General features: G+C 40.3%; 8 protein-coding genes and 1 non-coding gene across 16 annotated transcripts in view; 8 read left to right on the forward strand and 1 right to left on the reverse strand.

Annotated features, from left to right (window-relative positions):
- Positions 1-18943, forward strand: part of jmy (junction mediating and regulatory protein, p53 cofactor) — a 43856-nt gene extending 24913 nt beyond the window's left edge. Inside the window, exons 3-10 of one of the 2 annotated variants that reach the window (XM_088355383.1) lie at positions 618-768; positions 4156-4325; positions 5939-6104; positions 8458-8657; positions 8738-8812; positions 8877-8969; positions 12900-13371; positions 14947-18943. In XM_088355383.1, the coding sequence (XP_088211509.1) occupies positions 618-768; positions 4156-4325; positions 5939-6104; positions 8458-8657; positions 8738-8812; positions 8877-8969; positions 12900-13371; positions 14947-15257 (1638 nt within the window). In that variant the 3' untranslated portion in view covers positions 15258-18943. The remainder of the gene's footprint in view (positions 1-617; positions 769-4155; positions 4326-5938; positions 6105-8457; positions 8658-8737; positions 8813-8876; positions 8970-12899; positions 13372-14946) is intronic. The other variant, XM_088355384.1, reaches the window with a different exon arrangement.
- A 2274-nt stretch (positions 18944-21217) lies between these two features.
- Positions 21218-40362, reverse strand: LOC148350360 (homer protein homolog 1). Of its 2 annotated transcripts, XM_088356242.1 has the most exons (10): positions 39920-40362; positions 36073-36229; positions 32688-32819; positions 32509-32601; positions 30963-31016; positions 30220-30365; positions 28934-29093; positions 26649-26759; positions 26504-26584; positions 21218-24332 (listed from the first exon to the last, which is right to left on the reverse strand). In XM_088356242.1, exons 1-10 carry the CDS (start codon positions 39922-39924, stop codon positions 24144-24146), a joined length of 1128 nt encoding a protein of 375 aa, XP_088212368.1. In that variant the 5' UTR covers positions 39925-40362; the 3' UTR covers positions 21218-24143. The 2 variants fall into 2 exon arrangements, with proteins under 2 accessions (XP_088212368.1, XP_088212367.1); XM_088356241.1 differs by lacking the exon at positions 30963-31016.
- Positions 40363-43523: 3161 nt separating this feature from the next.
- dtwd2 (DTW motif tRNA-uridine aminocarboxypropyltransferase 2) lies at positions 43524-51861 on the forward strand. Its single transcript, XM_088356157.1, has 6 exons — positions 43524-43862; positions 44025-44115; positions 45119-45213; positions 46601-46799; positions 48604-48732; positions 51107-51861. The coding sequence occupies exons 1-6, from the start codon at positions 43702-43704 to the stop codon at positions 51284-51286; spliced, it is 855 nt and encodes a 284-aa protein (XP_088212283.1). The 5' UTR covers positions 43524-43701; the 3' UTR covers positions 51287-51861.
- A 952-nt stretch (positions 51862-52813) lies between these two features.
- Positions 52814-67701, forward strand: LOC148350362 (cytotoxic granule associated RNA binding protein TIA1-like). Its single transcript, XM_088319640.1, has 11 exons — positions 52814-53041; positions 56595-56691; positions 56848-56946; positions 57569-57623; positions 58206-58293; positions 59906-59981; positions 60060-60165; positions 61450-61548; positions 61624-61708; positions 64328-64612; positions 66767-67701. Exons 1-11 carry the CDS (start codon positions 53016-53018, stop codon positions 66906-66908), a joined length of 1158 nt encoding a protein of 385 aa, XP_088175766.1. The 5' UTR covers positions 52814-53015; the 3' UTR covers positions 66909-67701.
- Positions 67702-69114: 1413 nt separating this feature from the next.
- On the forward strand, positions 69115-91842 carry c16h2orf42 (chromosome 16 C2orf42 homolog). Of its 4 annotated transcripts, none has more exons than XM_088356189.1 (9): positions 69115-69230; positions 76319-76684; positions 77780-78416; positions 81191-81403; positions 83612-83716; positions 83779-83873; positions 86004-86163; positions 86219-86392; positions 91824-91842. In XM_088356189.1, the coding sequence occupies exons 2-9, from the start codon at positions 76352-76354 to the stop codon at positions 91832-91834; spliced, it is 1728 nt and encodes a 575-aa protein (XP_088212315.1). In that variant the 5' UTR covers positions 69115-69230; positions 76319-76351; the 3' UTR covers positions 91835-91842. The 4 variants fall into 4 exon arrangements, with proteins under 4 accessions (XP_088212315.1, XP_088212313.1, XP_088212316.1 ...); XM_088356188.1 differs by lacking the exon at positions 91824-91842 and adding an exon at positions 71820-71858 and having other exon boundaries at positions 69153-69230; positions 86219-86950; XM_088356187.1 differs by lacking the exon at positions 91824-91842 and having other exon boundaries at positions 86219-86950.
- On the forward strand, positions 90782-90854 carry trnaa-ugc (transfer RNA alanine (anticodon UGC)). The gene has a single exon. It is a non-coding gene; the product is annotated as a tRNA-Ala (tRNA).
- Positions 91843-109963: 18121 nt separating the features above from the next.
- LOC148350365 (zinc finger protein 703-like) lies at positions 109964-116421 on the forward strand. The gene is made up of 2 exons (XM_088356049.1): positions 109964-110264; positions 113847-116421. The coding sequence occupies exons 1-2, from the start codon at positions 110091-110093 to the stop codon at positions 114831-114833; spliced, it is 1161 nt and encodes a 386-aa protein (XP_088212175.1). The 5' UTR covers positions 109964-110090; the 3' UTR covers positions 114834-116421.
- Positions 116422-122121: 5700 nt separating this feature from the next.
- Positions 122122-135373, forward strand: LOC148350366 (GRAM domain-containing protein 2B-like). Of its 3 annotated transcripts, none has more exons than XM_088355347.1 (13): positions 122122-122264; positions 122363-122459; positions 125472-125541; positions 125623-125726; positions 125790-125885; positions 125962-126033; positions 127969-128049; positions 128144-128261; positions 129507-129602; positions 131787-131877; positions 131948-132052; positions 132124-132193; positions 132258-135373. In XM_088355347.1, the coding sequence occupies exons 1-13, from the start codon at positions 122197-122199 to the stop codon at positions 132294-132296; spliced, it is 1107 nt and encodes a 368-aa protein (XP_088211473.1). In that variant the 5' UTR covers positions 122122-122196; the 3' UTR covers positions 132297-135373. The 3 variants fall into 3 exon arrangements, with proteins under 3 accessions (XP_088211473.1, XP_088211474.1, XP_088211472.1); XM_088355348.1 differs by having other exon boundaries at positions 132124-132178; XM_088355346.1 differs by having other exon boundaries at positions 132124-135373.
- Positions 135374-138793: 3420 nt separating this feature from the next.
- Positions 138794-143692, forward strand: part of LOC148350367 (TNF receptor-associated factor 2-like) — a 17750-nt gene continuing 12851 nt past the window's right edge. The window contains exon 1 of the mRNA XM_088355349.1: positions 138794-139063. The gene's annotated coding sequence lies outside the window, so the exon portion shown is untranslated. The remainder of the gene's footprint in view (positions 139064-143692) is intronic.

Here is a 143692-nt window from a genome sequence, read left to right on the forward strand (position 1 = left end):
CTTCTCAAGGTTTTTTTCCTTTTCCTCATGTTGAGGTTTTTGAGTTTTTCCTTGCCCTTATGTAGGTTTTAGATCAGGGGATGGTGTCATAATAGTCTGTGGTTTGCAATAGTCTGTCGTCCCTACATCCTTTTGAGACTTGTTGTGATTAAGGGCTACACAAATAAACATAACTTGGCTTAACTTGAATTTTGCATATTTTTATATACATTATATAAAAGATAGCAAACGCCATGGTGTGCTTGCTTGCACGCTTTTTTTTCTCCTCTCTCTCGCTTTTGGATAATTGGTCAATATGAGTGTTTTTGTTCGCTGAGTAGATGATTGAAGTGTTGGGAGGGTGCTGCAGCAGCACATTGAGCACAGGGATGGTTGAAGAGAGATTGCAATATGAAGGACAAAAAGAAGGAAAGGAAATTTAAAAAAAAAAACAATGTTTAAATCAAATACCTTTTTTTTTATATAAAAGGACAGTTTCTTTTCCTTTAGCGCTATCTGCTGGTTGATGTCCACATTTTAACGTTACTCTCATTTAAAAAAACGAATAAATAAATATATATCAGAAAGGATGTTGACAGTGTCCACCTAACCTGTACATGTTTATTTTCCCTGGTAAGATTTCGCTGGAGACGGAGCGTTTGGGACCCCGCCGGGTAGACAGTCTAAGGAGGGAGGACGAAGAATGGCAAAAGAAGGCGCACGCCGCTGTCCTCGCAATCCAGGATTTGACTGTCAAGTTCTTTGAAACTACCAACCGGGCACAGAAAGGTAGATTCTTTTCAAATTTGTGTCAACTGCCTCGAATACGCCCACATTTTTTGTTTTTTGGAGCTGGTAGACCCCTTTCTATGTTTGTAAACAAGTGTGACATAGCAGTGCTGTGCGCGCATGATTTAGGGAGAACAAGGGAATACACTGCCGTGATAAAGTATTTGCCCCCTTTCTGATTTCTTTGGTTTTGAATGTGTAGTACTCACAAAGGTTTCAGATCAACAAACCAATTTGAATATCACAGATTCATTAAAGAGTCTTTTGCAATGCTGTGGAGCAAGAACTGCTCGTTTAATGTCACACCGCAGTATCTCAATTGGATTCGGTTCTAAGATGGCGGCGCGCGCAAGTGCAGCGGCTTAACGGGCTCCAGTTCGTCTTTTGTTTTTCAGTGTCTTTTTATCCCTCATATTTTCCCTTCGACTCCTTTCGCAAATACAATAACATCCACAACATCCCGAGGGATATACAGAGACCACCGGATCTCCCTGGGTGATCTGCCTGCCGACAACGATGGAGCAAAAGAAAAAGGCTGCCGGTCGGGTCTGGGCTAAGAAGGCGACCACACAGACCAGCGCTCCCAAGCATGTTCCTAACCAACGCCAGATCCATCGTCCACAAAATGAGTGAATTTGAGCTGCGGATCTCCACCAACAGCGTCCGTAATTGGAGTATTTTTGTCATCACGGAGTCTTGGCTTTCCCGACGCCGCATTACAACTAGCAAGATGCACGCTTCACCGGCACGAACGAGACGGAGACTCCGGTAAAAACAGGGGTTGGGGACTATGCGCTACAATAACAGCCGAATCATTGACACACACTGCTCACTCGTAAATACAGTTTTTAGCAGCATCGTGTAGACCCTTCTATCTACCGAGAGAGCTAACTATGGTCATTGTGCTTGCTGTTTACGTTCCACCAGATGCTAACGTTCCACCGGATGCTAACGTTAGCATAGCGCTAAATCTCCTGCCCGCTGCTATCAATAAACAGCAGCTTGCACACCCCAACGGAGCTTTTATCGTCGCCGGCGACTTTAATCGGGCATGTTTATGGACTGTACTTCCCAAATCCATTCAATACGTGGACTGAGCAATTAGGGAAAAAAACACTGGACCGTGTATACAGTAAGATCAAACATCCAGTTGGATCCACTCATCTCTGTCTGTCCTTCACCCCCTCATACCCCCCCCCCCCCCCCTCCGGAGGAAACAAAGCAGGAAACAAAGCCTATACAACAAAGACAGTTAAAACATCTTCTTTGTTCCTTTATCTCTTTGTTTTCCTTATCCTCACTGTAAAATGTGGAACTGGAGTCGTCCAATTTCGTTGTCACAATATATCCCATGTTGTAACAATGACAATAAAGGTATATTCTATTCTATATTCTATCCTACTCCAGACTTTGACTTGGCCACTCCAGAACCTTCATGTTATTTTTTGAGCCATTCAGAGGTAGACTGGCTGGTGTGTTTCGGAGTGTTGTCCTGCTGCATGATCCGAGAGAGCTTGAGTTTGAGGGCACAAACTGATGGCCGGACGTTGTCCTTTAGTCGTTGGGGTTGTCCATCGATTCGATGATGACCATCTTCTTTTATTTGTGAGTCTGCTGATGTTTGAACAGTCCGATCCTGGATTGTGGTCGGAGACTCAGGTAAAAGAGGATACCTGCGCAATGATGGTTTTTAGAGTGGCGTAAGTGGTGCGCTTTCCCCAACGCCACTATCTTGATTGTAAAGAAGATGGTTCCAGGGGCAAGGGAGACCCTAGACGACCGGCATCTTTCTACAACTGCAGGCGGCTAACGGGATCCAGGTCTGTAGGAAACCGCCTCAAAGCGTGCCGCCACCAGCTTTTGGGATCACTCTTAGTCTGGACTCTACCCTTCGACCTGTTCGGCTTGGGTAACCCTACCAGGAGTACGAGACTCCCGCCGACATAGCTCTAGGGGTCATGGAGACGCGCAAAGTGCCCCACCACGATAAGGTGGTGATCCGTCGGGACACAGTGTCCTTTAGTATTTTCTGGTTAACACCAGAATTTGTATAGCCCTTAAACTCCTAACTAAGCTTTACAGTTGGCATCATGTTCTTTTTGTCAAATCCTTTGCCATTTTTCAACCAAGTTAAATTTTTGACTTATAAATCCAAAGGATGTTTTTCCAAAAGTCTGGAGGATAATCAAGATGCTTTTTTGCAAATATGAAACGACTCTTTGTGTTCTTTTGTGGCAGCAGTGGTTTTTGCCTGGGAATTTTTTCCATGGATTCCATTTTTGGCCATTTTTTGTAGTGGAGTCATGAACACTGACCTTATCTGAGACCAGCGAGGCTTGTAGTTCCTTGGACCTTTTTCGAGGTTCATTTGTAACCTCCTGGATAAGCCGTTGTCGCACTCTTGGAGTAATCTTTGTTGGTCGACCACTCCTAGAAAGGTTTGCCATTGTTCCGAGTTTTCTTTATTTGAGGTTAATGGCTCTGACAGTGGTTCGCAGTAGAAGCTTTGCAAATGGCTTTGTGACCTTTGACTGATCACCTTTTTTCTTATATCTTGTTGAATTTTTGGGGATCGTGTTTTCTAGATTTTGTAGCCCCCTTCACTTTGTCTCAAGGTAATCGATTTTGTGTGTGCCCTGTGGAATTGAATATAGCTTACCCAAACGGTGGTTGGTCACAGTCATTTTGTGATTTAACAATTAGGGGTGGGCAGCACGGCGGGGCAGTGGTTAGCGCGTGTGCGGCACAGTTCTAAGGTCTTGGGAACCTCCTGTGTGGGTTCAAATCCAGCTACCGGACTTACTGTGCGGAGTTTGTATGTTCACCCCGTGCTTGCGTGGGTTTCCTCCGGGCACTCCGGTTTCCTCCCACATTCCAAAGACATGCATTTCAGGTGGATTGGCCGGTCTAAATTGTCCCTAGGTGTGAATGAGCGAGCGAGTTGTCTGTCCCTGTGTGCCCTGCGATTGGCTGGCAACCAGTTCAGGGTGTCCCCTGCCCACTGCCCGATGACTGCTGGGATGGGCTCCAGCACCCCCGTGACCCTACTGAGGATAAGCGGTGCAGCTAATGAGATGAGATGAGACAATTAGGGGCAATCGCTATTTCAAATAGGTTTTGGCTTTTTTTGTGCCTTATTAATGGAATCATCTTTTCAAAACTGTATTTTGTATTTCTTTGGTTGTCTCGGTGTGATATTAAAATTGGTTTGGTGATCTGGAACCTTTGTGAGTGATAAATATGCAAAAAGCAAAAGAATTCAGGAAGGCGGCAAATACTTTTTCGTCTTGTATATAACGCCGGTCCAAATCTGGTGGTTCAGACAACCAGTTCGTGTGTACAATAGCTTTGTTCAGGTGTAAACCACGTGCTAAATTTGCGTTTCAGCGCTGTACGAGCGAATGCGGGCCGACCAGAGGAGATTGGGCAAGTCGGCGTGGGCAGCGGCAGTAGAGCGCATGGAGCGGCTGCAATACGCCGTCTCCAAAGAGACGCTGCAGCTGATGCGGGCAAAGGAAGTTTGTCTGGAGCAGAAGAAGCACGGCCTCAAGGAGGAGGTAAGAGCAATCGTGTCAAAGCACTGAGGCAAGGGAGACTTGAAAATATTTTGGGAAATACATGTGTCTTATGATTCAGTCACACAGTGGTGGCTTTCATAACGTCATTTGAGTGTTGGTAAACAAGTTAAGTCTCCTGGCTTGTGCAATAAATGGGTTAGAGGGCAGGTTTTTTTCAGAGTTAGAATTGTTTTCATTCTGTGGATCGACCGAGTTTTTCAGGGCTGATACCGATTATTTGTATTAAGAGGAGGCCAATAATGAATATTTGGAGCTTATACTCATTTGCTGTAAAGCTTAAAAAAAATCCGTGAGAAATGTTCATAATGCAAAAAGAAACAAAGAATATTTTTTATAAATTCAAATAAAACAGCTCCCTAAAACCTTTTACAGTAAATAAATTAACATTCCAACACAACTAACATGACTTATCTTTCACTTAAACCAAAAACTAACAATGCAGGAAAGAAAGATTAGGTTTAGCAGCAACCTGTAAAAGGTACATAAAAAGTTAAATAGCTTTCTGATTTCAAAATGTCAAAACAACCAACATGACTTAAATGAGCTTAGAACAAAAAGTGCATCGAAATTTCAACAGAGCTAATTGAAAAGTCTGGGAACCCCTGTTTTAGAACAGGATTGATGAACTAATGTTGTGGTAAAAGCTAATCACTCGGCTTTCCACTTTACCTTGCCTTTTATGCTCTCTCTCAATAACAAACACACACGCTAGATTGACAAACTAATGTTATGATAAGAGCTAATATATCAGTCTCCACCTGAACGTGCTTACCTGAAACAAATTCCAACACAACTAACATGACTTATCTTTTACTTAAACCAAAAACTAACGATGCGGGAAGCAAAAATTAGGCTGAGCAGCAACCTGTAAAAGGTACATAAAAACTTAAATAGCTCTCTGATGTAAATAAAAATGTCAATACAACCAACATGACCTAAATTAGCTTAGAACAAAAAGTACATCGAAATTTCAACGGAGCTCGCGAATTGAAAAGTCTGGGAACCCCTCTTTTAGAGCCGAATTGATCAACTAATGTTAGGTAAAAGCTAATCACTCGGCTTTCCACTTTAGCTTGCCTTTTATGCTCTCCTTCTATAACAAACACACACGCTTGATGAACAAACTAATGTTATGATAAGAGCAAATATATCAGTCTCCACCTGAACGTGCTTACCTAAAATAAGATAACTACACTTCTTACGCTATCTCTTAATCACATACACACTTTTCTACCAGACTTTAAAATCTCAATCTCGGTCTTGATTCACAGGCATTTCAGAACTCAGGAGTTACCAGAACATCCGCTGTTTAATCCGCTCTAACGTTATTCTTCCTGGTTTAGTGGCTCAGTCGCCGGTTGCTTAACCAATCAGAAGGCGCAGGGTGGTTGGCGTCCAAGACAAAGGGCAGGAGAGAGGTAGAGAGGCTCGACTGCATCTGAGCCTAAATAACCCAGTTTTAAATATTTTTAATCGGCCTGTCGAATGAATAAAAAAAATCCAATATTGGTCAAATTCCCAAATATCGGTGCCCCCTCCTCATTTTCTTCGCACACCTCAGCCTCACCAGTGAGATTTTTTCCCCCCCACAGATGCGGAGCTTGCAAGGCGGCGAGGACGCAATGTTGCACCTGGACCAGCTGGAGGCGCTCTACTACGAACTTCAGCTGCAGCTGTACGACATCCAGGCCGAAGTCCTTCGCTGTGAAGAGCTGCTGCTGACCGCGCAGTTGCAGAGCCTGCGCAGACAGATTACGGGTGAGAAGACCAAATTGTCAGCGCTCAATAGACAGGTGTTCAAACTACGGCCCGGGTCCATTTATTAAATCTAATCAAAATTATTTGTAAAGTACTTTTCCGGCAATACATCCCCACTCAAAGTTCTGTATGAAAACATCCAGTGTACAATAAGACAATAAAATGCACTCCATTATTCCCAGCCAACAACATCAAACAGCGTGTTGACCATTTTTCAGGGATCAGCAGCATATTCTGAAAATGCAATACTGTAATCTCTTGCTACGTTGTACTTCCTAATTTGCGGCCTCGATGTATCGCGGGTTAAGAGACTAATACCTCAATCCACTATCCCTGTTTGCATATAATTCGGAGTGGCTGTCAGTATAGTGCCTTTTTGTCGGGCTTGCCAGCTATTTTTGCTGTTCCATACATCAAAAAGTGAATTGCACTCGTGTGTCTGCAATCCATTATCCCCAATCGAATGTTGCCGCAAGCGGGGACCAGCAGAAGGCACTTTTTTTCAAAATGCACAATTCTGGCTGCAATCCATTATCCCTAGTCCAAATTTGCTGAGAGCAGGAGCCGGCAGAATGCTTTTTTTTTTTTTTGGTTCGGCCGCTGAAGGGTGCCATTGTGGTCCGCCTAAAATGAACTGTTTTGACTAATATCCATTATCTCCTGTTGACTATTTGTTGTGAGCGACGACAGAGAGAGCTTTTTTGATTCATGGTTGGAATCTCCTTTTTATTCTGTTCTTACAGCCTAAAATGAGCAGCACCCCTGTAGCCTCGATCCATTATCCACAGTCGGCTACTGCTGTAAGCGGAGGCGGGCAAAGTTTGTGTAGAAAATGGGGCGGGGGGCATTGCCACCCGGAGATTTTTTCATTAAAATTGTGTGGGAAAAGAAGCACAAACTATTCTACCAAAATTATCTGTCAATGGAATACAATTTTTTTTCTGGTAGATATTTTCCCTTTAATAATAATGTTTTATACATATTACATTTTGTTCCACTTAATTGTTTAAAATTGTGATTTATTTCCCCTGAAAATTAAGCTAACTTTATAGAAAGCAATTTGGTTATTGTGTTCAAAACAGAAGTAAAATATTTTTTTTCGGGTGTCGCTTGCATAAACTTCATCTGTTTTAGGTGGCTCAAAGTTTGCAATATACACTAAAGATCAAAATCAAAGAAGATTTAAAAAAAATATTGAATCATTCTGAGTAAATGCCATCTTTTCTGGTCAACAGTTTAAGAAAATTTTCTTGAGTCTATACCATGCAACTACAACACATTTGCACAAATAGGAAAAGGCATTTAAAAGAAAAACTGTATTTTGACAAGAATGCACTGATCACAATTAGACAACACTTTCAGGTGCCTAATCTAGCACATTGTGCTAATTTCCTTCATTATCTGTGAACCTTTTATTTAACTACCATTCAAACTTTCAGTTTTACTGACTTTGCAAGATGGTGGGCCATTCTATAGTGACTAAAGGCTCCAGCAGCAAGTTGTCCAGATGAAAACAAAAAGGATAACCCTCTCAACCATAGCAAGACAAGTTGATCGTTCCAAATCTGTGATTTCAAGGATATCGAATCTTTACAAAACTACAAACTAATTCAAGTCGCCCAAGACTGGTCATCCACAGAAGCAAATGCAAGAAGGGACAGGTCACTGCGGACGATGTCAATGGGTATTTATTTCCGCATAGCAGCTGGAACTGCTCGCCAGTTCAGTGCTGAACATGGGCCTCTTGTACAGCTACATGGCCTTCAACAGCACATGGTTCCTTACTTACATTTATTGCCCAATCAGCCTGCAGTCTTCATGCTGGACAATGCTCCATGTCACACAGCTAAATAGGTAAAGAATTTTCTAGAAGGTGAGAACACTGGCATGGCCTGGTCCTGATCTCAATCCAATAGAAAACCATCTCTAAAATCCCTGGTGACCAAATGATGGTCAAGAAACAACAAATACAATCACAAAACTGTGGTGGAGGCTGGAAGAAGAATGGACCAAAATCCCACCAGAGCAGTGTGAAAGACTAGTGCTATCCTGTGGCCTCAGATTTGCTGATGAGGCCTGTGCACTTCTTACTCGTTGCTGATTGTTGTAACCTTCAGAAATGTTTTTCCATGCCATTGTTGTTCTCCAATTTTGATCTGTGTGTTTTCTGAAAATATATTTTTGGGGTGAAATTATTTCAGTCATTTTCTGAAAAGAGTGTTGTAATACCATGGAATAGACACAATAAAATGTAAATAATTGTGAAGATGGTATTATTTCAAAATTATACAATATTTTTATGAAAGTTCCATAATAACAGAAAATCCGACTGACTTTTTGGTATCGTTTCCAGAGAGGCAGGACGAGGTGGTGTACTACGATGCATTTGAGAGTCCCGATGCAATGAAGGGGACAGAGGACTCATCCGGACCTCCTCCTTTGCAGCCCCTTCGCGACGACGAAGAACTGGGGGTCCTGCGCCAGAGAACCCGGCAGCTGGAAGCCCGAAAGGGGCGCATCACCACCAAGAAGGTCTACCTCAAAAACAAGAAGGTGACTTGTAAAATAAAAAAAAATCAATTGATTTCGGTCACTTTAATCTCTAAAAGTCTTTTTTTTAAATCTCCAAACAGGAAATCTGCATCTCCAGTCACAAACAGAAAATGGAAGCACGTCAAGGTCCTTTCGTCCATAAGGCTCCCCTCCAGGTATGACTCCAAGCATACCGACAAACTGAGGATTTGGATCTGATAGGATGTTTTTTTGTGATAGTTGCAGGAATCGGAGGAAGAGGAAGCAGAACTTAATGCACGAGTGAGTCAGGAGAGGCAAAGAACGCTGGACCGGCTTCGCACCCTCAATCAGGTAGTCTCCGTTCCTTCATCTTCTTCACTTGTTTGCAAATATCTTATGAGGGCCACATTTACATGAATTGAAGGATAGGGTAAATTACAAAGCACACAAAAAGATATGTATCTGAATATGATCAATAGTCGACTTATTTAATCACAGTATTTTCAGGGCAATAAGTCGCTGTTTTTTTTCATAGTTTGGCCAGCGGTGCGACTTATACTCGTGAGACTTATCTTTAAAATCTTTAACATATATTATTTCACATGTTATTTTCCCACTAAACCACAAGAGGGCGCCTTAAGCCTGTGTTAATATCAAACTAGCCGTATTGTGCCGGAAATTGTCCCCCTTTTCTTTCCAATCGGTACACGAACTTTTACAAGATAAAGCGTCATTTTGCCAAAGTAAATATTTTCAACTTGATCGAAAAGGAATTCTATACAAGGTGCAAATACTCTGTTTTACTGTTCTATGACATTTCGCCTAATAAATGAGACAGTTTGCGCGTGTGTCGTATGCTATTTCTCACTGGGGGACAATTTTCGGCGAAACACCAGTGATTCAAAAAAACAACCGGGAAGACTGAACAAAATAGCACCAAAAAGAAAATCGTATTCTGCAGGATACAAGCTGCAAATAGTGAAATATGGAGTAGAAAAGCAGAAAGAAGGTTAGGATTTAGTAAGACTGGCGAAAGGCGAAGGTGTCGGAATAAAAACAAAGGCCGTAAGTTGGATTTTGTATTGTGTACACCTTTTTCTGAGTACAGGACAGTACTGTAGTGCACCTGCGTGTGGCGCTATGAAAGGTCACCCAGCATCCACCCTGAAGAAGAAATCCGGTTTATACTTCCTAGTTTGTGTGTAAACATTCCACACTGTATCTCAGACCTACTAAGAAGTTAAACATTTTTGTTGTATATTATCTTGTGCATCCATTCAATATGGTTGGTGTAAAGTGTAAAGAAGAAGAAGAAGAAGAGGCAAGCCGTTTCTTTTAAAATGAAAGTGGTATAAGAAAGCTTGATGCGGTTGAGAAAATGGTTGGATCGCTTTTTTCGGCCACTTTTTACCAAGGAGGAGGAAGTCGCCTAACTGTTGAAGCTCATCTTCCTAAAGTAAGTTAAACTTAACGTTATAGAGCATATTATTTTATGAAACGATTATTTTTCAGTACAAAACAATACAGGTAATTTATACAAACCTTAAACATACAAAATAAAGCACTGAAGCAACTTACGAACAAATTAAACTTACGAGCGATCGTCCGGAACCTGTGTCTGTATGTTCTTTCCTTCTTAATTAAGCCTCTATAGAGGCTTATAGTCTAGAAAGTACGGTAACTCTCACTGCTGCCATCCGGTTTCTATTTCCGTTGCATGCAATGTTGTGCAAATAGAGTCAGTGATATTTTTAACGAGTTAATCATTGCTCAGATACAGTAATAAGCTACCGTAAAACCTTGAGAACGTGCACCAAAAGTTCTTATGTGGGTAAAAAAAAGTGCGTTATAAACAGTGTTAGCGAAATAATTAGGCACATTTTTTTCATCTAAAATACAGCAACTCTTATTTATTTCTGTGAACCGCGGCCCCGTGGTTTTTGACCACTGGTCCACTTCAAGGCTATGATCTTAAGCCAGTCATACCCAAGTTTCAGCTCGGGTCGGGCCTAAAATGTCGATGATTACATTGGGTTCGAGCTGAGTTTCTTTTGCTTAAGCTGAGGCGTTCGAGGCCGTGAATAGTTTTGGTCTGCAAAAAAACAAAAACAAAAAACTGAATTCGTCACAGTCGTCGTACTGTATTGAACTCTTGCAATGTCAGTTCCTGTTTCTGTTATTATCTATCTACCTGTCATTGTTCTTCTTTGTTTCTATGCCTCTGCGCAACATATCAGTAAGTAACAAGCCACCTGGTATAATTTCAGGATGATAACTCGACAATAGATGGCATGGGTAGCTTTAATCAGATCTTTATCCACGTATCAAGGAAGCCCAACTTCCTAGTGTTGCTTCCTGTATCCAGCGATTGAGAGTGTGTAGGCAGCACCACGTGGCGAGTAGGCAAAGTGAAGCAGTGTGATGAGAGTAGCAAAGATATGGATAAGTACAAACAGTTACCGCTTCAACATTTTTTTTTTTCTTTCTAAAAAAGTCCCAGCGTCTGGTCAGAGAGGGATAACGTTTCGTGCGCGTCCACTTGGATTACTATCACAATGGTGATCAAAATCGTCTGATCGCGTCGCCGGAAACATTGTGCGCTTAAAAGCTCTTCCAAAGTTCATGCATCCTTCAGGGTTTTTGCAATCAAATATATTTTGAGAAAAACATCTGGTATTAAATGAGTTAAGGACGTACAGCTGCTGTGGTTTATGGCCTGATATCCACCCTCTCAATATGATGGGAACATTTATTAGCAGTCCTTAAATTCTTACAAAAAATCAATAAATTATGGTAAATTGTCTGTTAATGTAACTTCTTGCTTAACTTTCTTGTTTAACTTAGATTTTGTTTTAAAAGACAGGCTTTAATATGTCATCATAAATCTTCTCTCCTCCTCCTGAGTCTTCACAAGTAGAATGTGAAATTTCAGGGTTAGTCTGGCTTGGTCCTGAAAATCAAGTTATTTGGTCAGGCTCGGGGCGGGGCGGGTTTTAATACGCCCGGGCCTGGGTCCGGTCAGGCTGGCTTTTGTAGGCCCAATTTGAATGAATAAATGAAAACTTTATTCGAACATCAAAATAAAACAGAACAAAAACAATAACTCAACAACAAAATAACGTTACATAATATGTTCGAAAAGGGGTAGTAAGAAGCGAATGCTTATATTACCTACCCCTTCATCTTCCCCACCAAATATACCAATGATATAACAACAAATGTAATGATATTAATAATAACAGTTTTGATATAAGAATAGCAACAATAACATAAAGTTAACTAGACGCACTATTCCCAATCTCCTGCACCACTCGTACCACACCCTCCTCATCTCTGTATTCCGCCAGGAATGTTCCTTTGTATCTAAACCTGAACAAGTGAATAGTTGGACAGCGTTTGATTTCGTCTTGCAAACCGTTCCAAAGCTTGACCCCACACACAGACACACACATACTTTTCCTGGTGGTTCTCACCTTTGGGATTATGAATTCACTACACTCCTTTAAGTTATAATTTCCTTCTTTCCGAATGAATAATTTATGGATGTTTTCTGGCACCATGTTTTTGTTGACCTTAAATAGCAGTTGTGCAGTGAAAGATTTTACTAAATCCTCTAATTCTAATAATTTGGACTGCAGGAATAAAATATTAGTCTGATCCCGATATCCTACCCTGTGTAAGGTTCTAATTGCACGTTTTTGGAGGATAAAAAGGGGCTGTAGTGAACTTTTGTAATTATTGTCCCAGACTTCTGCACAATATGTTAAGTATGGCAGAACTTTATATATATATATATATATATATATATATATATATATGTATATATATATATATATATATATATATATATATATATATATATATATATACCACAGCCATATCCCCCTAGTGGGAGGTGACTAGAGTCATTTCTGACTCTTTTTGGAAGATTGATTCAGAGGAGGGGATTCCCAGCCCCCTCGCTCAACCCAACTGAGATGTTCGGAGTCATTAGGTGACCAAACCCCCCAATTCCAACCCCTAATGCTGAACGCCAGGTAGGGAGGCAACGGGTACCAATGTTTAAGTCTTAGGTATGACTCGGCCGAGGCTTGAACCACAACCTCCCAGTCTCGGAGCGGGCGCCATACCCCCAAGGCCACCGAGCCGGTATATATATACTGTATACCACAGCCATATCCCCCTAGTGGGAGGTGGCTAGAGTCAATACAATGCATTATAGTTTAAAATGAATTTGGGTTTATTAATTATTCATTTGACCTCCAATCTGTATCTTCTCAGCGTTATCCGGGTCACGTGACCATGAAGTCAAGTCGTCTGAGGCAGCTTCAGACGCAGCAGCGAGCCGGTCAACCTCCTTGCACGCAGGCGGCCGGCGTCCAGACGGACGGGGTCGCTTCGGACCTCCCGGAACTCTCGGCGCCACCTCCGGAAGACGCCTGCGAGTCCTTACCCGCCGTCCACCTGGACGACTCGGACTCGTCGTCCCCGCCGTTCCTCTCTCTGCCGACAGCCATACTCGCTGTGGATGGAGCCCCTCCCCCGGCTCCACCTCCTCCCCCGCCTCCTCTACCTCCCCCACCTCTGCCGTCCTTATCCGCCGAGCCTCTACCGGCTTTGCCTCGCGAGACCAAGCCGTCCTCGCTTCCCCTCGCTCCCATCTCGCCACGCTTCTTCGACAGCAGTCAGCTTTTGACGGCCAGGAAGAAGTTGAGGAAGACCTCGGCTGAAGATGCCGCGCAGTGGAGAAGAGGTAAACATTGTTTTTATGTTTTGTCGACTAGTGTAATAGAAGGCGACACGGAGGATGAGTGGTTAGCGTGTCCGCAGCACAGTTCTGAGGTCAACAGATCGAACCTTCCTGTGTGGAGTTTGCATGTTCTCCCCGTGCGTGTGTGGGCTTCCTCCAGGCATTCCCGTTTCCTCCCACATTCCAAAAACATGTATTTCAGGTTAATTGGGTGATCTAAATTGTCCCTAAGTTTGAATGAGCGAGTGAGTTGTCCGTCTCTGCGTACCCTGAGACTGGCTGGCAACTAGTTCAGGGTGTCCCCTGCCCACTGCCCGAAAATAGCTGGGATGGGCTCCATCGCTCCCGCGACCCTATTGAGGATAAGGAGTGCAGATAATGGATGGATAGTTTAATACAATTTAAATAATAATCATCCCCATTATTTACCTTTTTTTGTTACTCATTAATAGGGCTGCAACAACGAATCGGTAAAATTGACTAAAACTGACTAGATAACCCCGTCGATCATGTTGAGCGATTTATGAACCACTAAACACGTTTAGTCAATACAACGTGCATTGGATTTTGTTGTGAAGTTGTAGGGTTGTAATACCACTTTGGTCCAGCAAAGGGCGCCTCAAGATAAATAAAAGTATCTCACACTTTTTATTAAACATTGCATCATTACCAACAAAATTGGCATGAAATAAATATCTATCTATACATCCATCTATCTTCTGTATCCCTCCCTTTCTCTCTCTCTCTCCCTCTCTCTCTCTTCCTCTTTTTTCTCTATCTTTTTTTGCTTCCTCTTTTTTTTGTTTCATATTTTTCTCCTTTAATTGCTCTCATTTTATCTCTCTCTCTTTCTCCATCTTTCTCTCGCTTTACTAAAGATCTATCTATCCATCAATCTATCTGCTGTACCTCTCGCCTTTGTGATTGAGACAGCATAAAAGCACGTACAAGTGGAAGTGATGAGCTCTTATTATAACATTAGTTTGTCAAAGTGTGTGTGTTTGTTATTGAGGGACAGCATAAAAAGCACATAAAAGTGGAAGTTATGAGCTCTTATCATAATATTAGTTTGTCAGCGTGTGTGCGTTTGTGATTGAGGGACAGCATTAAAAGAACGTCAAAGTGTAAGTGATTAGCTCTTATCATAACATTAGTTTGTCAAGTGTGTGCGTTTGTGATTGAGAGACAGCATAAAAAGCACGTAAAAGTGGAAGTGATGAGCTCTTATCATAACATTAGTTTGTCAACCTTGCTCTAAAACAGGACTACCTACACTTTTCAATTTGCAAGCTCTGTTGGAATTTTGTTTTAAGCTCATTGAAGTCATGTTGATACTATGTACCTTTTATACAAGTTGCTGCTAATGCTAATTCTATTTCCTTCACTGTAAAAGGTTTCAGAAAGCCATTAAATTTAATTTAATAGGAAAATTCTTTGGTTCATTTTGCATGATAATTTTTACGCCTATTTTTAAGCTTTTACAGCAAACGAATATGGGCTCCAAATATCGGTTAATACCAATATGGGTCGATCGTTAATGACCACCCGCCATTTTGTTTTCTTATTTGTGGCATTTAGCGAGCTCCCCGATGGACGAAGTCCTGGCGTCCCTGAAACGGGGCAGCTTCCACCTACGAAAAGCTGAACTGCGGGTCCTGGCCCCGGACCCGGACGACGAGAGCGAAAACATCCTGGCGCAGATCCGGCAGGGCGTTCGTCTGCGGCAGGTACGCGCGCCGGCCGAGCGGCCCCGGCGCGCCGATCGATTCCCGCACTCGTCCGACGCCTTGACGCAAAGCATCCACGAGGCTCTGCGCAGGATCAAGGAGGCCTCGCCGGAGTCCGAGTCGGAGGACGAGGGCCTGCCCTGCACGGACTGGGAGAACTAATTTTACGGGGTGGGATTTCTTTTCTTGGGTGCAATTTGAAGAAGAAAAAACACTTTTCTATTCCAAGAGGGTTTTGTACTCGGCACAACGGCGCGCACGGTGGTCGGTATGGATGTTTACCGTCGTACTGTTTCCTTGAAGGAGGTCCACTTGGGAACGCACAAGTTTGTTTGAGTTTACCATCTTAAATCACGCTTTTTTTTCTTCTTAGCTAGCTTTCTTGTGGTGCGAGCGACCGGCAGCTCCAAGAAACAACAGAAGTTGTTTTAGCGGCAGATCCGAGGCAGTTTAGCTGCCGTTTAATGCAGGGGTGTCAAATATGCAGCCCGCGGGCAGGATTTCTTTCTCAATTTTTCTTGTTTGTTCTCTTTTTTCCCCCTCTTTTTCCTTCTCTCTTTTTTCTCTCTCTCATCTCCCTTTTGCTTTTTCTGTCCCGCTTTCTTTCTCGTTGTATCTTTTTCTCTTATATTGGTCTTTCTTTCTCATGTTTTCTCTCTCTTTTTCTCTTTGTCTCCCTTTTACGCTCTTTCTGTTTCTTGTTCTTGCTCTCGTTTGCTTTGTCTGTCCCTTCTTTTTTGGCTTCCTCTCTTTATATTTTCCTCCTTTTCTTTCTCTCTTTTTCTCCATCTTTCTCTTTTTACTATGGGTCTATCTAACCATTCTATCTATCCCTTTCTTTTTCTGTCTCTTTTGTTTTCTCTGTCCCTCCTTTTACTCTTTATCTTTTTTGGCATCTTCTCTTTTATTTTTCTCCTTTTCTTTTTTTCTCTCGTTTTATCTGTATCTCTCTTGTTCCATCTATCTATCCATCCATCTATCTCATGTATCTCTCCCTTTCTTTTTCTCTCTCTCTTTACTTTTTCCATCTTTTTTGCTTCCTCCTCTCTCTAGTTTTATATTTTGCTCCTTTAATTGATCTCCTTATATCTCTCTCTTTCTCCATCTTTCCCCCTCTTTACTAAAGATCTATCTATCCATCCATCTATCTATCTACTGTACCTCTCTCTCCCTTTCACTTTCTCTGTTCCTCCTTTTTCTCTTTCCATCTGTTTTTGTTTTCTCTCTTTTCTCTTCTTTTATATTTTTGTCATTTTCTTTATTTTCTCTTTCTTTCTCTTTCTCTTGTACTTTCCCTTCATTTATTTCTTCATTTCTCGCTCCCTCTCTCCCAGTCTGTCTCAAAGTTTCAGTCCGGCCCCTGTGAGAATGTAGCCCCCAAGCTCAAATGGCTTTGACACCCCTGATTAAAAGGGACATTGTGTATTATTTAGCACCTCCTAGTACAGGTCAGCAACCTGCGGCTCCAGAGCCCCGTACGGCTCTTAAGTGCTGTCCTAGTGGCCACTTCAGGCTTTTTTTAAAATGATTGTAATCAGAAAAAGAAGAGTTAGGGAAATTATTATATTTTCACAGTGATTTCCTATTGGAGCATGTACACCAAACAAACAAAAAAGAGGAAGCAGCCAAAGTGATTGTCACAGCTAGCAACCCCTAAAGTAATGCTAGACAATACTAAAGCTAACAACTAACTGCCAAGGCTAAGTATGGGCTGGTTCCAGGCTGATGACATCCCAAAATCAAAGAAAATTATACTAAAATAAATATTTATTTCCACTGCATTCATTTTCAAATTTTCACTGTCTTGAGCAACATTAGATGCCAATGGTAGTTGTTAAAGCTAAATGCTAATGCTAACACAAAGTAGTGACCGATTGTGCAATGTTAGCTGCTAGGGCAAAGCTAATTGCTAATGTTGTGGTAGTTGCAGCTAGCAACCCCTACAGCAATGAGAATATTGATACTTAAGCTTTCAGCTAACCATCAAAGCTAATCTTATTACTTAAAATTAATTTTTGAAGTCGAAAATTATTATATCTTTAAGGGAGGAGTTGGATGCTATAAGCTGGCTAACCTTTCATTCACAACTGAAATATTTTTTATAAAATATACTTGGATTAAAATACAATCAAATTCAGTCCAAAATATATAAGTAGTATATAAGAAGTATTGTACAGTTAAAAAATATACACAATTCCTTATGTATGATATTATAATAATATCTCAAGATCATTTTATGGGCCATGGAGAACCTTCTGGTGGGCCACACTCGGCCCCCGGGCCATGACTTTGACATGATTTACGGCCACACCACCACGAGAACACCCGATCTTGGGAAGCTAACTGGGAGGGACCTAGTTAGTACTCAGATGGGAGACCGCCTGGGAGTACCAGATGCGGTAAATTGGACATTTGGCGCACGCTCTGCTGCGACAGCACTTACTGTACCCCTGGGTACAGTCAGTGGAAATCAATTTCTCTAAGGGGACCATATAAATTGAATTGTTTTGATTATTATTAACCGCCATCTTGCTACTACGGGTGCTAAAAACAAAAAAACCTTGTAAAAGGCTGCTTAAAAAAAACACAATAAAAATGTGTGGTTTGGTCCTTTTGAGTCTCCGTAGTTTAATTTTTCTTGATCTTGATAGCACTCGTTTTCAGTGTCACTTCACAATTCAGCGACATCTAGTGGTGAAATATTGCACAGTGTCCCTGCCTAATTTTTTTCAATATTTCTAATACGGGAAAATCCGTCATCAGCTGTTTTGAACAGAAATTTGGGTTATAATCTTGACAAGAAATTAAGACTAGGAATCATTTTAACGCCGTTCCCTCAACACACTGCCTTGAATTTCCTTCCAAGCCGATTTTCACGTTTTCATTTTTTCTAACTTCCATTTTTGTTTTTATTTGATATGTAATAAGCGTGCCGTGTGTATGACTAGATTGGGTTTAGAGCGTCATTCCATTGCTTGTGAAATGTGTCAAATGTAGTGATGCAAACGTGGAGCAACATGCTAGCATTAGCATTAGAGCGCTCACGGAGAGTGAAGTTGAGGATACAGTGTTCCCTCGCCATATTGCGGTTTGACTTGTTCGTCCTAGGAGCAATGCGGGCTTTTTTATTTTTAATTACCATATTTATTTACGTATAACACGCTTATTTTAAACCTAAAAATTACCGATTGGTGGAGCAGTACGAAATAATCATTTACATGGCTCGCGACAAGCTAATAACCCCCTTCTATGCCGTTTACGAACAATCAAATTCCTGTTTACTAGGAGTGCTTTATGTGGCGTTTCGGAATATAGACTTACACACCAAATGGATGGATTCAACTGTTGCATCCACTATGTGTGGGCTGGGGGGGCAGAAAATAAAACGGATACATTCTGGGGAAATCAACCAATACTCATAAGGGCTTAATAAGTAAGTCGGAGTTTGAGTCTATCATTCCTCTCTGTACTACAAGTCCCACAGTGCTTTGCGCCATTTTGCGGAAAGTTAACAGTTTAACTGCGAAAATCGAGGTATGCAAGTCGTTTTCCCCAAAAGATTCTATCATGTTGCTCCGTCTTTTTTTCTCGATAACAAGTCTGCTTTCGTGCTTGCTTACATTTTGAAGTCGGACATTTTGTACTTGGACCTCGCAGCAGACGTGCAATATTAATAAGTCGCGTGTACGTGTGTACACGTCCAAAAAATATATCTCTGCATGCCTCCATGTATTCGAATATTTATTGATGCTTCATAATTGAAAAAAAAAAGATTTGTATGTTTTTTTAATGCCTACCTGACTTTCTCTTCCTTTTTGCTTTTGAAGAATAAATATGTCCAAAAATGAGTCTGAGTATCTAACTAGAATGGCTGTGCCCCATATGAGCATCACAGACTCTGGAGTGACCAACCTGATTGCTTCTGGCGTGAGAGTAGAATGTCTTTCTAGGAAAGCTGCTCAGTCAACAAAACCAAAAATGCTGAGTCTATTTTGGCCTTTTCACATCTAGAATAATCTGCCTGACTGCCTGTAAAAGATGCAGTCAGGTAGATTCATGAGTTCATCAATGTTTTTCTTCCTGGGAGAGTAGACTGTCTTTCTAGGAAAGCTGCTCTGTCAACAAAACCAAAAATGCCAAATGAACTTTTTGGGGGAATTTTTCACATCTAGGGTAATCTACATGACTACCTGTAAAATATGCAGTCAGGTAGATTCATTAATTAATGTTTTTCTGCCTGGCAGAGTGGAATGTCTTTCTGGGAAAGCTGCTGAGTCAGCAAAACAAAAAATGCTGAGTAAACTTTTTGGGGGCATTTTTCACATTGAGGGTATTCTACATGACTGCATGTGAAAGATGCAGTCAGGTCGATTCATTAATCCATCAGTTTTTCTTCCTGGCAGAGTGGAATGTCTTTCTGGGAAAGGTACTGAGTCAGCAAAGCAAAAAATGCTGAGTAAACTTTTTGGGGACATTTTACACATCGAGAATAATCTACATGACTGCCTTTAAAATATAGAGTTTGTATTCAATGTTTTTCAAAAAAAAGTGGTGAGTTACCTTTTTTACATCTAGGGTAACCTAGCCAACTGTCTGTAATGTCTTACTGTTTTAGGAGAATAGGACGTTTTTTGGCTTGGGAGAGTGGAATGTCTTTCTGGGTAAGCTGCGGAGTTAAAATACCAAAAATGCAAAGTCAGCTTTTTTGGCATGTTTCATATCTAGGGTAATCTACCTGACTGGCAGTAAAAAATCGTCTCTCTATTCAATGTGTTTCTGTTCTGGTAGAGTGGATTGTCTTTTTGGGACATAATTCTAAGTCAACAAAACCAAAAGGGCTAAGTCTATTCCTTTTTGACATTGAACTAATTCTCTGTAATATAAATAATAATATAAATAATTTCAAAGTATCAACAACATGACACACAATAGTGAAAAGAAACCAAATGTATTCGACATTTTATATTCATCTCATCTCTCATCTCATTAGCCGTACCGCTTATCCTCATTTGGGCCAATCGCAGGGCACACAGGGACAGACAACTCATTCGCTCATTCACACCTAGGGACAATTTGGACCGGCCAATTCACCTGAAATGTATGTCTTTGGAATGTGGGAGGAAACCGGAGTGCCCGGAGGAAACCCACGCAAGCACGGGGAGAACATACAAACTCCGCACAGGAAGTCTGGAGCTGGATTTGAACCCACGACAGGTTCCCATGACATGAACTGTGCCGCACAAGCGCTAACCACTGCGCCGCCGTGAGACATTTTATATTGTGCTAACAAATACATATTTTAAAAGGTCTTGCAAAATATTGGCCCTCTTTGAGTGAATACTTTGTACAACATTCTTTTGCGGCAATCAAAGCCGCAAGTCTTTTTCGGTACGTCTATATAAGTTTGCAAACTCCAATAGATTTTCTGCTATAACAACCCTGTGTCTTTCCATCAACGATCTTCCCGGTCCCAGCTGAAGAAAAGCAACCCAAGAGCTTGATGCGGCCACCACCATGTTTGACAGTGGTGTTTAAAGGGTGATGCAGTGTTTCTCTTACGCCAAACGTAACACTTTGCCTTCAGCCCAAATAGTTGAATTTGTCTCATGTGCAGATTGTCCCACCTGAGCTGTGTATGCCTGCAGGTCATCCAATGTGATGATGGCCCTTTTGGTTGCATCTAATCAGTTTTCGGCAGCACGGCAGTGCAGTGGTTAGCGCGTGTGTGCCACAGTTCTGAGGTCATGGGATCAAACCTTCCTGTGTGAAGTTTGCATGTTCTCCCCGTGCTTGCATGGTTTTACTCCCACATTCCAAAATGTGCATGTCAGGTTAAATTGATCGGTGCAAATTGTCCCTAGGTGTGAAAGAGAGAGTAAATTGCCTGTCCAAGTGTGCCCTGGGACTGGCTGGCAACCAGTTCAGGGTGTCCCCTGCCCACTGCCAAGGACCGCAGGGATGTGCTCCAGCACCCCCGCAACCCTACTGAAGATAAGCAGATAATGGATGGATGGAATTTTATGCCTTTTAAGACTAAAGATCCATGGGGAACCATGCAATACTTTCGCTAGGCACTGTATATTCATTTTTAGTCGTACCGCAACTCAAAAAAACAACACATGTTCAGCATCAATACTTTAATTTGAATATTTGTGACGACAAGCCCTTGTTGTGTCGTGTTTTCCGACTTTTTTTTGGCAACAAATCAATCCTGACGAAAAGGCAATGTCAGCAAAAACGAAAAAAAAAAAGAAATCTGTACAGAAAAAAACATTAGGCAATAATCATGAAGAAAAAAAAAAAGTCGTAACAAGCTTTACTCGATAAATAGTTCAAAAATATTGCCAGTTTTTAAATACATTTTCATATCCACTCAAAATTTTCACCACAAAGGCGAAGAGCAAAGTACCTGAAAGTGACGAAGCTTAGGCTTAACCCTCTGCTGCATCTTCTTCTTTGTATTGCTTGCTTGACGGCTCGCCGTCGCCCTCCCGAAGCCTAAGAACTGCGTACCGTCGTCAAGTCCGCGCACCTTTCGTTCATTAATCGAGAAAGGATCCTGTTATACGTAGAAATAAATGTGTAGATAAATAAATACCTACAGATTCGAGCCGTATAAATAAGTGAACACATAATTCAATCACGTAAAACCTGAATATTTGACATATTGGACTGTAAAGTGCACCCAATTATAAGACGCACCTTCAATAATATTCCCTTATGTAAGATTTTATTTTCCATATAAAAGGCGCACCGCACTATAAGACAAATGAAAGCAAAACAACAGCAAGAGCGTCAAACGCATTAAATTAAGTGCAAGCAAAAACATGTAAGATTACAAATTATGGAGTCGCAGTCTCAAAGTGAGCAAACCACACTTTCCACCCCTTCTTATTATCATTAGTTGCGCAGCCTTTTAGCAAAGGAAAAGTAAAGGAAAATAAGGCAAAATAGACAAAACTGGAAAATAATAAAAATGCAAAAGAAAGAAAATAAGAAAATAAAGAGAAAAGAAAAAAATGAAAAAGGGAAGAAACAAAAAGAGACAGAAAAAAAGGATAAAAAAATCAGAAGAAAAGATAATAAAGAAAAGGGGTTCTTGAAGCAGCAAGATGACAAACATATAAGCAGCGTGATATGTAAAATAAAAGCACAATTCTCAAACTACGAGTAATTAAAAAAAATAGAGATAGAGAGAGCAATATAGAACAAGGGAAAGACAGGAAGAGATAAAGAAAGAGAAAGAGGGAAAAAGACAGAGAGGCACAGAGAAAAGGAGAAAAAAGGAGAAAAACACAGAATGAGAAAAACAGAGGGAGAGAGAGACAATGAGATAAGGAGTTGTGAGACAGAGAGGGAGAGAATGAGATAAGAAATTGAGAGATAGAGAGGGAGAGAGAGACAATGAGATAAAAAAATTGAGAGACAGAGAGGGAGAGACAGATAGAAAGAGAGACAGACAGAGAGAAACAGACAGAGAGGGATTAAGAGAGAATAAAAAAAGAGAAAAAAAAATGCAGCTCCAGTTGCCTTGTGAGTGGTGGCTAGCTTTGCAGCATCTAGTGGACACAATCCAAACTGCAGGCCATTTATCTCTTGTGCTGTCAACCTATTCTCGCGGGCCGGATTGAAACCCTTGACGGGCCTGATCCGGCCCGCGGGCTGCACATTTACACAAAAGTTATAGGTACCATAGGAAAAGGCTTTCAATTTTATCTCATATCTACACTATATTTACAGTACATTGTTGAATACGTGGGCCATGATTAAAATAATGCATTGACTAACCCTTAACTATGAAAATAATACAAAAATAAAGTTTGTATTTATTTAATGTCTTTCCGATTTAGTGTCAATACATTATTTTAATCATGGCCCCACGTTTTCGGCAACGTGGTACCGAGAGGACAAAATAGTGTCACCTATAACCCTAGTGATCGAGATACGACACTCTCATTGCCACCACAATTTGAGCTGAAAAAAAGGGAAATTTAGATATAAACCAGTTTTACATTAAAAATTAGGGGTGCACGTTACAATGAGTGCGCGTTAAACACACATAAATCAATATGAATAATTTATTTTTTGTTATATTTAGGTTTTACGTGATTTATGTGCTCATTTATAAATAGATCACATATATTTGTAGTAGAGGTAAGATCTTGAGCCTGGAGCCAACCTGAAATTTAGGTTGGGCTTGAAACGTCAATCATAAAGTTCGGGTTCGGGCCGGGTTTCCCTCTCTTTGACTTTTTAAAAAATTATCCACCCAGTGGTGTGAATGTAAGCATTGTTAACTACAACTAGATATTAGTTATTTTAATCCAGTTGTCCGCGATGCCACTGACCGAGGATAGCCGGGATGGGCTCCAGCACCCCCGCGGCCCTACTGAGGATAAGCGGTGCAGATAATGGATAGATGTACGTGTTGCCATGTTGGTTGTTCTGCGAGTTCCAAGATAAACAAGGGTTTTTCGTCATCTTTGTCATTGTTCTGTTTCTTGGTGGTGTTAGTCGGCCAAAATCACCCAAATTATCCTCCGGATTCCTCACAAATAAATTGGGAAAATTCGGCTTTGGTCCTTCAGATTACTTGCTGGGCTGGGTTTTATTTTAGGCCCGATCCTACCTCTACTTTGTACGCATTTCTACATATGGCAGGATCGGTCCTCCATTGTTAATTTGGCGGATGATGTCGCAAAGATGGATGATTGAATGCGCAAAAAAGAAACAAAAAACGTCAAAGAAAAAGCTCCAGTGCGACGGCAGCGGCGGCGAAGGCATGGTCATGATCCCGGCCGATCACTGTTGTAAACGATTCTGAGAGGGCGTGGCAAAAAAAGGGAGCGAGTACCATAAAAGCGTATAAAGCGTGTAAACATCTGGAGACGACCGCGTCGTCCCGTTGCCGCGGCGACGTGATGGCGGCAGTGAAAAGCTGCCCTCGAGCCCGTAATCCGTTCCAGTTACTTCCGGTTTGCCCTAACGGAGTTGAACCCCCCCAAAGTTTATCAGACGACGCCCGCCCCTCAAGTGGTCGGCGAGTGCTTAGCTGCACTCCAGAAGTTTGACCAGAGCGTCTCGCAATTCGTTCAGCTCGAAGATCTTTCCGTCGAGCAGCTGCAGCAGCGAGCGCAAGCTTTGGCGGAAAACCTCGCGCTCCCGTCTGTCGGCGTCCGCTCGTTGCTCCAGCTCTGCGAGTTGGACCTCCAGGGCTTCGTTACGGAGCTCCACATCCTGAAGAAGACGAAGAAATAATAATCAAGTGTGAAAAGGTGAGGAGATATGCTTCAATACATAGTATAACCCTAAAAAATATGGACATGCTTCATCATCATCTTGGATTAATTTAGCTTCGAGTTGGTTGCATGAAAGTAGGCTAAATTTAGGGTTCCTACACTTTTTTCATGGCCAAATTCAAGCACTCTTCAATTTTTCCAGTACCTTTAGAGGAAGAAATCTAGCGCCGATCAAAGGAAGTTTTTTTGTTGTTGTTGTTGTTGTCGGCTTTGATGACAACAATAAAGTCGCTAGCTTGCTGTTAGCACATACTTTGTTCTATTTAAAGCTGTTCCTATCTATGATCAGTGTCTGAAACTCAAAAAGTTAGCGGACACCAGGGCAGACAACTCTGAAAAGTTCCCTGCCCAGCCAGAAAGTTGCCTGCCCCATTTTTCACAACTTGAAACACAATAAGACGACTCATCGCAAAAAAAAAAAAAAAAAACCTTGTTGCAAAGTATTAAGGATTGATAATCAGAATATATTACAGAACAAAAATTTAAAATTAAGTTTATCATAAATCTACTTATAACATTCATTGCATGTATATGACAACGCTGTTTTCCATCTGCCATCAGTATGTACCTGTATTTACTCATCTTTATTCATACAATGTTTGCGTTGCGTTGTCTGCTACAAGCCACGTGAACTCCTCTTTCCACGATGCTTTTAATGTACGTTTACGTTTTGTAGCGTCATCAATTTTGCTAGCTTCTTTTGAATATTTCTTCTGGGGCTGAGGTTTTGGCTTGATTCATAACCACTTATCCATTTTTCTTATGTTCTCTGCTTTGGAAAATGATATGCAAATGCACGACCTTACAAGCCTCGGGAGAGTCCGGAAGCACGAAGTTATTCGATGCAGGCTTCTGATTGGCTGCCGAGTATGCAAATTGCCAAACGAACCGATATTCCGAAATTTCCAAACCGAACAAAGATTTCCATTTACCATATTGTGTAGGTCAACCAAAAACTAGTGCTACAAAAAACAAGGAAAAAAAACTAAATACGATTCTGTTTTTTGGGGTACCCATAGCAGCAAGATGGCGGATAAGGATTTCAAATCCCTTTAGGTGAGGTTTATGTAAGGTCAAATAAATGCTAATTTCTCAACCTATGATATTACAAAAAATTGCACATTTGTATCATAGTTTATTTTAAAATCAGTAAATATATAATTATAATTATATATTATATTATTAGATCATATTATATATAATTATATTATATAAAATGTATGTATTTTGCTAACTAAACATTGTTTTACCATTGAGAGATGCCTTATAATGCACGCTGAGGTTCTCAAATAGTGGGGCTGAACTCCCTGGGGGGCGCAGGGCTCCGTCAAGGGGGATCCAGGTGCGTTTTACTATGTTGAACTTTTTTTTTTAAACTTTCCCAGAATAAAGTGCTATAAGACTTCCACTACACAAGGGGGCAGTGGCGTTCTCAGCGGCAGTGTTTTGTTTGCCTTCATGCAGTGCATTAAGTGTAAGCATTGAGTATGAAGTGTCGACAAAAAGTGTAGCAGGCAGTTGTGTCATCACAATTGAGACAACAAAAAAGGTAGGGGGGCGTTGTTGGTTAATGGGTTGGATCCCTTAACCGATAGGGTTGTATGGGCACCATTTCCTGTGGTGTGTCTTGGGCAAGTACAGCCTGGTGGTGCCCGTCTCTCTCCAGGCCAACATACCATTTTAAACAAAATAAATTGTATGTTTTCCAGTACATAGATAACTTTCACAACAATCTAATCACAATGTGCGGCTCCTTCTCAAGCTTTCTTCATTTTTCTCATGCTGAGGTTTTTGAGTATTGAGATGGTGAATAAGCATTCTGTATAGCCCTTTGAGACTTGTGTTTAAGAGCTATACAAATAAACATGACTCGACTTAAACGTTCATATAAAGGCGAGAGTCCCAAACCATGACACTGTGAGGCGAGTTTGAGACATCATGCGCTATTGGCAAATTTAATACATCAGCATCAGTTTTCCCTTCAGCCTGGCACCTATGCAAACTATTTCAACCCAATACAACCCACAACGCAAAACCTTGCCCAGCCCTGCCGTAGTCCTCCCCACTAAAGGAAATCGGTCATTCTTGCTTGCAGCAGCCAACGCTCACCTCTAGCTTCTGCGTGAGCGAATCTCTTTGGGACTGAAACCGGTTGGAATCCTGCACCTCCGCTTTTAGACACTCCAACTCCTGAATCAGAAAGACGAGGAAGGTAAAACTGAAAAACTAAAGTTGGGACGTGAGGCACACGTACGTCCTCTTTGGCCTTCAAGGCTGCCTCAAGTTCCTCGATGGTTTGGTTCAGCTCCGTTTTTTCCGATTTCACCGCCGTGGTTTGGCCGCTGACGCACTCTAGCTCCGTTACCTGCAAGGAAAGGGTTCTCAATCGGGGCTATTTATCTATTACAACAGGATGTACAATTACAATTGAACATACATAAAACAAGTGCAAGTGTAAAAAAACATCAAATCTCAAAAAATGTGCTATTAGAGGATTTTTAAAAGACAGCATAGGATACATAGACTCCCTGTCCTTCGGCTTGACTTTACATGGTTCGCTAAGTGCATGGAAAGTTAAAGGGACATTGTGTAATATTTAGTGCCTCTTAGTGATAAAAACAACCTTGATTTGAATACTGGGCAAGAATACAGGATCTATCATAACAATGTTAATTTCTATTAAAAAAAAAGTATAAGTTCGAGAAATTTGTATTTCTTTTACATAGTGGAATCCCAACCTAGACGTTGCCGCCATGTTTGTCTGGCGTCTTACATTTGTAATCAAAAGATGAATGATTTGCCTATGTATCATGTTTCATGACAGAATATTTATTTCATTGTGTGTCCAAAGGGAATTTTGCCCATTATCAACAATTATTATAATCAACCAATTGGATAGCTATTATGAAAAGCATAAACAGGAACTGAACGGTCACAGGACACGCCTCCGGTGACTGACATCACCTGCCTTAAAAAGAAAGGCGCAAATGACTTCCTCCCTTTCTTTTTCTTCACACGCGGTTGAAGGAGAGGTCTCGCCTGCCCGCGCCAACTTAGGGCTATAGTGACCAAGTGAAATCCATAGCCTTGTTTCCTCAGCCAGGAAACATGGCAAACCCCAGCCAATATTTCTTCCTTTTCCCATCCATCTGCTGAAAAAGGCAGGATGAATTTGACCAAAGAGAGACTTTTCTGAGGAGGGGTGGGAGTGCATAACTGTGCATAACCATGCGGCCACCCCCCAACACACCTTTTTTTCACCACATGATGCTGTCCGACCCAAAGGTAGACAAGAAAAAAAATTCACAACAAACCGGTTTGGTTCTGGGTATAAATATCATTATAACCCGCTATAAAATAATTTCCAATCATTTAAATAAGTTGATTATCTTAAACCCGGGTTTATTTAAGCAATTTTCTCTGCAAGCGACTCTCTGCAGAGAGTATATAGAATAAAATAAAATATACCTTTGAAATGAAATGATGAAATGAAATGATCTGCATTTATATAGCGCTTTTCAAGTCAATGACTTCCCAAAGCGCTTTACATTGTGCTTCACATTTCCCAATAGCGGTGCAGCCATGTAATAATAATAATAATAATAATTTCCTTTGTATTGTCATTCTTTGTAACAATGTACACAGAACGAAATGTCGATACACCTGACCCGTTGTAGCGAGCCGATGCAGCTGCAGCCAACAGAGGGCGCCGCCATTTTACCAAAGTTATAAGTCTTAGGTATGACTCGGCCGAGGCGCGAACCAGCGACCTCCCAGTCTCAAAGCGGGCGCCTTACCATCTAGGCTAAGGCGCTAACCTGCTTATTGGGGGTAATTGGGGGTTCAATGTCTTACCCAAGGACACTTCGACATGTAACACGGACAAGCCGGGATTCGAACTGGGATCCCTTAATCCTAAAACGATCGCTCTACCTCCTGAGCTACTGCCGCCCCGTCATTGCTACAAAATGGGTTAACATATTGTGACAACAAAATTGGGCATGGCACTCCAGTTTCACATATTCACAGAGAGGATAAAAGAAACCAAGAAGATAAAGGAACAGAGAAGATAAGGTTATAAAATAAGGAGGATACGGTTATAGTTATAATTTACACAATATTTACACAAAAAAATGTCGGCATGTAGGATGTTGCATACAGTTTGGTATCGTAATACCGTTTGGTATCGTAAGGGTTGTGCAATATGCATGTTGGTTTAAGATCAGGTAATTGTGTCATTGTAATCCTGTGCAGTCCTTTGAGACATTTTTGTGATTAAGGGCTAAATAAATACATTTGACTTGACTTGACTTGATTTGGTGCAAAAATAGTCAACATAGTGCAAAAAATAGTCAACATTGTGCAAGGTGATATACTCATGGACGATACCTCACTCTGTTGGAAAAACATGTCTGTCGACAATGTAATTCATTTTCAACTATTTCTATTTTAGATTCTTGTTGATCAAGTTGCCTAAATGTTGCAGCCCTATTCTCAAACCTTTGTAAGGTAAAAGAGGAAAAAAATATCCACCCATACCCGTTTGTGTAGCCGCTCCGCCTCCTCCTGGTATGCGGCCAGCTGCTGCTTCCACTGCTTGACGTTGGCAGTGGACTCCAGCAGCGCCGCCGTGAGCTTAGCATTGTTTCCCTTCAGCGCCGCCAACTCGGCTTCCAGGTGCTTCCCGATGCTGGACGAGCTTTTGGAAAGAGACCAACGCACGGTTAAAGGGCAACGCAAAGAGTCGTAGATTATAGACCTGAATCCGTTTTAGCTATTCAATAGAAGATTACCTGGATCCTAGTCAGGGTTTATACACCTTTTTGTGTCCAAATTCAAGCACTTTTTAAGGACTTTCAAAGTGTTCATTTTTGCTTGCGGCCATACCACTCTTGAGAACCTTCTATCTCAGGAAGCTAAGTAAGGTCGGGCCTGTTCAGTCCTCAGATGGGAGACCGCCTGGGAGTACCAGGTACTGGAAATAATTCAATTGGCGCATGCTCTGCTGCAACAGCACTGACTGTACCGCTCCTCCCAGTACAGTCAATGAAAATGTAATTCCCTAAGGGGGCATTCAAATGGTAAATGGTCTGCATTTATATCGCGCTTTTCAAGTCAATTAAGACCTCCCAAAGCGCTTTGCAATGTGCTTCACACTTACCCATTCACACACACACTCCCCATTAGCAGCCATGTAAGGCGCCAACCTGCGTACTGGGGGCATTAGGGATTTTTTGTCTGACCGATCTGACTTTTGTTGACGTTGCTACTGTAGCACCTTATGGTACGGTGCGCCTTATGTATGTAAAATATAAAACTAATTAATTTTCTAGGGGTTCGCCTTATAATTCAGTGCGCCTTATAGTGTATTTTTAATTTTGAAATATTTTTTTAAAAAAAATTCTTAATTTAAAATGTATTTCAGGAATTACATTGGGAATTTATTTGAATCTTTTGAATTTAGTCATTTAATGATTTTATTATTTTTAATCATACTTTTTTGAAGTTTTGAAGATTATTTTTAAGTAAATAAAGAAAAAAACATGCAAAATCAGAAATATGTTCAACCGTACACCCCATGGCATAATTGTTCTCATTTTGTGTATTTTTTTCAAAATATTACTAGAAAACAAGTTAATGTAGTAAAACAATAAAACATTATGTAAACAACATATAAATATAATGACATATTAATATAAATAGAAATGAGATAAATGAAAATAATTTTAAAATGTTTCTAAAAAAATAAACAGTAGAACAACTTTTTTTCAATGTCCAACCTGTTCTTGAATTGTTCAGGTCTATTCTAAATGCAGAGGTATTACCTGTGCGAGAAGGGAATTGCATTGTGGGAAGTTTCAGCTCTGGTCTCTGCAGGCTGAGGTGCGTCTGCAGCCGCCGCTCTTTCCTCCTCTGCGCCATTCACGTTTTCCGGCGTAGGCGGTGACTGCAGAGGGCAGCTGGTGGAATCCTGTAAGATGAGATGGAAACATTTTACACACACACATATATATATATATATATATATGTATTCTTTATGTATATACAGTCATACCTCTACTTACGAACGTCTCTACATACGAATTTTTAAGGTTACCCCAAAATTAAAGACACCTTTGCAAAATTCCATGAAGTCTAGGAATTCGTGGAACTTCATCACCCAGAAAAGGTTTTGACTGGTCGGGCTATTAAATTCAATAATATTTTAAAAATTAATTTAATTTAATTCAATTAAAAAAAAAAATCATACTTTTGCATTTCTTGGAACGGATTAACCAATTTACATTGAAAAGGTGCCTCTACTTACAAATTGTTCTGGTTACATATCTACTCCCGGATCGAATTAAATTCATAAGTAGAGGTACGACTGGATTATTATTTAAGGACATTTATTGATCCACTACCATGGGTACACAGAGCCTAGAAAAAAATAGCAAAGGGGTTTGTCCAAGGGCACATTTTTGGGAATTGGAGAGCAAACGATGATGCAAGTTCACCAAATACAATGGTTTCGATATAAGATAGAGGAAAAAGGGATCAACACGGAATCTTTCAGGGTCAATTTTACCTTCTTGAACGCGGGTTTGCTAGGGGGCAGCAAGTTCCTTCGGACAGCGCTGCCCTACGAATTTGACGAGCAGAACAAGACGGGAGGGGGTCAAACTAGACATGGTCGAAGGCTAACTTAGACGAGGTTCACACTGCAGTTTAACATTCAATTCCGATTTTCTGTTAAAATCAAGATTTTGATGTTTGCCCACATTTACCAGCCCTAAATTGATGTTGTTGTTGAATCACTCAAGGCACCTGGGGTGATAATCCTCAGTAGCGCTAGACTCACGTGTGAGAGTCTTCTTAGTTCACCAGAAGAATTGGTAACAGGCCTTTTGGAGTGTGGGGCACCGAAGCCAGAGGTGCTCGGGCGATTGTTCTTCACAACAGGGATGGCACTGATCATCTTTGCACTTTTCTGTCAAGTGTTGCCATCTTCGGAGGGCGTGATGGTAGCATGTAGGACTGCACGAGTGACTTGCTTTGCACAACTAGTCGCTATTGGGTTCAGGGGCAATCACTTTTTCCACATAGGGCCACATTGATTTTTTTTTTGTGCCTTAATAGAAGGAATAAACATTTCAAAACAGCATTTTGTATTTCCTTGGGTAGTCTCTTTGTGATGTTCAAATTGGTTTGATGATCTAAAGCGGGGGTGTCAAACCCATTTAAACTCAGGGGCCATACAATAGAAAAACATTCTATCGGGGTTGGACTAGTAGATTAAAGAGAGAGATAGAAAAGAGAGAAAGAAATAAGAGAAAGAGAGAGGGAGAGAATAGGAAAGGGTGTGGGACAAGGAAAGAGATAGGGAGAAAGAGAGAGAAAAGAGAGAGAGAAACAAAAAAGATCAAAAGAGAAATAGTGAGAGAGAGGGAAAGAGAGAAAAAAGAGGAGAGAACGAGATAAGGTTAGAAAGAGAAAAGGGGAAAGCGACAAAAAGGGAAAAAGGAAGAGAGCAAAAGAAGGTAAAAAGACTGATAGAAAGACAAAGAGGAACAAAAAATGAGAAAAAAGAGAGACAGAGAAAGAGAGACAGAGAGAGACAGACAGAGACAGAGAGACAGACAGAGAGACACAGAGAGAGACACACACAGAGACACACACATAGAGACACACACCGAAAGACAGAGAGAGAGACAGACAGAGACACAGAGAGACACACAGAGACAGAGACACAGAGACAGAGACACAGAGACACAGAGAGAGAGACAGACAGAGACACAGAGAGAGAGAGAGACACACAGAGACAGAGAGAGAGAGACACAGAGACAGAGAGAGAGAGACACAGAGACACAGAGAGAGAGAGAGAAATACATTTACAGCGTCTTTGTAAGAGGCACCTGGTTTTGGCAACATCAAGTGGACATATTTCAACCTGCACCTTGTTTTTCTCTTGCGCTTCCCTAAGCGTTGTCTCGCGGGCCGGATTCATTCCCTCAACGGGCCTGATCCGGCCCGCGGGCCGCCTCTTTGACACCCCTGATCCAAAACCTTTGTGAGTGATAAATATGCGAAATACAAAAAAATCAGGAGGGGGGGCAGATACTTTTTCACTGTACCTGCGAGGGTGTGCTGGTGAGCTCCGTCTTCTCTTGTGACTTCTCCTTGGCGAGTCGGGCTGCCTCCTTAAACTCTGCAAACTTTTCAGCAAACTGGGGGAAAAAAACAATGAACTACATTTCAGTTGACAGCAAGCTAACATACTAGTGATAAATACAGAATAATACAAGTTAAAGACCTTGCTCAGGTGACTCTCGCAGGAAAAGCCTAACCCGTAAACTGTGTTAGCGCGACTGTCAGCCCACTGACCGAACTTCTGGGAGGTTTTGGTGAAGGTCATGTTGGGGGTGATGGTGCTGTTGATGACGGCCTGGAAGACAGAACCACACATTTCGCTTCATGCTAATGCCACAACGCCACACCACAAACAAAAGCCCACGACTGTAATCCCTCGATGTATCGCAGTTTACTTTTCGTGGTTTTGCTACTTCACGGATTTTCATCGAGCATCGTCTTCTTTTTAAGGAAGGAAACCTTTATTCAGCCAGTATAAACCATAAACATGATATATACAAGAAATCGTTTGACATGCGAACTCTCAATAATGATAAATAGATGTAAAAAGATCAGAGTAATAAAGATATTGTGTATAATACAAGGTAATTATATAGAATAGTTAAAAGAAAAGAATATGTACATAACAAGACTAGAGTAGAATAGGTCGGAGGAAAGTCGTTGGCATAATAATACTGTACATAATAACCTAATCATTTCTCGTTGAACATGCGAATAGCGGAAGGGTAAAAACTCTCTTTAAGACGTGTAGTCTTGCTCCTAATGGAGTGAAGTACCATATTTTCCGCACTATTGGGCGCACCCCCCAAAAATAGTTTTTGGTCCTATATCTTCCATACATAAGGCGCACCGGATTATAAGGTGCTACAATGGGAACGTGGACAAAACAGTCAGATAGTTCAGTCAAACCCCCTTAAAATTCTGAAAGCTTGCAAAGAAGCAAATACGTGTCATGGACACGTGTGGATGCGGTGTCCGTACGATGTCACTCAAATGCATCATTCCAAATATCATTCAGAAGGTTAAAGTCTTGGGATTCAAGAAATGCCAACCATTCCTTAGTTTCTATTTTCTTTTTCGCTTGCAACTTTACTGAGCATATGACAATAAACACTTGGAATTGAGTTTAATTTAAAAAAAGACCCATCACAGAAACATCGAGTTCACTCTGAAACAAGATACTGGGAAAATATATAGCCGGAGTAGCTCACCGAAGTTGTTGCGTTCAATAATAATGTGCAACCATGGTCCTCTTATATCCGTGAGTGTAGTAAATCCAGGAGAGTAAAATATTTACAAATACAGAATGGTAAATCATGTTTACTCTATGCCGTAGACAACCAAACTTGCTATTCACATTCATCTTTTTCGGCCAATTGCAGGCTTTGTTTTGCCCCTTTAGCCTATGCGAGCCTGTAAATGATAAAAAGGATCCGCCCACTTTACCTCCGAATAACTTTAGCCAATAGTGATCGATTCAAATGATGATTGAAGCATTGGCTGGGAAATGAAACGCCGGCATATGTATCCCAGCATACACCGCGGACCACATCGCCTACGAGGAAAAATCTAGTCGGCGACTGCTTGCCTTTGTTGCGAGACCTTGCGACTTAATATTGATCCATATGTAAGGCGCACTGTATTATAAGGCGCATGGTCAGTTTTTGAAAAAAATAAAGGCTTTTAGGTGCGCCTTATAGTGCGGAAAAGACGGTACCTGTGAGCAGGTTGACTGGGATCGTCCATTATTTTTAGTGTCAGTTCTCTCGTTCGTTCGATGTAGATACTTTGCAGGGACGGGAGGCCACTACCTATTTCCTCTGCCGTCCTCACTACTGATTCCATCTTTGACAATTCTTTCTGATTGACGCGACCAAACCAAACTGTAATTGACCTAGTTAAAACGGATTCAATGATAACAATTAACATTAACCACGTTGCAGTCTAAGTTGGACAAACCTAAACTACGTACTCGCAAATGAATGGTGTTTATCGTCATCTTACTCATACAACAAAATTGGAGGGCTTCTCCTTTCAGTGCATAAAGCAATGTGGAGAGTGGCTGGCTAGCTGCACGCTAGCATCAGGGATGGTCTTTGTAATGATTTAAAAACAAGCGCTTTACAATGTGTTTCACACTTTCCCTTTTACACACCAACCGAGAGCAGCATCAGCCATGCAAGGCAACTACCTGCTCATCGGGGGCATTAGGGATTCAATGTCTTGCCCAAGGACATTTCAACATTTAACTCGAGCTACTGCCGCCCCAACAACAGTCTTGTACGTAGCAGTTCTAGCACTGGGTCATGCGCATGGGTATTGGATCTGGCGTTAGAGAGATACATAATTGGCAGGAGTGGCTGTGAAAGAGGTTACGTAGCTGCAGCAGTAGGCCCCGCTCTGGCTTCCTCTCCCGCCACCGCCTCAGTCACTTCCCGGGCCTGATAACAATCTATTGCGCACCCAGTGTTCTGGCCAATTAGTCGGGGATGTTGAATCCATGTCTCGTTGGGTATAGTGGTGAAACACTGATGTATACTTGGATATAGTCCACAGACAAACATACACCAGGTACAGAGAGGCAGTAGCCCAGGAGGCAAAGGGCTTGTCTTGGGAGGTTGCAAGTTCTTCCGTGTTATATGTCGAAGTGTCCTTAGGCAAGACACAGGTATCGGTATGCGAGTTTGTGTGAATAGGCACATTGTAAAGCGCTTTGGGAGGTCTTCATTGATTTGAAAAAGTGCTATATAAATGCAGACCATTTAAAAAAAAAAAGCACTGAATGAAAGAGCCAAGAACAGCTGTGCGTGCTGCCAAATTAGATCACAATATAATAGGGCTGCACCATGAAAAATAATAAAAAATAATAAAAATATATATTTTTTTAAATGCGATTTTTCAGACCAGTATTGCAATTTTGATGCGACAGTACTTTTATTTGCTAAACAAATGTTTGAGCTTGTAAATAGGGGTTGTTCTTTGTCTTCATTGTAAAATAGAGTACAGTGGGACCTCGCTACTTCGCGGTTCGACGTTCGCGGCTTCAGAGCTTCGCGGTCTGTAATGGTTAAAAAAAAAAAGGAAAAAAAAAAAATCTTTTTCTTTTAAGGGGCGTCGCTACTTCGCAGATTTTCACTTTTAGCGGGTGGTTTTGGTCCCCATTAACCGGGTCTAAAAAATAATAATTTAAAAAAAAAAGATTCCCCCCCCTTTTTGAAGGTGCGCCGCTACTTCGCGGATTTTCACTTATCGCGGATGGTTTTGCTCCCCATTAACCGCGATAACCGAGGTCCCACTGTATTGGATAAATACATGTTTCTACTTTGCAGGTTTTTACTATTAAGGTACATTTTTGAAACGCAGCCCCTCCAAAAAACGAAGGATTACTGCATCAGTGATTAATTTTCTTCTGATAAATTTAGGTTTGTTAATATCAAAAACCAACAATATAACGTTAGCTACCTTGTGTGTGTTTAATCCCCCAAAACATTCAACTATATATTTCATTAAACCTAGGGTGAATGTGTGTATATATAGCAAGAACAGACCTTCGATCCGTCCAGGCTGATGATGCGGTAGACATTCCTGGTGCTGTCAAAGAAGTAAGAAACGGTGACGGCGTGTTTGCTGGTGGGAAGCCAGTTCTTCTTGGTGGTGGGGTCAATTTGGAAGATGTGTGCCCGCGTGCTAAAGATGGGCTGCTCACTGCAAGGGGACATAATTGCATGTTAATAGCCTGGGTGTGCATTTGAAAAGTGTTCTAATGTAGATCAATTTTGCTGTTTTATAAGTGGCATGTAAAAGGGATGCTGTAGTATTGTGACAAGCAATGTGTGAGATGATGCCAAGCGTCCAGCACAGCCTGGATCTGAATGACCTTGTGTTTTGCATGATGTGGCCATTGTTCAAGCATAATCCGTTTTTGACCCCTAAATGAAAAGCTACAACGCGTTCAGGAATCCACTAAGCAGATGTAGCGTGTGCTGGGGGTATGCTTTTGTGTGGGGGGGTGTTCCTGTTCCCACTGTCGTTATTGTAAAAATCTCCCTGTGAATGATTCTGTGAATAAAAACTCAGCACGTGACGTGCTCCTCCCCAGCGTAATTCGAAATAATCTGGCTGCAAAACACGCGGCTGTTTTGGCAGCCGTAAACCTTAACGTACTTAGATGTTTTGTTGCCATGGAGATAAGGCAACAGGCCATGAGACTCCATTTATGTTGCACTCTGTTCATTGTGACAAATACGATTTTCAATATAATCTGATCCATTTCAGATTTGTGTGATTGTTATTATGGGGAAATCTACTCGTTTGACTGTACACTTTTAAAAATACATTATTAAAATATAACAAGGAATGGAAACGTACTGATTTCATGTACAGTATTTGTATTGCACAGATTTTTGATGAGTGTTAAGAACTAAATAATTCTATCAAAATCCATTATCTGCATTGCTAATCCTCAGTAGGGTCGCGGGAGTGCTGGAGCCCATCCCAGCTATCTTCTGGCAGTAGGCAGGGGACACTCCTAACTGGTTGCCAGCCAGTCGCAGGGCACACAGGGACAGACAGTTCGCTCGCTCATTCACACCAAGGGACAATTTGGACCGGCTGATTCACCTAACATGCATGGGTTTGGAATGTGGGAGGAAGCCGGAGTGCCCGGAGCAAACCCCCGCAAGCACGGGGAGAACATGCAAACTCCACACAGGAGGTTCGATCTCATGACCTCAGAACTGTGCCGCACTTGCGCTAACCACTGCCCTTCAACCAAAATTTAAACACATATTCTACAGAAGTTTTTTTCACATTAATATCAAGCAACTGCAGTTTATGTTCACTACACATATTGAGATGATGTAATTAAACGCTCTACTGCCTTGCAAAATACATACCATAGTATCACGTGAAAACATTTGCCATTAGGAATTTTAACCATGCAAAAAAATGTTGAAGTTCTGGTTAGACCCCAAGGCAATAAGTTGGACACCTGGTTTCAAACGTTTAACATACTTCACTAATTTGAAGCTGCATGGTTTACGTTGTAAACATTTGATTAAGGCAAAGAAAAAATAAATAAAATGAAAATCACAATGCAGGCAGGGCAGGACATACACCCAAACAATCGAATGAATAGTGGGGGGAAGGGGCTGACTGACCAAGATTCTTTTTGACAGATACGTAGCACAAATACACACCATTACGTTTGCGATCATTTCAATAATTAGAAATGTAAAAGTTATTTTAATCAATTTCGTGTAGATATAAAATGTAATTGTAATATTCAATAAGACAAGTTCTGGAGACTTTGGCGGAACCAATTAAACGCTTGCAGCTGACCAGAATCTTTCTTTAGAATGTGAAACACAGGATTACAGCACAGACACAGCTTCTTCTCAAGGGCCGTTACCACCATAAACATTGCACAAAACTGTAAAAAGATCATTAATACATATATTAAATATTTATAGGGCAGCACAGCGACACAGTTCTGAGGTCATGAGATCGAACCTCCTGTGTGAAGTTTGCATGTTCTCCCCGTTCTTGCGTAGGTTTCCTCCGGGCACTTCAGTTTCCTCCCACATTCCAAAAACATGCATGTCAGGTTAATTGGCCGGTCCAAATTGTCCCTAGGTGTGGATGAGTGAGCGAATTGTCTGTCCCTGTGGGCCCTGCGACTGTCTGGCAACCAGTTCAGGGTGTCCCCTGCCCACTGCCCGAAGATAGCTGGGATGGGCTCCAGCGCCCCTGCAACCCTACTCAGGATAAGCGGTGCAGATAATATATATATATATATATATATATATATATATATATATACACATATATGATATATCATACACTTTTTTATCATACACTTACCAACTAGGCCTGTCTTTTAAATATTGACCATCTATCCTAACATTGATTCTTTGACATTTTCTTCTCCACAGACATAACCACCCTAATCAAACAAACAACAGTTAAAATATTTATGTATATATTGAGAAATATTACTTTCATATTTTATCTCCATATTCTCACAGTTGCTATGTTGCTACTAAAGTCATTTTTCGATACACTTACACCAATAACTTAAATATTTCCTATCTATAGTAATCATTTTTGATAGTATTGTTACAAGAATTTTCATGTTTATCCTGGAATGTGAGGTCTAATCTCTTTGTAAACAATGTAAACCAGTTTGTTTTTCATGAAAATAATCTGAACAAAACAGGCCAACACAAAATTTTGCAAAATAATCAACCTTTTTGTCCCTTTGTAATTTTTGAAAACCCACAAGAAAAATCTCCCCCCTCCCCAAGTGATTTAGGATCTGCTATCAGTATCATCACACGAGTATCTGAAGGCTTTGGGGGCACATACTCAATGCAGGTCTGGTTCCTCTCTGAAGGAGAACGACTTACACCGCCAACAACAGCGACTACATGATGAAGGTGCTGTAGCTGAGTTAGGAGGCTTTCCCTGCTACTAGTACACATGGAAATTATGTGAAACTGCTGCTTGAAATGCATCTTTTCACAAAAAAAAATGTTTTTTCTCAGGGGTTTTCTAAGAGTACTTTTAAGAAATTTAGCAATGTTCAACTATTGTTTACTAAACAATGGTAAAAACTAGAAACATGCTTTTGTTCCTCATGAAATAAAAAGCCTTCTTTTGATGTGTCCTATACCGATAAAGCTATGGAATAAAAAATTCTGTAAGGCTTCAAGAATGAGTCAAAATGGCAAGAATTGACTGGCACCGGCCCAGCTACCGACTGGCGACCAGTTCAGGGTGTCCCCTGCCCGAAGACAGTTGGGATAGGCTCCAGCACCCCCGCGACCCGACTGGGGTTAAGCGGTGCAGATAATGGATGGATGGCTGACACCGGGTCTTCCCATTTGAGATACATATCTGGCATTGAATAAGGTAATAATACCAATGATTATCAGAATAATACTGTTTGCATTTTAATATAATTACTAGTGTTTTAAGCATGCAGGTAAAGGGTGTTAAATATTTTCGAATGTTCTTTATACAGTGAAGTGTCATCAAAAGGCATCACTGAATTTCAAAGGGGGAAAAGGTGACGGATTTAATGACAGGAGAGATCGTGCCAGTGCATTTTCTACCCATAAACCTAGTACTGGACACTCAACCCGTGACAAAATGTGTCAGACTGTGAGTGGATTTATTGACAGCTGCTGTCCTCACGAACTGCTTTAATCTCCTGGGAGCGTTTATTAGCGGAGCAATCGGTGGTTAGCCAGCTAGGCTATGCTAGCTGCTCGATCGGTGTGCGTTGAGGAATTTGTCAGTGACGCGCAGGAATGTGCAGAGGTGCGCGAAAACGAACGCCACTCGTGCTTTGGCATGACCTCCTCCTGTAAAATAATCACAAATCAAACTAACCCCATGGTTGCTGGTGAAGTCCCGAGTGGTCCCGAAGACGATCCCCTCCCTCCGATCCCCCACTGGTCCTCTCGCCCTCTTCCGTGGAACACCCACGGTTCACTCCGACATGGCCTGACGTGTTGGCGGCCGTAGGTGCACGCGTGCCCGGACGCGCATGATGATGAGCGCGAAGCCGCCTCCTCCTCCTCCACCCGGCTAGCTAGCACCTGCTAGCATCGCTCGCCTCGGTTCCGTTCGGCTCCCGTCTAGAAGAATGAAAGTGGATAAAAATCGCTTTTCTTACGAACTAGTGTGGTACAACGAGGTTATGGCTGGTGTTTTTTTAGCTTTTGTATTTTTTTTTTAAAATATTCCCATCATATAGTCTGTATCGTATATCCATTCGTTGCTAGCTTTTGGCTAGTGGGTCTCTTAAGTGGAGACGCGTACGATTATGACGTCATCGCGTAAAACTTGACATTGGACGTGATTGGCTACATTTTGATCGAGTGTTAAAAATATAATGAGACGCTAGTCCATATCAGGGTTGTAATAAATTACTGTCAAATATATTTTTATTGTGTTTATTTGGGATTCTATTTTTTTCAGACTGTTACCAGTACTAAAATATTCAGTCGTCATTGATACCAATAATACAGGTACTATGAGTATCCTGTAGCCAGGGTTGGGTAGGGTTACTTTAACTTGATTACTTTCAATTACTTTTGGATTACTCCAATACCAAATATGCTAATAAAAGACAAAAGAGACTAAATATGAATGAAATTACTAAATTTTATGCAGGCTTGGGGGGTAACGGAATACATGGAACGGCAAAAATGATGTTGGCAAGCTGTTTGGATTTATTTTCATTTTGTTTCTGTCGCATTTTATGTTAGTTTTGCGGGATCAAAGAGATCAAAGCCAGGAGAGAAAGCTTACCACGTGTTGTGAGTCATAATTTTATTCATATTTAGTTTCTTTTGTCTTTTATTAGCATATTTGGTATTGGAGTAATCCAAAAGTAATTGAAAGTAATCAAGTTAAAGTAACCCTAACCAACCCTGCCTGTGGCTGACCGTGTATTTCACACCTAGGACTTCAGCGGTACTACGTCTGATTTAGAAGTAAGACCGGGCTAAAAAAAAAAACAGCCCGAGCCCGACCGATTAACTTGATTTGAGGGACTCAGCCCGAAGCAAGACCGAATTGTCATTTTTGTATTTGTTAGGAAGAAGGATGATTTTGGCTGTGTCTGTCAGTTCACACCGCCATGCCCTGTGCATGCTTGTCTGTGTTAGACAGTACTGATGAGCAGTGTAAGTCACAGCAGCATCCTCCACAAAGCAGGAACATCCACAAACAAAAAGAAACATGCAACATACGATGCCCAGCCCGACTGGGCCCAAATTAATGATCGACATTTTATGACATTTAGACATTTTATGGGTTCGAAATGCGGTCGAAGATTTTCCCTTTAGTCTGAATCAATCCAACCCTCAATAACCATTCTATGGTTATAAAACATTTACTGCGGCTACAGCTGCAAGTGTGACACATAAAAACATCAATAATAACCTCGTAAAATAACTATTATTTAGGAGTATGACCACATTTACTCACTCAGACAGACAGATAGATAGATAGATAGATAGATAATGGCTAAGGAGGTAGCGCGATGTCTTGGGATCAAGAGATCGCAGTTCGAATCCCGGCTCCCGTCGAATTGTCCTTGGGTAAGACACTGAACCCCTAATGCCCCCAATAAGCAGGTTAGCGCCTTACATGGCCGCACGGCAGCTATTGGGAAATGTGAAGCACATTGTAAAGCGCTTTGGGAAGTCTTGCCTTGAAAAGCGCTGAATACATGCAGTTCATTTCATAATCGAGCAGTTGTGTTGAGTTTTTATTCTGAATATTGCCGGCACAAACGAGGTACAGAAAAAAAGCTGTTTGATTCACAAGTGCTCAGGCAAAATAGCTGACAATCACTTTTATACTAGGTGGGATGCTCTGACCACAACAAAACTTTGGAGGAAGTGGAAAAATCTGTACTTTACATCAGACTTTCTGACAATTACTGATAAAACACAAGGCCTTCTACGTGTAAACTAAAAACACCATTCGAAACAATGTAAAAACTGAACGAAAGTCAAATAATTCTATCAAGGATAGAATTATACATAATTATGTATACAATTACATTCATATAGATGAATACACATGAAGTGCACGATTTACTGTTAATCAAGTGAAGGAGTTATAAATGACCTGAAATAATAGAAAGGTTATAAAGGAAGAAATCATACTAGTATGCAGTGACTTGTTTTAATTGTACTACAAAAGTTAGCATGGAAATGGCAAATTATTGGGAAAAAAATGTGTGAGGGTGCAATCTATCAAGCAAATAAAATGTGTATAGCAAATTCCTTAAAGAGACTACGTGTATTATTTAACGCCTCCTTGCGGTTTAAAAAAAGTTGATTCATGAAATTGTTTTTTATTGATTTAGATAATGAGACAAAGTACATAAATTACCTTACAGATGTCAATTTTTTATCTTTTTCATAGGTTGAGGCGTTTGATGGACTTGCTCCCTCATATCTTTCAGATCTGATTTCCCCCTATGTTCCGGTCCGAAGCCTTCGTTCTAAGAGCGCCGGTCTTCTGGTGATCCCAAGAGCCAAGAAGTGTTCCGCGGGTTCGAGAGCGTTCTCCATCCGGGCACCGGTGCTGTGGAATGCTCTTCCCCCTGAGATCCGATCTGCAACTTCAGTGGAAATGTTTAAATATAAGCTTTAAACTCACTTATACTCTGTAGCATATGAATAACCTATACTTTTTGTGGAAAATATCTCTGTAGTATTTGGGAATGCAACATCCTTTGCTGTCTGGTAATCCTGGAAGGGGGATACCACATGTGGTGTCCCTTCTCAAGGTTTCTTCATTTTCCTCATGTTGAGGTTTTTTGAGTTTTTCCTTGCCCTCATGTTGGTTCCAGATCAGGGGATGCTGTAATAATAGTCTGAAAAATATTCTGTGTAATATAGTCTGTGTAATAACCTGTGAAGTTCTTTGAGACTCTTTGTGATTAAGGGCTGTACAAATAAAAATGACTTGACTTGACTTGTTTGTCCACCACCCCTGCTACAGTAACCCGAAAACCAAAACAATAATTTTTTAAAATTCATTCTTTTTTTCCTACCTATTTCCTTTCTTCTCTTTTCCGTTTGAAAAAATCTTGCATTCTTTTTTCACTTTTTTCTTTTTCCATCTTTTCTTTTTATTTGTTTTTTTGTTTATCTTTTCATTTTTTCCTACTTTTCCTTTTCTTTATTTTTCCCTCTTTCTTCCTCCTTTTTTTCAATTCTTATTTGGCTTTCTTATTCTGTATTTCCTTTCTATTTGTTATTCTGATTTTTCTTTTGCTCCGTCCTTTAATATGGCTTGCTTCTTTTTTCACTTTTCCTTTTTCTTTCTTTTTCATCGTATTTTCTTTACTTCGTTTTCAGCTTTTTGTTTTACCTCCATTTTCTCGTTTTGTCTCGCAATATGCTGGACATAATACGAGAATAAATATGTTGTAATTTGATCACTTTGAGTTTCCGTACTTTGTACTCTCACTTGTGAACTCGTATTCAGTTGCACAACGCAATACAGCGTCATCTAGTGGCAAAATAGTGTCCCACTATTCATTTACCTCCACGCGAATTAACAGTTGTGGGAGAAACTCCATGTCGCCACTTAGGCCGGTTTGTTTCATTTTGAGCCGAACGCTAGCTACTAGCTAGCTCCCGGTAATGGAGCGTCTCGCCACCTGCCCGCTACACTCGCCCGCCAGAGACGACGACGACAGCCCGGACACTTCGAGTGACGACGACCGCCTTGGCGAAGTATTCGGCGACCTGGCAGCGTTGCCGGTCGAGGTTAGCGAGCGGAGACCGACGTGTTTACGGTGCCGGTGAGCTGAATGTTGACATTGTCTGCTAAGCTAATGCTAAGCGGGGCTGCAACATATCCATTTTTTAAGTTAAAAAAATGTCCGTTCTAACATTGCATTTGTGAATCTAAAGCATAAAAAGCAACAGTGTTGTAACTATATATATATTTCTCTATCATGTAGGCGACCTCAGAAGGTGTGCCTGTGCCCTTTTCTACCCTCACAACCTCTGGATGTGTCCACATGTCTTTACATTGTTCAACACCCTGCAGAAGTGAGTCCGGTTCCAGCAAAAAAACGAACCTTCAGCTTGTTAGGAATTAAATATTAAAATGTACCATTGATCAAATTGTTCGAATTTGTTATCTGACTCCATTAACCAAACACAACCTAAATTCACCTAACAATGCACGCTCGTTTCTTGATGGAAAAGATGGACAAGAGACCGGCATTTCCACACGGGGGGGGGGGGGGGGGGGATTTAATATTTTAAACAATTTAACTAAGTGAACTCCATCGGATATGGCTGAATTAGTGTCGCTCGAGTCTCTGACAAGGCTCCTCTCTTGATCTCCTGCTTCCTTTTCTCGGCCCACGTTTTTCCGCAAGTTGGTGTGCCGGATCCTCCCATGGGCGTGCCAGGGAAGCCCCACGTGGGCTCCACCATCTCGGAGAAGAGCGTCCCGATGTCTGGACCAACCAAAACAACTTCTCCAAACAATGCCTGTCAGAGTCCTGTTATCAACAGAACTAGACAAAACATTCCGTGTTCGGATCAGCATGACCTGTCATTAAACTTAAGCCTACTCGGTGAAAATCTTCATTGCACTCAATAAATGTAACTCGTATTCAATCTTATAAAATCTTTTATAGTCAAATGTATAAAATCCTTCAAGCTATAGACTTTAACCTATTTCTCCATAAAATGTTTTCAGTGTAATTTTATGGAAAAGTTTGTCCTTTTTTTCTTTGCCTATATTTGTTTTTGTTTTTCTTGCCCAACCAGATAATGTTCGTTTGTCTGTTTGTTGCTTTAATTAAGCGTATCACAAAAACATCAATCAATTAATAAAATGAAGAAAACTATTTGCACAAATACAGCTGTACAATAGTCAAGTCATGTTTATTTGTGACGCCCTTAATCACAAGAAGTCTCAAAGGGCTGCACATACCACATATTATTGCAAACTACAGATTATTATTCCAATCATTCTTGCAATGAAAGCTTTGTATATAATTTTGTACTAAGTATGTTTATATTTTTGTTGCGTTTCCAGGAGAGCAGAGTTCTTCGCACAGTACCTCTTCTCGCTGCGTGTTTACCACCAGGAAAGTGCAAAATCATTATTGGAAGGCGGTTTAACGAGGCAAAGTAAGCTTGAACCAACTTAAACCTATTTTAAGATGAACTGTGTCCATAAATGGTCATATTAAATCAGGTTTCACATTATTGAATCATTGATTTTAAAAAGTGTTAACAGTTCTGTATAATTTCTAGTAAATCAAACTTCATTATTTAAATGCTTTTTGCGTAGTTCAATAAAAGATCTTTGTATGAAAAATAAAATATGAATATGATTCGAAATTCTTGCACATGCTTAATAAAGAAAATTGATTACCGTATTTTCCGCACTATAAGGCGCACCGGGTTATAGGGCGCACCCCCAAAAAATATTTTTTGGTCCTATATTTTCCATGCATAAGGCGCACCGGATTATAAGGCGCTACAGTGGGAACGTCGACAAAACAGTCAGATAGTTCAGTCAAACTTATTACCCCCTTAACATTCCCAAAGCTTGCAAAGAAGCAAATACGTGTCTCAGACATGTACGGAAACAGTGTCTGTACGATGTCACCAATCACTCAAATGCATCGTTCCAAATTTCATTCGGAAGGTTAAAGTCTTGGGATTCAAGAAATGCCAAACATTTGTTAGTCTCCATTTTATTTTTTGCTGGCAACTGTGTGGACAGCAAAGTAAGAATTTTATCGTATCATCACGTTCAATAATGATACGTAACCATGGTCTTCTTACAACCGTGAGTGTAGTAAATCCAGGAGAGTCAAATATTTACAAATACAGAATAGTAAAAAATGATTTCTCTATGCCGTAGTGCAACCCAACATGTGATTGACATTCATTTTTTTCGGCCAATTGCAGGCTTTGTTTCGCTCCTTTAGCATATGCGAGCCAGTAAAAGATAAAAAGGATCCGCCCCCTTCACCTCCGAATAACTTTAGCCAATAGTGACTGATTCAAATGATGATTGACACATTGGTTAGGAAATGAAACGCCGGTATATAAATCCCAGCATACACCGCGGACTACTTCGCCTTCGGGGGGGAAAATCTAGTCGGCGGCTGCTTGCCTTAGTTGCAAGACTTCGCGACTTAATATTGATCCATATATACGGCCCACTGTATTATAAGGCGCATGGTCAGCTTGGTGGGGGGGGCTCCGCCCTGGTTTATTCCTGGACGCTGGCTATTTCAGCTGAAAATGAAAATCTCCATTCTGATCCCTGGATAAAGGGATATATTGGACAACATGTAATCCTTACGTCAACTAAATATCTTTAATTTGATTACATCTTTTTTTCTGTAACTGTAACGGAACACAATCATATTATTTTGTATTCTAATTACATATTACTGTTTCATGTATTCCGATACTCCCAAAGTTTGACCATACCATTGGTTCACATTTTCTGCTTCTGCAGCAAAACACAAACATCTCGTCTCTTTCTCCTGTCTTTCAGGAACCCCGATCTGGCTGAAGTGTGTCAGGACAACCGCACTTTGATCCTGTACCCTGGCCCCAACTCTCAGAACCTGGAAGAGGTGGTACAGCAGACAGATGAGGTTGGCCTGACACATAACATCATTCTTATCGATGGCACCTGGAGCCAGGCCAAGAATATTTTTCTCAAGAACAGCATGCTACATCTCCCCAAACAGGTGGGTGGGAATATGAAAACAAGTAGCCTGTGTTGAGAACTGGGGTGTCAAACTCATTAGCTCTGAGAGCCAAAACTCAAACAACACCTTTGGTTGTGGGCCGGACTGGATAAATATTTATTGAATACACTAAAACTTGAAAGACAGACATGTTGAGAAGTTTAACGTTGTTGGCGATCAAAAGCATCTTCATTCGCCTTTTGTGTCCTGCCGCAGGGGCGTTTTGTTGACATGATAGTGGCTTTTAGTGAAAATTCTAACTGAAAGATGTGCCTGTACGTTAGGGCTGCTCAATTTAGGAAAAAAAGCCTCATTGCAATTTTTGAGAACAGTATTGCAATTTTGATGCAGTTCTCATTTTTTAAAGAAAAGTGCATTATCTGTGCTAGTTAATGTTGCTGTTTTTTGTGAAAACTTAGTCATGCTCTTACCGTAAGAAAACAGTGCCTTCTTATGGTTAGGTTTGCTGCCTGCTGACCATTGTTTACTTTTTAATTCCTCAATCGATGTAAGTAGAAGGGCCAAACCTATCTCGAGATTACGTCATTACCGACTGAGCGTATACGACTGTAACGGAATAACAACTACGGGCCTACAATTAAGAACAAAATACAGTCCTGCGGTTGAATTCCATCCATCCATTATCTGCACCGCTTATCCTCAGTAGGGTCGTGGGGGTGTGGTAAACAATCCACGGAGCACGCGCTGCTGATCACCATTTCTTTGCGCTCCTCTGACTTTCTTCAGTGTCCAAATTAATTGATGAATTTCTTTTCAATGTAATAAGCCGCTTAAAGCTACTATCTATCGGTTGCTGTTTTTTTTTGTTTGTTTTTTTGTGGTTGCCTGTTGTGCCCCCGGCTGTTAGGCTAGTGTAGCTGTCAGTCAATCACAGTCGCGCAACCAGTCATGCAGACCAAACACACACTTGCCTCTAATTGTCTGGCGCCGTTCAAACCCAAACTGAGACTATTCCGGTTGGAAAAACACTCGATCACTCACATAAGAAACTATAAATACTTGAAAAAGTCAGTGTCTTGTGATTACACAATCGCACTATGTCGCATTGCAATATTGATTAGATTTTGCTTAACCATGCAGCCATAACAAATGTAGGCCATAACAATATTGATGAACAGGTAACCAGGCAGAAAATGCATGATGAAAATCTGCTGAGTAGCGAAACCGTGATATGTATACAGTGGGACCTCGCTACTTCGCGCTTCAGCGTTCGCGGGTTCAGAGCTTCGCGGGCCTAAAAAAATAATAATAAAATAAAAAATATATATATATTTTTTTTTTAAGCATTTTTGAAGGGGCGTCGCTACTTCATGGTTCCACGTTCGCGGGTTCAGAGCTTCACAGGTCTAAAAAATAATAATAGAATAAAATAATAAATAAAAAAAACTCTTTTTCTTAAAGCATTTTTGAAGGGGCGTCGCTACTTCGCACGTTTCCACTTTTCGCGGGTGGTTTTGATCCCCATAATAATAACATACTTTTTTTTTTTTTTTTAATTATTTATTCATTTATTTTCAAGGGGCGCCGCTACTTCGCGGATTTTCACTTTTCGCGGGTGGTTTTGGTCCCCCATTAACCGCGAAAACCGAGGTCCCACTGTATAGCAAGAGATTACTGTACTCCACAGTCTGGGATAAAAGAGTGAGTTGTGCACATACATTTAAATGGTACCATAAAATCAAATGCTTAAAACCTAACGAGATCCGAAGGTCTATTGTTTTTGATTGAAAAACACCGCCTCTTTTAGTCGTCTTTGTGATCTACTCCATTCTGTGTCCGTCAGGTGCAGCTCAACAGAAATCTTTCGAGCCAGTATGTGATTCGCACACAGCCCTCCAACATTTGTCTCTCCACGCTGGAGTGCGCTGCCATTGCTCTTTCAATCCTGGAGTGCAATGACATTTTCCAAGAGGTACGTCATAAATGTGGATAGACCATTAAGTTGAATGGATTCGACTGCATGATTTCGTTCAACCAGCTTCCACTCTTAGCGATGGGTCTTTCGCTGACACTAACAAGATTTAAAATGACTGAGCGACGTCAAACACAGGGTTTGTAAGGGTGCTTGAAATCCTATTTGATTGTTTCTTGGTTTGAAAAGTGCTTGAATTTTGGATGAAGTGCTTGTAAGGGCTCGACATTTTTGCCATGTTTCTCTGCAGTCAAACTCAATAGACCATTTATTAAATGAACAACAATGAAACAAGTTTGCTTAAAAATGACGCTGACACTGCTATCTAGTGGCTTTGCTTTCCCATTGATTACCAGAAGCTTGTGTTAGTTTGTATGGCGTTGTCCTGTGATGTGCCATCACCCCTGTGCGTTTCACCCAAGTGATGCAGGTGGCAGGAGGCTGCAGTTTAAATGTGCAATGGCTAGAAAACAGAAAATATAAAGAATGGCTCAAATGTAGCATGCTGCGAAGTATGCTAAAGATCTCCAACTCTTCACTTATGGAAAGTTGTCTTTCTCCAGTCATTTGAAAGGATATTCACTGAGATGACTAACTTCTCTATGATTTTTTTTTTCTAAACTTTTGCAACAAACTCAGTCTGGACATTGCTGTAAGTTAGAATTTGTATTGTGTGCACCTTTTTCTAAGTACAGGAGAGAACTGTAGTGCTTTTTAACGCCGCTACCGGCGTGTGGCGCTGTGAGAGGTCACCCACCATCCACCCGTAAGAAGAAATTAGTCTTCCTCTTCCTAGTTCATGTGTAAACATCTGTCCTTCACCTACTCATAATCCCACCAGTGCCAGCAATGTAACATATCGTTTTGTGTGGGTAATAGATTGCTCCTCCTTCATGACAAAATACTCAGAAACACTTCCTGTCTCTTTGAAGAGCGACAACCGTCAGCACCTGTTTATCTTAAACACGCCGAACTCTCTCCTAAACTAAACTCTCGCACTCCCCTACACTCTCGCGACATTCGTCGCCCTACTGACATTATTCATTCGCACCTCACATTCTACGCCTACACTATCTCCAGCGCGCTAAGAACATTGACGATTTCAATTGTTTAATATCTCGTGCATCCATTCAATATTGTTGCTGTAAAGTGTAAAGAAGAGGCGAGCCGTTTCATTTGAAACAAAAGTGGAATAAGAAAGCTCGATGCGGTTGAGAAAATGGTTGGATCGCTTTTTTTCGGCCACTCTACCACGGAGCAGGACCTCTTGAAGCGCATCTCCCAAAAGTAAGTTAAAAGTCACTTCATCCCTATGGAGCATAATATTTCAGGTTTTCAGTATTTCATTTCGTAAGTTGAATTTGTTTGTAAGTTGCTTCAGTGCTATATTTTGTATGTTTATGGTTTATATAAGTATGTTTAAGGCTTGTATAAGTAACCTGTATTGTTTTGTTCTAAAAACTAAACATTTCATAAAATAATATGCTCTATAAAGTTAGGTTTAACTTTTGGAAGATGGCTTCAAGAGGTCCTCCTCAGTGGTTGAGGGGATGAAAAAAAAGCAACCCAACCATTTTCTCAACCGCATCGAGCTTTCTTATTCCACTTTGTTTCAAAAGAAACGGCTCGCCTCTTCTTTACACTTTACACCATCCATATTGAATGGATGCACGAGATCTTAAACAATAAAGATGTCAAAGTTCTTAGTGCGCTGGAGATAGTTAAGACAAAGTATAGACAATATAGAATGTTTACACACGAACCAGGAAGAGGAAGGGGATTTTTTTTCTTCCGGGTGGATGCTGGGTGACCTCTTACAGCGCCACACGCCGGTAGCAGCGGAAAGAAGAACTACAGTACTGTCCTGTACTAGGAAAAGGGTGCACACAATGCGAAATCTAACTAACAGCAATGTCCAGATATTTTTCGACATCCCCCAAAAAATATTTGTACCTCCCGTTTTTCCTAAGTCAAATGCTCGTAAGTAGGGAGGGGGAGGAAAAATATGTTTGTGTCATCTGCAAACAATACTAATTTTACTATATTTACTTACCTATGTCATTTATATAAAAGTCAAACAGTTTAGGACACAGTCCTGGCCGCTGGAGGAGGGACACCACAAGGAATGGTCTTCTTTTAATGGTTGGTTGGATCCCTTAACCACTATGGTCGTAGGAAAACCATTTCCTGTGGTGTTTCTTGGGCAGGTACAGCCTCCAGGCCAAAAATAGTTTCCACCCAGTCTCGCACCGGGATCGTTTTGCGTGTTTGGCAAATGTGCTATGAAAATTCGAGAATTGGTTTTGAAAATCCTTAAAAAGTGATTGAGAAGAGTACAAACCCTGCAAACAAGCATCCTCTTATTTTTTTTTAGGTAATGCTGAGACCACTGAAAGCTCTGTGCTCCTTCCAGCTGGAGCACGGTGCTCAGGTGCACCACAGCAAAGAGCACCTGCTGAAGAACGGTATGTACGACAAAACCATGCCCAAAAACAAGCGCAAGATCAAGAGGCTGGAGAAGCTCGTGACCGATCGCAACAGCCTGCTGAGATAATCCCGTTTTCACCATTTTCAAACTGACATTAGTTTTTTTTTTTTTTTTTTCTTTTTTTAATTGGAAACTCATGCTGATAAAGTGCACTGTATCAGGTGAGAGTGGGGGTGAAGAAATGATATATGAAATATATTTTACAATATTGAAATGCAGAAGAGACTTATCGTATTCATTCATGTACAGCGCAGTTTTTTTTAACCTAAAAAAAGGGTGCGCATTATACATAAGGTATATGTGCAAGATTTGTCACTTGCAATGCCTAATTTGAGCTAAGATAAAGTGAAAGAAAATTTTACGTTTTCTAATTCAAAAAATTGGGGTGCGTGTTATGCACGAATAGATACGTTAACTGAGGTTCATAGGTTTTTCAAAGGAAGTCCTTTGGCACCTCCTAGCCACGGTGTAACGCTATTACTTGGACGCTGACTTTTCTTCACCCTTCGGGTTTTTTAAAAAGTTATTTATTGCTAAAAATATGCTCTTTTCCTAGTACTTCCAAACTTTGTCTGTATTTTTTACATTTTATAAAGTGTATCTGGGTTTTGACAATATAAAAAATAAAGAACTGCTGTGAATGAGTGTTGGGGATGTTTGAATATTTTCGACTGAAACAAATTTGGGACAATGTGTAGTATTTGACCACTAGATGTCACTGTATTGTGTGGTGTAAATGGAAACGAGTGCTACAAAGCCAAGAGAAGAATACAATCAACGAAGACTCGGAGTGACCAATTTGCACCATTTTTTGCCTTTTTTAGCACTATTTTTCTTATTATTTCGCCCAGCCTTTTTCACCTAAAGATAATAGAAATAAGTGATAATAAGAAAGATAGAATGTGAAGAACAAGGCAAAGAAAAAAAGGAGCTTAGGGAAAGAGAACATAAGGGAAGAAAAGGAAACAAAAAAGTAAAAGGCAAAAATAGAAGAGGGAAATGGTGAAAATTGGAGGAAAAGAACAGAAAACAGAAAATGAGCAAGAAAAATGAAAAACAAAAGAAAACGTAAAATATAAAAAGAAGAAAAAATGGTAACAGAAAAAGTGAAATTGGAAATAGACGAAAAAAAGAGGAAAGAAGGAAAAAAAGACAGGTTTTTGAGGTGCATACCTGTATCAGCAAGATGGCCGACAAGCGTGCCAGCTCCCTCCAAGTGAGCCTTATTTTATTTTAAAAAATACAAATTTCCTGGCTTTGAGCTTCCAAAAACTGCACATTTTTTATAATATTTGAAACATCAGTTCATACCTATGAATACATTTCTAACCGCTAGGTGGCGCTACATAACACACGCTGTCCCTTTGTGTTGACAGACACTGCCCCTTGCGGGCAGTTGCAACGCATTTTTGAACCACCAAAAGTAATTACTGTACGTTTTAATTTTCAACAGGTTTGAATGAATAAAAACTAAGATGATTTTTTTCTATCGTCTTACAGACAAATGTACGAATAATATTTCGTCAAATTGTTCGAAAATATTTTTTGTATCTAAGTGTCACGCATGCGCAGTTTAGTCAACAAAAGGCCCCGCGTTCCGCCATCTTGGTCGGCCGCCCCATTGTTCGCTGTGCAGCTTGTCCCCGCTACCGCCCCCAGTCTCGGCGGCATTATCGTCTTCATACTGCGCCACAAAAACAAAAAGCGGACACGGTGTCACTGGCATCTTCCCCGCGACGGTTGTGGACTTGTCCTCCGCCCTGACTCGGTCTTCGCCAGCAAAGGTTGAAACAGGATGGACGATGAGCAGCCCAAAACCCTGTGAGTGTGTCCGTCTCGTTAGCTTAGCTTCCTTGTGTTGCTCACGTAACATTAAGCTAATGCAAACAGTCAAAAACACTTCATTAACGCGTGTAATAATAAACACATAAATGTACATCTCTTTGTATTTCAATTGTCCTGACATGATTGAAAGAAAATGTAGTTTTACCGCGCGTAAAGGAACAAAGCTAACAAGCTGACCAATTAAAGATAAGCATATATGGGCCCGGATGTGTTGTGATTGCCCGTATTTCTTTATTTTTGGTCCTGTTTTTTTAAGATTATTTTCACAACACGTGGCTGAACAATATTTACAAACCAAAAAGGAGTTATTTATTCCCGTTTAAAGTTTCCCCCTTTCTGTGTCATAATCAGTTCAAATAAGCAAACATTAAAACGGCATTCATCCATTATCTGCACTGCTTATCCTCAGTAGGGTCCCGAGGCTGTTGGAGCCCATCCCAGCTGTCTTCGGGCAGGGGACACCCTGAACTGGTTGCCAGCCAGCCAGTCGCAGGGCACTCAGAGACGGACAACTTGCTCGTTCATTAACACCTAGGGACAATTTGGACCGGCCTATTGACCTGACATGCATGTTTTTTGAATGTGGGAGGAAACCGGAGTGCCCGGATTAGACCCACGCAAGCACGAGGAGAACATGCAAACTCCACACAGGAAGGTTTGATCCCATGACCTCAGAACTGTGCCACACACGCACTAACCACTGCCCTGCCGCGCTGCATAAAACAGCATATAAAATAGAATTGTCTTTTTCATTGATACGTTGTGATACATTATGTGCAACGAGATTAGACATGGCACTTCAGGGTAAAATGTGTAATAAAGACTTGGAAGAGAAAATAGACTATCAAGATAAATAGTCAAAGAAATGATAATTACAGCGTAGTGCTTAGAAAACTGGCCCAGGTTATAATCATAATGCAATGAAAATGAGTATTGCATTGTAACGAAAGTGCATTGAAAATAATAGCAATAACATTAAGCTGCAACATTTCAATTCACAATGTATTTATTTTCACAGTTCTGCGTAATAGTATTTATTTTTTCACAGTTTCATTTAGCGCCAACAAAAATAAAATTAGAAATAGTCGCAAGATATGTTTTCAGTTTTGTGACGACCCTGGGGAGGAAACTGTCTCTGGGCCTGTCTGTCCTAGTCTTGAGGGACCTGTCGCGCCTGCCAGAGAGCAACAGGTCAAAGAAGTTGTGGGCGGAGTGGGAATTGTCTTTTATCCTGTTAATTGCTCTGCTGCGGGACTGCAAGCCAGCAATATATTATAGACTAAGTAGAGAGCAGCTGATGATCTTTTGGGATGCGTTGATTACTGTCTGTATGTCCTGTTTGCTGTTGCGACTTTAGAAAAACATCTCAAAGTGTCTTCATTTTTAAAAACTGTTGAGTTGTCATAATAGGCTATAATATTAAAAATCTAAAATCAGTTTAACCCATTAACCTTCTATCAGCGGGCTGTCAGACATTAGATAAACAAAGAAGTGGCTTCACGATGTCACCAGTCACTGCAATATGTCATGCCACATATTGTAAAGCTTAAACTCTTGGGATTCAAGAAAAGATATTTCAAAACGTACACATCACAGAAACGTCACGATTGGTCTGAAACACGATACCTGGAAACTATAAAGCAGCCTAGCTTACCAATAACGTGCTCTGTTAGTCAGCTGATGAATCAATTCTCCACATACATGGTCTAGTTTTATTCAGGACAGTCCATAAAATCCAACCAGGTAAAATATTACCTCCAAAAAAACACTTTAATGCTGACAAATAATAAAATATAACTCTCCTAAAACATATCTGCATCTTCTGACTTTTCTCTGTTGTAATCTGTCTGTTTTACCCCATAATTCCCTTTAAACAAATGCGTAATGTGAGTTCCAAGATGGCTGCCTGTATTGGGAAATTGGATATGTCGTACTTTGGCTTCAAAGATCTTCAACCTGGAATGACTGATTGAAACGATGATTGACATATTTGTTAGCCAAGGAAATTACCAACATAAATGTATTCATATTTACAATGTGTATTCAAATCAGAGCCGGAAATAAATGTGTGTAACTGAACCTTGGATCCATTTTCACGTGCAATTATTACGCGCAAATGTGCACCTCAGTGATTGACTTCTGGAAAAAGTCTCAACTTTTTCACAATGTCTAAAAAATGGCCAAAGTAAAATACACAGTTGCAGAGGTTTTTGAGCTGTAAACTGGTCGTCTCCAAGTGGCCACTCTTGAAAATGCTTTTACATACCTTTTAGATTTTTTTTTATAAAATACAATGTTTAGTTTTTCAGATTGTGATCAAATTTGACCTGGGAACCAGGTAAGATTTCATGCTGTTGTCCCAGGTGTTCTCCAGCTAAGATGCCTATGCTACACTCTTTTGCAGGCATATGATTGGAAAAGAAATTCAGATATTAAAAACCTTTTATTCCAACATGCACTTTCAAAAATTGGGGTTTGGGGTTTTAGGTGCGCATTATAGTCTGAAAAATATGGCTCAGAAAGTAAGAATACTTATTATTGAAAAACAATTCCTAATAATCAAAATTACTGATTTTTTTAACAACAAAATAATTCTTATTTTGAACTATATTCTACTGCACAATGGACAAAGAAATATTGCATTCAGGATTAGTCACTCATGGGAGAGAGCCATCCCATATTGCAAAATAATGAATTATCACGTGGCAATGACATATTAAATGTCAAATGTTTCACTTGTTCAAAAAAATAACCTTTCGGGAAAAGGGTTAAAAAATATGTAAGCATTAAACTCAAAGATTGTGCAATAAATATAGACGACATGCGCATAATTGCCGCAATTACGTTGTTCAGACTATCATTAACACATCTTGTAGACTAGCCAGCATTCCGCCACTGACGCAAAATTACAAGTCAGCATAACCTAGGGATATGAAAGCTTTTAAGACTGACAGTCATACGAGATCATACACATTGCTTGGCACGGATTTACTTTTAAAACTGGTGTTTGGGTTCAATGAAGAAGCAGAATCGATAAACTAGTGCCACAATGGACAGCAATTTAAGTACCGTCTTCATCAGTCATTGCAGGTAGAAAAAAACAATAAATGATTAATGTCAGCTGTAATCGTTTTTTTCATCCTATTTTTTAATCTTGATCAAGTTATTCAAAGATAACCATCATACCAAAACCACAGCACTAACCTCATAAACACAAACGATGCATTTTGTTTGCACACTGCCTCCTTGAGGATGATCAATGGTCTACATAAATTCGCAATGATCGCAGCAAGGCTTTAGGGCTAGGACCTTAGCTTGGCCTTTTGGCTGAGAGTAAGTGTCCCGGCTCCTAGGCTTTGTAGCGTATTATGAACTGACCGATATCGGAATATGGATAATGAATAACGAAGATAGATCAATAACCCTTAAAAACCCCAAAACCCCCAGACGTGTCATAATCACTCCCTTTAATCAATTAAAAGACCAAAGATAACTTTTTCCCTCTAACTTCTTGATTTTTTTTGCTCAGGTACGTGGGGAACCTGTCGCGGGATGCGACAGATGCCCTTATCCTGGAGTTATTTGGCCAGATTGGACCCTGCAAGAGTTGTAAAATGATTGTCGATGTAAGCGAGTCACGCCTCTTTCTTTTCTCTCTCTTAGCATTTTCTGTATGTTGGATCAAACCGTTACAGTGCAGTGAAACAACTGATTCACCTTTTGTGGCAGGACATGGAAATAGGAATACCGTAACAGAATTCTTTCTTTGTCTTCCTCTACAGTTGGCGGGTCATGATCCATACTGCTTTGTGGAATTCTATGAGCATAGACACGCTATGGCCACCATAGCAGCCATGAACGGTCGGAAAATTCTGGGTAAGGTAAGAAAACTCACCTCTTTGGCGGGGACTTCTTGGACCAGGGTGGGTGGTTCGATCTGGATGGGTAACACCCACCCGTATTGTATTAGGCAACGGCATTAGGATGATGATGCTCTTCTGCGTCTTTTAATGGTGTTTGTGTTGTTTTGTTTTCTTTACGACTCTATTTCCACTAGACCGCCACACTTGTAGCAAGACAAACATTCAGTTGAAAATATTCTATCCCTCAACAGGTATTGATGGAGCGTTTGAGGAGTATAACAAGTTCGTAAAATTCACTTGTTTGTAAGTCCCTTGTTATTTGGACCTTACTTCCTTCAATTTTTGCTCCAATTTTTTTTTACTGACATTTTTTTTCTGATTTGAGGGTGTGACATCTTGATATCCCTTTACTAAAACCTTTTCTGTGTGTGTATTGTAAGAAAAGGTATGTGCAATTACCTAAATTGGTAGTGGTGTGTGTTAATGCAGATCAGAAGCCACCACGTTAAAGACAACCTCAAAATCAGCAAATACAAATTGAAGTGGTGTGTGACAAGTGTTCTAATCAGAACATAAGCACCCTCTATCTCCTTGAAAACAACTCACGCATGCCTCTTTGCCATGTTGTGTCTCTTTGCAGGAAGTCAAGGTCAACTGGGCCACCACGCCGACCAGCCAAAAGAAAGACACGAGCAGTATGTGAAAAAAACAAAACACTGTACATAAGATATAAACATATAATTATAGACAATCATTTTGAATTATATATATATTTTTTTTTAAATTACTGCTGCTAAATTCCATTGCACTTATTTTCACTCTTGCACTATTATTACAACGCACCTTTTTTTTCATTGCATTATTATTATAAAGTTTTTCTAAGTACTACATTGTCATTTTTAGCCTATTATCCTGACAGTCTTCAATATTTTTTTCTCATTAAATTCTTATTCGTTTTAGCTTCTAGTGCCGTGTCTAATTTCGTTGCATACAATGCTTCACAACATTGATATAAATGGCAATGAAGACTGTTCTATTCTAAAAAAGGGTCGATTTCTAAATACAAGGGAAATGCTTTCATTATGGTGTTATTTTGCATTCTGTATTGTTCTGAAATTATAGTGTGACTTAAAAGTGTTAAAGTCCTATGCGGCCAAGTTAAAAAAAAAAAAAAGAAAGTCACTCGCAGAGAAACTGAACTGAGTGTGTTTTGGTGGTTTGTGCCCCGTTGGACCAAAACTCAGAATGTAAATTGCAATTGTAAATTTTTGTTATAGGTCACTTTCACGTTTTTGTCGGAGATCTAAGTCCTGAGATTACCACCGATGACATCAAAGCGGCTTTTGGTCCTTTTGGGAAAATTTCGTAAGTGATGTACATTTTTACCTCTATTAGTGCTTTGCCATGTTGGTGCCTCTAGTTTGATGTTAACATATACAGGGACCCTTCGCTAATTTGCTTCAGTTATTGCGGGTTCACTCCTTCATGGGGAAAAATGTTTCATTTAAAAAAAAAAAGATTTATTTTTAAAAACAACGTATGCTTCCCGCACTACTGAGAAATGTTTCAGGCAGCAAAGATTCAAGCCGATCGGCCATTCAATTTAATTAAAAAGAAAAAAAAACAATTGTTTCACGCGCCACGGAGGAACGTTTCAGACAGCCACGATTCACGTCACTCAAACAGCACCTTTTGAATTGAGATCTCCAATCCCGATTGGCCAGCTCGTATCAAAGCATCTTTCATACTGTGACTACACCTGCTCTGCATTCTACTGCATCTCACTGAGAAGAGCTTTTGTCCCACTCCTTTTGTTATGCCGCCTAAATGATGCATCGCTCCAAGCTCGCTCACTCGCTCTCGGTGGACAATGCTTTTAATCAAGGTGCACCCAAAAAAAGAATATTGACCTATTCAAATACATACTGGGTTTAAATTTTTCTCTCTCTGTCGCCAAGTCCCTATAACCCATTTGCGTTTAACTTTTGATAAACAATTGCGTGTCTATACAATGTCACCAGTTATTGAAATATGTCATGCCGGATATAATTGGAGAGCCTAAACTCTTGGGATTCAAGATATTTTGACATATACTCATCACAGAAACATCACTATCAATCTGAAACACAATACCCAAAAACTATAAAGCCAGCGTAGCTCGGCAATGACGTCGTCTTCCAGACGTAAAATTTAATTAATTCAATAAAACGCAACCATGGCCTCCTTGCAGAGTCTTGTGAATCCAGCTGACTAAAATATTTACTCCAAAACACACGATAATGCCAGAAGATTTAAAAAAAGCCTAAAAGTATGTCTGCTTCGTTTAATGTTTATTCTTGTAATTTGTTCGTTTTGCTCCAAAACCCCCCTTTTTAGAAATAAACGAACCTGTCAGATGACTTCCGGTATAGCTGTTAGCCTCTGTCTTAACTTTCAATTGACACCACTCGGTCAATAACAGGCTCTTTTTCATGGTCCACAGCCCGCATTAGCCTATAGGGCTTTTCCTATAAAGGGGAGATCACCTCCTGTTATTCCGAATATCTTCAGCCAATAAAAATCCGAACATAATTTTATGCCAGTTTCCGGGGGTCTATTCAAATCAGGGACAAAAATAACATGCGCAAGGTGATCGTTGTTCATTTTTACAGTCCTTTTTTAAACGCAAGTGTGTCGACCATTAATTTGACTTCTGGAAAGAGTAGTCAAACATTTACAACTCTTTCACAATGTCTAAAAATTGGCCATTGAGTTTCAATCTGTTCTGTCTTTCACTCGCATTCATGCACACAATCGGTAAGTTGGCAATGTGACTCTTATAAAGGCTTCCAAAAAAGGTGTGACACTTCTTTGAGAATTTTCATTGTTCGCTGGTGGTTCTGGTCTCTATTTAACGCAAATACCGAGGGATCTCTATTGTAAAATAAGCGCATAAGTACTTAATGATTCCCTCTACTTGTGTGTAATTTCTCTCCAGTGATTGTCGTGTGGTGAAGGATATGGCGACCGGCAAGTCCAAAGGTTACGGCTTTGTGTCTTTTTTCAACAAATGGGTGAGCGAACGCTTCGCTTCTGTGGCTTCCAACTGAGCAGCAACTTGTGGAGCCAATAGCTTGACATTTCGTGTTTAGGACGCAGAGAACGCCATCCAACAGATGGGAGGGCAGTGGCTGGGAGGAAGGCAGATCAGGACCAACTGGGCCACACGGAAGCCCACACCCAAAACCACCAATGAAAGTAAGTTTGGGGAGAAATATTGTTGAATTGAATTAAATGTACAACTGTAATTGTTATGTTGCTATTGAAATGTGCTACATTTATTATATCTAAACCAAAATAAACATTTAAGTTGTCTTTGCTTGAAATAGTTTAGCTTTAAAAATGCAAAGTAGCAAATTCTGTCGGCCAATTTGTATGTGATACAATTGTAGCTTCTGTTATTGAGAACATTTGCCAAATTCTGAATGCACTAAGTGTGCAATCATGTAAGCAATGACATTTTTTGCAAACTGGAAAGTTACTAAAATGGCACACAAACACTCATTTTATGGACTATAAGGCAACCTAAAAACCTCAAATTGGCCACAAACTTGAAAGTGCATCCTTATAAACTGGTATGCCAGAAAATACAGCGGATAAGATTGGAAATTAATTGTTATTCAAAATGCTTTTGGTATCTATATGTGTGCTTTACTAAACAATGTATTTGTGCAATGAACGATCTATCGATTAACTTCTGACCAAAATCGGAAAAAGTTGTATGCAACGGGAATCTAACTGCCAGACCACAAGTGATACAGATAACACTCGAAAATGCATTAGATTTTATGTCATTATCACACTATTTTTATTCTCCATACCAGAAATGTAAGATCATGGAGAAAATTTCAACAAAATACTATACAAGCTCTTTTACCTATGTATTTATATTATTCCGCAATGTTATTGACGCACAGATGAAGAAGTGGAGGGACTTATCAGAAAGCAAAAAAAAATACACCTTGCAAATCAGTGTTTCTGGCAACTTGACCAGAAATGATGTACCTTTCTTATCTGTATCCCTAGTGGTTAAGTGTTGGCACTTTGACTGCAGCGACCTGGTTTCGAGACCCGGTGTCTAAAATATCTTGTTATTTTGGTCAGGGACGCTTATTGACTGATCAATCATTGCACTAATTTATACCATAAGTTTGTAAAAAGCCCAACGGATATACACGAACAAACACGGAAGCTCTAACTGTAGTCTCATTTTCATGTGCATTATAGTCCGGTGCGCCTTATGTATAAAAATATATTTGACCGGAGATTAAGTTTTGGGTGGTGTTTGGTGCGTAAAATTATACAATTTAAGATTGTTGTATGTTTGCTACAAAACTCACTAGCTAAAAGGATACTTTCTCACTTAGAAATAATACCCGTGGTAAATACATGAGTTCATAAAACCTTTCTGAATGTCTAAGGGTAAAGTCTATCACTCTTAAGATTGTTTTAAAGTCTAATCAGAGATGTTGTGTCTGGCAGCGAGCACCACAAAGCAGTTGTCTTTCGATGAGGTGGTGAACCAGTCCAGTCCCAGTAACTGCACCGTTTACTGTGGAGGAGTCACGGCAGGTCTCACTGGTGAGAAAATGTTAAAAGAAATTATATCGAAACATATTATGAATACATTGAGAAATTTACATTTTCGCTTTGCAGAGCAAATCATGAGACAGACTTTCTCACCTTTCGGACAAATCATGGAAATCCGTGTTTTTCCGGACAAGGGCTACTCATTTGTGAGGTCAGTCTTAAACCATATAGTATCTACTAAGGCATCACGAAAGAGCAATTTAAGCAACAACATATCTGTTCAAAAAAAGGGTTCCCCATAAGCACAATCTGGTTAACCTACTTAGCTGAAAAAACAAGCTTGAGAAAATGTTGAGTCTTATTAGTAAATGCAAACCACTAAATTTCATTTTAGCTTAGTGGCCACATGTTAGAAAAAACACTCCCACGGGGGCCAGACTAGTAAATTAACGGCATAAAAAGTGCCTTAACTGTAGGCTGGGGGTCTTTTGGAGGCTCAAAATGTAATGATAATGATTCAGGGATGTATAATTCAATTATACAACAATCAAGGTTTTTTCCTTCACTGAAATGTAATGTCTCGTAATGTTAATTACCTTTTTTGTTTCATTTCAAGCAACAATTGAATTGTTTAACTCATGCAAACAGGAAAGTTACTAAAATGGCACACAAAAACAAATTTAGGTGTAAATGATAATTTTATTGATTTAAACGTACTTTTCAGCTTTTTTGGGTGGGGGGGAATATGCTGACCTGAATTTGAGAACTATGTGGTGCTATTTTTTATGTTTTAATCAGGTGATAACTGATCATTTTCAATCATTTAGGGGAAACGCACATTTAAGTGGCAAATATTACAGTTATGAGAGGAATACAATCATGTTGTCTTAACTCTCTTGGCAGGCAGGTACATACTCTGTACATTTTCATGTTTTTTGTATTTTCAATCTAAGGGCAAGTATTGGAAAGTAAACACTAAGGAACTCAAATTTCCACGGGTTAAGAAAGAATGTAGATGGTCCAAATGGCATTGTGCTCTGATTTATATTTAAATACATTGAGGAGCCAACCACATACTATTGACAAAACATGCTACGTACATAATTTGGAGGTTTAGACATTCATTAAAGCAGGTTTATTTGAATGCATTTCCGGGGTTTGGGTATTTTTCTCTTCAGTGCTATGGATTACATTGTATGCGAAGTAAATTATGTCGTTGCCTGTTCACATTAGTGTTACACCAGGTGGTGGCGCCAAAGCCCAAATAATAATGGTTTGCAGGCAAACTTGACTGGTGAGGTTTTTTGCGGGGAACTGCTACTGTTGATAAAAATGTTTTAAATGACATGTATTCTAAAATACATCACTACTTTCTGACTGAATCAAAGCTCTAATCTGGCCATATGAATCATTCAACTAAAAGTGTTTGTATATCGGTAGCCTAGATGGTAGGGCGCCCACTCTGAGACTGGGAGGTCGCTGGTTCAAGCCTCGGCCGAGTCATACCTAAGACTTACAACATTGGTACTCATTGCCTCCCTGCTTGGCGCTCAGCATTAAGGGTTGGAATTGGGGGGGTTTGGTCACCTAAAAAACTAAAATGGCTACGCCGTTTGGCTGCGGCTGCATCGGCTCGCTACAGTTTAACTGTACGGGTCAGGTGTATCGACATTTCGTTCTGTGTGCATTGTTACAAAGAATGACAATAAAAGTAAATTCTATTCTATTCTATATGTACACTGGAGATTAAAAAAATAGAGAATAATTGCTACAAAATTAAATGATTTTGAAATAATATAATCTCACTGCTCAACAGTTCATTTTGTCGTCTACACCATGCTACTACATAAAGCATTTCAACCAGAAACCTGTATGTTTCCCCCAAAAATGCATTGATCAAAATAGAGAACACTTATTGGTGCTAATCCAGCACATGGTGCTAATTTCATTGATTCAACTCATATTTACCTGGCATTCTGGCATCCAGTTTCACTCACTTTGCAAGACGGGTAAACAGTTTCTTTGAATGTAGAAACATTGAATTAATGGCCTAGCCTGCCCAGAGTCTTGATCTCAACTTGATAGAAAACCTATGGAAAATTCTAGGTAACAAAATTATGGCCACAATCACCGAACTGTAAAGGAGGCTGGAAGAAGAATGGGCCAAAATTGCACCAAAGCAGTGTAAGAGACTAGTGTTATCTTGTGGTTGCAGATGCGTTTTAAGTCATTCACAGCAGAGACCTTCTTAATAATTGCTGACTGTTCTAACGTTCATATTGTTCACCATGCGAATTTCATTGTTCTCTAATTTTCATATATATATATATATATATATATATATATATATATATATATATATATATATATATTATTTTTATTTTTATTTTTTGGGGGGTGAAATGCCTGCAGTCATTTTGTGAAATAAGTGTCGTAGTACCATAGAATGTCATTTAACCGTTGACAGTGAAGGTGGTATTATTTTAAACGTATTCAATTGTTTACAAGTTGTTGTCTATGTGTATATATATAGTCCATTTAATTTTCTTTATAGTCAGTAGAGGTCTTAAAAGAAGTCTTAATGATTCTGCACCAAGGGATGTATGGGTGTATGGATACGTCTGATGCCGCCAAATATTTTGATTGGAAGTCAAATAGTCATAAATGACTCTGAGATCAAACTATAAGTTCACGTCATGCAGTGATACTAAAGAAAACGCATGCCACGAGAGTTAAATTAGTTTGTATGTTTGACACCTCTGCATTATGCCCAATCACCCAGCTTTGTTTCTAGTGACAGTTCTAACAAAAGTTTGAATTGACTGCTCAGGTTCAACTCTCACGAGGCAGCTGCCCACGCCATCGTCTCCGTCAACGGCACGTCGGTTGAGGGCTTCGTGGTGAAGTGCTACTGGGGAAAGGAGACCACCGACATAGTCAGCCCCATCCAGCAAGTCCAGTTGCCGCAGAGCACGGTGAGCTTTGCGGCGCAGCCGTACAACCAGTGGGGGCAATGGTACGGCAACACGCAACAGATTGGCCAGTACGTGCCCAACGGATGGCAGGTTCCCAGCTACGGCGTCTACGGGCAAGGCTGGGATCAGCAGTGCTACAAGTGAGTGCTTCAATGGGGGCTTTTGTTTTCATCTTTGAACCAAACAATGTCAGTTTGCCTCGTGCAAGAATTGCCTGAGTTGTTTTTAAAAAAGAAAAATGTGCACATGTTGTCTGGATGACCGACAATCTAGGAAAACCTATTGAAAAAATATTTTACGTGGGGGGTTTTAATATAATTGGATATCAAATCACTCGGGCAGTTCTGCTGTTCAAATGCTAATATACACTTTTTAAGTACTGTATTCAGGTAATGTTCACAATGTAATTTAATCACATTTTGGGAAGTGCATAAATGATATTTTCCCATTATAGCTACATTTATTTTTCTACCATCGTGGAGCATCTGTGCCATATCACTTTTGCAAAGCTTGCAAGTGACGCACTTTTTTTTGTTTTGTGAAGTGCTCCCACCCTTTTGCAGACTTCAGTCAATCTGTCTTCTCCATGTTCGTCATGTTTCATGAGTTGAATTTACCGTGTCTTTTAAAAATGCCGCTTTAGTTTGCACCCCACCTCGCTGGTAATGCTTGCCGACTCGCGCTAGGTGTGACGTCACTGGCTCCGCCACGTGCTGAGTGACTCGTAAATCGCGCGACACAAAGAATGGACGAACTAATTCCTTGCCAGTGCTATTAATCATCGATTTGTTGTTTCCGCTTTAATATATAATATATACGCAGATGCTGCCCTACTTAAGATAGTTCGTTAGTTGAATTTGTTAAGTTGCTTCAGTGCTATATTTTGTATGTTTAAAGTTTAATTGAGTATGTTTGGGCTTGTATGAGTAACCTGTATTGTTTTGTACTAAAAAATAAACATTTCATAAAATAATATGTTCTATAAAGATAACCAAAGAGTTTAACTCACTTTTGGAAGATGCGCTTCAACAGGTCCTCCGCCGAGGTAAAGAGTGGCCGGGGAAAAAAATTCCGACCGTTTTATCAACCGCATCAAGCTTTCTTATTACACTTTCATTTCAAAATAAATGGTTCGCCTCTTCTTTTACACTTTACACCAACCATATTGAATGAATGCACGAGATATTAAACAATAAAACCGTCAAAGTTCTTACACGTAGTATTGTATGTTACACACGAACTAGGAAGTAGAAGCCGGATTTCTTCAAGGTGGATGCTCGTTGACCTCTCACAGCGCCACACACCGGTAGCGGTGTAAAGAAGCACTACAGTAATGTCTTGTACTCTAAAAATATGCACACAATACAAAATCTCACTTACAGCAATGTCCGGATATCTTTCAACATCCCGAAAAAAATGTATCTACCGTTTCACATAAGTCGAATGGTCATAAGTAGGGGAGCGTCTGTATATTTTCTCTTTCTTTCTCACGCTTTCTCTCATTTTTTTCTTATTTTTTTCTCTTGTTCTCCCTCTTTCTTTCTTCCTCCCTTTTCCTCTTCTCCCTTTTCTTTCTCTTTCTACTTTGAATATTTAACCTGGTAGTAACAACATAGTAAGTAGTAACAAAATAAGTTACTTTAGAAATGCAAATCGAACTAGGTGCCGTTTGTGCAAATAAGTAGTAAAAAGTAGCTCTCAGCTTGAAAAAGGTTGAAGATCCCTGGTTCAGTGTTGGGCATTAGAGTTTTAGCTCTATGTTTGGGTTCTAAACTGAACGTAGGGTTCCAAAACAGGATTAGAGCAAGAGATAAGGTTCAAAACAGGGTTTCAGCTAGGGTTAGGTGAAGGGCTAGGGTTTGGGCTACAAATTAGAGTTCCGAAATAAGGTTAGGCTCCCACTGTTTTGATCGGGGCTGGATTCCCTCTTTTAATGGTACTGGGATAATTAACTTGACCGTTTTGGATTTGGCCAGGAAAAAGGTGCACAAACACTGTATGATGTTGCTGGTGATTGAAGAAGCCTATTTCAACTCGACTTATGATATTTACTACCTAATAACATAGTTATTTGGTAGCATTTTGTGCCATTCAATAACAAAAAGTAACTGAAAGGTTGGTGACCATTGATTTTAAGTAGAATAAGATCATGTTAAATGTAATATTTCACAATTGAATCAACAAATACTCGTCTATACCTAAATATTGCTATTAAAAATACCACAAGCTTTCCAGGACTTTTTAAAGTAAATATCCATAAAGGTATGTAAGAATTGCGCTTTTCTTGTGTTCAGTCCTCTTCCTTCCGGCGCCGGGTGGACCGGCGTGAGCGCCGTGGGCAACGGCAGCATGGTGGAGACCGGTCAGGGCGTCAACGGAACCATGCTCGCCAACCAGGCAGGCATGGCTGGCACTGCTGGCTTCCACACTCACTGAGCTCATCTGCTGGACCTCCTTACTCAGCGATTAGGGAGATGGCTCTGCATTTCCCCTTTCCCCCCATCCCATATTTTTTTCTGTGTGCTATTCTTTTACCAGGTTTGGTCAAGAAAGAAGGCTCCCTTTACGTTCTTTATGCCATCCCCAGCCAAAATGTACACAACCAGTTTGAAACGTGCCATTTAGATGGATAAAAGGTGGAATTGTTTGAGGTAATTTCCCCTAGCTCGGTTTTGTTTGAAGAGCCAAAGAGATCTTTACCCCACAGCTTCCCCCGATTACAGTGGTCGTGCCCCAGTTAGTTCTCAGGGTGAGAAAGTCATTCTGTAAAATGTAGGACATCACTGAGAAAGAAGCAGTGCGTGGATTGAGCAGCCTGAACTATGTTGTGTGTACAAATGGACACTTACCGCCCCCTATCATTTTAAAGGAGGATTACAGTTTTTAATTGTTTTTTTGTCCTTGGCTTGTGCAAAGAGCTATATGCCTTTTTGTTTTTATTTGGGGGGCTTTACTCCAGTGACACCATGCGTTTGTTTAAAGAACACCAAGTAGCTCTCAACTTCTTTTAAATTTGATTTTTTTTACAACGTCGTGCGGGGAATGCGACTGCCACGCTTGTCTAATTGGTAGGCAGACAAAAATTGCACAACTACTTTAAATCACGATTTAAATTGTTTTTGTTTTGCATTCCAATATTTTTTGTAATATCGTTTTTTTGGGAGTCTTGTAAATAACTGAGCGCTCTGTTTAATTGTATCTGTATAAAGACATGATGTTCAATCAGGAAGATTTTGTGCGGGAGTTATTTTGAAAATAAGAACGTGGATGATGGGATTATGTGTTTTTGGTGTGGTGAGTACCTAAAAATGGTTGAAATGAGTGCTAGTAGATATGTTAGTGATTGTGTGAAACTTATTTTTTAATTAGAAAAAAATAAGAGCAGCGTGTAACTGAGGAATGTGTTGTGGGTAGGAAAAAATAAGGGGCACAGTCTTATTAAAAGGACAGTGTAATATTTAGTGCCTTCCAGTGGGACAATAACTTTAATTTAGTAAAAAAAAAACATTGATTTAAATACATGAACTATCATACCAATGCTGTTTTTGTTAATTAAAAAAAGACGGTTTGGGAAGTTTATTTCTTTAACACAGTGGAATCCCTAACAATAAATTACCTCTTGCATCTTGTTGCTGCACTGTGCTGTGGCATTTTGTATTATTTCAGTTCCATCCTGTGTTCTAATATTATAAAATGGGGCTTTAAAGCGTGACTTTATTCATCCCCGTAGGGAAATTCACACTTCCAGCAGTATCCTTGTGTTGATAGATAAAACAATAAAATAAAGATATAGAATACAAAAAATACCCAATATTACGTTTTGCTATAAAGTATTTAAATATTTTGGACTGTATGTGTGCACCTTGCATGTTATGGCAGTTGAAATGTTTAAGTCTTGAATACGAACACCAATTTCCTCCCTTATAAAGCGATAATAAACCTTACAAACAATGCGGCACCTATTTACTCACAGCAATATAGTCTGTAAAGTAATAACAAAGATGATTGGTGTGAACAAGTTTATTTGAGGGGGCAGCGCAGTGGTTAGCGCGTGTGCGGCACAGTTCTAAGGTCTTGGGAACCTCCTGTGAGGGTTCAAATCCAGCTACCGGACTTCCTGTGCGGAGTTTGTATGTTCTCCCCGTGCTTGCGTGGGCTTCCTCCGGACACTCCGGTTTCCTCCCACATTCCAAAAACATGCATGTCACGTAAATTAGCTGGTCCAAATTGTCCCTAAGTGTGAATGAGCGAGTGAGTTGTCTGTCCCTGTGTGCCCTGCGATTGGCTGGCAGCCAGTTGAGGGTGTCCCCTGCCCACTGCCCGATGATTGCTGGGATGGGCTCCAGCATCCCCGCGACCCTACTGAGGATAAGCGGTGCAGCTCATGAGATGAGATGAAGTTTATTTTAGCTATCAATTGAACAGAGTAATTTTTCAGCATCTTAGTTCTTTCCCCACTGGCAGTAAATGTAGCGTTGCTTATCATACGTAAACGTAGATTTAAAAAATAAACGTTTACAATACGGGGAAAACGTTGACAAGTATAACAGCGTTTGCTGTCTCTCACCCGAAAAAGATCAGATTAAATACAAATCCCAAGATGCATCATTAAACATAGTAACCGCCCTCCTTTCTGTTAACAGCCAATCCGAAGGGCCGTTACAGGCGCAATGCGGGTGTTGAATGTAAGGAGCAATGGCGACGTTCGAACATTTGTGGGGGCAAACACGGAGTCCTCTTTAACCAAAAGGTTCCCAGGTATTGACGCGTCATTTTATGTGACGTAATTCAATGTAATATTATATATTTCGTTAAGTAGTTATTAACTATGGTGCCTTTTTTTGTAGTTATTTAGTTCGAAGTTTGATTCTCGTTGGCATTTTCCGTGCTTGGAAATTTGGGATACAATTTGAGAAATTTACCTTCAAACCTAACATCAATTTACGATTAATTCCTTGATTAAAATTAGCAATATAATGGCAACATAATTGTTTTAAACCCATAGTGTCACGCTGTTGTATATTTAATGGTTAGGGTTGGGAGGGTTACTTTTAAAATGTAATCTGATACCGTTACTTGTTAAAAAACATTGTTCTGCCATATTTTCCTACTCGGGCGAATTTTCCTACCGGAGGCTATTTTAACATTTTCATTATTCGCGTGTATTTCATATAATATATACATTCAATAACACATATTCATTAATAATTGTTAGTATTGTTTGGTTCAATAATAATAACAGTATTAAAGGTGTGTGCAAGCCAAAGAAAGTCAATGCTTCTAACTTATGTGTGAACTAAGCTAATGTTAATGTGAACTGGAGCCACTATTTTCATCCATTTTACCTGCTTTCATTAAAAAAGTATGTGGACCGGCGTATCGTTCCAATTTTAGTACCGTATTTTCCGCACTATAAGGCGCACCGGGTTATAGGGCGTGCCCCGAAAAAAACGTTTTTGGTCCTATTTTTGACATACATAAGACGCACCGGATTATAAGGCGCTACAATGGGAACGTGGACAAAACAGTCAGATAGTTCAGTCGAACTTATTACCCCCTTAACATTCCCAAAGCTTGCAAAGACGCAAATACGTGTCGAGAACACGTGCGGATGCGGTGTCCGTACGATGTCACTCAAATGCATCGTTCCATCATTCGGAAGGTTAAAGTCTTGGGATTCCAGAAATGCCACACATTCCTTAGTTTCTATTTTCTTTTTCGCTCGCAACTTTACTGTGCATATGACAATAAACACTTGGAATTGAGTTTAATTTAAAAAATAGACACTCCATTCCATCCATTATCTGCACCGCTTATCACAGAAACATTGAGTTCAGTCTGAAACAAGATACAGGGACAATATAAAACCCGGAGTAGCTCACCGAAGTCGTTGTGTTCATAATAATGTGCAGCCAATGTCCTCTTATATCCGTGAGGGTAGTAAATCCAGGAGAATAAAATATTTACAAATACAGAATAGAAAAAAAATGCTTTCTCTATGCCGTCAGCCACGTGCTATACGCATTCATCTTTTTCGGCCAATTGCAGGCGTTGTTTTGCCGTTTAAGCCAATGCCAGCCTGTAAATGATAAAAAGGATCCTCCCCTTGACCTCCGAATAACTTTAGCCAATAGTGATCCATTCAAATGATGATTGACACATTGGTTAGCCAATGAAAAGCCGGTAAATCAATCCCAGCATACACCGCGGACTACTTGGCGTTCGGGGGAAAATCTAGTCGGCGGCGGCAAGTTAGTTGCAAGACTTTGCGAATTAATTTTGTTCAATAAATAAGGCGCACTGTATTATAAGGCGCATGATCAGCTTTTGAAAAAAAATAAAGGCTTTTAGGTGCGCCTTATAGTGCGGAAAATACGGTATATGCGAAGTATAAGAGCCAAAGAAGTCACACAAAAGCGCCGTTTTAGTGGCTCACAAAATTTCTTTCTTTGCAAAGATGCCGCCTGTGTTTTACCCTTCCTTGCAACTGGGCGAGATTATTAAACATGTGTTATTGAATATATTTTATATTAAATAGACGCGAATAATGAAAATGTTATATTATCGGTCTGTGCTTGCGTAGGACACACTGTGGGAGATGGTGCCCCTATCACTCTAGTGCAGGGGTGTCAAACTCATTTTAACTCGGGGGCCACACGATAGAACAAACATTCTGTCAGTAAATTAAAGAAAAAGAGAGATAAAGAAATAAGAGAAAGAGGGAGGGAAAAGGAGAGAGGGCGGTACAAAGAAAGAAAAAGAGAGAGAGGGAAAAGAAAGGGAGAGGAAGAAAGAAATCCAAAGAGAAATAGACAGAAGGAGAGAAAAGAAAGCATGAAGGGTAGGAAGAGAGAAAGAGAGAAAAAGGAAGTTAGTACAAAAGAAGTTAAAAAGACACAGAGAGAGAAAGAGACAAAGAGCAACAAAGGAAAATAAAAAGAAAGACAGAGAGTGAAAGAGACAAAGAGTGGGGGAAAATGGGTGGAAAAGAGAAAGAGAGAGAACAAAATACAAGTATAGTGTCTTTGTTCGAGGCACCTGGCTTTGGCATCATCAAGTTGACATATTTCAACCTGCAGCTTTTTTTCTCTTGCGCTTCTCTGAGTGTTGTCTCGCGGGCCGGATTCAATCCCTTAGCGGGCCTGATCTGGCCCGCGCCGCCTGTTTGACACCTGTGCTCTAGTGGTTAAGGGATCCAACCAACCAACCATACACATTGCTGTGCACACTACAGGTCGATCGTCTTTGACAGATATCGTATCGGCCTTTTTTATTTGTTCAGGACAGTTATCAAGCCACAAAGTAAAGCCGAGCGTTTCTCTCGGTCTCTTCTGTCTGAAAATGCAGGTCTACTAGTGATCCCAAGAGCCAAGAAGAAATCCGCAGGTTCGTGAGTGTTCTCCAATGGGGCTGTAATGCAACCTCAGTGAAACTGTTTAAATCTAGGCTTAAAACATACTTGTATTGTATAGCTTATGAATGGCCTATATTTCATTTTAATGATATCTGTGTATTAATTGTTATTACAACATCCATCTTGGCCTGGTCATCCTGGAAGGGGATTACGTCATGTGCGGTCCCTTCTCAAGGTTTTTTAATTTTCCTCATCCTGAGGTTTTTGAGTTTTTCCTTGCCCTCATGTAGGTTTTAGATCAGGGGATGGTATAATAGTAGTGTGTAGCCCTTTGAGAGTCCTTTTGATTATGGGCTATACAATTAAACATGACTTGACTACTGTCATAGTCGAATTAGCCTCCAGTAGGAAAATTCACCCGAGTAGGAAAATAATGGCAGAACACCGTAACATAATCCGAATACCACATTATTACAGTGATGTAACTTGATTACTTTCAATTACTTTTGGATTACTCCAATACCAAATATGCTGATAAAAGACAAAATTTACTAAATCTAAGTAAAATTACTCATTAATTAAGATAAATGAACAATGTAACCTTGAAAAAGAATGGAAACCAAGATTTTGTAGTCCAACAAAAATGTGCTAAATAAACATGACTGGACTCACATTTTACCCACCTAAGTATAGTTTTTGAGCAAAAATCAAACTTTCTCTTTCACATGGCAGACAAAATATGCACTGTTTTAGTTCACATTAAGAGGACATTAAGAACCCAATATTGTTTTAATCACACCAAATGCTCCCTTTCTAAATTTCCAAGCGATTGCTGTGAAAGAGGGCACACGATCCCAGGTATCAATGATTTTATTTAATGTAATTTTATTTATATGTTCATATGTGTTAGTTGCAGTTTAACTATGTAGCACTTTTGTGAGTTTTCTCAAGTTTTTGGTCATACTGGGGCAGCTGCAGGGGGTCCTGAGAGTGATCACAACCGTGCTTTTGTGTGGAATCAATGAAAAGGCAGCAAGAGAGAGGAGTGAGCGGCGATGGCAAATGGAAACAAAACTAACGTGAACGAAAAATAAGAATAAAAAGAGGTAAAACCAACACACACCGGACTTCATCATTGTCCCCAAGGCAGTGTTTTTCAACCAGCACACTAGTGTGCCGGGAGACCTTGTCTAGTGTCTCTCATCTCATCTCATCAGCCGTACCGCTTATCCTCATTAGGGTCGCGGGGGGGCTGGAGCCCATCCCAGCCATCTCCGGGCAGTGGGCAGGGGACACCCTGAACTGGTTGCCAGCCAATCGCAGGGCACACGGGGACAGACAACTCACTCGCTCATTCACACCTAGGGACAATTTGGACCGGCCAATTCACCTGAAATGCATGTTTTTGGAACGTGGGAGGAAACTGGAGTGCCCGGAGGAAACCCACGCAAGCACGGGGAGAACATACAAACTCCGCACAGGAAGTCTGGAGCTGGATTTGAACCCACGACAGGTTCCCATGACATGAACTGTGCCGCACAAGTGCTAACCACTGCGCCGCCGTGCTGCCCCTTGTCTAGTGTGCCGCAGGAAATTTCCCGAGATTATCTTTCCATAAAAAAGAAGGCCATTGTTCAGTAGATTTCTTTTTATTCCAGTGTTCAGCCAAAAACCTTTAACATTCATCTACCTGGCAGCAGTTTCCTATTCTTTTACCGTTTATATATGAATTATGAGTTGACAGGGAAATGTTATGAATAACCTCTATTGTTTGATGAAGCTGATCAAGATTGTACTCCAATAGAAATAATACAATTAGTCAGTGTAAAAATATTGCTTTTAATTGTACTCATTTGGATTGATAATTTCTTGTTTAAAAAAAAAAACAGAGAAAGTTAATGTAGTAAAATAAAAAGTCGTTCTGGCAGATCTTTTTGCTATTATTTTTGTACTATTATTTTTGAGAAAAAGAAAATAAATATCTAGTAAAACTTATAAAAGTGATAAATAAAGTAAAATCCCAAATTACTGTAAAATTATTGACCAAAATAAATAACCTGTATTACCTCCAGATCCACGGTGACCACATACAATGATAAAAATGTTACGCTGTCAATGTAGGCGACATGATCATTTAAGCTTTAAAATTTGAAAAAATTGAATTAATATTTTCGACACAGTGTGCCTCAAGATTTTTTTCGACTAAAAAAAGTGTGCCTCCGCTCAAAAAACACTGCCCTACGGTGTTAAACACAAATATGCTTTTACATCAAATTCTAATCCTTCAAAGTAATTCTTATTTTTGATAAATACACCTGTAGTTTGATAACATAGTTTTTTTTCTGTGATTGTAACGAAATACAATTACATTTTTATTGTATTGCATGTATTCCGTTACTCTTAATTATTAAGGTAAAAACCAAAACAAAAAGCAATGCGATGGATATGCCATGAGTTGGAGGGAAAGGACAACTAAATCAGGGGTCTTAAAATCACGACCCACATGATGATACTTTGCGGCCTTCGCCTTAATATGAAAGTTTACAGGGACAGTGTGTACTACTAAGCACCTCCTGGTGGTAAAAAACATTGATTACAAAGATATATAGTTTCAAAAAATAAGCAAAAATACATGTCTTAAAATACTTGTTGGTGCGTCTATTTACCATGACATTAGCTCCACCTAAAGGGAGCTGACATAATTGTCAACTTGCTAATACAAGTACCCAAAAATCGCTCAAAAGACTGGCCCAAAAAATGAGAAGAAGAAAAATGGTGCAGCTAGTTTCACAATGCAGACCTTAATGCTTAATTCCGATTTTTGAGTTAAATCCGATGTTTTGGTGAGATTGTTCACATTTCTAAATAATTGCCACTTCTATGCGTCCTAATCTCCTGTGTGAGGGCCACAACTGGTCCACATGTGCAGAAGAGGACACCCAATGTCACATGCAAATGCACTCATGTTTAAGGAAGTACTCATGGATGTCAACAGCGTAGCGTTGTCCTACCAACATTTATTAAATCCAAACCTCACTTTATGTTTGGTTTTAAGTGAGAAAAGCCCAAAAATACGGTCGGAATTCCCATCTCTTTATGTGAACAAAGACGTCACCGCGGTGATTCGAATTTGCTCAGAAAATTTCAAATTCTTTGACAAACAACTAATTTTTAAACTAGTTACTTTCTCTAGTTACTTTAATATAGCAAATTAGTTACCAACTTAGTTACTTTTTGGAAAAAGTTGTGAGTAACGTAACATGGCCAACACTGCGCATGAGTGACTCTCAGCAATAATGCTATTCATATAAAGTGACCTCATTCTGTTGGAAAAACGTGTCGACTGTAGTAAATTCCGGACCCACCACATTTTAAAAGGAAAACCGATTTTGTACTTAGACAAGCCGCACCTGTATATAAGCCGCATGCGCCCACATTAATAAAATGTAACACAAACACAAAATTAACCCAGACCCGACTTTAAGTCCCGCGATTGTAACGGAATTTCCTTAATTAAAGTACACAGTCCAAAAATCACAGCCGGCAAAATAACGGAAAATGATACTGGTACTTAAGGTTTGATGCAGACCTGCAGAGTCCAGGTCCCGTTGAAAGTAATCCAAAGAAAAAAAAGTGTATATTTCCGAAGGTAAGGGTGGGAAAAATATATATCGACTATTGTCCGCCGTGTCCACAAACACTCACCTTTACCAGTCCCCACTTCCCGTCAGCCCGCGTTTGTTACGCCCCTTCTTTTCAATTCGCCCGTCCAAAACATATCAGAATAAGTGTCCAAAATAAATACATTACAAAAATATACAGTTGCAAATACATATTATACATGGTTACACATATTTACAAAGAAAGACGGTACACCGAGAGAGTTTTCAAAGCTTTAATAATAATAATATAACTTTCATCCCAAACGGTGCCTGTGACAGGTAGCAACACGCTAGCAACACGCTCGCAACACAGTAAACGGGTCTGTTAAAAAAACATACCGTACTTGTAAAAATCACGGTAAACCGTCCTCATCTTCCTCCTTAGAACTGAAGCCATCAAAGTCGTCTTCCTCAGTGTCTGGAAGAAACTTTGTCATATAGACGTCGTCCCACGCTCCCATCAACTTCTGATTCTGTGCCCTCCTCTCCGTCACGCAGCAGACCGGCTTTTCGGAACACGTTGGTGATGGTGGATTTTTTGATGCTTCCCCACGCTCTCAGGATCCACTGGAAGCTTGCGAAAAAGTTGCCTTGCGCATGCGGCCAGTTTTAGTGAAAGATTTCTCGCCGCTAGTCAAGCCAAGAAGTTACAGTCTTCCTCGGCGCATATATTCCACCGGTCTAAACCTTACCTTTTGTACTCGAGCGCCGCTGGAAAAATTACATAAATTGGCCGCATCACTGAATAAGCCGCAGGGTTGAAAGTTTGGGGGGAAAGTAGCGGCCTATAGTCCGGAATTTACGGTAATCATTTCTGCCCTACTTTTCAGAAACGAATCCCCTCGTTCTTGACAATTCCGAAAATGGAAGGTGCGCCTTCTCCCATCGTCCCACACATCGCGGCTACTCCACTTGCCGCCAAACAGAGGGATGTCCGCACCAAGGTGCCGGGGCCGACCGTGACCTCGACTCTCCTTTCCAACTTGGGGAAGGCCACCTTGCGTGGCATCCGCAAGTGTCCCCGGTGCGGCGCGTACAATGGCACCCGGGCGCTCAGCTGCAAGAACAAGTTGTGCGGGGTATCGCTGCGAGACAGCACCTCCAAGAAAGGCGCCGTGGAGGTGGTTCGAGTCATCGTGGACAGCAAGGAGCGAGACGGGAAGGAGGGACATGAAGATGGAGGGGGTGGAGTTACGGTGAGTGGGGAATATACTACTGTTCAAAAGTTTGGGGTCACCCAGACAATCTTGTGGTTTCCAAGAAAAAGTCACACTTTTCATTTATAAAATGAATGTCTGTTCTATTGCCCATATTGTTTATATTCCAGTTATTTTACAACAGAATGAATTTTGAAGACAGTCTGTCTCGTCTTTGACTTCCTGAGCTCTGACGTCATGTAAAGCACACCAGCACCCTAGCAAACCAGTCACCCTATTGGTTTACATATTAACTAGTCCAAAAGGTTTTGAGTGTTTTAAGTTTTGGTCGTTTTTGTGAAGAATGCCTAGGCTTTGTGTCGCATGTGGGTGCAGCACTGGTACAGCAAATTGCGAGCAGGCAAAATGGGGTGAACTGGCCAAAATAACCCACTGAGAGCTAACAAGGTGCTAAACGAGCTGGCACACGACAGGCTAGCTGGCAGGTTACTAAAAATGGCTAACCGGGACTAATCGCTGGAAAAACGGGGTCTGGCTGACCGAAAACATGCAGTAAGCAGCCAGGGTGACCGGGAGCCAACGGCAAAAAAAAAACGACTACGTCAAAAAGCACGAACCCAGTCGGGAGAAAAAGCAATGAGCCAGCTGGCCAGCTAGCCACCTGCTAATGGCGCTAACATAGACCAAACAAAACTGGAAGCCTACGGGAGCCATATAAAAAATTCCTTCGCGACGTACAGCCAAGACAGGGTGTGTTGGTGTGACACCTTGACTATAACCTGTAGTTGAAACGGTTACATATATATATATATATATATATATATATATATATATAAAATACTCGACAGAACAGCTTGTATTATCAGCCTTGCTTTGGCTATGCATGCACCAAACTCGACTTTGAGTTTATCAAATTTGCACAAGTAGCATTTTATCCTCGAGCTATATGTACTCATGAAAAGAGCCACATCTGGCTTGTGACCCATAGGTTCCTGAGCCCTGCTCTAGAATAAGGAAAAAAACAATTCACTAGATAGACAAATTTTATTGTCCGCTTCTTTTCCAGCGCTGTTGTTATTTCATGCTTTCTCAGATGCCATAAATGTGATTTCAGTCCGTTTCCATCCAATGCAGGTGTTTTCCGTGTGTCACCGGGGACGAGGACGCGCCCAGTTGGGTTTTGTGGAGCTGTTTCCTACTGAGGCCAGCGAGCAAGCCCCCCTTCTCCCTCAGACCAACACGGGCCACTGCTTCATGCCGGCCTGCGCCCAGGGTTTGATGCCTGATCGGTCTGGCTCAGCAGACACCGTCTGCCTCCACGTCAAAACGGCTATGGATTGCCGGCGCTCTGCAAGCCCTCTAAGCGTCAAAAGTTCTTCCCTGGAGTTATTGACAGCCTCTATGCAGGCCAAAAAGGAGCTATGGAGCCTGGCCACCGAATCCCCGGGGCCGCTAGTGCAGCGGGTATGCAGGGACACGCTGGTGGTCAAATGCCACCCTGATTCTCGGCACCCTCTGGGCCTTCTCCACCTGACTATCGTCGCGGGAGCCCCAGAGGTGGCAAAAGGAACCAGGAGAACACGAGAGGCGGTTGCCTCCACACAACAGGCAGCATTTCACTGCACCTGCAGGACGGACCCGACAACGTGCATCACGGACAATTCGGACGCTTCGCAGTTTTGCCTCCACTTCTATGCCTGCGTCTGCGCCTTTGCCAGTGATGAGAAACTCACGTCAGAATTCACAGCTTTCATCAAATCAGGGACTACAGGTATGCAGTGATTGATGAATGTGTGCCCTTGTAAACTCTTGTATAAATACTCTAGTTATGAAAGGCAACAACACAGTAAACAAGTCACGCCTACAAAACGTAGAAACGAATAGGGTTTTATCACAAAAATTGGTGCCCTATTTACTCACAGCCAGACAGACTAGGTAGAAAAAAATAATTTGTGTAAACACTTCACTTGGAAAATAATCCTGGAGCCCTTTGCGGCCATCTTCGGGCGGTGGGCAGGGGACACCCTGAACTGGTTGCCAGCCATTCGCAGTGCACACGGGGGCAGACAACTCACATGCTAGGGTTAGGGACAATTCGGACTGGTCAATTAACCGGCCAATTAACCTGAAATGCATGTTTTTGGAATGTGGAAGGAAACCGGAGTGCCCGGAGGAAACCCACGCAAGCACGGGGAGAGCATGCAAACTCCACACAGGAAGGTTCGATATCATGACCTCAGAACTGTGCCGCACACGTGCTAACCACTGCGACACAGTGCTGCCCTACAAACATTGTAATACAGTTAAACAATAGTTATACAACGTACTCACTTTGAAATAATCAAAAAAAACTTTAAAAAAGTGGGGGAAATGTGTAACTTAACAAGTATATTATTGTAACGTGATTTATGAGTGATGGGAATCCCGGCTAGTTTTAGAGAACCGGCTCTTTTAGATCAGCTCACCAAACAGCTCTTCAGATTTTTTTTTGTTGCTTTAACCCAGGGGTCTCCAATGTTGTGGGCGCGGGCAACAGGGTTGTCATGAACCGGAACGGACACTCGGATCCAATTGCGTCAGTTTCAGAGTTTTTATTGACAAGGATCGTTGGAACAGGCTTGGGACGTCGGCTCTTGCTGGTCGAAAGCAGCTCCGTGATGAAAAACGTAACGTGCAACGTAGCGGGTAAGTCGGTGGCCGGGGCGGGAGAGTAGATCGTAAAACTTGTAACAGAAATAGGTCAGGCAACGAGAGGCAGGCATGAATCAGGCAAGAGAAATCGTGGGTACCTTGTATGTTGGAGTCACACTCAGAGATACGAGGAGTACACTCGAACGTCCATCTCTGGACGCTGACAGCTTAAGTGGGGAACACCATCCAATCAGGAAGCGCACTCCAGCGCGCCAGATGATTACCCCAGGTAGCTCCACTTAGGTAATCACGACAAGGGTGCCCCCTAAAACAGCTGAGGTGCTCATGTACCTGTTCTTATAATAGCTTACCAGTGCTGGGTCATTGTGATATTCCGGTAAAATATATTTCTTAGTGACTGAGTCTATTTAACCCTACTACCAATAATTAACCTGGTAATAAAATAGTGTTGTATGGTGCAGAGACTTGAAGCTTTTTTGTGTACGTTTTCTGCTACTTTTTCCCTTTTTTTAAATTTTCTTTGTTTTTGTATATGTGTTTGTCTTCTGTCGGTCACCCCTCTCGAGGGATATGACCAAGGTAGATGGATAGATAAGACAGAATCAAGTAGTAACAACACAGTAATAAAATGATAAGTTGTTATTTTAGAAATGCGTATCAAAGTAGGTTCCTTTTGCGCTAATTACTAATAAAATAACCTAACATATTACTAATAATAATGTAACATTTTGCATGAAATTGATTAGTAGCCTTTATTATTTTCACTCTACAGTGACCTTTCAACTAATTTAAACTTTGAACTTTTTTTATATTAAGCAACTTTAAAGTCAAGCGTTGAAGAATTCTTGCAAAGGTCATGCCCTTGTGTTTATGGAAAGCATTGTCTAGATATCGGAGGTATCACAAGTGCAAAAAATAGCACAGAAGAGGAAGTTTTGCTTGAGATGCATTCTTTCACAAAAACACATTTTCTTGGAAGCGGGTATTTTACTAAACAATGGTAAAATCTAGCTTTTCTAATGAAAGACGAGTGTTCAATCTCCTTTTTGATATGTCTTATGCCTTTATAGCTACAGAACTAAATTGTGTGTTGGCTTTCAAAAGTGAGTTAAAATGGCAAATATTGGCAACTGATGAGTTAAGTTGGACAGCTTGAATTATTTGCTTTTTGACAAGAACCAGAATAGGATCAGGACCCAATCGCGTGTCGTTCTCACACAAGCCTTTATTTTATGGGAAATGGGGAGTCATGCACGTTAGGTAGCCGGTCTGGCGTGAAAAGACAGGAAGCCAGGGACTGACGAGATCGATTCCAATTGCCCGAGTTGATACCGGACGGATGGGGTCGATATGGGACGGGACAGACAAGATAGATAACGAATCAGGATATCAAAAATAAACAGGAGAAACTTGACGGGAACAAAAACTAGAGAAAATAACAAACAGGACAAAAACAGACGGAAACAAAACTGGAACCCGAAATTAAAGAGGACAAAAATAAACGGGAACAATACCGGACTGGAAAATACCAACAGGAAAACAGGACAGAGTCAGAACCCACGTCTTGTGGGGCAAGTTCGTTGATGGGCTGACAAAGAAAGCAAGAGAGCGCTGAGCTTAATATAGACAAAAAGCCAATCTCTCAACGAGCCGTAGCTAGCGCCACACGGGCGGTGCCAATTGGGCGCCATTGCAACCATGACACTTTTAAAATATTCAACATGAATTATTGAAAACAACAACTGAGCAGGCGAGGCTGTACAAGGCACACACACAGAATCACGGAAACTCTTTTGAAATGTTCCGAATGGGAAATTATCACCCACATTGTATTAAAAAGCAATATTTGTTTCTGTTTAAACTGTTAATCAAACTGGCTTCTTTCTCATTTAGCTCCTTCGCCCACACCTGTCGGTAGTCTCCCCGTTCCTTTCGAACAAACTCCTCCCCATCCTACGGAACCACTCAAGAGTCTTCACAAAGCCAAAAAATTGCGCCTGGATGAAGCACAGGTAGAAGACGAAGTTTCCCTGTCTATGACTTTCTACCAATGGTTGGCTGGCGTCACGGAGAGGATCAATCATAGCCTGCACTACCCGCGCAACGGTACCGAAATCGGATATTCCCTTTACTAGTTTACTGGGACACGTTTGATAGAAATTGTCATTTTGTATATACAGTATTTCACAATGGTGAGTACACCCTTCACTTTTTATTATAATGTTTATGAGAACATTACTGAAGAAGCATTGCTTTGACACAATGAACTGAAGTCTGTCAACTTACTGAAAAGATATCTTCTGGTCTGACGAGACTAATCCTCTAGTCTGATGAGATTAATTTATTAATGTGGTGTGAAACCTGTGTGGCGGCAACCAGGTGAAGAGTACAAACATGTTTGAGTCGTGCCTAAAGTTAAGCATGGGGTTGGGAATGTCATGGTTTGGGGCTGCATGAGTGCAACTGAAGCAGCGGAAAATATGAACTCAAGCATGTAGTAGTACAAGGAATGATCCCCTCCCTCCAGAAATTGGGTTGCTGGGCAATGTTCCACCCTGACAATGACCCCAGATACACTTCTAAGATGACCAAAGCTTTTTAAAAGGGGCTAAGGGTAAAGGGGATGGTCTGGCCAAGCATGTCTCCAAATTTAAATCCAATAAAACATCTTCCCCAAGCGGAAGGTGGAGAAACAGAGGATTTCGAATATCCCACAGCTCAGTCATGGTGTCACGGAGGAGTAGAAGAGCCTTCCAGTGGCAATTTGTGAGGCTCTGGTAAGATCCATGGCCAGGAGGAATTAAGTGCTTTGCAAAATCATGGTGGCCACACAAAATATTGAACTTCAGGAAATTTTCACTTTTGTTACCATGGGTTTAGCTACTAACTTTTTTTGAGGGGAAAATAAATTGACACTGCTCTAAAAGCTTTACACAGACTACGTTTAATTTTGTCAAAGAGATGTTTCTTCAGTGTTGTTCAATTAAACATTATGATGAAATCTCTGCAGAAATGTGAGAGGTGTGCTCACTTTTGTGATATACTGTATATATATAAATATATACATTTGAACAACCTTCTATTTTGCTATTTCTACCATTTAGAAATCATGGAGGGGTCTAAAACTTTCATCGTAGGCACATGTCCACTGTGAGAGAGATAAACTAAAAAGAAAAATCCAGAAATCACAATGCATGATTTTTTTCCAATTTATTTGTGTGATACAGCTGCAAATAAGGATTTGAACACCTGTGTATCATCTAGAAGTCTGACCCTGAAAAACCTTATAATCCGCCATTAGATGTCCACCTGCACTCCATGTATCATCCTGAATCAGATGCTGGGACCACCGTTTCCAAGGTTACTGTAGGTAAGACATTAAGATGTCATGGTTTAAAACCATGCATGGCACTAAAGGATTCCCTGCTTAAACCAGCACATGTCAAGGCTGTTGTTAAGTTTGCATATGACCATTTGGATGATACAGAGGAGTCATGGGCAAAAGTTCTGTGATCAGATGAGACCCACCAAAATAGAACCCTTTTGTCCTAATTCCACAAAGGGTTCTGGAGGAAGAAGAATGAAGAGTACAATCTGAAGAACACCATCCCTACTGTGAAGCATGGGGGTGGTAGCATCATTCTTTGGTGGTGTTTTTCTGCACATGGGACAGGATGAGTGCACTGCATTAAAGAGAGGATGACTGGGGCCGTGTATTGTGAGATTTTGGGGAACAACCTCCTTCCCTCGGTCAAAGCATTGAAGATGAGTCATGGCTGGGTCTTCCAACACGACAACGACCCGAAGCACACAGCCAGGAAAAGCAAGGAGTGGCTCTATAAAAAGCAGGTCTCCGGACCTGAACCCAATCGAAAATCTTTAGAGGGAGCTCAAAATCTGTCTTTCTCAGCAACCTCCCGGAAACCTGACTGATCTGGAGAAGATCTGTGTGGAGGAGTGGGCCAAGATCCTTCCTGCAGTATGTGCAAACCTGGTGAAAAACTACAGGAAATGTTTGACCTGTGTAGAGCAAACAAAGGCTACCAATTATTAACATTCATTTTCTCAGGTGTTCAAATACTTATTTGCAGCTATATCACACAATTAAATCATTCAAAAATCATGCACTGTGATTTATGGATTTTTCTTTTTGGTTTATCTCTCGCACAGTGGACATGTACCTATGATAAACATTTCAGACCCCTCCATGATTTCGAAGTGGGAGAAATAACAAAATACCAGGGTGTTCAAATAGTTTTCTTCACTGTATATATATATATATATATATATATAAATATGTAGTACTCCTCACAGGGAAAGCCGAACCTCTGGTGTATTACATCCCACAATCCTTTTTCAACGCTCTGCAGCATCGCCTGTCGCTGGTCACCAAAAAAACACTTCACAACTTCACCACAGGTAAGGGGGGGGTCGCTATCTTGGTTCAGCCGAAACGTGATATGTCTCAATGTTCATTTCAGAGGTGGTGAGGAATAATGTTCAAGGTTCCTCCGCCAAGTTCACCTGGCACATCACTAACATCACACATGTCAAACGTATCTTTGACACCCCTGAGGTAACCATGCGTCTCCTAAAACCAACTACAGTCGTATGCAAATGTTTGGGCACCCCAGATCATTTTCAAGCTTTTCTTTTATAAATCATTCGATCAGCAATTTCAGTTGAATTTATAAAATAGAAGACAAACATAGTGATATCTGAGAAGTGAATTGAAGTTCATAGAAGTTACAGAGAGTTTGGAATAATTGCTTAAACAAAAGTAGGCAGGTGCATAAATTTGGGCACCCCAACAGAAAAATTACATCAATATTTAGTAGATCTTCATTTTGCAGAAATAACAGCCTCTAAGCGCTTCCTGTAGCTTCCAATGAGGGTCTGGATTCTGGTTGAAGGTATTTTTTACCATTCTTCTTTACAAAGCATCTCCACTTCAGTCAGATTTGGTGACTTCCGATTATAGACAGCCAGCTTTAAATCACACCACAGATTTTCAATAATATTCAGGTCTGGGGACTGAGATGACCATTCCAGAACATTGTACTTGTTTCTATGCATGAATGCCTTAGTAGAATTTGAGCAGTGTTTGGGGTCATTGTCTTGAAGTATCCAGGCCTGGCGCAACTTTAGCTTTGTCACTGATTCTAGAACATTCTACGCAAGAATCTGCTGATACAAACTGGAATCCATGCGACCTTCAACTTTAACAAGATTGCCAGTACCTGCACTGGCCACACAGCCCCACAGCATGATGGAACCACCAGCAAATTTTATTGTGGTTAGCAAGTGTTTGTCTTGGAATGCTGTATTCTTCATCCACCATGCCACCGCTCCTTGTTATACCCAAATAACTCAATTTTGGTTTCATCAGTCCACAGCACCTCATTCCAAAAGGAAGCTGGCTTGTTCCAGATGTGCTTTAGCATACCTCAAGCGAATGTTTGTGGCATGTGCGCAGAAAAGTCTTCTGTTGCATTACTCTCCCATACAACATCTCCTTGTGCAAAGTGCGCTGAATAGTTGAACCATGCGCAGTGACACCATCTGCAGCCAGATCATGTTGAAGGTCTTTGGAGCTGGCCTGTGGGTTCAGTTTGACTGTTCTCACCATCCTTCACCTCTGCTTATCTGAGATTTTCCTTGGTCTGCCCCTACGGTCCTTAACTAGAACTGTACCTGTGGCCTTCCATTTCCTCACGATGTTCCTCACAGTGGAAACTGACAGCTGAAATCTCTTAGGTAGCTTTTTGTATTCTTCCCCTAAACCACAGGTGTCAAACAGGCGGCCCGCAGGCCAGATCAGGCCCGCTAAGGGTTTTTAATCCGGCAACACTCAGAGAAGCGCAAGAGAAAAACAAGCTGCAGGTTGAAATATGTCAACTTGATGTTGCCAAAGCCAGGTGCCTCGAAAAAAGACACTGTACCTGTATTTCTTTTTCTCTCTTTCTCTCTCTCACCCCTTTTCTCCCACTCTATGTCTCTGTCTCTTTCACTCTCTGTGTCTCTCTTTTTCTCTTCCTTTGTTGCTCTTTGTTTCTTTCGCTCTCTGTGGCTTTCTAACTTATTTTGCTCTAACTTCCTTTTTTCCTTTTCTCTCTTTTCTCTTTCTCTCTTCCTACGCTTTGCGCTTTCTTTTGTCTTTTCTCTCCCTCTGTTTTTCTATTTCTCTTTGGATTTCTTTCTTCCTCTCTCTTTCTTTTTTCCCTCTCTCATGACTTTTTATCTTTTGTTTTGTCCCGCTCTCTCCCTCTCTCTCTTTTTCTTTCTTCGTCCTGCCCTCTCTCCTTTACCCTCCCTCTTTCTCTTATTTTTTTATCTCATGATTGGCTTCATCTATCTATGCAGGTAAAGGGTCAATGAGCTTACCAAACAAATTTTGGGTTCCAATAATTACTGCTAAAGGTATTCAAATCCATAAAACAATAAGGGTGCCCATACTTATGCACCTGCCTACTTTTGTTTAAGTAATTATTGCACACTTTCTGTAAATCCTATAAATTTCATTTCATTTCTCAGATATCACCGTGTTTGTCTGCTATATGATATATTTAACTGAAATTGCTGATCTGAACAACCAATGATTTATAAAGGAAAATCTTGAAAATGATCAGGGGTGCCCAAACTTTTGCATACGACTGTATGTGGTCAACCTGGCTTACCTTCTGAACTGCTGTCGTTTATACTGTAGTTGGAGTTAGAGCTCACTCAATGTTTTGTCCGTAACACGGACGGATCCTATTCCCGCTTTCACTCTCCTCACCCTCCATCTGAATCTGGGTCGGACGACATCAGGACGGACGGGACGCTCCCCATGTGCCCCACGGAGCTTCGGACTTTCCTCAAAGTTGGTGAGTTCATTCGCATCAGCGTTCTTTTCATTTAAAAACATACTGACCTCACCAGAGCCTTGCTTGGATGACCCAGAGGACCTCAACCCCTTCATTATTGAGTGGACCCCTGATGTTCTCCCACGGGGCCACTTAGGAGAGCTCAGGATTCTCTACCAGTTCGGTCAACAGCAGAGCGGACAGCAACCGGAAGGCCGCGAAAACCACGGCGTGGCAGGGCACGTTAAAAGTGAGACTCTCATCAAATGAATTACTTTAATACAAGAATTGGGAACCTATGGCTCGCGAGCCATATATGGTATTTTCATGAATACGTCAGGCTCGGAGACAAAATTGTTTCCATGCTTTGGCATTATTCTTATCTCATAAATTAGATTACCGTAAATTCCGGACTATAAACCGCTACTTTTTTTCCAAAACTTTCAACCCTGCGGCTTATTCAGCGATGCGGCCAATTTATGTCATTTTTCTAACGGCCGCCAGCGGCGCTCGAGAACAAAAGGTAAGATTTAGACTGCAACTTCTTAGCTTGTGCACAAATTAAATTAGCATAGACACATCCTCATCATGCAAATTGCAAAAAGAAAGGCACATGACGCAACTTTCAAGCTAAACGCAATCGAGCAGTCTGATATAGAAGGAAACTTCCCAGCAACACGTAAACTTTACTTTGAGAGCGTAATGCTAGCGTGTTTTTGAATAAGGGAGCATGGGATGACATCTATATGACAAGTCTTTTTCCCATACTGAAGGAAGACGATTTTCATGACGTTAGTTATAAGGAAGAAGATGAAGACGGTTTTCCGTGCTTACTACAAGTACAGTATGTTTTTTTAACAGAGCTGTCTACTGTGTTGCGAGCGTGTTACTAGTAGCGTTTTGCTACCCTTCACAGGCACGGTTTGGGATGAAAGTTATAATATTATTATTAAACCTTGGAAAACTCTCTCGGTGTACCGTCTTTCTTTGTAAATATGTGTAACCATGTATAATATGTATTTGCAACTGTATATTTTTGTAATGTATTTTTTTTTAGAAACTTATTCTGATGTTTTGCACGGGCAAATGAAAAGGAAGGGGCGGGGCAAACGCGGGCTGACGGGAAGTGGAGTAAAGGTGAGACGTGTTTGTGGACGCGGCCGACAATAGTGGATATATATATTTTTCCCACCCTTACCTTTGGAAATATACACTTTTTTCCTTGGATTACTTTCAACGGGCACCCGGGCTCTGCAGGTCTGCATTAAATCTTAAGTACCGGTACCATTTTCCGATCATTTTGCCGGCTGTTTTTTGGACTATATCGGGTATGGTTTAATTTCGTGTTTGTATTGCGTATTTTCAATGTGGGCGCATGCGGCTAATATACAGGTGCGGCTTGTGTATGTACAAAATCGGTTTTCCTTCCGAAATGTGGTGGGTGCGGCTTATAATCAGGTGCGCTCTATAGTCCGGAATTTACGGTAAATCATTTAATGTGACAAAGTGAAATAAATTGTGCTGAAGAATAAGCTTGTGTCTGTAACGCGGGTTTAGCAGTTTTGTCTCAAAATATATGCTGTGGCTATTTTCCAAAGTAAAGTTTTAAATATTTTGCTTTTATGGCTTTCTGACTCAAAAAGGTTCCCGATCCCTGCTATAATGTATACAGTACAGATTATTGACCTGAATATATAAACAATTAAGGGTTTTTAACTTTGTGTTAGGATATATTTTGTGGGCATTAATCGTAGTTAGTTACTGGCAGAGTACCCAACAGAGGACGCTAGAGGTCCACCACAAAATTTAGTTTTTCGGTCAAAATTTTATTTGGAATGGGAAAAAACCCTCAACTTTATATATTTATTTTAAGTATTAGAAATTTGCAGTTTATTAATTTGGCCAAAAATTATTCATTTAAAAAAAATGTAAAACAAGCAAAGGAATTGGTTGACAACCTTATGGGATTTATTTACACAAGAAGTCAAAGTGAATGTGGCGGATGGTTTTTTGGAGTGGTTGGAAAATTGCTGGATCTACCGTTAAAGTGAGAGTAGCTGATGGAAGAAATGAGCAGAGATATTCCACGGCAGGGGTGTCGAGCAGGCGGCCAGCGGGCCGGATCAGGCCCGCTAAGGGATTGAATCCGGCCCGCGAGATAACGCTGAGGGAAGCGCGAGAGAAAAACGAGCTGCAGGTTGAAATATGTCCACTTGATGTTGCCAAAGTAAGGTGCCTCTCACAAAGACGCTGTAGTTGTATTTCTTTCTCTCTTTCTCTTTCTCTCGCTCTCTTTTTCTGTTCCTCCCTTTTTCTCTCTCTCTCTATCTATTTTTCTCTTTCTATGTTCTTCTTAGTCTCTTTCTGTTTTTTTACCTTCTTTTGATCCCTCTTCCTTTTTTTACTTTTCTTTTTCTTTCTCTCGCTCTTGCGTTCCCCTTCTCTCTTTCTACCCTTCTCTCTGTATCTTCCCTTTCTGTTTCTCTTTGGATTTCTTTATTTCTCTCCCTTTATTTCCCCCTCACTATTTCTCTTTTTATCTCTTTTGTTTCTCATGTTCTCTCTCTCTTTCCGTATCTCTCTCTTTCTGTTCCTCTCTTTTTCTCTCTCTCTCTGTCTCTTTTTCTCTTTCTTTGTTCCTCTTTGTCTCTTTCTCTCTGTCTTTTTACCTTCTTTTGCTCTCCCTTCCTTTTTCGCTTTTCCCTCTCTTCGCTCTTTCTCTGTCCCTCTTGCGTTGCTATTCTGTCTTTCTACTTTTCTCTTTTCTTTCTATTTCTCTTTGGATTTCTTTCTCTTTTTTTCTTTGCCCCTCTCTCACTATTTCTCTCTGTATCTCTTTTTTTCTCATGTTCTCTCTCTCTTTTTTCTCCCTTTCTCTCTTTCCTTGTCCCACACTCTCTCTTTTTTCCTCTCCCTCTCTTTCTCTTATTTCTTTCTCTCTTTTTTTTTCTTTCTCCTCAATCTACTAGTCCGGCCCCCGAGAGACTGTTCTATCGTGTGGCCCCCGAAATGAAACGAGTTTGACGCCCCTGTTCTACGGCGCGTTCAAAGAATTTGTCCCAGCACCAAATCGGCTGTTGTGTATTTTGTCTTTGTTGCTATAAGTACCTAGAGGGGGCGACAAAGTGGTATGGTAGGACTGCCTAAGCCTTGGTGGTAGAGAGAGAGAGAGAGAGAGAGTTTGAAAGAAAGCTCGTCTAATTTAGCCGACTCTAATTGAGAGTCACGCAAGGTTGACGTTTGGCAGTCTCCAGCATGAATTAGCAAAGGTGCATAATCGTTTAGGACATAATCGGTGCTTTATATCAAACTCTTGACGTATTTGGGCGGCGTCTTTTCTCGTTTGACAAGTTTCCCGTTTCACATGAAAGCTTTTTTTTTCTCTTAACGGCGCAGTAAAATAGCACGGCAGCTTTTTGGCTGACTCTGAAATTGTGTTTAATACTTCTAATGATGACACAATTCCCCCCAGGGAAGTTTTGATTGATTTGTCTTGATGAAAGAAATAGGTTGCTACCGCAAAAATGAAAAAGTGCTTCTGCAAATAGTCACCTTGTTTGACGTCTGAATTGTTTGGTGAAGGTTAGAATTTGAACAAGCGTTTTCCAAACAGACGCTGCCCAAGATACGTTCCGGACGATCGTTCGTAAGTTGAATTTGTTCGTAAGTTGCTTCAGTGCTATATAAGTATGTTTATTGCTTGTATAAGTAACCTGTATTGCTTTGTACTAAAAAATATACATTTTATAAAACAATATACTCTGTAAAGATAAATAAAGTTGAGTTTAACTTACTTCTGGAAGATGAGCTTCAAGAGTTAGGTGACTTCCTCCTCTGTGGTAAAAAGTAGCCGAAAAAAAGCGATCCAACCGTTTTCTCAACCGCATCAAGCTTTCTTATTCCACTTTCATTTCAAAAGAAACACCTCTTCTTTACACTTTACACCAACCATCTTGAATAGATGCAAGAGATATTAAACTATGAAAATGTCAAAATTCTTAGCGCACTGGAGATACAGTATAGAATGCTTACAAAAAACTAGGAAGAAGAAGCAGATTTCTTCTACAGGGTGGATGCAGGGTGAGCCCTCACAGCGCCACCACACGCCGATAGTGGCGGAAAGAAGCACTACAGTACTGTCCTGTACTCAAAAAAAAGGTGCACGCAAGAGAAAATCTATGTCTGGAGATATTTCAACATCCCAATTTTTTTTTTAAGTCGAATGGTCGTAAGTAGCGTCTGTAGTATGATTTTGATCATCCAGGTTTATTGAATTTGTATTTATTTTTACATTGTTTTTTTCATATGAATTTTTTTTAATACTTTTATTTGTTAAAGTCGATTTTTGAATTCATTATTTACATTTACCATCAATGGACTTTTTTTAATTGTTAAATTTTAAACCAAGGTTTACCAACATGGTGCCTACATGCACCAGGTAGCCCCATAAGAACACCTGAGTACCCCTCTGACTGGGGTCTCAACATTGATGTATTTATTGATTTATCTTATGTGGATTCATTGTGATTTTCTAGGAAACTCGATTTCCATCTGGCATGAGAAATCATCGACTGAATCCGTGTCATCAAATACTTGATCAGTTTTTCAGAGATTCTTTTGTATCTGAACTACTCAGTGTGTTTCTGTGGTGAAATGGTTAGCACATTCGCCCTGCACGCGAAAGGTCCCTGGTTCGAGACCGGGTGGAAACACGTGTCGCCCTGGAGAGGGATTGGCGCTACCAGCCTGTACTTGGCCAAGACACACCACAGGAAATAAAGGGATCCAACCAACGAAAACACTCAGTGCACTTATAAACATGCAGGTTTTTTTCAATGATTTACCCGATCTATTTTAAACCAACTGACTTATAACTAATAATAACAACCTAGTAATAACATAGTGCGGTTGTAACTTGTTTTTTTTGGAACTTCATATGAAATATTTAGCCCTTTGTGCTATTGGGTAACAAAAAAGTAGCTTTAAGTTCTAAACTACTCTAAGGCTTTCACTAACTGTCCTGTGGGGGTTCAGTCAGTGCTGTTACAGCAGAGCGTGCGCCAAATGACCTATTACAGAACCTGGTATTTCCCAGGTTTCTCCCATCCAAGTACTAACCAGGCCTGACCCTGCTTAGCTTCCCAGAATCAGGTGTTCTCAGGCTGCTGTGGCTGTAAACAAAGTCGTAAACTGATTTAGCGATGCAATTTTTTATTACTTTGTATAAAACTACTTGTAAATTTATCGCTAGACTCTTGCCAGTGGCAACAAAATATTTTTGAACTCACCTATCCCGATCGGTGCCTTTTGTTCGTAATAACCGGTAACGTTTACAACATGTTTCTTGACGGGTTTTGTCTTTACGAGAAAAATCCCCGTCAACTCCGCCACCGGGTGGCGTTTACGAGGACAGCTGGCGGCCATGTTTAACCACCTACTGTCTGTTCGACATCAAAGTCGCCGTTACATTTACTCCTTTTTATTTTAAAACAGTAAAATTACGATTTCTCATTTGAGGGACGCTATAAATGCGCTTTTGTTGCTTTTGCTTGTTTGCCTTACCTCTGCCGTCCGGGGTTTATCACACGCTTGTAAAAAATGTTTTGGGGGCACTCTGTCAAAGAAGGAAATTACCCTCGTAATATTTGGTTTATTGCCTTTTTTTTTCTTCCCCTGGTTAGCCAGCAACTAGCAGCGACTTTGGAGCATGCTTGGATTCTGCCTAGCAACAAGGTAAAGTCCTCCTTGCCTTTAATGAAAATTTGAGTAACGTATGCCCCGCCTCCTCAAAAGGTTTAAGGTTAAATTGTCGCCACAAGTGGGCATCAATTCACTAAATTTGTATTAAACATACATTTGCTTTACCTCAAACCAGAGGTTCTCAATTGACCCCTTGGGTAACCCCCACCCTCAAACGCGATTAGCCAATCACAGTCTTTCTTTTCTATAACTGTAACAAAATACTACTTTTTTTGTATCCTGATTACACAACGCTCTTAAATGTATTCTGTTACTTCCCAAGCCTGGTACCAGAGCGCTACATTTATATTTCACGGGACTTCAGTTTGACCCATTGAAGCTCCTCCTCCCATGGCGACCTAGTTCTTCGTCACCAAAATGGTGCCGAAGGCCAAACTGTTGTCTAATAGATGGCTTTTACCTTATAGAAGCTCCTCCTCTTATGGCAACCTAGTTCCTTGGCATGAAAACGGTGCTAAAGGCCAGACAGATGGCTTTTGCATTCACTAGCAAGGCACCATAACACTACTTTTACATTGGACAAGACTTATAGTAGATCTTTGAAATACATTTGCCTCTCCTCAAACTACTGTAAATTCCGGACTATAGAGCGCACCTGATTATAAGCCGCACCCACCACATTTTAAGAGGAAAACCGGTTTTGTTCCGCCCCTTCTTTTTCATTCGCCTGTGCAAAACATATCAGAATAAGTGTCTAAAATAAATACAAATAAATACATTACAAAAATATACAGTGTCAAATACATATTACACATGGGTTACACATATTTACAAAGAAAGACGGTACACCGAGAGAGTTTTCAAAGCTTTAATAATAATAATATAACTTTCATCCCAAACCGTGCCTGTGACAGGGCAGTTAATGGTAGCAACACGCTAGCAAAACAGTAAACGGGTCTGTTAAAAAAACTTACCGTACTTGTAAAAATCACGGTAAACCATCCTCATCTTCCTCCTTAGAACTGAAGTCATCAAAGTCGTCTTCCTCAGTGTCGGAAAGAAACTTTGTCATATAGACGGCGTCCCACGCTCCCGCAGCCGGACTCGCGCTATCACTGTCGCTGGAACTCTCATCCACTCCTGTTTCTGTGCCCTCCTCTCCATCACGCAGTAGACCGGCTTTTCGGAACCCGACGGTGATGGTGGATTTTTTTATGTGACTTTCTTTTTGCATTTTGCATGATGAGTGTATGTTTACGCTAATTTCATTTATGCACAAGCCAAAAAGTTGCAGTCTTCCTCTGCGCATTTATTCCACCGGTCTAAATCTTACCTTTTGTACTCGAGCGCCGCTGGTGGCCGTTAGAAAAATTCTGAATAAGCTGCAGGGTTGAACGTTTGGGAAAAAAGTAGCGGCTTATAGTCCGGGATTTACGGTAATTTACTTCCCATTATTTCAAAGTGCTCCATTTATACGAGACATGACTTCAGTTTTACTCATAGAAGCTCTTCCTCTTACGGCAAACTAGTTCCTTGGCTCCAAAATTGTGCTAAAAGCCACACTTACGTGTACTAGATGGCTTTAGCCTTACAGAAGCTCCTCCTCTTATGGCAACCTAGTTCCCTGTCACCAAAAAGCTGCTAAAAGCCATACTTTTGTGTCTCATACCCTTATTTTGCACAATCACAGCACCATAAAACTACTTTTATATAGGACAAGACTTAAATAGATTTGCCTTCCCCCAAGCCAGTGCACTTCAATAAATGCAAGATGCTGTTAATGGTACCAAAAGCGCTACGTTTAGAATTGAGAGAGATTGAAAACCAAGTGCAATAGCACCTCCTCAACACTAGGGCGCAGTGTCGCTCTCATTGAGTGTTTTGTTTGCATTTAGCCTCCATGCAGGGAATTAAGCACAGGGTATTAGCATTGAGTATGAAGTGTAGACGCGAAGTGGTCAGACCGAAAAGTGACACCATGAGGAAACATATCCAACACAGATGCGGAGAGAGGCAAAGAGGGTAAAGAAACGATAAAAAGTCTTCTTGAAAACTAAAACGAGGAAGTTTGACGAAGCGTATATAGAACCACGGAGGGAAATGAGCAAAGACCGGTGTGCTTGCTATGTTAAAAATGTTGGCAGCGGACAGCACAAAGCCAAATAAATGAAGCTGTCACTTCAAGACATTTGAACTAATTTACGCTTTTAGGACGCTTACTTTTTTGTGTTTTTTCTCGACAAAATGTGCCGAAAGACGTAGATTCGGCATGGATGGAGGTTTCGTGTTACCATCAATATGAATAACAATACTAGGGCATGAAAGAAAATAATTGAGAAGCACTAGACTAATAGAAGCTCCTCCTGTAACGCCAACCTAGTTCCTAAACACCAAAACAGCACCGAAAGAAAGAGCAAAACAATGGGAAATGTAAGGGTTCAGATTTTGACTAATATGTACGAATGAATGAATTCCTTAATAACAAAATGGACGGAAGCAACTTATTCAGTCTAGTGTTTTCACCAACGATTGCAAGTCAAGCTCCCCATCTACAGAAAATCCAAACCTACAATTTGGATACGGGTCAAGGAAATTGTAGCGTGAGGCAAAAGACGTCAAGATGGAAGCGAAGAATATTGGGCGGGGGGAGGCGGTTTGGGAAGATAAGAAGGACAGGAAGAGGAGGAAGACTGAAAGGTCATTTGAAACCTGGGGAGTTAAAACTGACAGCGGGCCATTCATCGTCCATCTACCAGAGAAAAAACGCTGTCACGGGAAAGACAGCGGCCATAAATCAATCACACAATCAGGCTCTTACAAGTCTCCTTAACAACTTCTGGGCCTATCAAATATTTGCGTTGGTCGTTTGAACCAGGAACTTTATTGATTACATCGATTTTCCTTATACGATATTTATAAGAGGTGAATCTTGGTTTCGGGGACGTATGAAAAAGTTGGAGGTGACCCACTCTTGTTGAAAATGTTTACAGAAGCTGCCCTACTCACGAACAAAATAGGTTCCGGACGATCGTTTGTAAGTTGCTTCGGTGCTATATTTTGTATGTTTGAGGTTTCTGTCACGACCAGAATGGAAACAGGACCCACTCGCGTAACGTTTCTCACAGTTTTATGGTAAAGAAGGGAAAGGATTGCACACACGATCCGGTGATAGCTGGTCGCGGGGAGCAGCTCGCCCTGAACGCGGAAGTGGCACTTCCGTGGCGAGCGATGACGGTGTTGGGAGAGGAAAAATCAGGTCAGTAGCCAGGGTAGGAGAGCAAAAACATGGTCGGGATCGGAAACAAGTCGAAAGCCAGGAGAGGAGAGTAGACGTGGTCGAGATCAAAAACAGATCGTTATTCGGGACGGGAGAACAGACGTGGTCGAGATCAAAACAGGTCGTAATTCGTGACGGGAGAGCAGACTTGGGAAACGTGGTCGAGATCAAAATCGTAGCGTGAGACAAACAGGAGCAAAAAAACGGGACAGGCGAAAAAGGGCTTGCCAAGTAAAAACAGATTCGTAGACGGACAGACAAAAGGGGACTGACAGGACAGAGTTTAAATACTGACAGGGAGCCAATCTGTCAACAAGCTGCAACTGGCGCCACACGGGCGGGTGCCAATTGGGCGCCATGGCAACCGTGACAGGGTTCTATAAGTATGTTTAACGCTTGTATAAATAACTTGTATTGTTTTGTACTAAAAAATAAACATTTCATAAAATAATATGCTCCATAAAGATAAATAAAGTTAAGTTTAACTTACTTTTGGAAGCTGAGCTTCAAGAGTTAGGCGACTTCCTCCTCCGTGGTAAAAAGTAGACGAAAAAAAGCGTTCCGACCATTTTCTCAACCACATCCAGCTTTCTTATTCCACTTTCATTTCAAAATAAATGTCTCGCCTCTTCTATACACTTCACACCAACCATATTGAATGGATGCACGAGATATTAAACAATAAAAACATCAAAGTTCTACAGAATGTTTACACTCAAAATAGGAAGAGGAAGCGGATTTCTTCTTCGGGGTGGATGCTGGGTAACCTCTCACAGCGCCACATGCCGGTAGTGGCGGAAAGAAGAACTTCAGTACTGTCCTCTACTCAAAAAAAGATACACAAAATACAAAATTTAACAGCAATGTTTGGCTATTTTTTGACATCCCGAAAAAGTGTTCATATCTACCGTTTTTCGTAAGTCAAATGGTCGTAAGTAGGGGAGCGTCTGTACTGTATTTTCCGGACTATAAGCTACACCAGCCAAAAAATGCATAATTCATAAGGAAAAAACTTATATTAGTCGCACCTAGGGTATAAGTCACATTTTGGGGGGACATTTATTTGACAAAATCCAACACCAAAAACAAACATGTCTTCTTGAAAGGCAATTTAAAATTCAAATTAAATGGAGAACAACAGTCTGAATAGATGTACGGTAGACTAACGTTACATAACTGACTGCCATGCCTGGTAATGTCAGTAACAACATAACCTATTAAGAGTTATTCAGTTAACTCTAGCATAAAGACCAAGCTCACCCAACTATCAGTTTCACTCGGAAATCACTAAATCTGATGAAATCTTCATCTTCAGTTTTCAGGTTGCTTATGTCAGACTTCGCTTTTTGCTAACTCCAAACTTTCTTTCTGCTGCTCGATTAGCATTTTCATCAGTGCCATTTTTGTTCAGCTCCTGTCGGTCGTTTCTATAAATTCCTGGCAATCTTGAAGGTATCCACACAAGCCTCGAGCGCCCCCTTGTGGTTTTATGTGAGAATGATATGTGAAATGATATAGTGTCAATAAATTCACACATAAGTCACACAGGTGTATAAGTCGCACCCCCAGTCAAAAAACCTATTACTTATAGTCTGGAGAATACAAAATTCTATTTCTATTCTTCTATTTTAAACAAAATAACATCGTGTAGGGCGTTTCCTCAAATCTTCTCTGGTTGATAAATGGTAGTCAGCACATACAGCTACAAGTCAAGTCATGTTTATTTGTGACGCCTTTAATCACAAAGAGTCTCAAAGGGCTACACACTACTATTATACCATCCCCTGATCTAAAACCTACATGAGGGCAAGGGAAAACTCAACAACCTCAGGATGAGGATACATTTTTTTTCAGCGTATAAAATAACAAAATTGTTCATCACTTTACAATTATCAAACAAGATGTATTTTTTGGGTTTGTTTATTATCTATTCAAATATGACGTATACAATTTAAACCATTCATTTAAACTATTAATGATTGAATTATTTTCTCAGCACCGTCTCCCATTTCGGAACATGCCGTTCCTCTCTGTAGTTAAGGCGGAGTTGATAAAATAAAAATGCGGCCGGATCAAATATTTTCCCGTTGGAAAGTGGCGCTTGTATACTGCCAAGTTCGCCTCCGCTGATGTTCTTTTTTTGTCTGGCGTACTTCGGCTTCTGTCAAAACTTGCAAAGACTTCCACTCCCCGCCCAGTGACGAGAGGGACTTCCTCTTCCTATTAAGCCGAGGTGCTGACTTCTGGGAGTTTTTACATCACTCTTGTGAATCGCATTTCATTTGGAGACCGTCAGATTTTAAATGTATGGACTCTGCCCTACTTACGAATGAGAATCATATGTTACATTTGTTCGTAAGCAATTTTCCACGGGTCTGAACGTTCACACAAAGTCGGTGAGCAACGCTTGAAACAACAGTGAGGAACAGCAATCCCAAATGTGGCAACTAAATCATTAGTAGTACGATACACAACTGTATTTAATCACATTTTTAGTGGAAGTACAATGTTGGCAACAAGATTGACTCGGTATAATTGGAAATTATTTGAATGTAACACGAACTTTATCTTCTTTTTCCCTGTTTTTTTCGTCTATTTTTTTTTTAAAAATCTCATTGTGTTTATTTTTTCCTTGCTGTTACTTTTTTCTTTTTGTTCTCTATTTTCTTTTTTTCTGGCTTTTTTCTGAATGTTCATTTTTCTCTTCCTTTTGTTTCTTTTTTTTCTCAGCTTTTCACTACTTTTTCATTTTGGTATTTTTTTCTTTTTTGTTCTATTCCCCCTTCCTTTAAGTCATTGTGTGCATAATTTTACATAATATATGGTCATATAGGGATGAAAAAAGCAAAAACAACCTGAAGAGCCGTTTAGGACCTGAAAGAGCGACAAGTTCCTTTTAGTGAGCCGAGCTGAAGAAGCCAGTTCTTGAAAAACTCTAAAAACCCACACACGCAACTTTAAGGGAACATTGCGCTGGATAGATTTTCTTGTGCGCTAAGAATGTGCAGGCAGTACGCGATTGCGCACAGCGCGCAGCTTAGAGGGAACACTATTCGTAAGTGCTACATTTTGTATGTTTAAGGCTTGTATAAGTAACCTGTATTGTTTTGTACAAAAAATTAACATTTCATAAAATAATATGCTCTATAAAGAAAATTAAGTTGAGTTTAACGTACTTTTGGAAGATGCGCTTCAATATTTAGGCACCTTTGTCCTCCGTGGTAAGAAGTGGCCGAAAAAAACCTTTAAATCTAGGCTTAAAACACACTTCTATTCTATATCTTATGAATGACCTATATTTCATGTTGACAATATCTATATATTGTTTATTATTGCAAAATCCATTGCAGCCTGGTCATCCCGGAAGGGGAATTACCTCACGTGCGGCCCCTTCTCAAAGTTTCTTCATTTTCCTCATGTTGAGGTTTTTGAGTTTTCCCTTGCCCTCATGTAGGTTTCAAATCAGGGGATGTTGTCATCATAGTCTGTAGTCTGCAATAATCTGTGCAGCCCTTTGAGACTCCTTGTGATTAAGGGTGTCACAAATAAACATGACTTGATTGACTATTAACATATTTAGTATTGGATTAAATTGTCCCAATTAGTTTTCATTATTTCAAAACTAGATTAAAAAGATTATTTTACTTATCACAATTCCATGACATTGCAATATAAATGAATCGAATGGTATCAGAAATAATAATAATTAGAATCCTGATTAGAGTAGATTATGGCTATTGAAGAAAAACACAAATTCAACATAATCACACATGAAGTAATATACAGTATCATGAGTTAAAGAAAGGGTTGGCAACCCAAATTATTGAGAGCCATACTGGGCAAAAAAACCCTGATTGTAGCCGCATAAAAAATTAAAGGCAACACAATACTGTTTATACAGTATGGATCAGTATACAATAAAAATTTTAAGAAAATGTATTTCATATTTGTCCCACAGGAACCATATCATTTTCCATTATCAAACATTTTTGATAAAGCACCAAAGAGCCACCAGAGGCACTAAAGAGTGGCTCGTTACCGACTCCCAGGTTAACTAAATAAATTTTAAAAATACATTGTCCATTAAGTGATTAAGCATGGACTTAATTCCAACTATAAAGCAACAACTGGTCCTTTCCACTTCCTTTGTTCGAGCGAAGCGGCCATGACACCGACAAAGCCGTCATCGCCGTATCCACGACAACAACTCGGAATCTCGCCGCCGCTAAATTCTCACTCGGCTTCCTGTCACTCATGCCGTACAGGAAGTAAGGTCGTGACCACTTCCCGTTTGCAGACAGAAGCTTTCACCGAACCTTTCATGTGCAGTTTATGCCGTCAGGATATAGTGTAAGGATACAAGGACGTGTACTAGAGAACACAATGTTTTTTGTGAAATATTTTTCAAACAACTACTTTAAAATGTCGAATATTTTCTCTGTTTAGCAGTATTACCCACATAATTTTGTGAGATTCCAAAGGGTTAACATTCTAGGTGGGTCCAGGGGCTTTCCAAAAGAATGATGTACATTTTAAAAGGTACTGTGTGTAAAATTTAGTACCTCCAGTGGTACAAAAAAGCTTTCAGTAAAATAAAACAAAAAAGCAACAAAAAACTAAAGACCAAGCAAAAATATATGAACTATGACACTAATGAGCAATTTCTATTTTACACATTAAAATCCGCCACCATGTTTCTCCAGCATCCTTCCACAATGCTGTCCCATGTAGCACTGACCCAAGTTTGTACCAGATAACACAGTGCCATCTAGTGGTCAAATATTACACACTGGGGCTTTAACTTCCAACGCATCGGGGGTGGGCTGACTGACCGAGATTCCTTCTGATTGATACGTGCCACTATTACACGTCCTTTGCGATAATTTATGTAATTAAAAAAATGTTAAAGTTAGTTTAATTGACTTTGCATTTGTCACGGGTTGACAGGCCGACCCAAATGCAGTACACAAGGAGACGAAAAACGGGGATGTGATCAAACAAAAAAGGAGTTCACCATTGAGAAGTAATATTGGTGGCGAAAGTCTTGAAAAGGAGGAGTGAAGGGAATCATGGTGGAAAAGGTCTTTAAAAGGAGGAGTTTAGGGACTCATGGTGGCAAAAGTATTGAAAAAGGTGGAGTTTAGGGAATATTGATGGCGATGGTCCCAAAAAGGAGGAGTTTAGGGAAACTTGGTCGTGATAGTCTTGAAAAGGAGCCGTTTAGGGAATCCTGGTGGTGGTATTCTCAAAAAGGAGCTGTCAATGGTATCCTGAAGGCGATAGTCTCGAAAAGGAGCTGTTTAGGGAATCTTGATGGCGATAGTCTCAAAAAAGGGTCCATCAAGGGAATCCTGGTGGAGATAGTCCTGAAAAGGAGCCGCTTAGCGAATCTTGGTGGCGATAGTCTCGAAAAGGAGCCGTTTAGGGAATCTTGGTGTTGATACTCTTGAAAAGGAGCCGTTTAGGGAATGTTGGTGCTGATAGTCCCAAAAAGGAGCTGTCAAGGGAATCCTGATATGTGATAGTCTCGAAAAGGAGCTGTTTAGGGAATCTTGATGGCGATAGTCTCAAAAAAGGGTCCATCAAGGGAATCCTGGTGGAGATAGTCCTGGAAATTAGACATTTAGCGAATCTTGGTGGTGATAGTCTTGAGAAGGAGCTGTTTAGGGAACCTTGGTGGCAATAGTCTTGAAAAAGAGCCGTTTTGGGAATCTTGGTGGCGATAGTCTTGAAAAGGACCCATTTTGGGAATCTTGGTGGCAATAGTCCCGAAAAGGAGCCGTCAAGGGAATCCTGGTGGTGATAGTCCTGAAAAGGAGCCATATAGCGAATCTTGGTGGCGATAGTCTTAAAAAGGAGCCGTTGAGGGAACCTTGGTGGCGCTAGTCTCAAAAAGGAGCCGTTGAGGGAATTTTGGTGGCGATAGTCTCGAAAAGGAGCCGTTTAGGGAATCTTGGTGGGAGTCTGTCGGGGACCAATTACACCCCGGTGGCCCGCGAGAAAGAATAACAATGCCAGAACACAATAAGACCTTTGCAAAAGGACAAATAAGGACACAGGACTCCTAGAACTAGAGCCCACGCGGCCACAAGTGGGCGGGATTGGACACGACTCGTGTTTTTCAAGCGGCCGGCGCAGTTGCCGGACAATGCCTGATGTTTTTGTGTCCCGCCGCGAACTCCCTCGCCCCGGCCTCCGCCTCCCGTCTGTTTTTCATCGGCGGCATAAATCAGCGCCGCCGATCTCCTCGCTTCCTGTCGTGATGGATTTATGGATCCTCGAGCGCTGCGTGACCGATCGGCTCCGTGGCGTTCGAGCCACGTGTGCTTGGCGAGTGAATGATGGCTGCCGCTGTGGCTTTTCCTGTCCCTTTTTTTGTTGCCGTCTTTGATGTGTTGCGCTGTAGTTCTCTGTGTCCGGAGAAAATGCCGTGTCCACTCATGAAATGGAGTGAAGGCCAAAAAATTTGTGGACATGTGTTAATAATTTTTAGGTGCATGTTTTATATTGTGCAAAACAAAAAAAAAATCCATAATTCAAATTGTCCCTAGGTTATTGTGGTTAACAGGGACAGGAAGCCACTCGATATGTGAATATTTGCCCGAACTAAAAGTCGACCGGGGATAATAGATTATGGTTGCACAGGCACTGTTCGTTTTAGACAGAAAGAACAAACAAAAAGAGCATGAAACTCATTTGCTATGCCACCCCCCACTTGCAGCAACTGTTGACCAGGGATAATGGACCGTGGCCGCATTGGTTCTCTTCATTTAAGGCAGAAAATAACGGAGCACTTACACATGGCACAAATATGCCCCCTTTGCCTCCACTCTAAGCAATAATCGACTGGGGATAATGGATTGGGCCAAAACAATGCAATTCATTTTAAGCAAATCACAAAATAATGTATAGAAAAGTAATGCACTCTGCCCGCCCCTGCTCTCAACACTAGTCGACCAGGGATAACGGATCGTGGCCAAAAACAGTGCAATTAATTTTAGCGAACACGCCTCCTGACCTATTTGCCTTTTGTCAGTCCCCACTCGCAGCAATAGTATACTGGAGATAATGGACCACAGTCGCACAAGTGATGTTCATTTTAGGCGGAAAGATCAGAAAAGAGCTGCCTTAGACACAAAATGGCTTTCTCGGCTTGTGCTGTTAGCACTACTTGGCTAGAGATAATAGATCTTCACCACAACTGATAGTTTCAGTGGTTGACTGAAACTCATTTAACATACCTCTAATACAGGGTTTCCTTATCATTTTTCCATTCAAATTTGAGACCTTTTCAAGACCACATCCAATGAAATTGAAGACTGATCTCGCATGTATTCTGGCATACAGCCGAGGGATGCCCAAGCTACCCGAGTTTTTGCCTCGGCAATCTGCTTGGCCGGCCGATACCTGCGCTGCTTCCAGAGTCCCACAGGGCAGGAGGGCCCAATAAGACTCCACCTTCAGCTCGACGGCATCCTTTACTACGAGTGACCACCAACGAGTCTGAGGGTTTCTGCCACAGCAGGCACCGACTACCTTACGGCCACAGTTCTGATCAGCCATATTGACCATGGAGGCACAGAGCAGACTTGATGTCCTCCGCCTCTCTCAGGTCATGGCCGAAGTTCTGGCGAAGGTGGGAGCTCAAACTCTTTCTGACAGAAGATTCTGATAGGCGATCCCAGCACACCCTCACAACATACTAGGGTCTGGGACCAGCATCTTTCCCCACTATCGGAGCAAACTCCACCACCAGGTGGTGAGCCGTTGATGGCTCCGCCCCAAAATGACTACAAAGTCAATCATGGAACTGCGGCCTATCATGTCCTGGTATCAGACAGGCACAGAAGCCTAATAATGAAACACTACTCGGGCTAGATCAGGGACGTCGTTCCTCCCAATCATACCCTTCCAGGTCTCACTGTCATTGACTGTTGAAGTCCCTCCATCAGTATGAGGGTGTCCCTAAGGGGGGGCGCTCTCAAGCACACTCTCCAAGGACTCCAAAAAGGGTGGGTACTCTAAACCATTGGATCATTCTAGCACTAGAACTGCTCCTACACTATAAGGTAGCAGATAACAGAAGATAACCTGATAACTTGCTCCCCATGGAGCTGAGACGGGCAGGGGGTGAAGTGAGATGGAGGGAGGAAGATGATCTGAGGGTGCGGGATGGCGTGGCAGCGTGCAGGTGTCACAAGCCAGAGAGGGTGACAGGACCCAATAGCGTTCGTTTAACTCTGTTTTATTGAAAAAAGAGAGCAGTGCTTGCTTCCACGATCCGATGATCGTCGGACACGGGTAGCTGATGGCAGGAACGCGGAAGTGGCACTTCCGTGTCGAGCGGGGTTAGTCGTGGGTGGCAGGAAAGCTGGTCGATAGCCGGGACAGAGGAACTATGGCGGTAATCGAGTCCAGAAAAAAGGTCGGCAACAAGTATCAGGCAGGAAACAGGGCAAAACAGGTCGATGGCCGGGATGGAAGAGCAGGGCAGAAACGGGTCCAGAAACAGGTCGGCAACAATTAACAGGCAGGAGAAAACAGAGCAGGAGATTGTCACAGGGTGTGGTGCTTGCCTAGCAAAAGCGTAGGTTCGCAGGACGGTCCGACAGCTTCTTGGAAGCCGAGGGTTTAAAAAGAGTCCATGAACCAATCAGCGCTCAGGGCTGTTGGCGCCAACGGGGCATTCGCAGGTGCCCCGAATCAGCAATCATGACAGAAGGAGGTCGAAGAAGTAGGGAGGGGCAAGGTTATGAATGGCCATGTAGGTGTAGAGCAGAATTTTGTTTTTGATTCTAGTTTATTGGGAGTTGCTGAAGGGCGGGGGTGATGATGATGCGTGCAGCAGAGTTATGGTTTTAGTCCCCAGGACAGTGTTTTGGAACCCCGACAGAAGCTGTACGAAAAACAGTGGAGCCAGGGACCAAGAACCAGGTACTTTTTCATAACGGAAAACCAAAAAGGTGAAACGGGGCGAGTAGTGGTGTCGTGGAAAAGCGCCATTAATGATCCTGCAGATCTGGTTCAATGGCTACCATCTCAGAAGCGTGTACACCAGACAAGCGTCTGATGCTAAGTTTAGAAAAAATGTGATTGATTGCCATCGCTTGAGGGAAGAGTATGTTAATTAACAAAAAACGTTCCGTTGGCGCGTCTTCCTGCCGGGAAGTGGATTTAATGACGACGTAATTGCGCCGATGTCATAATTGATCATTGTTTTTTTGACAAAACGCGACGAGTGGAAATTGACGGGCGACAGTGGCGGGAAACCCAAGATTTTTCTCCGACTGGCCTTAACTTTTGTTTTTGTCTACTAATTGCAAGGTGGCGCCGGTGACGCCCAAGATCTCATTTAGCCTCGCCTGTCAATCAGAATGGATGGCCAGTAAAATTTGGCATGCCGGCGGTAAGACTACCAAAAGACTACAGTAATACTATAATACAAAATTACAACTATGGTTATACTCCGAATATATGGTAATACTACAAAAATACTATCATACAAATTACATCTAAGGAAATACTACAAAAAAAAACTATGGTAATACTGCAAAAATACTCTTGTCGTGCTGCAAAATACTACAGTAAAATTACGAAAATACTACAGTAATATCTCATCTCATCTCATTAGCTACACCGCTAATTCACAGTAGGGTCGCAGGGTGCTGGAGCCCATCCCAGCAATCATCGGGCAGTGGGCAGGGGACACCCTGAACTGGTTGCCAGCCAATCGCAGACTACAGTAATATGATAATACAAAACTATAACCATATAAATACTACAAAAATACTAAAGCAATACTATCTTAAAAAAAATACAACTAAGGAAATACTACAAAAACACAATGGCAATACTACAAAAACATTATGGTAATACTACAAAAATACTACGGCAATATTATCATACAAATTACAACTAAGGAAATACTACAAAAATACTATGGTAATACTACAAAAATACTATTGTAGTGCTGCAAAATACTACAGTGAAAGTACAAAAATACTACAGTAATACGATAATACAAAATTGTAACCATATAAGTACTACAAAAATAGTATCATACAAATTTCATCTAAGGAAATAATACAAAAAAACTATGGTAATACTGCGAAAATACTCTTGTCGTGCTGCAAAATACTACAGTAAAATTACGAAAATACTACAGTAATATAATAATACAAAACTATAACAATATAAATACTACAAAAATACTAAAGGAAGACTATCATAAAAAATACAACTAAGGAAATACTACAAAAACACAATGGCAATACTACAAAAACACTATGATAATACTACAAAAATACTACAGCAATATTATCATACAAATTACAACTAAGGAAATACTACAAAAATACTATGGTAATACTACAAAAATACTATTGTAGTGCTGCAAAATACTACAATGAAAGTACAAAAATACTACAGTAATACGATAATACAAAATTGTAACCATATAAGTACTACAAAAATACTACAGCAATACTGTCATACAAATTACAACTAAGGAAATACTACAGAAATACTTTGGTAATGCTACAAAATTACTATTGGAGTGCTGCAAAATACGACCGTAAAATTACGAAAATACTACAGTAACACTATGATACAAATTACAAATAAGGAAAAACAACAGAAATACTATGGTAATACTACCAAATTACTATTGTCATGCTGCAAAATACTATTGTCATGCTGCAAAATACTACAGTGAAATTACAAAAATACTACAGTAATACTATAATACCAAATTATAACCATATAAATACTACAAAAATAGTAAAAGCAATACTCTCATAAAAAATTACAACTAAGGAAATACTACAAAAACACTATGGCAATACGACAAAAATACTATAATAATACTGCAGAAATACTATTGGAATGCTACAAAAATACTACGGTAATACTACAATACAAAATTACTTCAGTAATTCTACAGAAATACTATTGTAATACTAGAAAAACACTATTGTAATACTACAAAAATACTACAGTAATACTATAATACAAAATTATAACTATATAAATAATACAAAAATACTAAAGCAAGACTATCATAAAAAAATTCAACTAAGGAAATACTACAAAAATGCTATTGTAGTGCTGCAAAATACTACAGTAAAATTACGAAAATACTGCAGTAACACGATAATGCAAAATTATAACCATATAAATGCTACAAAAATACTAAAGCAAGACTATCATAAAAAAAAACTAAGGAAATACTACGAAAATACTATAGTAGTGCTGCAAAATACTACAGTAAAATTACAAAAATACTACAGTAATACGATAATACAAAATTATAACCAATAAAATACTACAAAAATACTAAAGTAATACTATCATAAAAACTAAGGAGATACTAAAAAAACACTGGCAATACGACAAAAATTCTATGGTAATACTACAAAAAATACTATTGTACTGCTACGCAATACGAGAGTAAAACTACAAAAACTACAGTAAGATGATACTTCAAAATTCTAACTATACAAATACGACAAAAATACTATAGTAATACTGCAGTAATACTATTGGAATGCTACAAAAATACTACGGTAATACTACAATTCAAAATTTACCTTTAAGGAAATATTACAAAATTACTTCAGTAATACTACAGAAATACTATTGTAATACTAGAAAAACACTATTGTAATACTACAAAAATACTATAGTAATACTATAATACAAAATTACAACTAAGGAAATACTACAAAAATACGTTTTAATACTCCAAAAGATACAGTAATACTACAAAAATACAACAGTAATATTATAAAACATGACAGTGAAACTACAATACAAAATTACAGCTCTGGAAATACTAAAAAAATACTACAGTAAAACTATGATACAAAATTACAACTATGGAATTACTAAATAAATACTACAGCAACACTACAAAAATACTATTGTAACACTTAAAAGTACTATTGTAATTCTACAAAAAATACTACAAAAGTACTACGGTAATACTACATCACAAAATACAACTATGCAAATACTACAAAAACACGAGAGTAATTCTACCAAAAAAACTACTGTATAGTAATACAACAAAAATACGACAGCAATACTACAAAAATCTTACAGTATAACTACAAAAAATACTACAGTAAGACTGTGGTAACACTACAAAAATAAAATAGTAATCCTGCAAAAATACTAAGGTAAAACTACCCAAAAATACTACAAAAAGAAAATGGTAATACTACAAAAATGCTATTGTAGCACTACAAAAATACTTTGAGAAAGACCTAGAGTTATGCTAAAATACAATACTACCTAAAAAACTACAAAAATCACAGAATTATTGCTATTTATTTATATCGATTCCAAATGCCCCTCAGTGATTTTTTTTTCTAATTATTTTGCCGAGGCCTGCGACCCACTGAAAACGAGTCCGCGACCCGCTTTTGGGTCCAACCCACCAGTTTAAAACCAATGCAATAGAAGATAACAGAAAACGCCATATATATATATATATATATATATATATATATATATATATATAGGACGAGATAGCGGTTATCAAAAAAAAAACAAAAAGACATGAGTCTCTTAGACAACAAACAATACCGAACGATACCTCGTGATCTCTCACGATACGGTCCAATATCAGCATTTTGACCCATCCTCCATCCAGGCTAAAAATGGACCATCACGAGGCCCCGATGTTTCGTTTTCATCGTTTCGTCCCGGCTGACGACGCGTTTACGACTCGTGAAAGTGTCGTAAATTTGTCCGTTCGGGGGCGAAGACGACCCCCGTGCTCCCATTCCCTCTTGTCGAGAGGGGAACGAAATTACGAGCTGTGATAAAAACGCCTAAGCCCGGCGGCGTGATCAAAATTTCAAAAGCATTTTTATTTATTTTTTACTTTTTGTTTTGATGTGGTTCTGTACGGAGGACCCGATCCTGACAGATACCCGGAAATATATGCTATATAAGTAATTAATCACCTAAAAATATCGCATGAATGCAATTTTTTCATTTATTTATGTCATGAACCGGAACAGGAGGAGGACCCAGATGCGTAACGTTTCTCACACAAGCTTTATTTTACGGGAATGGGGCAGTCATGCGCGTTAACACAAACGCCGGTGATTCGGTGATCGCTGAGCGGAAGAAGAAAGACAGAAGTCTGGCGTGGAACAATAGGAAGACAGAGACCAATGAGATTGATACTAGTCACATGAGCCGATACCGGACGGATGGTGTTGATACTGGACAGAACGGGACTGACAGGATTGATAACACATATAGGAGACTGGAGACAGAGATCAGACAGAACGAGATAGACGGGAACGATACCAGACACTGGAGACTGATATCAAAACAGGACGAAATAGACAGGATCGATACCGGACAGAGTCCAAACACACGTCTTGCGGGTGCAGAGGTTTGTTGACGGACTGACAAAGGGTGAGTGAGAGCACTGAGCTTAAACAGGAGGGAAGCCAATCAGTCAACGAGCCGCAGATGGAGCCAAACAGGCGGGGCCAATTGGGCGACCGTGACAATTTATGCATGTTGCACGTGTAATTGGTCACAACAAAATGTTATTCGAATGAGGGGCGGGTCAAACTGCCGTCTTTTTACCTATTGGTTGACGGATGAGTGCATCGCTGGTTCGTCACTCCTCAACCAATGGGTGAAAAGCTGGAGCGGTTGGGCCGCCTCCTCATTTGAATAACACTTTGAGGTTACTAACTATACAATTAAAAAAAAAACCCACAAAATATATCACAAAATAAACGACAAAATAAATACCAAAATGAATAAACAACAAAAATAAATAAACGACAAAATAAGACAAAAAGCACCACAAAGTACTAAAATAAATGGCAAAATACACAACAAAATACATGACAAAATACATGATGAAATGAATACCAAAATAAATAAATGACAAAATACACCACAAAATTTACAACAAAATACAATAAATAATAAATAAAATGAAAAAAACACAAAATACATGATCAAATATGTGACCTAATACACAACAAAATACTCGGCAAAATAAATGACAAAGTACATATCAAAATTCACGCCAATATGTAATATATCCATCGTATTACTGTAGTCATATTTTGCAGTATTTCTGTAATATTTCTGTAGTAGTATTTTGTATTATAGTAATACAGTAGTGGGATTTTTGTAGTGTTTCTCCAGTAGTATTTTCATAGTAGGATTTTTGTAGTATATCTGTAGTATTTCTGGAGTGTTTCCATATTATACTTTTCCATAGTGTCTTTTTAGTGTTTCTGTAGTAGTATTTTTTTAGTTTTACTGTCGTAGTATCTTTGTAGTATTTCTGTTGCATTATTTCTTTCGTAGTATTTTCGTATTACAGTATTACTGTAGTAGTATTTTCTTAAAGTATATTATTTTAATTTTCAGAATGAAATACAAATGATTGAGACTACTGTTTAATCACTATATTTCATATTTAGTTTTGTAGCAATTTTGTTGTGATTCTGTAGTAGTATTTTTGTTGTATACACATGATACTAATAGGGACGAAGTTGGCACCTGAAAAATCAAACATTTTTATTAGTAGTACACTATTTACTGTGCTCTATTTTGTCATTATATTTGTACCCTCTTTGAGGGATGAAAAAGCCTGCCGGGCCACATGTGGCCCACGGGCCGTAATTTGAATACTTGGATTTAATAATGGAGCGCCATCTAGCGGTCAAATCTTACGCACCCGAAGCGTTAAAATATCGATTTTGGTATCACTCTACTAAGCTCCGTATCGACCCTCCCACGTGCTGCTTTCAAGGTCCCTCCCGACTTCTCACTCTTCAGTGTGTTTTCGCGTGTCAACGCAGCGCAGACGTGCTGAGAAATCCACGCGACTTCCAAGTGACTCGAGTTTCACGCACACTCGGGACGCTTTTAAGTGGGGCTTGCGCGAGGAACTCGGAATGGATCGTTAAATTTGTGGCATTTTATGAAATTCCTCCCGTGGGTGGCTGCAATTGAGCAGGGGAATCCGAGCGGAAGCCGGCACTTTGGCCAAACGTCTCGTCGGAGCGGCTCGCATCTCGCCGTGCGCGTGCTCGATATGCTGAGCGCGCACGTCACCTCGGAGTACCTGCAACCTCTCACGCCGACTTCCATTGAGGTACTTGATGTGACTTTGTTGGAAAATAGTCAGGGTTGGGTAGGGTTACTTTAACTGGATTACTTCTAATTACTTTTGGATTACTTCAAAACCAAATATGCTAATAAAAGACAAAAGAAACTAAATATGAATACAATTATGACTCACAACACGTGGTGATCTTTCTCTCCTGGCTTTGATCTCATTGATCTCCGGCAAAACGAACATCAAATGCGACAGAAACAAAATGAAAATAAATCTAAACAGCTTGCCAACATCATTTTTGCCGTTCCATGTATTCCGTTACTCCCCAAGCCTGCACAAAATGTAGTCATTTTATTCATAATTAGTTTATTTTGTCTTTATTAGCATATTTGGTATTGGAGTAATCCAAAAGTAATTGAAAGTAATCCAGTTAAAGTAACCCTACCCAACCCTGAAAATAGTCAAATAATATAAGAACATACAGTGCAGTGAAGAGGCATTTGCCTGCTTCCTCATTTCTGTATTGTTTATTTTTGCTTATTTATCACTCACAAAGGTTTCGGATCCTCAAACCAAATTCAAGATCGCACATAGACAACCCAGGGAAATACATAATGCAGTTTTTAAATATTGATTCCATTTATTTAGGCACAAAAAAATCCAAACCTATCTATGGCAACGATAACAGAAATTAAACATTACCCATAATTAATAATGAGTCTTTCACTACACTGTGGAGGAATTTTGGCCCATTCTTCTTTGCAAAATTGTTTTAAATCTGCCATGTTGGAGGGTTTGCGAACATGAATCACCTGTTTCAAGTCACACCACAGCATCTCAATTGGTGTACTTTTTTGCGTTTATTTCTATCAGGATAACTTTTTGTTTTTTCCATTCTCTAACATTCGTCTTCGGTACAGTGGTTGAAATTAGTGAGATAAAATGGGATGCCTATTCATATGTTATCTATATCACTAGTGGTTTAGTGTTTATGAATCAGCGCTCTTACCCTCGCAACCCGGGTTCGATTCTTGTTGCATCCAATGCTATACTAATACTAATACGATGATATATCACTGTAGAACCTCGTGTATAATGCACGACCGTACAGACGCTGCCCTACTTACAAACGAGGTTCCGGACGATCATTCATAAGTTGAATTTGTTTTTAAGTTGCTTCAGAGCTGTATTTTGTATGTTTAAGATTTATAGAAGTATGCTTAAGGCTGGTATAAATAACCTGTACTAAAAAATAAAACATTTAATATAATAACATGCTCTATAAAGATAAATATAGTTAAGTTTAACTTTTGGAAGATGCGCTTCAAGAGGTCATTCTCCGTGGTAAAAAGTGGCCGGAAAAAAAAGCGCTCCAACCATTTTCTCAACCACATCAAGCTTTCTTATTCCACTTTCATTTCAAAAGAAACGGCTCGCCTCTTCTTTACACTTTACACCAACCATATTGAATATGGATGCACAAGATATTAAACAATGAAAATGTCAACGTTCTTAGCGCACGAAAGTTACAGTGTAGAATGTTTACACACGAACCAGGAAGTAGAAGCCGGATTTCTTCTTCGGGGTGGATGCGGGGTGACCTCTTACAGCGCCACAGGCCGGTAGCGGCGGAAAGAAACACTACAGTACGGTCCTGTACTCGGAAAATCGAGCACAATACAAAATCTAACTTACAGCAATGTCCGGATATTTTTCAATATCCCGAATTTTTTTTTCGTATCTACCATTTTACATAAGTTGAATGGTTGTAAGTAGGGGAGCGTCTGTACATTACAATGGGCTACACATTTCTTTACCTCTGGGTCGAAGTAGGTTACCTTAACCACTAGGGGTGGTAGGGGGACCATTTCCTGTTGTCTGTCTTGGGTAAATACAGCCCCGCGGCACCCACCCCATTATAATTGGTAATGAGACTTTCACAACGCTATGGAGGAATTTTGGCCCACTCTTCTTGGCAATATTGTTTCGAATCTGACATATTGTGAGGTTTTCTAGCATGCTTTGCTTGTTAGAGGGTACACCACAGTATCTCAGTTTGACTTTAATCCACACTTGGACTTGACCACTCCAGAACCTTCATTTTGTTTTGTTCTTGAGCCATCAAGAGGTTATCTTGCTAGTGTGTTTTTGGACCATTGTCCTGCTTCATAATCCAAGAGAACTTGAGTGTGAGGGGACGAACTGAGACACTCTCCTTCAGACGTTCTCCTTCAGGATGTTCTGGTAAACACTTGAGCAGAGACAGTTGTCCTTGTCCAGAGGCAGCAAAGCAGCCCCAGACCATCAAACTGCCACCATCATACTTTACTGTTAGCATCATATTCTGCCATTTTATGCCAGATGTAAAGGGCTGCACACCGTCCAAAAAGTTCAATGTTTCTCCAAAAAGACTTGAGGATAATCAAGATGTTTTTTGGGAAATTTGAAAAGACTCTTTTGTATTATTTTGTGGCAGCAATGTTTTTTTAGCAAGTCTCTTTCCTATACTAGGGTCATGAACACGGACCTTAACTGGGGCTGCTTTGCTGCCTCAGGACCAGGACAACTTGCTGTGGTTGACAGAATAATAAATTGTCATGTTGACCAGAAGATCCTGTATAAAGAATACAAACTGCCGTTTTCCCACACAAATGAGCAGTTAATACTCATGTTGTCCACTGGAGGGCGCACCGATAAGTATTTAAACAGAATTTAACACTGAAATTTCACTTTTTGTCTAGAAATTTTAGTTTACTCTTTCCTGACACACAATCTTCTTTTTCAGAATTTGAAAGTGTTACCAGTTTTATATGCATTTTCAATAGAACTTATTTTGATACTATGTTATTACCAGGTTGTAATGATCAAACGAAGGGTTAAACTAGGCTAAGTCGACCACTAAACAAAACACGCCAGTTAGAAATCAAATTTTCTGGAAAATCACAAGGACTGACCACTGGTGAGCTAATATCAGAACCAGTCTGTGGGCTACTCCAGTGTTCTTAGAGGAGCTACCCGGTGGTAACGAGTACCATTTTGGTGACCCCTGGTCTACCAGCTGCCAGATAGGACTATTTTGCTCATTTTAAGTAGGAATTTTCTCAATTTACTAGTATCTCAAAATGAATAATACTTGAAATCAGTAACATTTTCTGCCAATGAGGTAAAAACGGATTTTATGAGATTAAAAGTTTTTCAAAAGACATTTCATTATGAATTCTGAATTGGTTTGTATCGCTAGAACGGTCGCTAAATAGCTGGCTAGCTTGCTAGCAAGCTCACTAGATACAAGTTTTTACAATGCAATCAAAGAATGTCAAATAAACTAACAATTCTTATTGGTTGAATTTATCCAGACGTTTTTATTACAAATACAAATTTATTTGTATCGCTAGATCACTACATTGCTCTCGAGATACATGGCTAGCTCGCTAGATAGATTAATAGCTTGCTAAAAAGATAGCTGGCTAGCGCGCTAGATAGATAACTGGCTATCTGGCTAGATAGGTAGCTCGCTAAACTGCTCGCTAGATAGTTGGCTAGCTTGCTTGATAAAAGAAGCTACAGTGCACATCAAGAGTGGCAACTAAAATAACAATTCTTATTGGTTGATTTCAGCTGGACACAAAGAAAAGCCCGCTGGCTTTGCTAGCCTTGACATGTTCGCAAATCGGAAAAGCGGACCCTCCGACCTCCCCTGAGGAGAGTGCCTCCTCTCCTTCCGGTCTTGGAGAACAGCGACCCCCTTCGGCGGACAAGTGCAACTACACACCTTTCCATAAAAGGGGCGACGAACGAGTAAGCTGGAGCAGTTTGTTGAATAAAACGGGAACTCGGGTTCTTGCTGCTGCCAAATCGCCATCATGTTCGACACGACCTTCTCAGCAGGAGTTTGGGAGCCCGAAACCAAAAGACACAAGTGGGCCTGATTTGGAGGGTCTGCGCCTCACCAGCTGCAGAAAAATGGAAGCCACCTCCGGGCGGCTGACGTCTGTTCCCCACTATAAGACCACCAATCCTGTTATGCCTTTGCCGCAGTCCAACGTGGCTTACCACAGCTCCACGGCGGGGTCTGGTTACCAACCGCGATTGGGTCCCAAACACCCCAATCCTCTCTCGGGGGTCTTGCCACCTTTCTATATGTGCCGGGATCCCTACTGCCTCAGTTACGCAAACACCACCCACCCTTACATCCGAGACCCCCATCAATTGATGTACTCCCCCCATCCACCACACCCCGTCTACCCGCACGTCCTCGCCAGGGAGACCCTACCCCAAATGTACCTCTGGGAGTCAACCAGGGATCCCTGTGACAACACCACTAAGTTCCTGGCTCACAATACTGTGGAAGCCAACCCAAAGGCGCCATCCTCGAGGACTGCCCATTGTCATGGACCTCAAATGGTCGGTCCTGGGGGCTACCTGCGAGTGTCGCACAATATGGGGCTAGCTCGCCAACACCCCTACAGTAATAAAGTCCATTTTCCGTCCGGACAGACAGCAATGTCCTTGCGTTCTCTGCCCACCACAGCTCAATATTACCCGCACTATGCTTTCTACAATCAAAGACCTCTATCGGCGTTAGAGACTCAGGGCTACCGCTAAACCATTATGGGGCGGTCTGATAGCTTCTGCAGGGTTTGGCTTCATGGCTTCATGGGCAAAGCCGAGGTAATATTGACTGTCGGGGGTTCAGTCTAGTATATATAAAAGACACAATTTTAACTCCAGTTGACAGTCAAAGTTTCACAGCAACAGACGCCGTTTTGAAAGTATATCGCTAAATACTCCTGTATACGGAGCAATGTTCCCTGTAATTTTCCACGGGTCTGAGCGTTCACACAAAATCGGTGAGCAACGCTTGAAACAACAGTGAGCAACGGCAATCCCAAGTGTGGCAACTAAATCATTATCAAACATGTCCAAAACTTGACATCAAGTTACATTTTGCTGAGTTTCCGGCAATGCAAAAACATTTTTCACTTTTGAATGAATTGACTCATGTATTATTGCAAAGGTTGTACGGCCTACAAACGTCATTTGTTTTTCCAACAATTCTTTCACAAGATTTTCATTTTTTTTTCCTGGTATCTTTTGACGCATAATACTAACATTTCGGGGGGCTTATTTAGTCGGTTGCAGGATACAGAACTGTATTTAATCACATTTTTTGGGGGGAAGTACAATGTTGGCAACAAGATTGACTTGGTATAATTGAAAATTATTTGAATGCAACACAAACATTTTCTTTTTTTTCCCTGTTTTTTTTTATTTGTATTTTTATTCCTTTAAAAAAAACTCATTGTGTTTTTTTTTTCCTAGCTGTTACTTTTTTTCTTTTTGTTCTCTATTTACTTTTTTTTCCTTTGTTTCTTTCATCTCTTTTTTTCTGGCTTTTTTCTGAATTTTCCCTTCTTTTTCTCTTCCTTTTGTTTCTTTTTTTCTCAGCTTTTCACTACTTTTTCAGTTTGGTATTTTTTCCTTTTTTATTCTATTTCCTTTAAGTCATTTCGTGCCCAATTTTACGTAATACTTGGTCGTGTAGGAATTAAAGAAGCAAAAATAACCTGAAGAGCCGTTTGGGACCCGAAAGAGCCGGTTCTCTTTAGTGAGCCGAGCCGAAGAAGCCGGTTCTTTTTAGTGAGCCAAACCGAAGAAGCCGGTTCTCGAAAAACTCTACCGACTTTACTTTTCAACTTCGTTCGACATTGACTTCAAAATACCGCGTTTAGAAAACAGCGTCAGGGGAACCAGTGTATTTTTACCTTCATGCACTGTAACTTTGACTTAATTCGCTTCTTAATTAGCAATTCCGAGCCCTGATTTTTGTGCGCTGGCTAGATTTTCTTGTGCGCTGAGAATGTGCAGGCAGTGCGCGAGTGCGCACGCGCGCAGCTTAGAGGGAACATTGATACGGAGGCTTACTAAGCATTCTATGTTCTTTGTTTGGACAGTTTTTAATGAAAAGCCACACAAGAAGCTCTAGCGAAGCACCTAGAGTAATTTGAGTGGGTTAGCGGTAGGAATGGGCGGAGCTATACACAGTACAGGACGCACGCGCTTCTTCTTCTCGCCCAGCGCCGTCTGCACTGAAGGTAAATACATTGGTATCCTCGTTTGCAGTATTTTGTGACATTTTTACATAATAATTTGCTCCAACCTTGTTTGGATACATTTTTATGACAAAATGACAGTTAAATGAATTTTAAGTGGTTAATTCATATTGAAATGGGACAAAGTTGAAGACCCCTGTTTTAACTGGTATTTGATTTTAAACCAGCTCTGATAAACTCCAACTAAAGGCTCTTTTCAGTTGCTCCGGGTGTATCGCTCGTTTTTTGTTGTTGTTGTTGTTGCTCACGGTGGTTGACACCATCTTTCCGGATAAAATTGATCCGTGCTCACTTGAGAAAATTTCATGTTGTTTTTCTAATTTTTGCTTCTGGCTTTACATTAGTGTGTGATTACCTAATGCACACATTTCAACTCTGTGCTAAAGTGCAATGACCACTTGTGGTAAATAATTACACACTGTCACTTTAACAAAGAAATAATAAGATATCAGGTATGCATTAAGTTTTCTCCATCTAGTGGAGTAAAACTCAGTACTGCCCTCAATATTGTGGCAAGATGTGGTACTACACACACAAGGTGGAACTATCATCGGGCAGTGTGTAATATTTGACTACTAAATGTCGCGGTACTGTGTATTACAACCAAAATTGAATGGTAAAAAGCACAGAGGAGAATACAAACTACATAGACTCAACATAATCGAAGAGCACGATTATTTTCTCTTCTTTATTTTGGCCCAGCGTTTCACAGTTTTGGTTTTTGAGGGTACCCGTAGCAGTAAGATGACCGACCATCATGTCAGCTACCTTTCCCTGAGTGTTTAATTGAGTCCATTTTTTGTCGCTTCTTAAATCAAAAGCATGATGGAATTTTCTTAGAGCTGCATGTGTATGTTTAGCGCCCTCCAGTGGTTCCCTGGTATGGAAGTCCAATGCCATAATTCAATTCATAAAGACACCCTTGAAACAAACGTTTAATTAATAAAACGACCTTTTGAAATAAAAAGGAAAGGAGATATGTTATGAAACACATTTTTTAATTGAATTTGAAATAGTTTTTAAATTTTAGAACAACATACCTTTCATAATAATGTAACCTGATTGCCATTGTTCTATTAAAAACAAATAAAGTATGTTTATATTTCAAAACGTCCTTTTCAATTTACATTTGATCCTAATACTATACTGATACACATTTCACAGTGCCCTGTACAAGTGTAACCCGCATCTGTCCTGTTGGGGGCGATGACGCTTCATAGGTCAATGCCATACAAACCAATACCAGCTACCATTAATCACGAGGGGGATCGGCATCATTTTTAAGCAGACTTGTTGAGAAACATGGCAATAATTTCATGCATTTATTTACACGCAATTCACCCAAAATTCAAGCACTTTTCAAACCTTGAAAATAATATTAAAATTCAAGCATTTTCAAGGATTTCAAGCACCTGTACAAACCCTGTGTTCAATAAAGAGTGATAAAAAAATCTCTTGCTCATTTAAACTTTCTTGTTTTCTATTTTAAAATATTTTTTGTTGTAATGTATCCCTTTTAACGCTCATACTGTTCGGGTCTCAGATTTCCCCGGGTAACACACAACAATATTGCGTTAAAGTGTGTGTGTGTGTTGGAATGAGGCCGTGTGAACCACTCTTCTTAAATCCATTCAATGATATAATTGTATTTAAAATAATTAATAAAGAAAATTCTCCATAGACAAGTTAACAAACAAATTAACCATGAATAAAAACAATTTAAATAAACAGAATCATCAAAATTTGTTAGTCGGCTCCGGTAATCTAATCATCTGATAGAACAAAAGTTTTTTGAGTTTTTCCCTGCTCTCATGTAGGTTTTAGATCAGGGGATGGTGTAATAATACTCTGTAGTTTGCAATAGTCTATGGTCTGTGCAACCCTTTGAGACTCCTTGTGATTAAGGGCGTCACAAATAAACTTGACTTTACATACCGGTATTCAATCAAATAATCAAAAGTGCACATTCATCCACAATTACTCTTTCAACTTCAAAGTAGCACATATTGACAAAGGACGCACTCTGTATCAAAGAGGTAAAACTGAACTGGCAACGTCATAAACTCTCTTTATCCAATAAACCTATCAAGGTCTTTTAAACCTCTCAAACTAAAAAAAGCACTCATTCTTCACATTTAAATCTTGCTACACGCATTCCAATACTTATAGTGTAAATTGTTAGTGTTGAAGAATTTTATACATTTGACTATAAAGGATTTTATACGATTGACTACAAATTACATTTAATGCAATAAAGATTTTCACTGGGTAGGCTTCAGGTCAGGCCGTTCCAAATGCAGAATATTTTCTGTTGATAACAGGATTCTGACGAAGGCGCAAGACATTGTTTTGAGAAACGCTCTCCGTTGTTTTGAGGAACCAGAGACATCGGGACGCTCGTCTTTGCGATTGTGAAGCTCACTTTGGGCTTCATTGGCGCGCCCGTGGGAGGAGCCGGGACACCATCTTGCGGAAAGACGTGGGCTGAGAGGAGAAGGCTAGAGGACTTCAGAGAAGGCTTGCCAGAGACTCCGACGACACAAATTCGGCCATATTCGATGGAGTTCACTTAGTTCAATTGTTAATGAAATTAAAGCTGCCCCCGTGTGAAAATATCGGCTTTATTGTTCATCTTTTCCATTAAGAAACAAGCGCGCATAAATTGTTGGGTGAATGTAGGTTGTGTTTGGTTAATGGAGTCAGATAACTAATTCGAACAATTTGTTAAACGGTACATTTTAATAATTAATTCCCAACAGTATTAAAACAACACACCAACTTGTAAAATAAAGAGATTATGTGTTAGAATGAGGCTGTGTGGATCTGCTTGAATCCATCCACTGATATGAATCAGGCGGCAGTGACTCACGCCAAAAAGCGCACTGGTCAACAGATACAGCACAAAGGTTCCTACCCTCATGACAACACACTGCAGCAACACTGTAAATTCTCTTTGGTTTTCCACCACAGAGATGAATAGATAAAACAATAGAATTTCTGTTCAATACTTTTCAAATTAAAATAAACTTCTCCCACTCACTTATCAGGGTATCACAATACCCGTTCGTTCTTCTTGATAACAGAAAGTGTTTTGTGCTCTGTGGTCTCTCTCTGGATTTTTTCACGTCATCCATCACTCGGCACACAAAGAGGCCTTTGAATGTTTGTGTGAAGTCGAGGAGGGATGCAGTGGCCTACATAAGAAGCGTGCTGTGATGTTTTGCAACCACCGTGAAGCTTTCGTCGGGACGCCACCCCAAAAAAACGTACAAAATAACACACACGGGACTCGTTTTACTCTGGAATCATACAACCTAACGCACAAAGAAACCCTGGCACAAAAACCCACAGTTGGGTAGTAACAAGTTTACTCTGTTTTAGTCGTTCTTGGGACATTTTGTCCTTCTAGGAGTATTTTTAAATCACTATACTTTTTAATTTTTACTATAGTAGATTTGTGTTGAAGAAACTCTACTCTTAGTTCGCTATATTAGGCTACATTGAAGCAATTACCTGAGTTCCCTCCACATATGTAAGCATCTTCTGTCTGTCTCTGCTAAGCCACATTTATTTTGTCAGAGACTTCCATTTCTTTTATTAAGATTTGATTAGTGATCCAAACAACGACCAGGTGGCACTTGTGAGCAGGCTTCTCATCTCATTAGCTACACCGCTTATCCTCAGTAGGGTCGTGGAGGTGCTGGAGCCCATCCCAGCAATCATCGGGCAGTGGGCAAGGGACACCCTGAATTGGTTGCCAGCCAATCGCAGGGCACACGGGGACAGACAACTCACTCGCTCATTCACACCTAGGGACAATTTGGACCAGCCAATTCACCTGAAATGCATGTCTTTGGAATGTGGGAGGAAACCCACGAAAGCACGGGGAGAGCATACAAACTCCGCACAGAAAGTCTGGAGCTGGATTTGAACCCACGCAGGAGGATCCCTAGAAATGAACTGTGCCGCACATGCGCTAACCACTGAGCCGCCGTGCTGCCCGTGAGCAGGCTCATGAACCTTTTTTTTTACTGTGGTCAAGTCAAGTCATGTTTATATGTGACGCCCTTAATGACAAGGAGTCTCGAAGGGCTGCACAGACCACAGATTATTACAAACCACAGACTATTATGACACCATCCCCTGATCTAAAACCTACATGAGGGCAAGGAACAACTCAAAAAGCCCAGCATGAGGAAAATGAGGAAACCCTAAGAAGAGACCGCACATGAGGTAATCCCCCTTCCAGGATGACCAGGCTGCAGCGGATGTTGTAATAACAAATAATACACAGATATTGTCAAAAGGAAAAATGCTAAAATAATCAATAGGTTGCTCTTCTGTCAAATAAGTAGGTATTGCATGATTTGTTTATGTGTTCGTTTATATGGCATACAACGGTATTTATTTATTTATACATTCATACATAGGGCATGGGAGCACGGCGGCGCAGTGGTTAGCTCGTGTGCGGCACAGTTCTAAGGTCTTGGGAACCTCCTGTGTGGGTTCAAATCCAGCTACCAGACTTACTGTGCAGAGTTTGTATGTTCTTCCCGTGCTTGCGTGGGTTTCCTCCGGGCATTTCGGTTTCCTCCCACATTCCAAAGACAGGTGGATTGGCCAGTCCAAATTGTCCCTAGGTGTGAATGAGCGAGCGAGTTGTCTGTCCCTGTGTGCCCTGCGATTGGCTGGCAACCAGTTCAGGGTGTCCCCTGCCCACTGCCCGATGATTGCTGGGATGGGCTCCAGAACCCCGCGACCCTACTGAGGATAAGCGGTGCAGCTAATGAAATGAGATGAGATATATATCCTTAACAGAGGATTGGATAGGATTAAATCTATTGAAAAACGCTAGCTGAAATATAAAAAAACAAAAACAAAATGTGAACAATGCGTCTTCAGAAATACTCCTCTGCCTTGAAACGGTTCAGTCCATTTGAATCCTAGCACCTCTCTTCTCTCCTATCCTGCTCCCCTTTCGCTCGGCTACTGTCACTTGCATCATAGCGGCAGAGTCTGTGGAAGGCTCTGGTGTGTTACTGCGGGGGTAGGTTATTATGGAAGCCCAAGAGTGCCATAACTTAATTAAAAGAAGGAACATTCAATTCATAAAAACGGCGCAAAACGATTAGACAATTGATGAAAATTTGCCTTTTAAAATGAAAGGCCTTTAGGAATTTATTATAACTTTAATGTTATCGTAATTGAATTTCCTACGTTATATCACTTTAAGAGAAACTTTAATAGGCACTTTGGGTACTCATCACCTCCATACTCTCTACCGAAATTCACTTAGCTTCAAACTTTTGTTCCGTCTTGGAAACCTTACTACAAAGTTCGTTTGACGGGTCTAAAGATCCGTTAGTTGTTCTCACCTTATTTAAAATCATTTGGTTACGGAACTTTAAATATTTGATTAAGGCTTATTTTGTGACGCCATTGTATGAACATCAATGATGGTGCTGCACCCTAGTGGACAAGTATGGGAATCACATCAACTTGGCCATACACAAATAGAAGCGGAACGAGTTTGAATTCAATTTATTTTGCTTCTTTTGGACTGTTTATCGTATTTTATGAAACATATTAATAAAAAAAGAAAAAGGAAAAATAAATTACTAGACTACTGGCATTATTTATGACACCATTTTGTTTCGGAGCGCTCCCGTCTTCTTGCTCTCCCTGGCCTCAACCCCGACTCCTCCCCGTTTACTCCTCCCACCTCCCTCGCTCCATCCCTGGGCTTTTTTTTTCTCCCACTTTCGCTCACCTCGGTCCAAAAGTCCCAGAATTAGTCGCATGCCTCCAGGCGACGGTGGCCGACGGCGGGGGAGGAGAAGGAGGACACGCCGGTGATGGGCGAGCAGGCCGAGCGATTGTTGACTCCACCGGGCCGGACGACGGAGTTCCTCCGCGGGAGTTGGTAAGTTCGTGACAGCTGTTAGCGGTTCAAACGGAAACATTCAAATTCGCGGAAAGTGCATTAAAAGTTGTATAAACGTCTTTTATTTGTTTTTGTAGCCATTTTGAGGGATATAACGATGTTCCGAGTTGCCGACGGAGGCCCAATCACCTCCCGCTGGCCAAGTCCGAGGGGAAGAAGTCGCCGTCCACTCAGGTGGATTTATTTTTTTGTACTTCCTGTTTTTCAACCAATCAGCGACTGAGCTTTTAGATACCTTGATGTTGCCTTCAGAAACTTCTTTAGTATTTCATAAGCAAACTCCGGGCCGCGGGCCACATACGGCCCGTCCTGCTTTTTCATCCGGCCCGCAAAACGAAAATGGTCAAAATATAATGAAAATAAATACAATAGTAAAAAAAGTAATATAAATCATTCTTCTGGGTGCCAACTTTGGCCCCATCGCCAATTTGTGTGTCTACAACCAAAGTACTACTACACAAAAACAAAAAAACTGTAAATATATATATATATATATATATATATATATATATATATATATATATATATATATATATATATTTATAGAGAAAGGAAACATTAAATGCTTAAAAACAGGGACCTAATTCATTTATTTGCTTTTAATCTGTAAAAATATCATAGGGATATTACAAAAATACTACCACACTACCACCACAATACTATGACAAAAACACTACAACATAAATATTACAAAATAAATACCACCAAGGCAGCGCAGTGGTTAGCGCGTGTGCGGCACAATTCTAAGGTCTTGGGAACCTCTTGTGTGGGTTCGAATCCAGCTACCGAACTTACTGTGCAGAGTTTGTATGTTCTCCCCGTGCTTGCGTGGGTTTCCTCCGGGCACTCCGGTTTCCTCCCACATTCCAAAGACATGCATTTCAGGTGGATTGGTCCGGTCTAAATTGTCCCTAGCTGTGAATGAGCGAGCGAGTTGTCTGTCCCCGTGTGCCCTGCGATTGGCTGGCAACCAGTTCAGGGTGTCCCCTGCCCACTGCCCGATGATTGCTGGGATGGGCTCCAGCAGTCCCGCGACCCTACTGAGGTTAAGCGGTGCAGCTAATGAGATGATGATGAAATACCACCAAAATACAACCACAGTAACAAATTACTCCAATACTACTACTATTGAAACACTACAAAAATATTACAGAAATACTTCAAAAATACCATGATGGAACTACTTTAAAAATACTTCTACTGAAAATGTACAAATATACAACTGTATTTATTGCTATATTACAAAAATACTTCTCCAGAAATATCATGACAGACATATAATAAAAATACTGTTAGATTAATACTATAAAAATACTACAGATATAATACAGAAATACCTCTAAAATACTACTATGGAAAAATGAAAAAATACCTCTCTTTGGTGGACAGAACAAAAATAAAGAGGTGCCACTAGTTACAAAGGAGTTTCAGGATACAAAGTCAAAAATACAGTACAGTATGCACTGCTGTTAGCCGCTTCCTGAGTTTACCTAACGTAAACAAACAGGCTGTCGCTTCAAATCTTCCTGGCAACCCAGTGCGCATGCTCTTCGTCTCACCATCACACTTGAATGTTCAGAGACCAGGAGGAGGAGGGATTCTAGCTAGACGTGTAGGAGGACGCAGCTATCATTACATACAAAGAAATTAAAGACAAAATTTATCATTTTTCGGAATCAGCGGAAAGGAATCACCTGGAAAAAGTGTTTACAACTCGGGCTTTTGCTCATTATGATGACATCTTCCTTGTCCATTTCTGACGGATTGTCAAAACCGGACAAAGCGGACGTCATTGGATCACTTTTTCAAAAAACATGAGGCAAAAGGGTTACATGAATATTTTTATGATTTCTTCTTATTGTTTTTTTTTACCTTTAGTTTTAAGTTTATTTTGCGATCATCTAATTTTAACGTGTATTTGTTTCATGTTCTGATGCTCTTTTATGATTTATTAAAAAATATATCATACTTTTGGATGGCTTGGAACAGATTAGCGCATTCACATACAAAATGCGTCTCTACTTACGATGTTTTCAGGTTACGAAGCTACTCCCTGAACAAATTGAATTCGTAAGCAGAGGTACCACTGTACAGTGGAACCTCTGTTCTCGACCATAATCCGTTCCAGAACCCTGTTCGAAAACCGATTTGTTCGATCACCGAAATCATTTTTCCCATTAAAAATAATGTAAATCGTTTTAATCCGTTCCAACACCTGAATGTTTAACGTAAACATGAAGCTAACCCAGGCTAATCGTACGTCCGCGTTATCGTAATCTTCCGTACAAAAGATTACGCTAACATGAACGTGTACAACTAGAAAAATCAGGTCGTTTACAAGTCATTTAGCACCCGGGTCTCCACAACAAGTGGTGTGCGGTTCATTGGAAAGGGGGCTCCGTTCCAACACCCTGAAAGTTGGGCTCCGTTCCAACACCCACATAACGCTAACCCAGGCTAATCATACGTTCGCGTTATTGTAATCTTCCGTACAAAAGATTACGCTAACATGAACGTGTTAAAAAAAAAAGGATAAAGAAAAGAATTATGGATATGATTTCTTACCTTTGTGGTGGTCAGCAGAAGGCGCAGGTGGACGGCCGTTGCTTGCTTATAGCACTCACTCCCTTAGCCACATCACTAGATTTCACAGCCTCCTTATTCTTTAGTATCGTACTGATCGTAGATTTAGCCATGCTGTATTCCCTAGCAAGATCAGACACTCGCACAACTCCATCATATTTTTCTATTATTTCTTCCTTAAATGCAATAGTTGTACGCACTACTTTTCTTTTTTCACCTGTAGCAACTTTGCTGCTTGCACTGACTTTCTTCGGAGGCATAATAAGGGGCTAAAACACCCGTACGCTGCTCAGCATTGCACCCTAGCGTACGCACTCACGCATTACTGGCGTTCAAACTCCGTTTTTTTTGACCGAACAGCGAAGCAAGAATTTCTCAAAATTTTTGGTCGGACTCCGATTTGTTCGAACTGAGAGGCGTTCGAAGACCGAGGTTCCACTGTACTTACAGTAGGGATTGGCTAATTAGGAGCAACTGGACAGGAGAACAAGAGGGAGACTAGAAAATGGGGTAATGCTGCCATCTTTTGGAGAAGGAAAGGGACTGTTGGCACTGAACCATGACAGAGAGACTACAGTTTTTCAGTTTTCTGCTTTCTTCCAGCTGTCCAAGACCAACTTGCAGTTTCACAAGTTGTTCAAGGAAGTGAGCAGAGACGAGGCGCTCACACAAAGTACGTCCGGGCGCCGAATTTCCAATGAAAGAAAAAATCTATATCTATATTTTGGTGCTTTTGGCCGCTTTGCATCATCAGGCTACACGTGCGCCCTCCAGAGAGACATCCTGTATCAGGGCAGAATGTTCGTCTCTCCAAACTGGATCTGCTTCCACTCGAAGGTTTTCGGCAGGGACACGAAGGTAAGTCTTTGCCGGATTGTCGGCGCTGAAAGAAGAGAAAAAAACTAAAAAACGATTCCTCAGATCGCCATCCAGGCCTCCTCGGTGACCTTCATCAAGAAGACCAAAACGGCGCTGCTGGTGCCCAACGCCTTGGTCATCGAAAGCAAACGGGAGCAGGTGACAACGTTGATTTCAAAATAAGAGCACCTGGTAGAAATTCTCCTGAACCGGAGCCCACATTTTATTTTCCCAGCACGTCTTTGTGTCCTTCCTGTCCCGGAACACCACCTACAACTTCCTGAGGTCCGTTTGTGTCCATTTAGAGGTCAGTTCAAACAAATAAGATCAGGATTGGATCTCGTGTGGCACAAGAATTCTTATTTTGATATTCTCACTTTTTTCGTCAAATTGTTTTTCGATTTTTAATTGGTAATTATATCGAGTAAACGCCAAGAAGATACCAACACAGGCAAAAAAAGAGATTTTCTGGGGTGTCAAACTCATTTGAGCTTGGGGGCCACATAGAGAGAGAGAAAAAACTCGCACTGGGGCCGGATTAGTAGATTAAAGAGAGAAAGAGAACAGGAGAGAGAAAGACGGAAATAAAATAAGAAAAAAAAATACAGAGAGAAAGTAAGAAAGAACAAGATAAAGTGAGAGGGATAGAGAACAGAGAAAGTAGGGGGGAAGGGAAAACAGACTGAGAGAGAGAGAACAAGAGAGAGAGAAGAGAAAAGGAGAATGCAGTATACAGAGAAATAGACAGACTCAAAAAAGAGAGAGAAAGAAATATATAAAAGAAACAGATCGATAAAGACAGACAGAAAATAAGAGACTAAAGAGGACAAGAGAAAGAGAGAGAGAACAGAGAAAAAGACTACAGAGAAAATAGGAGAACAAGATCAATAGAGAGAACAAAAGAGACATAAGATATAAAAGAATAAGGGAAAGAGGAAATAGACAGAATAAAAAGGCAAAGACAGAATCAGAGAAAGTATTGAGAGAGAGAGAAAGAGAAAGAGAGAAGAGATAGTTAAAAAGAGAAAAAGGAAAGAGGAAATGAGAGACAGAGAGGTGGGGAAAGAGAGACATATAGAGAGAAAACAGAGTGTGAATAAAGAAGAAGAAAGAGAGATAAAGAAAGAAAGTGAGAGAGAAAAAGAGAGTGAAAGGGAAAGACAAAATACAAAAAACAAAATACAGCCGGGGGAGGGGGCAGAGTGATTTCACACGCGTGCTCGTGTTTTTCTTTTATTGCGGGATTGAAATGGTGAAAGTAAGAAAAGGGCTGTTTTCCAAATGCAAACCCCACAAAAGCATTTTATTCGAGCGTGTCTAAGAATTCCACATACTTGCACACGAAACTAAAAAGTGGAAAGAGAAAAAAGATGAGAACAATGAAAAAAAAAAAGGAGGAAGAGTAAAACTGAAGAAAAGAAGCAAAAGATAAATACAAAGGAAAAAAAAGGGAACATTTATTTTGTTTTGCTCTTGTCCTTTTTCTCTGTAATTCTTTGTTGTTGTTCTTTCTCTTTTTTGCTTTTCTTTTCCCCTACTTTATTTTTCTTCCCTTTTCCTATTTTCTTTATCCTTTTCCCTTCTTTTTGACTTCCTTTGAGAAATTCTAAGTAAAAAATGGAAAAAAATGCTTTTTACTCACTTTCAGTTTCTCTAGTTTGCAGTCTTCTTTGGACTCAGTTTTGGTTGCACTACATATGACAGTGACATCTAGTGGACAACTATAAAACGCCGGCCCCTTTAAAAACAGCAGAATATTTTTTATCCTCTCTGTTTTTGTGGACAACCCCATTTGGCCCGACCTCAGAAGCTCAGGAGGTAGAGCGCTCGTCTTGGGATCAAGGGATCCCAGTTCAAATACCGGCTCGTCCGTGTTACATGTCGAAGTGTCCTTGGGTAAGACACTGAACCCCTAATACCCCCAATAAGCAGGTTAACGTCTTACATTGCTGCAATACAAGGCCGCTATTGGGAAATGTGGAGCACATTGTAAAGCGCTTTGGGAAGCCATTGACTTGAAAAGGGCTATATAAATGCAGATCATTTCATTAACACAATTGAGTGTGAGACCCCTAAACTGTCAGTCTTGCTCCACCCGGCGTAGAGATATCTCAGTAGTTTCTATATTGGGCAGAACTCCATTAACAATAAATGCATATCCAACTGCTAGCCCTTCGTGCCTAATATTAACCAAAAGTAGCAAAAAGGTTGTTGATACCTGCTATACATGCTAACCCTGCAGGTGGATAAGACCTGCTGCAGCCATGTGGTTTCTCCCTGTGAAGTTCCCTTTGGAGTGAAGCTTCCGCCATCCCTTCCTCTGGTCTGGAATGTTTTTTTTGCTCCAACATCCATAGAAATCAAATCCCTTGTACACAGCAGCAGGTCCATTGTATGCTTTTCCGTGGTTTCTGCAGGACTTGACGCAAACTTTCTCTGATCTGGACGGCGTGGTGCGAAAAAGGCGACAGGAAATGGAGGCGGGGAGCAGCAGCAGCTCCGGATCGCAGAGTCCCGATTGCGACAAAATGGCCGGTGGGTGACGTTCTCGTTGTTTTTTCGATTGATTTTTCACACTTGTTTACATGTAAACTGGAAATCCTTCCTTTGTAGTCTAATTCAGTGTTTACCTAGCGCAGGGGTCGGTAGAGCTAAATAGTTTGCATATACAGACGCTCCCCTACTTAGGAAAATTCGACTCACGCAAAACGGTACATACGAAAACAATTTTCAGGATGTTGAAAAATATCCGGACATTGCTGTAAGTTAGATTTTGTATTGTGTGCACCATTTTCTGAGTAGAGGACAGGACTGTAGTGCTTCTTTCCGCCTCTACCGGCGTGTGGCGCTGTGAGAGGTCACCCAGCATCCACCCCGAAGAAGAAATCTGGCTTCTACTTCCTAGTTTTTGTGTAACGTAAACACACTGCACTGTATCTCTAGACTGCTAAAAAAATTTTTACGGTTTAATATCTCGTGCATCCATTCAATATAGTTGGTGTAAAGTGTAAAGAAGAGGCAAGCCGTTTCCTTTGAAATGAAAGTGGAATAAGAAAGCTTGATGCGGTTGAGAAAATGGTCAGAACGCATTTTTTTTAACCACCTTTTACCAGGAAGGAGGACCTCTTGAAGCTCATCTTCCAAAAGTAAGTTAAACTTAACTTTATATATCTTTATAAAGCATATTATTTTATGAAATGCTTATTTTTAGTACAAAACAATACAGGTTACTTGGAAAAGCCTTAAACGATTGTCCGGAACCTATCTTGATCGTAAGTAGGGCAGCGTCTGTTTTTAAGATAAAAATCAACAAAATATGCTTTCCTGGTAGAAGCTAATTTTTCAGAAAATGTATATCACTGATTGATGTTTGATAATTTGATCAAATGTATGAAATAATTATAATAATGCCAGAGCCCCTTAAAATGTGTCTCCCTCTTGCAGGTGCTGTCCAAAATTTTAAAATCATGTAACTCTCTGCCGCCATCTCCTGGCTTAAAATCATGATGGCAGCCTCAGTCAGATCATTCATGACAGGTTCTTGCAGATCCTTGAAAAGTCTTCAAAAGCATTAGCAACACGCTGTATTTTGATTAAAATGTTGAATATTACATGTTATATCATTTTAATTGAAATCAAATAACCAATCAGAAGCTCTGAACCTAACATCTAAAAAATTACGATAAAACAGATCTCATATTTTCTATTCCAAGAGCTATTCTCGTCCAGTTTTTGAAATTCCAATCTTCTTTTCCTCCCACTCTGGTTTTTGTCAAACAGATTTTCCGATCCTCCCTGACACGTTCCTTAGCGGGGAAGTGTCAGTGCTGGCAGATGTTCACCTTCAGCCGGGCCAGAAGATCCGGGCCGTGAACGGTAATGGTCGCGCTTGCGTGTCATGTCTCGTCATTTCGCAAATGCATCTCCTCCATTATTCATAACTGGCCGCCGTCTTGAAAATGTTATTCAAAATCTGGTATCTCCATGGCGTGATAAAAATAATTTAGGTAGGATCACGCTGGAAATCACCACTTTCCCCTCTCCTCCTACCTGGTATGTTCTTCGGCCTGAACAGCTCTGCTAAAAGATAAGAGCGGACAGGTGGGAACAAATCAGAAGGGCTCTTTGAACTCAGTAGGGCATTGTTAACACATGCCTAGTCATGTTTATTTGTCTAGCCCTTAATTTTAGCTAGGTGACACAAAAAAATCTCGCGGGGCCAGACCACTACATTAAAGAGAGAAAGAGAGAGTGACAAAGAGAGAGAGAAGGAGAGAGAGATAGATCAAGGGAGAGAGAAGAAGGGAGACAGAGTAAGAGAGAAAGAGGGAGAAAGAGGGAGAGAGCACACAATAGAGAGAGAGAGAGAGCACAATAGAGAGAAAAAAGGAGAAAGAAAAAGAAAGACAGAAGAGATGGAAAAAGAAAGGGAAAAAACATAAAGAGAGAAAGTAAAAGAGGAAGATCAATAGAAGAAATAAAGGGGAAAGACAAAGAGAGAAAGAGTGAGAAAACAAGTAAGCGTGACAAAGAGAAAATATAAGAAAGGGAGCGAGAGAGAGAGAAGGAAAGAGAAAGAGAGATATCAAGAGAGAGACAACAAGGGAGACAGAGAGAGAGAGGCAAAAAAGGGAGAAAGAGTGAGAGAGCACACAATAGAGAGAGAAAGGAAGAAAAAACAGGAGGGAGAAAGAAAAGGAAAAACAAGAAATAAAAAAAGAAAGCAAAAGACAAAGAGAGAAAGAAAGTGAAAAGGAGAAAGATTAAAGAAGAAGAGAAGAGAAAAAGACAAAGAGAGAACGAGTGAGAAAACGAGGAAGTGAGACAAAGAGAAAGTAAAAGAAAGGAAGTGACAAAGAAAGAGGGAGAAAGTGAGAATAAAGAAAGAAAGTGGGAAAGAGAAACAAAAGAAAAAAGAAAGAAAACAGAAAAAAAAGATAGAGAGAGAGCGAGGGTAAGAAAGAAAGACAAAAGAGAGAATGAGTTAGAGAAAAGAGAAAGTGAGAAAAAAAAAACTCCAGTCAAAGAACTGGCGGTGTTTCGTATTTGCCCGAAAAATTTTAGATTCTTTGACATACAACCAAACATAAAAGTTACTTTCCCTGGTAACGAGTTACTATTACTATAGAGTAATTCTGTAACTAACTCAAATTACTTTTTGGAAGCAGTAGTGAGTTACTAGAACTAATTATTTTCTTTTTTAAAGTAATGTGCGCAACACGGTTCAAAAACCCACACAAGACCTAGAGGAACATGCTTAAATCCTGATCTTAAAACTCCGAACTCCGTGTGGATAAGAAAAACCTAACTCAGTGGCTGTCCCAACTCAGTGGCTGTCTTAAGTTGCTTCAATGCTATAATTTGTATGTTTAAGGCTTGTAGAAGTAACTTGCATAATTTTGTACTAAAAAATAAACATTTCATAAAATAATATACTCTATAAAGATAAATAAAGTGAAGATTAAACTTACTTTTGGAAGATGATCTTCAACAGTTAGGCGACTTCCTCCTCCGTGTTAAAGAGTGGCCAAAAAAAAGCGATCCAACCATATTCTCAACCGCATTAAGCTTTCTTCTTACACTTTAATTTAAAAAGAAGCCTCTTTTTTACTCTTTACACCAACCATCTTGAATGGATGCACAAGATATTTAACAATAAAAACGTTAAAGTTCTTAGCATGCTAGAGATACAGTGCAGTGTGTATACACACAAAACAGGAAGTAGAAGCCGGATTTCTTCCTCTGGGGTGGATGCTTTGTGAGTTCTCACAGCGCCACACGCTGTACTCAGAAAAAGATGCACACGATACAAAATCTAACTTACAGCGATGTACGGATATTTTTCGACATCCTGAAAAAAAATGTTTGTATCGACCAATTTTTGTAAGCCGAATGGTCGTAAGTAGGGGAGCGTCTGTACTTTCAACCTTTCAAGGGTACCTCAAGCGACGCACTGCACCTTTAAGGACGCACAATAAACAAACAATAAATCTCAATCAACTAAAAGAGGCTACAAAACCGGTGTTTCCACCAAACCCAACACGTCGCTTTGTCACAAAGGCCCAACAAAAGGAGCGACGGGGACCGCGGCAACGGACAAAAGCCGACCTCAGACCACCTTGCTCTCCGTCCTGCTGATCTATTTGTTCATGTGAGTAACCCGAAACACCGGCCGCCATTGTTGTCCCGTTTCTCTTCAAACCTTTCCTTCCCGAAACTAGAGCCGGCGTCCTGGTCGCCTCGTCGTGTTACATGGCTTTCAAGATGGCCGCCCTCGAGCATCGCCTCAACGCCGTCCTGTCCGCTGCGGGTCGCTCGCGCGGGGGGTACGACCAAACCCCTAAATGTCCCGCCCTCGAAGTTCACCAGATGGTCGGATAAAAACGTCTTTTTACAGAAACGCGGCCGTGGCCCGGGACGCCGGAATCCTGGGGGAACTCTCCGCCGGCCTGGTAAAGCTGGAAAAGGTTTGGGCGGTTTTGGCGAGTGAGCTCCGAATGTGGTTTGGGTTACTACAATTTTTGTGCTTAGATCCGAAGAAACCTCCAGAAGCTTCTGGATGATACCTGAAAAGGGAGGCGACGACTCAAACGAACAATCGATTTCTCCACTCGGGATCACTCCAGTATGCCTTGCGCCCAATGTTCCCTCTAAGCTGCATGTGTGCGCACTACCCAGAGCTTTTCCGCTCACAGAAATCAGGGCTCGAAATTGCTAATTAAGAAGCGAATTAAGTCAAAGTTACAGTGCATGAAGGTAAAAATACACGGGTTCCCCTGACGCTGTGTTCTAAATGCGGTATTTGGAAGTCAAGGTCGAAGTAGAACAAAGTTGAGTAAAGTCAGTAGAGTTTTTCGAGAACCGGCTTCTTCCGACCATTTTCTCAACCGCATCAAGCTCTCTTATTCCACTTTCATTTCAAAGGAAGCCTCTTTTTTACACTTTACACCAACCATATTGAATGAATGCATGAGATATTAAACAATAAAAACGTTAAAGTTCTTAGCGTGCTAGAGATACAGTGCAGTGTGTGTATACACACACAAAACAGGAAGTCGAAGCCGGATTTCTTCTTCCGGGGTGGATGCTGGGTGAACTCTTTCGGGTTCCACAGCTCTTCAGGTCGTTTATGCTTTTTTAATCCCAACATAACCAAATATTATGTAAAATTATGCAAAAAAATGACTTAAAGGAAGGGGTGGGGGAAATAGAGCATAAAAGAAAAAAAATACCAAAATGAAAAAGTAGTGAAAAGCTGAGAAAAATAGAAACAGGAGAGAAAAAGAGAAAAAAAGAGCAGGAAAATTTCAGAAAAATAGCCAGAAAATAACAAAGAAAGAAATAAAGGAGAAAAGGAATTAGACAACAAAAAAGCAAGAAAAATGTAACAGCTAGGAAAAAATAAACACAATGAGATTTTTTTTTAAAGGAATTTTTCAAAAAGTAGAAAAAAAAACAGGGAAAAAGAAGAAAAAGTTTGTGTTGCATTCAAATAATTTCCAATTATATCAAGTCAATCTTGTTGCCAACATTGTACTCCCACTAAAAAATGTGATTAAATACAGTTGTGTATCGTGCAACGGACTAAATAAGCCCCCAAAAATGTTAGTATTATGCGACAAAAGATACCAGAAAAAAAAAAAGAAAATCTAGTGAAAGAATTGTTGTAAAAACAAATGACGTTTGTAGGCCGTACAACCATTGCAATAGTATATGAGTCAATTCATTCAAAAGTGAAAAATAATTTTGCATTGCCGAAAACTCAGCAAAATGTAAATTGATGTCAAGTTTTGGACATGTTTGATAATGATTTAGTTGCCACACTTGGGATTGCTGTTGCTCACTGTTGTTTCAAGCGTTGCTCACTGACTTTGTGTGAACGCTCAGCCCCGGGGAAAATTAGAGGGAACATTGCTTGCACCGGTAGTATTCCTGCACTTTAATTCTCCAAGAACTTCACAGCTTCTAATGTTTTTATGTACGGTAGGTAGACCCCCGGGTATTGACCCTTTGCGTGACCATAACCACGTGACGGAGGGCTCTGACGCCATGACGGACGGCAGTAAATCAGAATTATCTTTATTATCATCAGATTTCTACAACGAGATTACCAAAACAAACCTTAATTTTTCCATTATCTGCACCGCTTATCCTCAGTAGGGTCGCGGGGGTGCTGGAGCCCATCCCTGCCATCTTCGGGCAGTGGGCAGGGGACACACTGAACTGGTTACCAGCCAGGGACAGACAACTCACCCATTCACACCTAGGGACAATTTGGACCGGCTAATTCAGATTCAGATTCAGATCTTATTTTGCGTGCCTGAAAGGGACAGTGTGTCTTATTCGACCACTAGATGTCACTCTATTGTGTATTTTAACTGAAAACAAGTGCTTAAAAGCACATGGAAGAACACAAACTACAGAGACTCAAAGTGACCAAAAGGCAACATTTTTCTTCTCATTTTTTTTGCCCGGCCATTTAGCGAAGACAGAAAATACGGTATAAGAAAAAATAGGGAAAAACAAAAAGAAGAGAAAAGCAATTGAACAAGAAAAACAAAAGACAAAAAAAAATGAGAAATAAACAAAAGAAAAGGAAAAAAAGAGCAAAAAAAAGAAAAACGGAAAAAAAGATAAGAATGAAAAATGAAGATGAGACTTAAAGAACAAGAGGGGAGAAGCAAAAAAAACTAAATGTAGAAGGAAAATAAAGAAAAAGGTGAAAAAAGCCAGAGGAAAAAAAGAAAGTAGGACAGGTTGTTGGAGGTAGCAGCAAGATGACCAACAATGGTGTCAGTTCCCTGTAGGGAGTCTCCTGTTATGTGAAATAAATACGAGTTTGAGAGTTCTGATGTAAAGTAAAACAATAACATTTTATCTACCTCTGGTTGAGTGGAGTAGCTGGTGGATGAAGAGGGGGGGGGGAAGACAAAGGTGTCAGAATAAATACATGAAACTGATCTTGAACCTTCCACTTGCGAGGATTGTCATGCCCTACAAATATTTTTTAATAATAGTCCCTATCGTCAATTGGTTATGGGCAAGTAATAAAGAGGTCGTAGAAACATTTACGTCTTCTTTTTATTTCTTGATAATCGCACGCTTCGTTTCCTTGGTTATCATGTCTTTGCTTCTCCGTTTAGCAAGCCTTGAACCTTGAGCAAAAAAATACAGTGCAAAGATAAATTTGTTCTGAACTGGAGGAAGCAAGAGAAAAGGCATCGTGGGAGGTAGTTAAACCATTAGTAAAGCAGTATTTTATATGACGTCAACCAATTGAAAACAGGCATCGAATGTAACCCCAAAGTTTGAATTTGATACATTTTTGGAAACACAAAATGTCTTAGAGTGGGGGAAATAGGCGAATAACATTCCAAATAAGTGAAAACGTTGCCATATCCCGGGGTTCTACTGTACCTTTAGAAAAGTGCCTTTTTGAATAAAAAGTATCTCAAATGTGTTTTGAAAAATCACTCGATAGTATAGTTTATCCAGAATATTTCAAATGTTTTTACAAAAAAACAACAACTGTATTATTCATAGTAAATTATATATATTTAAAGCAGATTTATAGTGAATGTGAAACTTTACTAATATGACGTGTTCAACTTGATCTATTAAATGTGTTTAAGAAGGGAATTCGTGATTTTTTTCTTGTAAACAGCAAGTCAGACCATATGTTTCTTGAAATTTCCTTTTTTGGACGTTTACGCTGAATATTCATAGATTTGGATGTCGACAAAAAGTACGGAAACCCAAAAGTGCCAAACTGCAATAGAAACCGTTCAGTCTCAAGGTCCAATTGAGCTACGACTAAGCCCCGCCCCTCTTACTCACTCGGACAAACGTTCAACATTCCGTGAAGAGCGGGAATGGCGAGTGTCAGAGTGGGAGACAATTGGCTGGAGGAAATTGATGATTTTGGGGCCCAGAAATGTAATGTCATCTCAAAATCACAGAAAAAGGCCTGAACTAGGCATTGAATGTCAGGACCAGAACAGAGACAGGACCCACTTGCATTGCGTGATTGCGGTGATTGCTGGACGCGGGAAGCAGGTCGCTCTGAACGCTGAAGTGGCGAGTGATGGCGGTTTGGGGAACGGAAAAAACGTGGTCGGGGTCGGAAGCGAATCGTAAGCCAGGAAAAGTGAGTAGACATGGTCGCGGACAAAAAGAGGTCAAAAGCCGGGACGGGAGAGTAGATGCTGTCAGGATCAACAACGGGTCGAAGCCGGGGGACAGACAAAAGACAGGTGGGAGTCTGGGTCTAAAAAAGGCTTGCCTAGTCCAAACAGAGGTTCACAGACGGACTGACAAAAGGGGACAGATAGGAGTGGGTTTGAATAGGGACAAGGAGCTAATTAGAGTCCGAGGCAGTTAGTGCCAAAGGAGCGGGGACAGGTGATTCACATCGGTAATCATGACATTGAAGGGTTGAATTCCTGATTTCATGGTTGAGAAGGTCGGTCTGAAGCTTCAGCTAGTCTACGTCTAAGCTGCATATTTTCCCAAGACAAGCCATTTTACCAACTGTAGGCAACTAGGAGTGTCTCACCGATAGTTTGGTGCTACAGTGTTTACAATGAATCATTCAGCATATCTGTCATGATTACCGATGCGAAGCACCTGTGCCCGCTCATTTGGCGCCAACTGCCTCGGACTCTGATTGGCTCCCTGTCCCTATTTAAACCCTCTCCTATCTGTCCCCTTTGGTCAGTCCGTCTGCGAACCTCAGTTAACACTAGGCAAGCCTTTTTCGACCCTGACTCCCACCTGTTTTTGCTCCCGTCTGTTCCCCGGCTTCGACCCGTTTTTTGATCCTGACCAAGTCTACTCTCCTCTCCTGGCTTTCGACTCGTTTCTGATCCCGACCACATTTTTTGCTCTCCTGTCCCGGCTACTGACCCGTTTTTTCCGTTCCCGACACTGCCATCGCTCGCCATGGAAGTCCCACTTCCGCGTTCAGAGCTACCTGCTTCCTGGGACCAGCGATCACCGAATCGTGGGTGAAATCCTTTCGTTTCTTCCCAATAAAACTGAGAGAAACGTAACACAATTGGGTCCTCTCTCCCTTCTGGTCCTGACAATATCATAGCCAACATTTCTTATCCCAGTGATTTGCAGGTAAGTTAAAGAAGCTAAAGTTCAAAGTTAAAGGTACGTTATGTAATATTTGACCACTAGGTGTCACTCTTATAGTGCTACCGGAAACAAGTCCTACAAAAGGAAGACCAAGTAACTACGGCGAGTCAGTTGACCAAATAGTCGCCTTTTCCTCTATGTACCAGGCTAGCCTTGTTAGCCTAGCTTTGTAGGGATGTCCGCTAGCCTAATGTCATCGCACACAACTTCCAGTATTACTTCCACTAATTTATTGTCTATTATAAGCCCTAAAAACTTTATTTCTGATACAATGTCTATTGCAACGCTATCCATTTTGACTTCTAAATCTTGATTTGCCTTGCGATTACCAAAGAATATTACTTTGGTTTTATTTAAATTAAAAGATAATTTATGTATATCCATCCATACTTTTAGGTTAATTAGTTCACGATTAATACAGGTTACCAAATCAATATAGTTATCATTTGAATAGAAAATGTTAGTGTCGTCTGCAAGTATTACTATTTTCAATAGTTTTAAAACATTAAAAATATCGTTAATATATAAATTAAATAACTTTGGGCCCAGGATAGAACCCTGTGGTACTCCACAACAGATGTCCAAGTATTCAGATGACAACTCTCCCATTTTTACATATTGCTTCCTCCCCGTCAAATATCTTTGAATCCATCTCAAAGCCACTCCCCTGATGCCATATCTTTCCAGTTTTTTTAATAGTACATTATGATTAACGGTATCAAATGCTTTTTTTAAGTCAATAAATACCCCGACTGCGTATCTCTTCTTTTCTATACTATGGGTGATTTCTTCTACTGCATCAATAATAGCCATTGTTGCTGATCTGTTTGCTCTAAAACCATATTGATTTTCATGAATCAATTTATGTTTATTTACAAATTGTTCTAGTCTATTATTGTAAAGTTTCTCTCATATTTTAGAGAACTGAGGAAGCAGATATACCGGTCTATAGTAAATAAAGAAAAAAATTGTGGTAATGGACGCTGTAGATGGGACCCACAACTCCACCAGTAACTCCACTTATATATATATATATATATATATATATATATATATATGTAACAGGTGTAATAATAACTTTTTTTTAATTGAAATTCCTGCTGAAATATGTGTATAGTTTTTGGTAAGTGTCCTGCAATGATGAGTCCAACGGTGCCACCTGCTGGTAGGGGTAGGGTTTGTTTTGGCTTTTGACATGTGACCGGAAGGCGGGGTTTTGTTGGCAGTCTACAGAGCGATCTGCCAACGGTAAGACACATCTTTTGGTGCTCCACAAAAAAAGTTAATTTTAAACATTAAAACCACAGCTGACAAATCTCTCAACATGCAGAGTAATGTGATTGATGTTGTCAAGCTGTTTGGATTTATTTTCGTTTTGTTTCTGTTGTGCTAAAATGTTAATTCCCCTTATAGAGATCAAAGAGATCAAAGCCAGCAGAGAAGCTAATGTTGTGACTCATTTCATCTGCAGGTAAATTGTATCTGTTTTTATCCCATTTTCAGGGTTGGGTAGGGTTACTTTAACTGGATTACTTTCAATTACTTTTGGATTACTCCAATACCAAATATGCTAATAAAAGACAAAAGAAACTAAATATGAATACAATTATGACTCACAACACGTGGTAAGCTTTCTCTCCTGGCTTTGATCTCTTTGATCTCCGGCAAAACGAACATCAAATGCGACAGAAACAAAATGAAAATAAATCCAAACAGCTTGCCAACATCATTTTTGCCGTTCCATGTATTCCGTTACTCCCCAAGCCTGCACAAAATTTATTCATTTTATTCATATTTAGTTTCTTTTGTCTTTTATTAGCATATTTGGTATTGGAGTAATCCAAAAGTAATTGAAAGTAATCCAGTTAAAGTAACCCTACCCAACCCTGCCCATTTTATTAAATATTGGACCAATAATTATTTAATTACGCGGACGATTGTGTGTCATCGAGTCCGCCGATAGCCCCGCCCCCCGCGTGACGTCACCATCGCTGGTGTTGCGAGGGAAGCAATGGCGTCGCTGGACGAAAACAGTCGCCGCTGCCGGAGAGCTCGTCCGTCTCGTTGTTATGTGGGGGAAGTATGAAGAAGCCCGCCGTCGTCGCGCCTCGAAAACATCTACAAGTCAAAGCTCGGGACAAGGACGGGCAGGCCATGGCGGCTCGTTAAGGCGAGAAGAAGGGAGCGGGCAATTGGTAAGCGAAATTATCACCCCCCCAACAACAACCCAACCCCCTTCTCTTTCTGTATCTGGCTGGCTCTCCTCCGGGTACCACTTTTCCTTCTTCTGACTCGAGGATGCTGTGACGGCTTAGCAACAAGGAAACAATGGAGGAAAGAGAGGGGAGGGGGGCCACAAAGCAGCCACTCGGTACAACGTGTCAACAAAAAGGCCGCGGGGGCCTCGCTGGTGGCTGCTAGAACTGTGTTTGCGACTCCAGTTTCCTCCCATCTTTACGATTAATCACGGTTACATTTTGTTAGAGGTGGGCTGGGTCGTTTGAGGTGTCTTTAAAAAGTTGTTTGGGAAATATTTTCTCTATTGATTGTGTCTTAATGTACAACTGAGTTCGAAGAGCTCTTATGCTTCATTTACCACTGTGCCTATCTGCTCACATCTTACTTTTAGCAAAGCTGTCCGGGGCAGAAGACATGTTAGAGGAATGGGTGGGGAGTGCTGGAGAGTGACCTCATGCTCGTCCCTGCAGGTTTTCACTCTGTTTCTGTTTGTAGTGAAAATGGTGAAAGTAAGAAAAGGCCTTTTGCAAATATGGTCCAAACCCCAAGAAAGATGAAATAATAGTTTATTCATGCGCGTCTAATCCATTTGCATGTGCATGATGAACGTGCTGACTGAGGCTGCAACGTCAAAAGCCAGGAGATGGCAGCAGCGAGTCAAAAAGTTCCAAATACCGTGAAACGCCCAACCCTCTCCAGGCAGGGGTTTGCTTCCCCACATAAAACAGAGAGTACTGGTTTTTATGGTTACTAGTAGCTGGAGGAACCTCCTGATTTGACTCAAATACAGCACCTTCATCATCTGGTCGCTGTTGTTTTTCGGGGTAGTGCGTCATCCTGCTCTACAGAGATATTAGATCCTAAAACAATGGGGGAAATACTATTTTATCCCGAATTTTATGTATGACTGTTTGGTTCACATTCACATCTAAATATGCATTGCATCACTTGTGGATTTTGTCTTTATTCGGGGGAACAAACTTTGCGGCGATGATGTTACAGTGCCGTGAAAAAGTATTCCCCCATTCCGGATTCCGTAAAGACCTATTGTTGGGATCTAGTAAGCCTCCTTCCACCTGAGGGGCCCAATCAGCTGTAGACATTCCATTGTTTTGTGAGCCCTTGTTTAGGGCACCTCTTCTTCCCCCGCATGGGTCCATCACCCCCAAAACTTAACAGAATGACCTAAATACCAAAGAACCCAGGAGGAGGCTCCCACATCACTCAGATACAGCACCTTCATCATCTGGTCGCTGTTGTTTTTTGGTGTAAAACGTCATACCGCTCTTCTGAGATGAGCCACACAATACTGATACAGGGGGAAAACTACTTTGTCTCGATATAGTATTAAACTTATTAAAAAAAAAACATTTGTAATAACATTACACAAGCACCCATTCAAATAATAAAGAACAGTTAACATTTATTTTGGCATGTCATTTTTTAAAACCTAATAAAAACCATTCAACTGCAAAAGCTTTTGAAATAGATGCCAACACATTAGCTAAAACTACCCCAAAAATCAATATAACTTATTTGATACGTTATTACCAGTGTTATTATTGGAGGTGGGGTTAAATAGACTCAGTCGACCACAAAAATGACAATGAGCTATTTTCCGCGGGCATCTCTGCTGTCTTTTAGGGGCACCTTAATGCCCACGAGCACCACGTTGGAGACCTCTGGTCCAAATCATCTGACCAGTTGTCTCCTCAAATTAATCAGGGTTTGGAATTTAATGATTTTGTACCATTCCCATAAAAGAAATTTCAATAAATATTATGGGTGGGTGGAAGGATAATCTTTGGTTAGGAGTCGATTGTATCCGATACTAAGGTGCCTATTCGATTTATATCACGATTCTCGATAATTGCGATTCGACAAGTAATGTCATTCGATATAATTGATGATAGCGATTTAGTGCATTCGCCTAACATGCGAAAGGTCCCCGGTTTGAGACCGGGTGGAAACACATGTTGGCCTGGAGAGGGATGGGCGCCACCAGGCTGTACTTGCCCAAGACACACCACATGAAATGGTGCCCTGTGGTTAAGGGATCCAACCAACCAACAAAAAAAGCAATAAGCAAAATTAGGGACTTAATATTTTATCTTGCTTTCATTCTAGAAAAAAAATAAAAAATACCATTGATGTAATACAAAAATACTACTTCAGTACTACTCTAATATAAAAATAATACCACTTAAATACTACAAGTGAAACACTTCAAAAATACAACTACGGTAAAAACACTAAATAAATACAACAAAAATACTACAATGGAAATACTACGGAAATACTACTGAAATACTGAAACAATTCTATGAAATACTTCAAATATACTTTTCAAGAAATACAGCCCAAAATACCACTATGGAAATACTACAAACATACCTCTGAAATACTAAAATAATACAATGAAAATTTTTCAAAAATACTTCTACAGAAATCCAACCAAAAGAACTACTACCACAATACTATAATACAAAATACTACTACACGAATATTACAACAGAAATACTACTAAATAGAGATACAGCAATATGCCAAAAATACCACTATGGAATTACTACAAACATACTACTGAAATACTAAAATAATACTATGAAAATACTTCAAAAATACTTCCACAAAAATACAACCACAAATTCCACGATTGTTATACTATAATAAAAAAATGCTACTACATAAATATTACAACAGAAATACTACTAAATACAGCTACAGAAATACTAAAATAATACTACTATGAAAATACTTTAAAAATACTTTTGCAGAAATACAACCAAAAATACCACTACCATAATACTATAATATAAAAATAAAACTTCATAAGTATTAATTAGTAATTAATTAGTAATATTACAAAAATACCAAAGAAATACAACTAATATACAAATATTAGTACTAATACTAACTAATATAATATATTAGTTTTTTTTCTTTGTGTCATGTTTTGATTAATGTATCCTACAATACCTTCAATAAACATTTATACTACAATGGAAATACTACGGAAATATCACTGAAAACTAAAAGAATACTACTATGGGAATACTTAAAAAATAAAACCAAAAAAACTACTGAAATACTAAAATAATATCATGAAAAAACTTCAAAAATACTTCCACAGAAATACAACAAAAAATACCACTACCATAATACTGTAATACAATAATACTAATACATAAATATTAGAACAGAAATACGACTAAAACAGCTTCAGTAATATTACAAAAATACTCAAGAAATACAACAAAAATACTACTATAAAAATACTACTGAAATACTAAAATAATACTATGAAAATACTTCAAAAATACTTCCACAAAAATATAACCAAAAATGCCACGATTGTAATACTATAATACAAAAATGATACTACATAAATATTACAACAGAAATACTACTAAATACAGCTTCAGTAAGATTACAAAGATAATAAAGAAATACAATAAAAATACTACTATGGAAATACAATAAAAATACTACTATGGAAATACTATAAAAATACTACAGAAATACTAAAACAATACAACTAAGGAAATACGTACGTACCGGATATGACGTCACAAAATTCGATTCCGGGGATAACGTCGGTTTTTAAAAATCGCACGCCACCAAAAAAATCACGATATATTTATGAAAGGTTTCTTTGGTCCCAGTCTTAATGAATACATATTCGATATTGGATTTGTTTCAATTGAATGTGAATCTACCGTATTTTCACGATACTGGGTCATAAGGCGCACCCCACTAAAATAGTTTTTTTGTCCTATATATTCCATACATAAGGCGCACCGGACTATAAGGCGCTACAGTGGGAACATCAACAAAACAGTCGAATAGTTTAGTCCAACTTATTAACCCCTTAACATTCTGACGGCTCGCAAAGAAGCAAATATGTGTCTTAGACACGTACGGACACGGTGTCTGTTCGATGTCACCAATCACTCAAATGCGTCATTCCACATATCATTAGGAAGGTTAAACTCTTGGGATTCAAGAAATGCCAACCATTTCTTAGTTTCTATTTTCTTTTTTGCTGGCAACTGTGTGGACAGCAAAGTAAGAATTTCATTGTGCAGGGAAACGTGGTTCTTCACCGAGAATATGACAATAAACACATTGAATTGAAGTGAATTTAAAAATAGACTCTTGACAGAAACATCAAGACCAGTCTGAAACAAGATACTGGGAAAATATAAAGCCGGGGTAGCTTACCAAAGTCGTCTTGCAGCCATCACATTCAATGATAATACGCAACTATGGTCCTATTACATCCGTGAGTGTACTAAATCCAACCGTGTAAAATATTTACATACACCAAAACACGCAATAATGACAACAAATAAAATTTGAAAAAAAAAAGAGAAGCATCTGCATCGATGGACAATGCTTGTTGCTAGCTGACTGTTTAGCCTGATTATTCCTGTTTACAAATACAGACTAGTAAAAAATGTTGTCTCCAGGCCGTAGAGCAACCTAACTTGTGATTCACATCTTTTTCGGCCAATTGCAGGCTTTGTTTTGCCCCGCTTTAGCCTATGCAGGCCTGTAAATGCTAAAAAGACCCGCCTCCTTGA

Source organism: Urocampus carinirostris, chromosome 16 (genome assembly GCF_059441175.1).
Source record: "Urocampus carinirostris isolate Australia breed hairy pipefish chromosome 16, RoL_Ucar_1.0, whole genome shotgun sequence".
Taxonomy (NCBI): Eukaryota; Metazoa; Chordata; class Actinopteri; order Syngnathiformes; family Syngnathidae; genus Urocampus; species Urocampus carinirostris.

Bases quoted from the DNA above. Each gene is read 5' to 3' on its own strand.
- LOC148350360 (XM_088356242.1), bottom strand. The intron at 32,602-32,687 runs GTCTTTAACTTG...TTTTTCCCCCAG, and splicing joins GCGAGAGTCACCTGAGCAAG to TTTGCTGAAAAGTTTGCAGA. The intron at 30,366-30,962 runs GTAAAATTGACC...CTCATCTTACAG, and splicing joins GCAAACCCGCGTTCAAGAAG to GATTCCACCAGCTGCCCTCT.
- dtwd2 (XM_088356157.1), top strand. From the start codon at position 43,702: ATGGAGCGTCTCGCCACCTGCCCGCTACACTCGCCCGCCAGAGACGAC. The intron at 43,863-44,024 runs GTGAGCTGAATG...TCTATCATGTAG, and splicing joins CCGACGTGTTTACGGTGCCG to GCGACCTCAGAAGGTGTGCC. The intron at 44,116-45,118 runs GTGAGTCCGGTT...TTGCGTTTCCAG, and splicing joins TTGTTCAACACCCTGCAGAA to GAGAGCAGAGTTCTTCGCAC.
- LOC148350362 (XM_088319640.1), top strand. From the start codon at position 53,016: ATGGACGATGAGCAGCCCAAAACCCT. The intron at 56,947-57,568 runs GTAAGAAAACTC...GTCTCTTTGCAG, and splicing joins GTCGGAAAATTCTGGGTAAG to GAAGTCAAGGTCAACTGGGC. The intron at 57,624-58,205 runs GTATGTGAAAAA...TTTTTGTTATAG, and splicing joins CCAAAAGAAAGACACGAGCA to GTCACTTTCACGTTTTTGTC.
- c16h2orf42 (XM_088356187.1), top strand. From the start codon at position 76,352: ATGGAAGGTGCGCCTTCTCCCATCGTCCCACACATCGCGGCTACTCCA. The intron at 78,417-81,190 runs GTATGCAGTGAT...TTTCTCATTTAG, and splicing joins CATCAAATCAGGGACTACAG to CTCCTTCGCCCACACCTGTC. The intron at 86,164-86,218 runs GTGAGTTCATTC...TGACCTCACCAG, and splicing joins TCGGACTTTCCTCAAAGTTG to AGCCTTGCTTGGATGACCCA.
- LOC148350365 (XM_088356049.1), top strand. From the start codon at position 110,091: ATGAAATTCCTCCCGTGGGTGGCTGCAATTGAGCAGGGGAATCCGAGC. The intron at 110,265-113,846 runs GTACTTGATGTG...GGTTGATTTCAG, and splicing joins TCACGCCGACTTCCATTGAG to CTGGACACAAAGAAAAGCCC.
- LOC148350366 (XM_088355346.1), top strand. From the start codon at position 122,197: ATGGGCGAGCAGGCCGAGCGATTGTTGACTCCACCGGGCCGGACGACG. The intron at 122,460-125,471 runs GTGGATTTATTT...GCTTTCTTCCAG, and splicing joins AGAAGTCGCCGTCCACTCAG to CTGTCCAAGACCAACTTGCA. The intron at 128,050-128,143 runs GTCTGGAATGTT...TGGTTTCTGCAG, and splicing joins TTCCGCCATCCCTTCCTCTG to GACTTGACGCAAACTTTCTC.